General features: G+C 41.2%; 1 long non-coding RNA gene, 1 other non-coding gene and 1 pseudogene across 2 annotated transcripts; 1 reads left to right on the forward strand and 2 right to left on the reverse strand.

Annotated features, from left to right (window-relative positions):
• Positions 1–6,835: 6,835 nt before the first annotated feature.
• LOC102141087 (sin3 histone deacetylase corepressor complex component SDS3 pseudogene) lies at positions 6,836–7,853 on the reverse strand (annotated as a pseudogene).
• Positions 7,854–22,492: 14,639 nt separating this feature from the next.
• LOC135967582 (uncharacterized) lies at positions 22,493–85,915 on the reverse strand. Its single transcript, XR_010581743.1, has 3 exons — positions 85,200–85,915; positions 78,249–78,325; positions 22,493–22,707 (listed from the first exon to the last, which is right to left on the reverse strand). It is a non-coding gene; the product is annotated as an uncharacterized lncRNA (long non-coding RNA).
• Positions 85,916–92,476: 6,561 nt separating this feature from the next.
• LOC123569287 (small nucleolar RNA U13) lies at positions 92,477–92,580 on the forward strand. The gene has a single exon (XR_006692925.1). It is a non-coding gene; the product is annotated as a small nucleolar RNA U13 (small nucleolar RNA).
• Positions 92,581–144,179: the final 51,599 nt, after the last annotated feature.

Here is a 144,179-nt window from a genome sequence, read left to right on the forward strand (position 1 = left end):
AACCTTTGAAATTTGCAAGTCAAGAAGAGTAGTTGTTATCAACAACTCTTCACAAGATCAAATGGATTTTTTCTTTTCGCCACTTACTCTCCATCAGCTAGAAAAAGAAAGGCACGCTCTTTCCATTGTCCATGCATATTTCTCCAGGAGAGAACCACCTCCTGGAGAAGGAGGACAAGAGCCTGAACACCTGGACCGAAAAAGATACTTAACCTCATTATTTCTACTTCAATAGAAATGCAACATTTATCCTTATTTTTTTTTTTCCTTCTAAGAAAAAGAAGAGCTCAGAATTTTCAGCAATTCCAGTTTGAGAAATTTTTTTTTCTAAAGAAAACAGAAAATATTTGCTGCTTGAGTCTCCATCTTATGCATATAACAAATTTGCTATAAAACTATATTGCTTGCTGAGGAACACATTTGACTCAGAACCCTGCATGCTGAAAAAACTGGGGACATATGATGATAACAGAAGTAATCATTTTGGGGCAAGTAATTCTGGTGTTCTGTTTTTCATTTTTTTGTTGTTGTAGACTTTTTTTTTGTTTGTTTTTGAGACAGAGTCTCACTCTGTCACCCAGGCTGGTGTGCAGTGGCACAATTTTGGCTCACTGCAACCTCTGCCTCCTGGGTTCAAGTGATTCTCATGTGTCAGCCCCCCAAGTAGCTGGGACTACAGGTGTGGGCCACCACACTCAGCTAATTTTTAAAAAATATTTTTAGTAGAGATGGGGTTTCACCATGTCGGCCATGCTGGTCTCAAACTCCTGACCTCAGGTGATTTGCCAGCCTCGGCTTCCCAAAGTGCTGGAATTACAGGTGTGAGCCACCATGCCTGGCCTTTTGCTGAAGTTTGATAAGATACTGGTATTTAACAGAAGGAACAAAAATATGGTAGATGATCATTGTTCATGTCATTCATTTGTATCTATATTGTACATCATGCACTGCACACAAAAAAACCATAACTACAAGTAGTTGATCTGAAGACTGTTAGCCCAGTTAGTATAGAGTAGGTCTTTTTCTCTGAAGTAATGTCAAAAAGGATTTCACTGTATTTCATTTCAGAAATAGAATTTGTGATGGATTAGACAAGTGCTGGACTGGAGCTTTTATTTTTAATAATTTTTATTCAATTTCTGCCATACGCCAGCTGCTTTCACAAATGCCATTTTGCCACATAATCTATGAAAAAAGAATTAGTTATGCAAATTAATAATATAAAAAGAAGTGTAGGGAACATATTAAGTCTCTGCCGGGGGCATATTACTCCTATATGATTTAAAATAAATGCATATTTCCTTACATATTGTTAAAATTCAGAAATTAGTATTTCAGATTTGTCTACCTCCATGAGACTGAACTTTAACATGTAATCACTGGAGGTAATTTCTTATGGTAATATACATCTAGATAAATGTGTTCCAAGCACAGGTCGAGCCCCAGTTTTACCACGTACTAACCAAGCCTCAGTGTCCTATTTATCAGACTAGAATAATAATATCTACCATCAGAGTTATTTTCAGGATTATGGTACATAATATACGTAAAAACCAACCTGTAAGGTGATACGCAAGTATGAGGTATCATAAATAATCAAATATTTAAAATATTATCAGCTTGAACTAGCTGCTTGAATCAAATACTTTTTATCTACCCTGGACCTTAGTTACAGATTGAATGTGCACCAAGTGCATTTCACTGAATATGGAGGTTCTCATTCACATTCAATATCTCTTTTTGGGCAAGACTATTAATAAGAAGAGAAGAACTATGCATATAGATATTTAAGTTAATACTAACATAGGAAACGACACTTGGTAATAATACATAGTAAGAGAAAAAAGAAATAAGAAAATATTACAAGGACTTGTTCTAAATCTATTTTGGCTCAGTACTCCCACAGCTTAAAAATGTTATTTTTTCCCATTCTTTTTTTTTTTTTTTTTTTTGGAGACAGAATTTTTGCTCATGTTGCCCAGGCTGGAGTGCAATGGCGCGATCTTGGCTCACCGCAACCTCAACCTCCTGGGTTCAAGTGTTTCTGCTGCCTCAGCCTCTCGAGTAGCTGGGACTACAGGCATGCGCCACCAGGCCTGGCTAATTTTGTATTTTTAGTAGAGATGGGGTTTCTCCATGTTGGTCAGGCTGGTCGTGAACTCCTGACCTCAGGTGATCCGCCCGCCTTGGTTTCCCAAAGTGCTGGGATTACAGGTGTGAGCCACTGCACCCGTCCGATTTTTCCCCATTCTTTTCTTTATAATTTGGAAACACCATTCAGGCCATCCCTACACCAGGATGGCATGGCTAAGGGAAGCAGGGAGGGCTATGGAATTCTAGTTACACTCCACTGTCATAAATCAGACATCTGCTATGAGAAGCAGTGAAGCAGACTGGCTCAGCTCATGGAATCAGACTGTGCCTCACTAACCTTGGGCAAATTATCCTGTCCCAGACTCGAATTATTCACCTATAAAATGGAAATGAAGTAGCACCTTCTTCTAAGATGAAGGTAAGAATTACATGACAAGTAAAGCAACACTATTCAAACTTTGATATGTACCCAAATCGCCTGGGGATCTCATTAAAATTCAGATTCTGATCCAGTAAGTGTGGGAGAGCCCTGAGAATTGACATGTCTACAAGCTGGCATGAAAAACCACCACTGCCACCACCAAAACCCAGTGGGCCTAATACCCCACTTTCCCAGTCTCAGATGTTGGAGAAGGAAGGCTTCTCTCCTCTGTAGGCTACAGGAGAAATCCATAGATGCTCAAGTGGCTTCCAGGCATATTACATGGCTTCCATTTTTTTGAAATATTAAAATATATTTTTCTCTTTTTTTTTTTTTTTTTTGAGGCAGGGTCTTGCTTTGTCACCCAGGCTGGAGTGCAGTGGCGCAAACTTGGCTCACTGCAACCTCCTCCGGGTTCAAGAGATTCTTGTGCCTTAGTCAACTGAGTAGCTGGGATCACAGGCATGTGCCACCATGCCCAGCTAATTTGTATATTTTTAGTAGATACAGGATTTTACCATGTTGGCCAGGCTGGTCTTGAACTCCTGACCTCAAGTGATCTGCCTACCTTGGCCTCCCAAAGTGCTGGGATTACAGGCATGAGCCACCGTGCCTGGCCTGATATTTTTCTAATTATATTTGTGAAGAAGAAGCAAGCAATCCAGAGTGGTATAAAATATAATGTAAATACCACCCTCCCAATTTCATTGCTTAGGAAGCAATAACTGAAATATATGTGTGTGTGTATATATATATATTCAGTTTATAGCTTTCTATTGCTGTATAAGAAATTATCAAAAGTCCACCGACTCAGTTGGGTCCTCTGCTTAGAGTCTCACAGGGCTGAAATCAAGATGTTAGCCAGGCTCTTATTTGGATGCTCTGGGGAAGAATCCACCTCCTGCCTCTTTGAGGTTGTTAATTATTTTGTGGTTATAGGCTGAATATTCTTGTTGGCTGGGGGTCACTGTCAGTTCTTCAGATCAGATCCTTTCCATGTGGTCCCTTCCATCCCTCCCTTTTCAAGTCAGTAAGGCATATTGAGTCCTTTTTGCATTTTGAATTTCTGATATTCCCTTTTGCTCTGAAGTCTGCTACTAAGGGCTCATGGGTTTGCTCTGAAGTCTGCTACTAAGGGCTCATGGGTTTGCTCTGAAGTCTGCTACTAAGGGCTCATGGGTTTAGGTCAGGCTCACCTGATAATCTCCCTTGTGATGAACTCAAAGTCAACTGGTTAGTAATCTTAATTACATTGTAATGTCCACTTTCTAGTAATGTAACATAATTACAAGTATAATAGAGAACAGGGATCATGGGGCCATCTTAGAATTCTGCCTTCCACATTTAAAATATGAAATTATGCAACACTTATTCTTCTGAAAGCTTTACTTCTCTTCCATGCTGTGCAGATGTTTCTCATTAAATATACATAAAACCTTTTAAATTGCCTTTTTAGTGCTGAATCATATTCTTTTGTAAAGGTCTATCATAACAATCTCTCTACTGATGTCTGTTTAAATTGTTTCCATTTTTAAATTATAAACATTGCTGTCATATCCAGACTGCTGCTCTACCTTGACTAATTATCTCTCTAAGATAAATGCTAGTTGAGAAATTGCTGATCAAAGGGTGTACACATTTAAAATATTGGCATACATTTCCAATCTCCCCCCGGAAAAGTTGCATCAACTTACATTCCTGTTAACAGTTTATTAACACTTTGGGAGGCTGAGGCAAGTGGATGACCTGAGGTCAGGAGTTCGAGACCAGCCTGGCCAACATGGTGAAACCCCGTCTCTACTATAAATACAAAAAACATTAGCCAGGCATGGTGGTGGGTGCCTATAGTCCCAGCTACTCTGGAGGCTAAGGCAGGAGAATCACTTGAATCCGGGAGGCGGAGGTTGCAGTGAGCCGAGATCGCACCATTGCACTCTAGCCTGTGCAAAAAGAGCGAAACCCCATCTCAAAAAACAAAACAAAACAACAACAACAACAACAACAACAACAACAAACCAGTTCATTAAGAGTGCATGTTTCCCTACATATACTCTTGCCAACACTGGATTCTAACAATTCTTTTAATCTTCGCTAACATAGAGATGAGGCATACCCTATTCTCTACTTACTATTTCTCGATTATTTATGGGATTTGACATCTTTCTCTGCTTTTGTTATCCACAAATGTTGCTTCATTTGAGAACTGTCAGTCATTTTCTCTGTCAGGGCTCTTAGTTACAAGCAACAAAGCCAACTACAGTTAACCTAGGCAGAAACAGATTTTGCTGGAAGGATATGGGAGAGCTTAGAGAATCAATGAGAAAGTTGGAGAACCAGGCTTGGTAAAAGAGTGCTAGGCAGTGGGAAATGCAGTACATGTAATATCACAAGACAGGACAGTTACTATGTTGTCGTTGGTATCCTGTCTACAACCAACCACTGCTGTCTTGGAACGCTCAACACTACTGTAAATAAATTCTCACTTGCTCCGCTGTCTTTTCATCATTCCTTAAGACTCAGAGTCCCAGGTGGAGGCACGTGACTGACTGAGTCCATGTCAGATGTCTGACAGGATAGTCAATGGATAAGTGCAGGATTCTCTGGCCCCTTTGGCTTCTGTAGTAGAAAATGGGGGCTTAGTTTCTACTAATACTTGCCTGCATTAGATGACCATTCATATGCTGGGTAGCCCACCCTCAAAAAGACAAATATCATTTCTTCGTTTTTTCTTATTTATTAGATATTTTTAATATTGGAGATATTAATACTCTGCAACATGTATTGCATATATCTTTCCTTTTACTTTTTCTTTTTCAATCTTATTTATATCCTGGATATTTTTGTGGCAAAGAAGTCTTTTAAGAAAAGTGACCCCAACCAGTTCTTTCCTGCAGAATCCAGTAATTCACATGGTATTGTTTCTGAATCAAACAAACCCTGCTGTCCTAGCTACAGTCGATTTAACTGAGGAGTCTGTTTATGGAGAAAGGTGGTTTGTTACTGCAAGATTCTTTGCTTTTGCTTTTCTTTGTTTTCTACATATCAAGGTTACAGTATACTGAATGATAGAAAATTCACCCAAGTTCTTTCTTCCGGAAGTTAAAGATGTTAGTCAAACAGAAGAATATGGGTCATTCAAGCTTGAGTTGCAGTCTTGAGTGTTGAGTTATTCCTCTGAAGCTCCTAGAAGCCTGCAGCCGAACACTGGAACACCTAAGACCCTGAGGAGGAGTGTGGCTGATGAGGAATTTCTTATTTGAGCTCACATTCTTTTTTCTTTCTTTTTTTTTTTTTGAAATGGAGTCTTGCTCTGTTGCCCAGGCTGGAATGCAATGGCACAATCTTAGCTCACTGCAACCTCTGCCTCCGGGTTTAAGCGATTCTCATGCCTCAGCCTCCCAAGTAGCTGGAATTACAGGTGTGAGACACCACTGGCTAGTTTTTGTATTTTTAGTAGAGACAGGATTTTGCCATGTTGGCCAGACTGGTCTCGAACTCTTGACCTCTGGAGATCAGCCTGCCCGGGTCTCCCAAAGTGCTGGGATTGTAGGCGTAAGCCACAGCACCTGGCCTAAAACTAACATTTTACTTTTTTTTTTTTTAAGCTAGAACAAATGTTTGAATAAATTACCTGCATGAAATAATATTTAAAATATAGTACCTTCAACACATTATAAATATGAAATGTCCCCTCCCCAAACCCATTTGCTTCAGTGTACAGAGTCTCCCAGGCAAGGTTTTCCATCACTCAGCCAGTGGAATGGATGGCGGGCGCCAGATGTTACACAAAGCATTTATTTCTCCCAGAAGGCTGAGAGCCAGGAGAATTCATCTCCTGCTGGGACCTCTGCCCCAAGCTTCTGGGGAAATAGTGAATTGGGCTCAACAGGCAAAGTAGCTACCTGATCCACTAATCAGATTCAAAACATGAAAATGCACTGGAGAGTGTATCCCTTCCTGTTCTTCTCCATGGTAGAGAGACCTAAAGATTAATAAAAACAGCTGTCCCTTCAAACTCAGAGGAGGTTTTCAAAAACAAGTATAAGCAAAAAATAAAGTGATAAAAGGAAAGTAAATCAAACCCCCAATACTCCTGAAAGTAAAACAGTCACATGGTAACTGATGTCTGGAAGAAGTTGAGGCAGAAAAGACTGACAGAGTTCCAAGTGGCCGGCCACAAAAGTGCCTTAAGGAATCCATGACAGTGCTCTCCATTTCCAAGGCTGAGTAGCTATTCCCAGTAAGTTAACATTTTTTCTATTAAGAAGAAAACAAAACAAAACAAAAATAAAACCCACTCCAGAAAAAGGATCAAGAGAAGAGCACTGCAGAAAGTCAAGCAGCTGAGCATTGGCAGATCACGAAGAGCCTGGGCTGAAGCTGGCCCAGGTAGATCCTCATTTTGATGCTGTCACTTGTTTTCCTCACCCAGATCTCACTGGCTCCTACAGAACTGATCATGCAGCTCAGTTTCTGGTTGTCCTTTGATTCCAGATGGATGGCCTGGCTTTTGTGGTACCATCTTTTGTCATAGCACAGTTTGCCATCTTCTATCAGAGCTTCAAACCTCTGGGCTGGAAGATTCCACGGGTGTCACAGGCAGGTGCTCAGGAGAGGATGGAGATGCTGGTCTCTTGGGTGACTTAAGCTTATTTAATGTTCTCAGATCCTCCATGATCTGTTCATCCGTTAACAAATAGTTTAGCTGGGCTGGAGCAGGTTTCCTCCTCTTGTTTGGGATGGGGACGGAATCATTTGTTCGCCTCTGCAACTTTCTGGTCATGATAGGTTTCACCTCCATAGAATCTCCATTCAGTTCATTGTCAGCTTTTCGTTTTCGATCATTTTCTTCTTTTCTTCTAGCTCAGCAATCAGGTTCTCTTTCAGCTCAACCTTCTTGTCTTTAAATTCTTTCACTGCTGCCTTCTTTTCTTTAACGTAATTTCGTTCCACTTGTTCAGTTTCCAGCTGGAGGAAGAGTTCTGCATTCCGTATCCTCTCTTTGTACCGCTGATCTAGTTTTTTCATTCTTTTCTGATATTCCTGTAATGTACCTTCTTGTGGTTGTTGCAACTGCCTCTTGAGAGAAGCCAGTTTGTCCTGATACATCTGTTCCTTCATTTCTACATAGTCTTCTTCATTATGCTTTGCCAGGTCAGTTTCACTATCCTCAGTGTCTTCGTCCGACTCGCGGCCCGGACAGCTAAGCTCGTCCTCGGCGCTCTCCAGCTCTTCGTCCTCCTCTGGGTAGTACTTGGGGGCTGGCGGCGCTTCAGCCTGGGCCGAGGCCGGGGCCAGCAGCCCCGCGGCACTCATGTCGTCTCTAACCGCAGTTGAGCATGGTTAGAGACATGGTTAGGCCCAGGGACACCGCGGTCACCCGCCCTCGTTACTCGCTGTCTGCCTAGCAGCGTCCAACGGAGCCCCCAACTCGAGGAGCGGGAGTCACAGCGAACCCTTCCCGGTCTCTGCCGAGCTCTGCCCCCGCAACATTTTACTTTTTAATTTATTTTTATTTTTTTGGAGATAGAGTCTCACTCTGTCACCCAGGCTGGAGTGCAGTGGCATGACCTCAGCTCACTGCAACCTCCGCTTCCCGAGTTCAAGTGATTTTCATTCCTCAGCCTCTTGAGTAGCTGGTACTACATGTGCCACCATGTCTGTCTAAGTTTTTGTATTTTTAGTAGAGATGGGGTTTTACTAGGTTGGCCAGGCTGGACTCGAACTCTTGAGGTCAGGCAATTCACCCATCTTGACCTCCCAAAGTGCTGGGATTAGAGGCGTGAGCCACTGCGCCTAGCAGATAATTTTTTTTTTTTTTTTTGAGAGGGAGTCTCACTCTGTCGCCCATGCTGGAGTGCAAAGGCGAGATCTCCTGAGCCGACATTCTTATGTAACTTTGTAATAAACCTGCATGATAGAAGTGATTTGTGAGTGTAGCTTTTCCCCCCTAGTGTAGTTAAGAGTTTTCAGCATTATAAACCTCTTACTGCTTAAACAATTTAAAAGAAATGGTGGTGTAACATGGGTAATTCTTTGAAGTGTTTGCTATTACAGATATTCCTTGATAGCCAGTTTTAGAATTTGTTAGACATTGCATTTGTCAAAAAAAAGTTCTTCCTTAATGCTTACCCTAACATGCTCTTGCTTAACTAGCTCCCTCTTGTACCAACGAATCCTATTTTTTGCTAGAGTGACCCACAATCCTTCTTGACCAGACTCCCTTTGATGGGGTTAAAATTCTTCCTTTTCCAGAAAGACTCAGTATGAGTATTTGCAAAGCTCTGAAGAGATGTAGTTAAACCTCATATATGCCTTAGATCAAGAAGTGGATATGTTGCCAAAAGAAATTAATTTCCATATAAAGCCAGGAAGACAGGCTGGGCTCATAAAAATAACCAGAATATGTTTCCAAAAGACTCAGTGGGCAAAGAAATCCGTATTTCCAAATCAATACTTTCCAAAGCTCATAGAGAAAAATAAATAATGTTTTTAGGGTAACATGGTTTTCTAAATGTACTACTTACGATTGAGGTCTGTAAGCAGTCCCCAGTAGTGCTTCACGAAATTCCTTTTGTGTGTTCCCACCAGCTTTACTCTAAACGCCTAGTGCGCAGTAATCCTTTCTTCTCTAGTTTTATCAAGAGAGACACATGGGTAGAAAATTCCCTCTTTGACATTTTTTTCTTCATTGGAAAGATCTACTTCTCAATAGTGGGTGAATAATTTGAACAGACCATTTTCCCACCCCAACCCAGTGGGTTGATCTCTAAAATACTAAGCTACAATTCCCTGTTGGGCACTCTATTGAAAAAATATGCAGAAAAAAGCCATCCATGTGTACCAAATAGACAAATTGAAAGTATATGTCCTCATCTAGGCTAAAATTTGATTGGCCTTTTTAGTAGATTGTTAGTGAAGACAGAGGCTCTTGGAGGTGGCATGTGTGAATGTAAGTGTGTGTACCTGTGCATGTGTGTAATATTTTTCATGCTATGCATTAATTTTGACTAATGATTTCTTGGAGTTGCTATAATTCCTTTCTCCTACTCATGGAAAATAATTGGACTCTTTGTTCATTTGACTGTTTAGTCTCAGAAAATGAGCCAGGGAGGGGTAGAGAAGTAACTCAGAAGGAATTTACAAAAGTGAGCAGAAGAAATTTAATTTTAGCTTTGAAATTTAGCAGAACTCAACCCACCCTGCACGTCGCAAGTTAAGAGGAGCGACTCTTGCCCCAGGTACAAGTGTGTTCCCTACAGGGGAAGCCATGTTGGGGATGTAATGAGCTAGAAGAAGTCGCACATAGATGACAACAGGAAACAGCATATTTGATGAGTCTTTGGCTGGACTTTTCTGCAGTCAGGTGAAGACAAAATGATTCTCTAAGAACCAAGTATGGTATCACTCAAGCTTTGCTATCTTGTCTTCTTTGCCTGTTTTCAGTACTTATTTTAACATACGTTTCCTATAAAATTGTCTGTCTACATGATTCTAGTTTTAGCATTTTATTCCCTCCTACTTGCTTATGCCTCTGCCCCAGCTCAGTCATTCCTTCTAATAGTGCCCTTATTATTCCCTCTTCCCCTGCTTCTTTTCCTACCTTGTTTCTCTCTCTCCACGTCTTTCAAACAGGTCTAATCCTAAGCAAACTTGTGAAATTTCAACCTCTCAGTCCTTTAGACCTGAATTGTCTCCTCTCTTCAATGGTTTCATTTTTCTTTTCTTTTTCTTTCTTTCTTTCTTTCTTTCTTTCTTTCTTTCTTTCTTTCTTTCTTTCTTTCTTTCTTTCTTTCTTTCTTTTTCTTTCTTTCTTTCTTTCTTTTTCTTTCTTTCTTTTTCTTCTCTTCTTCTTCTTCTTCTTCTTCTTCTTCTTCTTCTTCTTCTTCTTCTTCTTCTTCTTCTTCTTCTTCTTCTTCTTCTTCTTCTTCTTCTTCTTCTTCTTCTTCTTCTTCTTCTTCTTCTTCTTCTTCTTCTTCTTCTTCTTCTCCTTCTCCTTCTCCTTCTCCTTCTCCTGCTGACAGCGTCTTGCTCTATCATACAGGCTGGAATGCAATGGCACGATCTCGGTTCACTGCAATCTCCACCTCCCAGGTTCAAGCGATTCTCCTGCTTCAGCCTCCCGAGTAGCTGGTACTACAGGTACCCATCACCATGCCTGGCTAATTTTTGTATTTTTAGTAGAGATAGGGGTTCACCATGTAGGCCAGAATGGTCTCAATCTCTTGACCTCATGATTCACCGGCCTCGGCCTCCCAAAGTGCTGGTATTACAGGTGTGAGCCACCACACCCGGCCCGGTTCCACTTTTCTATTCCTCAGTGTTATTGTTATTACTTTCTTTCCACGAAAATAAAACCTTTTTTATTTTAATTTTTTTTTGCAATTTATTTGCTCCAAATATTACTTTCCTAGGACAAATCTCAGTTTAATAGCTACCAAAGTGTCTAGATAAAGGTATGAAACACCGAAGTGAAATTTCTGGACTGGCTAAGGTTCTGGAGACTTCCATGTGTCTTCCTCTATCCTTCGTATAATTTCTTGAAACAGTGGGGACATAGCTGTGAGAAGCATTTACTTCCTCTTTCAGGGTCTTGGAGAGGTCAGACCCTTCTGAGAGGAAGAAAGTGTCTGGGTGACAAATATTGGAGCTGGGTCTCGGGAAGCAGCAAAGCTGGACCAGAAGTCCAGGCAGACCCAAAGAGCAGGGGAGGTCTGGCTGCTGGAACAAGGTGCTTTGTTTAGCTCTGCAGAGACCTGGGCCCAAGGATAGAGTTCTCAAATTGGGGAAATGGCTAATAACAGCCAGTATCTGCTGGGATTCAGGTGCCGTTGTCTAAAAAGTCAAGATTTAGGATGTTAACCCAGAAAATTGACAGTTGTTGGCCAGGTGTTGTGAATATCTCAGCAGTTTGGGGGCTGTGATCAGAGAAAGATTGTTCTGGCCATACTCAGTGCCCCTAGATACTCTGCAGAGACCCTAGCTCATAGCTGGCCTTCAAAACTCACCTCAATATCCCCATTCCAGAAGGCTGTCCCTGACTACTCAATCAGGAGTGCAGTGCCCATCCTAATGCTTCCATAGAAACTTATCTGTGAGAGCTTTCATCAAACCGACTTGTGGTGGCCTTTTCATCTGACTTTCTTCCTAGGCCATTCTGGCACAAGGGCACAGACTGTGGACTTAAACTGTGTCCAGTGTGCTGATCACATGCCTGACCCAGAGTGGATGCTTAGCAAATGTTTGTTGAATGAATGAATACAAGAATGATGTCCTTTAGGATGGCAGACAAAGGAAAACTTGAGCCACTGCAACACTAGACCTCAGAAGAAAGTTCTGCTACCAAAACGGAAAAATGTGTTTTTGAACTCAAATTGTGTTTGATGGCCTTCTTACTATTAATGGAGATCAACAGGTTGTAGAGAGCTGCATTATCAGCAGATGGGAAGTAAAGGAGAAGCAAGAAGCTGACTCATTCCCTTGCGCTGGCAGAGTATACAGTATACCCCAGACAATGGCGAGAAACCATCCATCCACCCATGGAAATCAGTGAAACAAAAGGAGCCTGGGTGGACACCTTCGCTTCCCTCCCGTGCTTACTCTGGCTCTCAATCTATTTGTATTCACCAAGGCTCTATATTTTGGGACTTTTGTGCTGGGCTCCTCTCCGTCTCTTTGGGATAATAAAACCAGAAAAGAAATACTGGGACAGGTTCTGGCGTGTGCAGTTCTGTGTGAGCCATGGGAGTGCATGGGGCATTTGGAAATTTACAGAAGTTGAATGCAAAGCGTGAAGAGTTGGATTGGAAAGGGAGTAGGTTGGGACAGGTGACTTCTGCTTTTCTTTTAAGTCTTTCTATATTTGAATTTCTAAAATTACCTGCATAAATTACTTCGATAAACTAATAAAAATACTTATTTTTCAAGACAACTAAGAGTCAGATGGAGATAGCAGTCTTGGGGCATGCAGGGCAGTGGGAGGGAGTGAGTGAGTAATAATCGCACTTTGGAAAGAGGTTGTTTTCATGCCTGGTTTGGCTCCTTTATGAGGCTACTGCTGCTCTGGCAAGATGAGCTGGGCCCCGTGTGAAAGGAACGTTTGCTCAGGATTCCTGGATTTAGTTCTTCACATTCCAACCTCTCTGCTCCACATCTCAATCATTGCCCCGGTCTCTTAACTCTATTAGCTGCCAGCCCTGTGGCCCATTTACCTTCTTCATGATTTGTGCACTTAGCTTCTGAGTTCAACTTCCTTTCTAGTGACATTTCGTTTCTTGTCCTAGATCCTAAAGTATTCATGGTCAGTGTCTAAAGTAATAGCCTTCCTGACTTGACTTGTCCCCAGGTTATCTGTTCCAGATGCTTCCCTGAGGGGATGCTCTCTCCTGGTTTGTCTCAGTTCTTGGAGAAGTACCTATACAGCCAAAAGGATCTACAAAAGGCCTGAAAAAGAGTCGACAACAAGCAGTAAAACCAGGGCAGAACCCTTGCAGTCATACCAACATTCCTTTCGAGACCCAACTCATCCTCTTCCTGGTTGGGTCATCTTATATAAGTCACAGAGACTTTCTGAGGCTTGATTTCTTTATCTGCACATGGAAGATACTAATAGTACTTATCCCTTAATAAAAGTTCAATATCTGTTTGTCTAGAGTCAGAAAGAAAAAAAAGCTCAAAATCCCCACTGTAGCAGAAATGTAAAGTTAGTTACACTGTTCTCAAATATGCAACGACAACAAAGTGTGGCTCCTTTTTTTTTTATACTTGGTCTGTGTTCAGCAAAGATCGTCCTCACTCAACCACTCCCTCCCCAAGGGTGACAAGTACAGTTTCAGTCTCACCAGAATTTTATTCAATTTTATAAAGAGAATCGTGTCTTTAGGTAAATTTTTTATCTCTTTTAGAGAAAGTGCTCAGTCTTTCAGGTTTTTGCTCACTCTGTTTCTCTTCAAGATGACATCTGAATGTGAGGCTTAAGCGACTTCAGCAGGACAGAGGAGATCGGGAGCTCTTGGCATCCTTTTGACATTGTTGGTTTCTGCTGTGTCATAGCTAGTCTGGGCTGCTCCCTGGACTCACGACCACTGGGAGGGACTGGTGCAATTTTGGGGTGTTCTGCTGGTATCTGAACTGAAGCCTGTAACTGGTGTAATGCATGGACCATTCTTATCCTTGCTGACATGACCTTACCTTGTTAGTGCTGCAGAGGTCCAATGTGACTTTCCTTGCTCTTTTTTTTTTTTTTTCTGAGACAGAGTCTCACTTCATCACCCAGGCTGGAGCGCAGTGGTGCCATTTACTTTGACCTCCGCCTTCTGGGTTCAAGTGATTTTCGTGCCTCAGCCTCCTGAGTACCTGGGATTACAGGCATGTGCCACCATGCTAGGCTAATTTTTTTTTTTGTATTTTTAATAGAGATGGGGTTTCACCATGTTGACTAGGCTGGTCTCGAACTCCTGACCTCAAGTGATCCACCCCACTTGGCCTCTCAAAGTGCTGAGATTACAGGCATGAGTCACCATGCTAGCCTCTCCTGGCTCTTTGAACAGGAAGTCTGCCCTGCAGTGTAGACCCCAGTATGATTAGCAGTTGGTTCTGAGTCAGTTGAGCCCTGATTTGTGGTATTTGCAAACTTCTGTGGTGTAAACATTCCCGCCTTGGCATTTCAAGGTACCAGTGTGGTGTCACCAAATGTGAAGTTGGAAAAAGATCTGTCTTACAGATAGAATAGATGCATATAAGCTCAAGAACATAGATAATATGTAAAATGTAGTCTAATAACTATGGAGCGACAATTTTGAATATTGTCTTTATTTTTAATAGAATTAATTTAGATGTAAGTTGAAATATCTTTGTTTTTAATTACTGCTGTGTTTAACAACTGGCTTGCAAATTTTCTTATAATTTAATAGGCAGGGCTCTGACCCAGCGGCCCATCTCTGGCTCACCACTAACAGGTCATCTCATCTTCTTTGTCAAGACATCTTCTATCAAGCTCCTAATCAGGCCCTCAATTAAGTTCCACGTTCTCTTTTGGGGCAGATTGGGAGCATGAAGTTTAGACCCACGCTTTGCTAACCACAGGCTGACACAGAGGCAACAAGAGACACAATATGCTCTCAGCTACTAAAAAGGAAGTGGAGCAGGAGCTCCTCTGCCCATACCATTAACCTTGACTCATATAATTCACTTCCCCCTGGTGGAATCTGTCGAATAGTCAGAATGTCAAATTCCCCTAGACTCTTGAAAAAACTCACTCAATGGTCAATTCACAAAAGCCCATTTCACCAAATGAGAAATTCACTAAATTTAGTTTCTTTTTGTTTTAGTTGACCAGTTTTACTAATAGCATTTTAAAGAAGAATGTCAAATTTGGTCTCCTGCAGCAGTCAACTGTGTGGCCCTTTCTCTCACCAGAGTTTCAGTCACTTTCTTCTCCACTTTGCAGGTTCCACAGCCTAACCTGTTTCTTAGAACTACTTAGTAGTTGTAGGAGAGAATGTGATTGCTCTAGGTCTTCCACTAGATGCTCTTCATTCTTCATTTGGTTTGGTTTTGTTAAAGTAGACAAATAAAAATAGAGAATGGCTGTCAAAAATAACAAGCCCAAGGGAGTTCTGGAGATTAACATCAGCACCAAACATTGCTCACAGCACTGGTCTCTGTTTATAGAGCAATCTCTAGTCTCTTTACTCATCTAGGTGCTTTACAATGTTGGGCTCAAGTATCTGGGCTTGCAGGTATTGAGAAACTACTGAAGGCATAAATGGAGGAATGACAAGTTTGGATCTGCTTTAGACACCGAATTATGGTAGTAATATGTGAAAAGGACCAGAAAAGGGAATTTGTAAGCAGAGAATCCAGTTAAGAGTTCGTTAGAACCCCCGTGAGAGATAACAGTCTGAACTCCAGTAATGGAGGTGATGGAATGATAAGAGCTTTTTTCTGGCTACCCTAACTTAGAGGACTCCCCCTTTACTCTCTAACACTGTGCCCTATTTGTGGAAATGTATACATTTATATTTATATGCCTACTTATCATCTGCTCTCTCACTAGACTGTAAGCTCCCTGAAGGCAAGGTTTGGATGTTTCATTTCCCAAAGTATTCTCATCACCCAGCACAGTGTCTGGTACATAGCACATGCTCCACAAACACCTGGGAAAGAAAGTGGAATTGAGAAGAAAGAAAAGATATTCACCAGTGGGAGCAGGTTAGTTACGTTTTATAGTAAGGGAAAGATGCTCACGGAGAAGGAGGAGTGAAAAGGCAGAGGAGAGATAATAAAAGATGGCACAGACTCCAGGATAAGCAGGAGTAAACAGGATAAGGACAAAAGCAGCAGAATTAGCTTTGCCTAGAAGAAGGGCTCCTCTTCTTCTGAAGAATGGATGTGTATGGAGGTTGATTGGATTTTAGGGTATAAAATTGATGTTCTATGTTTCCTGGAGATGTGGTAGGCACAGTTATCAACTGAGAGAAAGAGAGAAAAGGAAGAGAAAGAGAAATAGGAAGAGGAAAGAAAGGGAGGAGGAGGAGGAAAAGAGGAAGAGGAATTAAAAGTTAAGAGGGTGGTGAGAGTTTAACAAAAATTATTCCAAGGAAGGGAATAAGTTGACCAAATACCTAATAAGGTGACCAAAATACCTAATAAGGTGACCAAAATACCTAAAAAGATTTCTCCAAAAGGGACCAGCTGAGGAATAGTGTGACCAAATTAGCTTATCTCCAAATCTCATAAGTGAGTGACAGGGAAGTGGAACAAGAAGATGGGAGGGTTGACTGTAATGGAGATTCGCAGGAGGCCATCTCTCCTCCAGTTAATGTGTCTCACTGCAACAAAGGGGAAGATTTCAGGACTCCTGGGATGGGTTTAGATGAATCATTCATCTCTCCAGTTGTTAAGAGTTTTGAATGTGTTAGATAGGACATAGACATCAAAAACTGTCCCTCAGCGGTCTGCTTCTCTAGAGAAGGTCTCACCAAGGGGTTGAAGCTTGACTTATCCTGCTGTGTCCTAGATCTGTAAGGTAACCCTGTCCTTTACTACAACTTTGTCTAGCAAGAGAGCAGTGTCTATCTTAAAAATCTTACTGATATCCAAATATCTTCAGTACTTAGTACTTTAGTACTAAATATCTTTAGTACTTAGATGACTGCCTTCTATATGAGGAAGTACATAAATTAAGACTTTGATAGACCTGGGTTTGATTCCTTCCTCTGGTATGGAGAAATTTTGTGATCTTAAATAAATTAGATAACCTTTTCAAGCATTCATTGTTCAGAGTAAAATGGGGGAAGTCACTGGAACAGTAGAAGGATTAAATGAGATAATATATGTAATTTATCCAGCAAAATGCATAACACCAAGTAGACATTCAATAAAGATTTTGTCACCTCCCTACTTCTTTCTCTCCTTTCATCCCCCTTATATAATCAGTTTTCTGTACAGAGTGCAAGATTCCTCAGGACAGAAATGGCATCTTAGTCATTAAAAGATAACTTTTCTCTTTTTTTTTTTTTTTTTTTTTGAGGCAGAGTCTCACTCTGTCACCCAGGCTGGAGTGCAATGGCATGATCTCGGCTCACTGCAACCTCTGCCTGCCGGGTTGAAGCAATTCTCCTGCCTCAGCCTTCTGAGTAGTTGGGATTACCGGTGCCTGCCACCACGCCTGGCTCATTTTTGTATTTTTAGTAGAGATGGGCTTTTACCATGTTGGCCAGGCTGGTCTCGAACTCCTGACCTCAGGGAATCCACCGGCCTTGGTCTCCCAAAGTGCTGGAATTACAGGCTTAAGCCACTGCACCCAGCCAACTTTTATCCTTTTATTTATTTCTTTTTAGATGGAGTCTCACTCTGTCATCCAGACTGGAGTGCAGTGGCACAATCTCGACTCACTGCAACATCTGCCTCCCAGATTCAAGCAATTCTCCTGCCTCAGCCTTCCGAGTAGCTGGGATTACAGGCAGCCGCCACCACACTTGGCTTATTTTGTATTGTTAGTAGAAACGGGGTTTATCTTTGTTGGTCAGGCTGACCTTGAACTCCCAACATCAGGTGATCCACCTGCCTTGGCCTCCCAAAGTGCCGGGATTACAGGTGTGAGCCACTGCACCTGGCCACTTTTATCTTTTTAAAAGTAATACACACCCTTGTTAGTTAAAGATTTCAAATAAGAAAAAATAAGCAGCTGCCTCATTCCTCCCTACATGGAGAAAATTATGTCTAATTCTTAACAGCTTGGGATTTTAATTATTCTGGTGTCATTATCTAAATTTGCCTAAAAGTATGTGATATAGTTTGGGTATTTGTCCCCACCCAAATCTCATGTTTAATGGTAACCCCCAATACTGGAGATGGGGCCTGGTGGGAGGTGTTTGGGTCATGAGGGCAGATTCTTCATGGTTTGGTGGTGACTTGGTGACCGTGAGTTCTCGTGATATCTGGTCATTTAAAAGTGTGTGGCACTTCCCTTCCCCACTCATACTTAGGTGGGGAGTTATGCTCTACCTCTTTATCCACATAAATTATTTGAAATTCTCCTGCATGGGAGATTTTTCTCTTTTCTCTCCTTTATTTATTTATTCAATTATTTATTTATAACAGCAGGTATTCATAAATATTTATTTTATACTCTGGGTTATAATCTAATACTACTTTATTTATTTTGTTGCTGGAATTATTCCAGCTTTGACCATTAGGGTTTTTTTAAGTTGGCTCCTTTGACCTTTTTGAATACCTTCAACATTATGGGTTTATTTATTTATTTATTTATTTGGGAGCATTATTTTTTACTTTCTGGCACTATAAAATACTTCAGTCTTACCTTGTATGTTTCCTTTCCCAATCCTAGAATCAGACATTTCTCCAAGAAGACCTAGTTCCTTTTACTAGGAAATTGTATTAGAAACCAAGATCTGAGCACTAGATGTGTTTGTCACTAGCAGAACATTGTTGCATCTAGGACCTCTCAGCTGGCAGAGCAAGCAATAGATGTGTACACACCAACTCATATATACATATATCTCTTAATATTTGTGTATGTAACATTGGTATTGATATTAAGCAAAACATGAGTTCAGATGGATGTTTTCAGCTCTAATATATTACACAAATTATTCTAGGTGCTTCTTTTTCTTACATGTAAACTCACACTCCAAGAGTGAGAATCCTGGCTCATAGCATCCCACATCCACTTATTTGATTGTTCATTTCCAATATACATGTATCATGACATCTAAATTGTTAACTGGTGCCCTCATGAGAATAACTTTATCAACTAGAGTTCAGTGCTTGTGTAATTTCTTTTACCTTTAGTCTTACAGACTCCAGGCTGGGCGCGGTGGTTCTCCCCTGTAATCCCAGCACTGTGGGAGGCTGAAGTGGGCAGATCACGAGGTCAGGAGTTGGAGATCCGTCTGGCCAATATGGTGAAACCCCGTCTCTACTAAAAAATACAAAAATTAGCCAAGTGTGATGGTGTGTTCCTGTAATCCCAGCTACTTGGGAGGCTGAAGCAGGAGAATCGCTGGAACCCAGGAGGCAGAGGTTGCAGTGAGCTGAGATCGCACCACTGCACTACAGCCTGGGCAACAGAGTGAGACTCCATCTCAAAAAAAAAAAAAAAGGTCTTGCAGACTCCATACATTTCCAATATAATTTCAGTCAGTATCCCACCCCTTCTTTCAGTGAGGTTGTTTCACACATTTATAACAGATTGTTTTGTCACATTCCACATTCATCCTGGGATCCCTCAATCTTACAATTATTTTGCTCTCTGAATGTATTATATTTTATACCATCTTATTCTTTTTTCATAAATGCTACTTAGTTGTTAGCAATCTGTACAAATGAAAATCCTCTCTCTGGGGATGTTAATGAGAATTTTTGTGAAGCCTTCTCTCTGTTTAGTCACTTTTCTCTAAGTGTTTTATTTAGTTTTTTCTTGCCTATATGTTCCACGTTAGAAATTTTCATCAGATTCTGGTACTCTTTGTCTGACTGTCCGTGATTCAGGGTGTGGAAATCCAATTTCTGATTGGAATTTTCAAGGGTATGGGTGGGTCTTGTTAAGGCTGAGTTTCCTTGTAGGACAATTTGGCTGGGCTACTATTGGGGAACTCCTAATATTGTATCAAGTCTTTCCACTTCTGCTGATTCTCTAGAGATACCTTCTAATCTTATGTCTGCTAGGAATCTGGTAGCCCACACATTTTCGGACTGGCACTCACACCCTCAATTATGACGTGAGTTCCCTCTCAGTTGAGTCTCTGTTTAAACTTTCTAGTCTTATGCAATTGTGTTGAAAGGGAATTGACTCAGTGGCATGAATAGAATCCAGGGAGAGGGATTGTTTTTTAGTTTTATTTCATTTATTACTTTATTTTTATATAGAGATGGGATCTCGCTATGTTGCCCAGACTGATCTCAAAATCCTGAGCTTAAGCAACCCTCCTGCTTCAGCCTCCCAAAGCACTGGAATTGACGGTGTGAGCCACCATCCCCAGCTTCCAATTGCTTTTCTTAAATCTTCCAGCCAATTTTTCTTATTTTGGTTCCCCATCCCCCTTAATCTCCCATTCCAGAGGTATCTGTTACTGCTGATTTCTGAGACTTTTGGTGAGTTCGAAGTGAAGGTTAGGTCAGTTTTCAGCTTTCCTCATTTTCTTCTTGGGTCTGCAAGGCTCTTTAGTAAACAATCATATGACTGCTTTCCTGACTTCCCAAATTTTGTGCTGTTATATTATCTTCATTTATTTTTGGGTATATGTCTTTAAAAGCATATCTATATCTGTCTGTTTATCTGTCCCTTTACAGTGATTTTATAGAGGTTTCTGGTGGGAGCAAAGTTAGATTCTTCCATCGAACCTACTGCCCATCTTTTTCCAAATCCAGTTTACAAATTTTTATCTCCTTGATATAATTTTAATGACTTTGGGAGGAAGAAGAAATATATATATACACACACACACACACACACATATACACACACACATACACATCTTTATATTGGAATCGCTGAAGGCATGGGTGGGTCTTGCTAAGGCTGGGTGGGTCTTATTAAGGTATATGTGTGTATATATATATATATATATGTACGTAGGTAGCTGGTATATAGACATAGATATTTGTATGCTAGATCTAGTCATATTATTCATTTTCACAGTCTTTTTGTTTTTTTGTTTTGTTTTGTTTTGTTTTTTAGATGGAGTCTTGCTCTACCCAGGTTGGAGTGCAGTGGCATGATCTCGGCTCACTGCAAACTCTGCCTCCCAGATTCAAGCAATTTTCCCGCCTCAGCCTCCTGAGCAGCTGGGACTACAGGTGCCTGCCACCATGCCCAACTAGTTTTTGTATTTTTAGTAGAGACTGAGTTTCACCATATTGGTTAGACTGGTCTCGAACTCCTGACCTCAGGTGATCCATCTGCCTCAGTCTCTCAAAGTGCTGGGATTACAGGCATAAGTCACCATGCCCAGCCCATTTTCATAGTCTTAAAATGCATTCTGGATACCAACTACTCAATAAATATTAGTTAAAATATATAGAAATCAGAAAATCTTCATTATGTTGTGCCTTAAGATTGATTGAACACTCATAGTATACTAAAGATATTATGTACCATGACCCAAATGTAACTGTCTCTCTTGTGACTTTCTGCTTTTCCAACTAAATTAAGAACATAGAGAATCTTTATAAATAGTACCTTTGTTTTCACTTCTAAATAAGCCTCCAGGGATGCGCAGCCAGATGCATTTATTATGACATGTAAATCAGCAGTATTAAAATTGATATTAGCTGTTACCACTTGGAGTATTAGAAGAGAGGGGTTCAGCTGGGGTCCCTGCCTGTGCCAATATGGTTCTGTTTTAACAGATGAAGACATTAATAATTAACTTCATCAGTGAGTACACATTCATGCAGCATTGGTCCTCCATTCTAAATGTGTTTGGCTAATGTTGATTATGAGGCTGAATGTCCTTAGACAAATGCTTTTGCTTTGGTATATGATGAGTTAAACAGGATTAAAACTGCCTACCTGCCTCTTATAAAATGTAGCTTTCTATGTTATTTAAATATAAATTGTTCATGTGGTAACATAAAGCTAGATGAACAAATAGGTTTCATTTCTGGGCTCTATTACTTCCAAAGTATAAGACTCTTGTTTAATCCTCTTAGCTTCTCCAATGATCTGACTACTCATTTATACAACTGAGTTGCTATCACTCACACTGGCTCACTAATAGTGGAGATAATACCTACCTGTGTTGAAGTCAGGATAAAGCGAGTTTATGAAGAATAAATCCTGTTAGGCACCTTCCTTTTAGTTTGTAAAGTATTATACAAATATAAAGGAACATTATTTTGAAATAATTTTTAACACTATATTAAGGCAGGACATATTGGACTAAAAGGTCTACTGTTAACAATCTATTAAAAAAAAAAAAAAAAAAGCAGAAGCCGCAACTCCTGAGTCCTTTGCCTCTTGAGTAGTTTGTGGATTACGAACAATGCACTGATTAGATCTTATGGAGTACTGGTTCTACTTCTAAACATTCTGGCTTTTCTTTTGCTTTCTATTGAAGAACAGGAAATAGTTGAGATCTAGACATAATGTAGGTTCTAATCTTCCAAACTCTCTATTTTCCTTGGCTTCTTTCTTGACTCTGAAGTTAAATGGAAGTTTCAAGATCTCACTATTCATCTCATTAAATTATTTTGTAAACAATAAAATCAAGTTTAGGAGGTTGGTCTATATTTGTCTGCCTAACATTCAAACAGCCCCATGGTGCCAGCATTTTTTCTTATAGAAATCTCTATAATGCCAAGGGGCCTTGGTCATCCTAGCAAAATGTCATTCGTTGCTTTGTAGAAGACAACCTGAGCCTGTGCTTTGGTGGTTGTTCTGGGCTTGGATTCCTGACATTGAAAAGGTTTAACACATACCATCAGTGGCAGTCAATTGGAAAACAGACAGACACAAAGCCATTCTCAAGGATTCTTCCTTTATTTCTGAAATACCTTGTGACCACTGGAAAGGGGGTTGATCCTTTCCTTTTGTTTCTTTTAGTATGTTCACAGTGATGTAGAAAAGGAAAGAGAGACCATTGCCTTCAGAGGGTTTTTTCTTTTCTTTTTCTTTTCTTCCACATGAAAGACTTCATTGTTCTACCTCAAGTTTACTGCAAGCCCTGGGGAAAGTAGCAAAAGATCAAGAAAGAGAGAATGATTACTGATGCACTTGCAGAGTGGCAGGCTCTTGCTACACAGAAATACAACGACCTGTGAAAGTGGATCCCTGTTATATTTTAACAGTCTAATGGGGCTTGCTTTATCATTAGTGCCATTAGGACTGCTTGTACTGATTTAATCAGGAATGGAGCCTTTAAGCTGACTTTATATACCCACAATGCAACAGTTAGTTGGCAGCTGTGATTAGATTTAATTAGTGTAAGTGGAAAATGCAGCACTTTTTTCACCTCTTTTCCTACCCGATCTCCTACCTACAGTTTTATTTCTGGAACTTTTTCTCAGAGAAGTGTTTTTGCTCCCCACTCCCCTTCCTCATTTCTTAGTTCTGGGAAATAAAGATGCAAATAAACACGTGAAGTCAAATGAGACTATGCACTTGGATACTCAGTATTGGTTCTTGCATGTTTTTCTTGTTTTGATTTTTTTTTTCTTGGTTTTTGTTTTTGTATTCCTAAAGCACATGTAATCTGTGGTGCCTTTGTGGAGTTGTATGTTGACAATATTTCCCAAATTAGGAATTTCAACATGTGAGATTGTGACTATAAATCTGCAAAGAGGCTTAGGAGAAAAAACAAGGTATAATAGAGCCAGGGCTGGTGGTAGTGGTGGTGGTGGTGGTTGTGTAGCGACCAGGAAAAGCTATTAATTAATTTGTTAGTGTGCTATTATGAAGAACAGTGAATTATTAATTTAAGTAAGACTGCACTGTCTTTTTCTTTTTGCCAGAGTCTTGCTCTGTAGCCCAGGCTGAAGTGCAATGGCACGATCTCGACTCACTGCGACGTCTGCCTCCTGGGTTCAAACGATTCTCCTGCCTCAGCCTCCTGAGTAGCTGGGATTACAGGCAACTGCCACCACGCCTGGCTAAATTTTCTATTTTTAATAGAGACGGGGTTTCACTATGTTGGCCAGGCTGGTCTCGAACTCCTGACCTCAGGTGATCCACACGCCTTGGCCTCCCAAAGTGCTGGGATTACAAGTGTGAGCTACCGCGCGTGGCTGCATTGTCTTAAGACTCTGTAATTACACACTTGATAAAAATCCAAAGTGAATGGTAAAAATCTGGAGCTGTTTTGTGGGAATTTGACATGACTCTCATTTACTGGTGAGAGGCTGTGCTGGATTCATAGATTTGGGAACCCCTAGCAAGTGATAGCAAAAATTCCGAGAGGGAATGAAGTCATGTAGAATAGGTGATGAGGAAGAACAATGGGTCAGGTCTGGAACTCTGTGGGATCCCAATATTTAATGATAAAATGAAGGAAAAATATATGTGAGGGAACAAAATCAAAAAGGGTTGAAAATAAACCAATGGAATATATGGAAATTTTGGAGTAAATATTTACAAGTTCATGTAGATCAATTACCCAAGTGACCCCCAAGGCAGTACCAGTCTGATCCTTCTAGGGTGGGGTGAGGATTTCCAGCAAGAAGGGAGCAGTGATGCTCCTCCTCAGGGGATGTTAGGCACCCACCACTCCTCTTTGGTGGAAGTAATTTTGAAATGTAGGGCTTAAAAGTAGTTCATTATTGGCCAGGAGAGTTGGCTCACGCCTGTAATCCCAGCACTTTAGGAGGCCAAAGTGGGTAATTATGAGGTCAATAGATCGAGACCATCCTGGCCAACATAGTGAAACCCTGTCTCTACTAAAAATACAAAAATTTGCTGGGTGTGGTGGTACATGCCTGTAGTCCCAGCCACTTGGGAGGCTGAGACAGGATAATCGCCTGAACCTGGGAGGTGGAGGTTGCAGTGACCCGTGATCACACTACTGCACTCCAGTTTGGCGACAGAGCTAGACTCCCTGTCAAAAAAAAAAGTATTTCATTATTGTCAGAAGGCTGAGGCCCAAGTTGAAAGTGGAGTTAATACTTGTACACATTACTGATGCCAAATTAATTTTTTAGTAGATATGTTTCCAGTAGAAAGAAAATAGATAAGAAAAATAAACCAATAGGAGAATATGGAACCTGGTTCTAATTCTCCAGTTCCATTTTTAGACTTTTATTGCATTATATTTTGACCCATTTTTATAAATATACATGAGTACACGCACACAAGCCTTGTACTTTTTGCAAAGTAAATATTACAATTTCTGATCTATTTCTATGGTGGATATTTTTGTTGGTGTTACATGAGAATAGAGTGGTTACCAATGACCTTAGTCATCTTGGCAAAATATCCGGAAAAGTCAGCTGCAAGTTTGGTTTCTTGTTTATTTTTTCGGTCTTTATAGTATTTCAGTCATTTTTTTTCTCTCAAGCTATTTTCTAGTTTCTGACCAATGCCCAAATGTGAGTCCCTATGAATTTAATGGGCCATGTATATAGAAAAAAATTAGTTCTGAGTTTTCATTTTTTGGAAGAGACTTATATAAAGCTAACATTGAAATGAAAAACAAACTAGTCTTTTTTTTTTTTGCATAAAAACTTCAAAGTAAAACATTTCTAATTTTTTATTTAGGTAATAAAAATGTTAGTCTCAGATGAGAGAAATTCTTCTTTGCACTGCGCTTGAAAACAGTCAAGGGAAAAGAGAAAATTAGGTACTTCAAGTCACTTTATCCAGTAGTGGCAGAATGGAATTCGCCAGTGTAGGAAGGAACATTGAACAGAGAGCATGAAATCTGTTCCTTTCCTTACTAATGAAGTAATCTTGGGAAGGTATTCTAACTCTTGGGGTCTACATTTTCTCATTTGTTAAATGATTGGGTTATACTAGCTATTTTTGTTATTGTTCCTTCCAGTTCCTGTGTCGTGCAATTCCAAATAAGATTCATTACTTGGCATCCAATAATCTATACCATAGATGCTCAGTTAATCAACATCCATTTAACCAATCCACTCGGGTAACCCATGCTCTCCATTCTCTCTGTAAAACTTTGACAATGCTTTTTGCAGAAAGCTAGCAGCCAGATGATTATTCTAGTACATTCATCCATTCCTTCCCCTATTGGTTGAGTTTTATGTCTACCAAGAGTCAGCTGAGTTTGTTCCCAAATCTGTTTATCTCAGTTATATTTATTATTGAAATTACATAATTTGTTAAATAGTGTAAAAGCCAAAGTAATATAAGTGTGAGAAAAAAAAAGAGCTGTTTCTATGAGAAACTAATGCTTTGGATGAGTCTATAAGCATGTAATATAATCAGGTGTGAAGAAGACATCATAAAAAGCTAGAAAATACTGATAAATATCTAGAGAAGTCTATTTTTATATTTCTTCACAGTTGACCTTATTTTCTTATTCCACTTTAAAGAAACTGAAACTGGAGATCAAAGATGATGCTTTTATGCGAGAAAGCAATAGAACTCCAATCAAACTGTAAGAAAGTGTTCTACAACAAAAGATTGATGAACGAATGCAGATAGAAATAATTGATGCCAAAATATATTATTCAGCTATACATGTAAAATTTCCTTACTTTTCTCACGTAAACTTTTTTTGGATTAACCAACTAACTGCCAATCCTGATTGTATTTGATTACAGGGAATTTAATTTGTCATATTGAAATCAGGGCCAGGCTGACATTTCCTTTGTTCTCTTAATATAGTTTTAACAGGATATAATATACTAATGAATAGTGTGCAAAACAGTTTTTTTAAAACCAGGCATTTAAGGTATAAATATTTCAAAGCTGATTGTATATTATAGGGTAGTAGTATCATTTTCTGGGTCTGAATCTTGCCTTCTGTTCTTACAAATTACTTTGTATCTTCAAGATATGGTTTCTAGCATTGAGACATTACCATAATAATACTAACTCTCGGAGTTAAGAGGATTAACTGTTAATATACATAAAGTGCAGCATCTGGCATATTGTAGAAACTAAAAATATGATATGATACTTATTCTTATCTCTTAAAGAAGGTTTCAAGTGCTTCTACTTTCCAATTGATTTTTAATACAGTGATGGGCTCTGGAATTTGCTGGATAAAAAAGAGTGAACTTTGTGCACCTTTTGAGGGTAGCTTATGCAAACTTGAGAGAACAACAGGACGGCTGAGACCACGTAATTAGATTTCACGGTGGCCAGAGGTCAAAACTGAGCAGCAAGCAGAACCTTCAGTTAAGGGTCAGCGATCAAGCACAGGCAGAGATCAGTATTCGGAGTGGAGCTCCCAAGTGCCCCTATGTGTAAAGCACTGTTGCTGAGTTCAATAAGCTATGCAGCCTGATTACTGCAGGCGTGATCTACACTTGTTCTTCTATAGCTTACTCTCCACTCTCCACACAGCAGCAAGATTGAGCTAATTGGAGACTAAAGTAGCCATGTCACTCCTGTACTCAAAACCATACAAAGTCTTCTCATTTCGCTCAGAGTAAAAACCAAAGTTCTTACAGTGAATGGCCTGCAAGGCTCTACAATGATCTGGGGCTCTGAGTTACTTCTCTGCTGTCATTTCTTATTATTCACTCTCCTCCAGCCGCACTAGTCTCCTTAATACTTTTTTTTTTTTTTTTGAGACGGAGTCTTGCTCTGCTGCCCAGGCTGGAGTGCAGTGGCACCCTCTTGGCTCACTGCAACCTCCGTCTCCTGGGTTCAAGTGATTCTCCTGCCTCAGCCTCCCATGTAGCTGGGATTACAGGTGCCTGCCACCATGCTCGGCTAATTTTTTGTATTTTTAGTAGAGATGGGGTTTTACCATGTTGGCCAGGCTGGTCTCTAACTCTTGACCTCGCCCACCTCAGCCTCCCAAAGTGCTGGGATTATAGGTGTGAGCCACTGTGCCTGGCCTTCTTAATATTCTTTAAAAATAAGTCCTGGCTCACGCCTGTAATCTCAGCACTCTGGGAGCCTGAGGCAGGCAAATCACCTGAGGTCAGCAGTTCGAGACCAGCCTGACCAACACAGTGAAACCCCATCTCTACTAAAAATACAAAAATTAGCCGAGCATGGTGGCACACACCTGTAATCCCAGCTGCTTGGGAGGCTGAGACAGGAGAATCGCTTGAACCCAGGAGGCAGAGGTGCAGTGAGCCTAGATTGTACCACTGCACTCCAGCCTGGATGACAGTGAGACTGTATATAGCTCTCTTTATGTAAAAATAATAAGAATAAGAATACATATAAGTCCTGCACTCTCTGGTCCTGTGACCTTGGTTGTTCTTTTTGCCGGAAGTCTCCGTTGCCCACAGCTGCTTGTCTGGCTTCTGTTCCCTCACCCTTTCAGGTCTTTGCTAAAATCTCACTTTCCCTTGACCACAACTTACACCCCCACATTCTCCTGTACTCTGCTCCTTTTCTTTTTATATTATATAGCTTATTTATTAATTATGTTTATTTTTTTCTTATCTGCCTTTCTTTGTAATTTCTATGATGGCAGGGATCTTTATCTGTTTTGTTCACTTATGCATCCCAAGTGCTTAGAACAGTTCTTGGCACGTCATTAAATATTGATTGAATGAAGGAATGAACAAGTGAATGCATTTCAGGCATCGCCTGAAAACAGTTCAAGACATTCCTTGCCAGGGGCTTAGCAAATGGCAAAACCATCAATCTCTGGGGATTTATTGAGAAGAGCAATGATCTTGTTAGACTGAAATGGCTCTCTGATTTCAATCACAGTTCGAAAATCTCCCTTTTCCCTAAGTCCCATTACTTTCTCAATTTTATAGCCTCAGATTCAGAGGTTTACTCAGGCAAAGAGAATCAGAGAACTGTGAATAAGGCCCAGATGATCCAGATAATAAACATATCTTTGCCTCAATTTTGTGACGTGTGGGCAAATAGCTATTAAGGAGTTTTCCCCCTTTCCTTCATTACTTGTCTCTAGTTTGGTTTAATGATTACCTAATGATTCAGCAGTTTATGACCTTTCATTTTAACTCTTGCAGTTTCTGACCCTCTCATGGTGCATTTATTTTTGGTATTGAAGATTTATTAACTAACTCCCTTCTCCTTTTTACCTAATTGCAATTTAAATGATTCCAGTTTTCATAGGATGCAATATATAGTTCTCTTTATATATAACATAATAATTATACAATAATATTAGTTATAAAATCATTTAGATCTAATGAGCATGTTACTATCTGCCAAGTTCTGATTTAGGAGCTTCAGACATATTTTCATTAATCTTCAGTCCTGCCTTACAGCGGAGATTTTGAACTCAGAAAATTTACTTTGTTCTTTTCAGTAAGTATGTGGTCTTTTGGCTGGCCCCATCAGAATCCCCGGAAGTGTTTGGTGACAGATCCCTGAATCCCAATCCCAGGAAACCTACAGACAATCAACATTTTAACTTACTTCCAAAGTAAAGCCTGTAAGCACTCAAGTTTGAGAACCACTGGATAAGTATTGAGGTAGACTATATCTTAGAACACACTGACAAGGGAACAATACAGTGTGCCAGTAGCACACTGTAGTCATTACTAGGTAGATTTTTACCTATTACAGGTGAAGTTAACTCTCTTTCTGAAAGCCTTATTCTGCTTCTCCTGCCCCTGTAGTGTTTGACATATATGTTATCACCTACAAAAACAAACAAGATTCATCTTGAAGTTTCCAGCCAGAAGATATTGGTCAAGGAGACTTTTGTTCTTTCACAGGCCGAATTATGTCTTTAAGTCATTCCTTTGACTCTATGTCAAATTAATTTTGTAAGGAATAAAGGACTAGGCTGGGGGCAGAGGCTCATTCCTGTAATCCCAGCACTTTGGGAGGCCAAGGCAGGTGGATCACCTGAGGTCAGGAGCTCGAGACCAGCCTGATCAACATGGAGAAACCCCATTTCTACTAAAAATACAAAATTAACCGGTCATGGTGGTGCATGCCTGTAATCCCAGTTACTCAGGAGACTGAGGGAGGAGAATTGCTTGAACTCGGGAGGCAGAGGTTGTGGTGAGCCGAGAACGTGCCATTGCACTCTAGCCTGGGCAACAAGAGTGAAACTGTCTCAAAAAAGAAAAAGGGCCTGGAGCGGTGGCTCACGCCTGTAATCCCAGCACTTTAGGAGGCCGAGGCGGGCGGATTACAAGGTCAGGAGATTGAGACCATCCTGGCTAACACGGTAAAACCCCGTCTCTACTAAAGAATACAAAAAATTAGCCGGGCGTAGTGGTGGGCGCCTATAGTCCCAGCTACTTGGGAGGCTGAGGCAGGAGAATGGCGTGAACTGTGAGGCGTAGCTTACAGTGAGCCGAGATTGTGCCACTGCACTCCAGCCTGGGTGACAGAGCGACACTCCGTCTCAAAAAAAAAAAAAAAAAGAAAGAAAAAGAAAAAGAAATAAGGGATTGACTCATTTGGTCAATGCATCTGGGGACAGAAAGTAAAGCAAGTGTCTGAAAAAATAAAGTATAAAAATATGCATCAATAAACGGACTAGCTTTTCCAAATTTTCTTACTTATTCAAATAGAAGAAAACAGTATGACTCAAAAGTCAGATAAGTAAAATTTCATAGGCCCATATCACCATAGTCAAATCAGATAGGGGAAGTAAACCAATTGTCTAGATGAGGAATCGGCAAACTCTGGCTCACAAGTCAAATCCTTCTGACTACCTATTTTCATAAATAAAGTTTTATTGAAACACAGCCATGCACATTATCTATGGAATGAATGAATGATGATATTTCTTAGTTGGACTCTCCACAAAGGAAATTAATTCAGAATCCAAAGTCATGGGAAATGTTAAGTAATTGTTAACCTGTAACCCCACTCCCAGAACTACTCCATGGGCCGTAAAACACGCATTCACCTACTCTGCAGGGAGACAGAAGACAGGCTTTTTATGGAGAGACATTCATTTCAAGTGGAGGACATGCTCACCAGGGTGTGAAGAAGACCATTCATTGATGTGTGGAGAAAAGTATTATAATTTATGGCTTTACATTAATATGTAGAGAGAAGAAATTAAGCTTTACTAATATTTAATACACAGATTGGCAGTAGTCTGTGAACCCAACCCCAAAGAATTGGCTATAGAGTTCTCTCTTGCTTGATTTCGTTGTGTTAGCACATACTGAAGTTTGCATGTACCTAGTTAAGTGGATTTAGGGATTTCATTACTGACTTCACAGAATAGACAAATGGATATAAAAGATTCCTGCAAAAGTGTCTAACATTGAAGATAATAGTAAATGCACTGCTTGATAATGAAAAAAAGTGGCAGAGTTGAAAGTTCCCTTAATCCTATGGAACTAGTTCTTCAGCAGCCAAAGAGGTAAAAGATGAATGTATACATTCTAATGAAATTTGAAATGATCAAGAGAATTATGAAATATGGATTTATTTCCTCTATCATTGTAGACCTCACCCTACTTGAATACTGTGTCGACTTTAAACAAAAACTTTTGCATAATTGGAGGATTACATTAAAAAATAAGTACCATGATTTCGTAGGCAAGATAATGAGGTCCTTTTTTTTTTTTTAAATCACATCCTTGTATCATTAGGAATTAATTTTTTGTTATGACAATCATTAACATTAAGTCCAGAAATAATAAACATAATGCCAGAGTGAATCACAAAGATTTTAAAACATAATTAAGTAATTAAATTATACTGTTTACACGTTTTAGCAGTCTTCATGATTTTTAAAAGTGAAAAGAGAAAGATGTCTTTGTAAATTAATAAGATAGAAGTAAAACAAACCACTAGGTGATCTTGACTTCCTCCTTTAAAAATGTCTATTTTGGAACAGAAAACCAAACGCTGCATGTTCTCACTTATAAATGGGAGCTAAGTGATAAAAACTCATGAACACAAAGAAGGAAACAACAGACACTGGGGTCTACTTGAGAGGGAGGGTGGGAGGAAGGAGAGGAGCAGAAAAGACAACTGCTGGGTACTGGACTTAATATCTGGGCGATGAAATAATGTGTACAACAAACCCCCATGGCACGTGTTTATATATGTAACAAGCCTTTATATGTATCCTCAAACCTGAAATAAAAACTTAAAAATTGTCTATTTGTATATTTTTATCTATATTATATGCCAGTCTAATAGTACATGCATATACTATCATATACTAGGACACACATGTATATACTATGTATAGTACGTGTGTGTATATATATGTGTGTGTATATTGAAAGTGTACGCTTAAATTTTGTTTTACTTATAGGTGGATAGGTCAAAAAATTTAGAAGCCACTGATTTAGACAATGATATATGGATTCAACCTTCCTACTGGGATATCTTGGATTTATTGCTGCCTGACCTTTCCTTTGACTGAACTCCCCTTGACCCGCTGAAGTCCTGGGCAGAGTGACACAAATCACCATTACTCCTCTACATGCACCTCTGTAGCCGTGCGTATTGCATACTGGCACAAACTTGCTTGTATATTTACATTTTCCACATTCATATTGTTTATCCTTATTTCTGGCTATTTAAATACTAAAGCTATTATTGACTAAATTTGCTTTGTGCGGTATCTTCCATAGCCATCTAGCTAACTAACACTCTTGCTACTGTCTATTTGCTTTTATTCTGGGGGAAATCATTGTATGCTTACAGATCTCACTGATTGTTATTGATTCTTACACATATAATGGGTGCACTTTGCAGATGCTCGGTATGTTTGGAGAGGGCACAGTTTTCCTGGTGTCGAAGGAGGATTGATGTTAATGATATTGACTTTGTTTACTTTATGTCAGAGCAAGAAGTGAATTCTTTTAAGAAAAAATTCTATTCTGCCCCAACAATGTAAATGTATTTGGTATTTGTCGAGATGCAAAGAGCCTGCTTTCATACTACAAGTTGTGCTAAATGAGACACCTCCTCTATGTCTTTTCTGGCCAAAAGAGATACATAATTTCACGTCTCAAAGGTCACATCCTTTCAAGATTTTTCCTGTCTGGGAACAACCATAGTGTCTAACAGTACCACTGGCATTGGCCAAAGCTCTCTTCAATTCTTCTTCATTACGTCATAGAATTTCTTCATTAGATCAAGTTCATATCTGATTCTAGTAGTTCTCCTTTTTCTCCGTCAATTTTAGCATACTGCAGACGTTATGCCTTTTGTATTTGTCCATTGAGAAAACCTCAGAGGTCGATGTCTGCTACTAGACTGGCCAGAAAGTCTGGTCTCTCACTAGTTTCCTCCTGCATTCAGGAAGCCAATCTCAAGTGCAAACCTCACAGCTTCTCCGGAGTTCGGCAGATGTCAAAATGCCTCCATTCCCTCCCAGTCCAACCCTTATCCCCAGCAGCAATCTGGTGCCAGTTTTAATTAAAATTCATGAAAACAGACTGGCACTTCAGACATGGATGGAAACAATTTGTAGGGGAGGTAAAAAATAGCAGGGGTATACTTCTCATGTTTACTCTCTACTGTCCTGTAAGGATTTCATTTTTGAGTGAAACCAGTTTGAATTGGACATATGCTCAGTTTGAATAATTTAGGGAGGAATTCACAATAACTGCCTCTGATGTGGACGGAGCTCTGTTCTCATGACTAAAGAAGTTTATTTCTTCTTCAAGAAAAAGTTTAATTACGGCAGCTTCATATTGAAAATGAATAGCTTGGGGGAATTTAGAATGAAAAACTAGAGGAAAATTAACTTTTTGAGATGTACAAGACAGAACAGTTTTATAAATGAGAAATCATTAACTGGTATTGTAGTAAAGTGTTTTTGCATAAGGATGAAGAAGACGTGAGTCTTAAATGTGCGTAACTGGTATAACGTGTGTATGACACTCATACTAGCCAGTAAATCCCAGATAGGAAAAAGTAGCTACACACCCACATTTTCTATTTATATTTCCTTTACCTAAAGGAGTCATTTGTTTATACTTACAACGTGCCAGGCATGTATTGGGCCTTTTATGCGAATCATCTTAGCAGTTCTTAATCTATTTTTTTCACTGTTAGAAGTATGCTACATTCTCATTAGAAGTAGCAGCTCCTAAAGAGTAGTGTAGTGACCCATTCTTTTTGGTTTGGAGGAAGCAGGTTGGCGGGAAACGTGAGAGTCTCTGGGTTGGATAATCTAGAATTTAAACCTAAACCTGGCTTCAGAGCCTATGTTTTAAGCCACTATACTCTAATAGCTCCCAGCTTTCTCATCTTTCACTGCCCAAAGTATCTACCAGGAATATTAAATAAACATGGGTTGAATAAAATTGTGACTGTTTAGCAGTCATAATAAAAAAAGGGTAAAATGAATGGGTTCCAGGAATGTGATAGACCCACAAGTATTTCCTATCAGATCCTTTTCTCTACCTACAAATGTTTGATTCTTCTGTTTTGCTCAAGAGGCCTAGCACTGCAGATCTGGCTGGTTAATTCTGTGGGAGGTACATGAAATTGGGAAGAGATAGAAGAACTAAAGGCAATGAATGGGTTGCTGCCTTGAGTAAGAAATTCCAGTCCCAGCTGAAACTCTTACCTTAATGTGGCACTTGAAATAAATGGGGTCAAAAGTGTTTTGAAGAGCTAGGAAAGATGAGATCGAGATGGTGCCTGTCTGATTAAGGGAAGGGGAATTCACAGATATGCTTCTGGTAGAGATTTGCATTGGCTGGTGGTGTCTTCACTGAAAGACTGGATATGAAAGAAAGAGCAAACTCTTTCCCATGCAGCAAGGTTCAAGTCAAATGTCACCTCTTTAGGAAGCTCCTGCCTGGGTTAGGCCTTCACTATGCTGTGCTGCCACAGCTCACTGTTAATGTCTCACATGCAGAATTTAACTGACTTCATTATGTTAAGTACCTACTCCAGGGTAGGTGGGCCCCAGTAGTTTGTCTGTTTCTCTTTATTAGATACTGACTGAATTAATAATTGATGAAAAAATGCCAATATATTTGTGAAACCCCAATTATGAACATTATGGTTTATATAATAAGTATGAATGCTTAGTATGTTAGAAGCCAAAAAACAAAAAAAAAAAAAGGAAAAAAAACCCAGCAACAACTATATAACAAGTAGGAAGTGTTTTGCACTCTGTGATGAACAGCAGGGCATATTTCTTACTTTCAGATTAAAATGGAAATGACTCTAAGCTTTACTTGCAGAATTAAAGAAATTCCATGATCACACTCCTGACTTCCCAACCCCTTCTCCTGGGTTATTTGGACTCCTAGGGACTTGTGCACCCCAACATAGTGTGCCAGGTTCCACTCTCAAGTGACTCGGGGTCCTGGTGAATCCCTGTTCACTGCTGCTTTCACTGTCTGGGCTCTGCTGGATTCATACATTTTCTATTGTACCTCTGGCCCTGTGGCATCAGGGATTAACAACACGTCAACTTATACAGTTTGCTGCTGAGTAGCATGGACTTTGAAGGAGAGTGGCATAAAAGGATAATACAACTTGCTCTCTGACAGTTCAGAACCCTCTGCACAGCCATGCCCCTCTATTGTCGTTCACCAAACCAAAGCACGTCCAGGCATCTCCCTTTCTCAGAAAGGACAATCACTATTCTTTTTTTGAATTCTAGAATTCCCTCAAGGTCTGGATTGCTTTCCTTCTTCATCCTTCTAAAATAGAAATGGTACCCTCTGTTCTTTCTTCCCATAGTGAAACTTAAAGGACCATTAAGAAGGGCTTGGGCTTTAGAAACACAAGACTTGGTCCACTGCCCTTTCTTGGGGTTGGCGGTAGAACAGCTTTTATTCCTTCTTCACAAGTTATCCACTCCATGGATAGGAGACTTTTTACTATACAGTAAAAATTCCAATACAAGTTACATTATCACCTGCAGATCACTCCGCTACATCAAAGATGCATAGAATAAGAATTCATGCTATTGTTAATTGCTCTTTTGCAAAGCGTAGAATTTCCTTTCTAGTTATAACCTAAACATAAAGAAAACCTGTGTCATAATGTTTAACCTTTATAATTTTTTTTTAGCTCTTCTTTAAAAAAATGTCCTGGTAGACAGTCCAGAGTGGAAACATTGCCAAGTTTGCTGCCAAGGGCCTCACAGAGAGAAAACTGAAGAAGCCAGACTCACAGGGCTTTACAGCCTCCTGATATCCTGTCACTGCAATCGTTTGGCAGTAATTCCTCAGGACCAGTGTGGAGGGGAGGGAGGTAGAGAAATCTCCCCATAGGGTTATACTTGGCTATGATTGCTCCTATCATTTTATCCTGGAACTCAATAAGATTGCTTGTCATATTAACAGGCATAGCTCCTCATCAAAGCATATCCATAGTGCCGGAGAACCTAGGCCAGTTTATCTCAGTTATACTCTGTGTCCAGAACTCTCCTGGGAATTATTTATGTAATGATGGTGAGACAAGACTACTGACTCATTGACCCCATCTCTTATGATGGGTTGGTTCCTCCTTTGGAAGCATATCCTTGGGGCCCTTCCCTGTCCACTGATCTCAGTCAAGACCATTTAAAATGGTGAAACTCATTCGAGTTGGGGTTTGAGCATTTTATTTTCCTAGAGACTCCTTGGTTTCTAGACAAATGTGTTCATTCCCTACTTAGCATCCTTTGAGTTGAACACACAGAGATAATAGGGGTGTGGGGTACATTGTCAAGCCACAAACATAACCTGCACTGTAATAATACCCTTTTACATTGTTATCTTGCTTTGGCATGGTATGATTCAAGTCTTACTCTTAACCCTAAAATTAAGTGGTTTCACTCTATTAAAGGCATCATCCGCAATTGAAACTCACTAAAGCATATACATGTCACGTGGACTAGCCAAACACAAAACTCTTAATCTGAAGTTGACCTATTTAGTAAACCTATAGCTCAGAATTTGATCTCATCACCTCAGAAAATCAGGGATAAAATCTGTCTCTATATTGTTTCAGGTACTTGGGTAGACATTATTTGTTTATCAAGACCAAACAAAACACTGCTATTTTTTAAATCTTCTCTATGTGTGTGTATGTGTGTGTGTGTTTTACCTTTCACATTGTTCTTTTTTAAACCTTGCTTTGGAAGGAACCCAGTGTGAAACCATGGGTGTGGGCCTCCACATGCCAAAGCCTTAAGGAATTCACTTACAGTGTATTCAAGGCTCAATTGAGGCCTCTGAATTCCACTCAGTGCAGGTGGTAGTGTGTGCAGAGTACATGTGATCGGCACTGAACAGTAAGAGGTTCAGTCTTGGGTTAGGGAGGGAGGAACAGAGAATATAAACAACCTGGAAACCTGTTTAGATCATGACAGGTGGCTGTTGATTAGGACAGGCACATAACTCACCTGGGTGCCTTAGTGGAAATGTCATGCCTTATTTTAGAAGGAAATTAGTCAGTGATAAGAGATACGACTCTAAGGAATAACTAACATTCTAATAACATATTTAAGTGTATCATTTACCAATAAGATCAGTTTTCAAATTTGCTTTTGACAAAGATTAAAATAAAAATAAAACATGATGCTGAAATGATGGATCTGTGAACAGAGATCTGTTAAAAACACACAAAAACTGATGGGAGATTATGAGACATACTTTTCCATCTACAATTCTATGAAATACTAGTTTTTTAAAAAGATAGTTTTAAAATAACTTGTAGAATTTGATTGAGTGCAGGCAAATCCATAGAGAAGTAAACAGATCAGTTATGACCTGGGGCTGGGGCTGGTAGCAAGGGTTGATCATAAACTGGCACAGGTATTTTTCTGAGGTGATGAACATGTTCTAAAACTGGATTGTGCCGGGCGCGGTGGCTCACGCCTATAATCCCAGCACTTTGGGAGGCCGAGGCGGGCGGATCACAAGGTCAGGAGATCGAGACCACGGTGAAACCCTGTCTCTACTAAAAATACAAAAAATTAGCTGGGCGCGGTTGTGGGCGCCTGTAGTCCCAGCTACTCGGGAGGCTGAGGCAGGAGAATGGCGTGAACCCGGGAGGCGGAGCTTGCAGTGAGCCGAGATCGTGCCACTGCACTCCAGCCTGGGCGACAGAGCGAGACTCCGTCTCAAAAAAAAAAAAAAAAAAAAAAAAAAAACTGGATTGTGGGGCCGGGCGCAGTGGTTCACGCCTGTAATCTCAGCACTTTGGGAGGCCGAGGTGGGTGAATCACCTGAGGTCAGGAGTTCGAGACCAGACTGGCCAACATGGCAAGACCACATCTCTACTAAAAAATACAAAAAATCAGCCAGGCATCGTGGCACATGCCTGTAGTCCCAGCTCCTTGGGAGGCTGAGGCAGGAGAATCGCTTGAACCCAGGAGGCGGAGGTTGCAGTGAGTCGAGATCGCACCACTGCATTCCAGCCTGGGCGACAGAGGGAATCTCCAACTCAAAAAAAAAAAAAAAAAAAAGAAAGAAAGAAAGAAAGGGGGTTACTATGGTTGGAGGGATGTGAGGGAGGAATGGGGAGTTATTTAATTGGTATAGAGTTTCAATTTTGCAAGATGAATTGTCTTCTGGAGATGGATGTTGGTGATGGTTGTATGTACTTTGTACCACTGAAATGTACACTTAAAAATGGTTAAGATGGCAAATTTTATGATATGTGCATTTTACCACAATTAATTTTTTTTTAAGTTTTTAAGAAAATAACCAGGTGTGCTTGTCTGTTCTAGAAATGAAAACATTAATTTTATCTACTCTGATCTCTAGAATATATAAATCATCAGTAAATAATTGTGGCTTCTTTCCCTGCCACTGAGTCACATGGAGGTGGAGACTCAGGTGCATTCAAGATTTGGTTTCACCCATAATCCACCACCATGACTGTGGAGTGCTGGAGGTATAATGGATGTCAATATTGCTTTACAAGAGGTGCTGAAAACTGCCTCATCCATGGTGGTCTAGCATGTGGAATTCATGAAACTGCCAAAGCCTTAGACAAGTGCCAAGCCCATCTTTGTCTGCTTCCATCCAACTGTGATGAGCCTAAGAAACTAGGGAATGCTGGGCACGGTGGCTCACACCTGTAATTCCAGCACTTTGGGAGGCTGAGGCAGGCGGATCATGAGGTCAGTAGATTGAGATCATCCTGGCCAACATGGTGAAACCCCATCTCTACTAAAATACAAAAAATTAACTGGGCGTGGTGGTGTGTGCCTGTAATGCCAGTTACTCAGGAGGCTGAGGCAGGAGAATCACTTGAACCCAGGAGGCAGAGGTTGCAGTGAGCAGAGATTGTGCCACTGTGCTCTGGCCTGGCAACAGAGCAAGACTCCGTCTCAAAAAAAAAAAAAAGAAAAGAAAGAAAGAAAAAAAAAGAAACTAGGAGAATGGGTAGTCCTCTGTAAAACTGACAGAGAGAGGAAGCCCCGTAAAGTGGTTGGTTGCAGTTGTGTAGTAGTTAAGGACTATGGCAAGGAGTCTCAGGCCAAGGATGCCATTGAAAAGTCCTTAAAATGCAAGAAATGAACACATAAAACTTTGGCTCTCACACATACACACACACAAATTGTCGTGGCTATAAAAGCAGCCAGAGTTGTGTTGATAAATTCTAATCTTGTCTCTGTTATTCCTTTGGGTAGTTCAACTGTTTTTATGGAATTAAAGCTTGCCTTTGTGTGGATAATCTCACTAGACCAATTTTACCAATTCTGATCATGCAGTTCTAACTTCTTGAGTGGTGGTTCCACTGGAACATTACCAAATTACCCCAGGCTCATCATGGCTAAATGAAAACTCATGTTCTTTTTCTGTAACCAGTGTCTGCCTCTTGAATTTCCTGTGTCTTTTAGTGGTCATTGTCATTCTCTTAGTTATTGTGGCTTAGATCCATGGGGTCATTTTGGATCCTGTCTATTTGGTAGTGACAATTATTGTTTTGTTTGTTTGTTTTTTGCCTTCATTCTTTTCTATTCCTAAACATACTATACAACATTTGAGATAAATTTAACTTTAAAACATTCAAGCCCCTGGGAGGCGGATGTTGCCCTGAGCCGAGATCACACCATTGCACTCCAGCCTGGGTGGCAGTTGGAGACTCCTTCTCAAAAAAAAAAAAAAAAAATTCAAGCCATTCAGTTAACCCCTAACTTTTCCAAAGTAATCTCCTGCTATAATCAAGATCAATTCTCTTCTTCTCCCAGTGTGGACTACTTAATGTCTGCATTTCCATTTTCCAGTTTTTTTTACCCTCTTCTTTCCAAAAATAATGGTCTTCTTCCGCATTTCCACTTAATCCAACGATCTCTTCCCATCAAGCTTCCTTCTCCAGAAACCTTCCCTGGTCTCTGCAGCCTGTAGCCATCTTAATCTTCTCTGAATGCCTGCCTTGACACTCACTATCTCCTTTGAGTCACACAGTGGCCCTGTCAACTCAGTGTCAGACAGGCATAACAAAAGCAGACCCAGGATGGTCAGGGTAGGAGATGGGGATGGATGAGGATGAGGGGTGTGAAGATGCGGGTGTCAGACGATAGCAGAGTGTTGACAGGAGGCCAAGATCTGAAAGGGGATTGTGGCCAAGGTTAGATAGTGAATTTGCTAAATAGAAGACACAAATGTGAATAAAAGTTGCATGAAAGTCAGTCTCTGGGAAAGCAGGAAGAACAATGGGAACAAATATTGAGTTAAACTGAAATATCCCAACTTCCGATAAGATTTTTAGTCACTGTGCCTTGACTCAGTGCACAGTCTCAGGCCACAGGGCAGATTAGGAGACAGAGCATAGGTGTGGCGTTTGACACATGGTTCCTAATTCCGGTTCTGTCACTTACTATCTGTGTGATCTTGGGCAAATTACTTGAACTTTCTGAGCCCGCTGTTTTCATCTCTAAAATAAGGATAACAAAACCAAGATTATAAAGTCATCGTGATGATGAGATAAAATAAAATAATGTAGATAAAGTTCCTAGCAGATGCTCAGTAATGGTAGCTATCAAACTTTTACTTGGGCTGAGAATAATTACTCTGTAGCTATGAATGAAAACTATCTTTCTTATGACGTATAAAGAAAATATCATTACTACATCACTGTGTAAATAAAGCTTAGTGTTCGTGAATGTCAGCCCATAGCTTAAGTGTGTTAGAAATATTGCCTTCCTTTCTTCCTTTTTTCCTTCCTAGCTTCCCCTCTATTTTTTCTTTCTATTTAATTTTGACGCTGATATAGACTGTTGGGAGTTTCAATCTCAATGATTCTTGGGATTCCCCACCTTCTTCAGTTTTAGGCCAAGGGTGAAGAATCTTTGAGGCACTAGGCAAGTCCTGCTACTCATTGGTCTCTGTCTACATCAAGTCCTGCTGAGATGCCCACTATGCTTAGAACTCCTTCTGACATTTTCCACAATTGGACACCAGGGACCTTTGGTCAATCTAGGAATACTAGGTCTAAGTCTAGTGTCTTAGGAAACCACATTGAAATAAGGAAGGAAGAAGGACAGAAGGAAGAAAGGGAGGAAGAAAGGAAGGAAAGAAAGAAGCCATTGGCTCAGGGTCAACTGGGTTTGTTTATTAGGCAACAGATTAACAGGTGAAAAAAGTCATGTAGTCTAGGTAGAAATGAAAATCTCTGGAGGAAAAAATAGAGTGGAAAAGAACAAAAGGAAAAAGGCCATGGAAAAGCCTAAAGCCCAAACTATTGTAGAGATTTGTCATTTGCAATTTGCAAGTTTTCTTCTGATAGAAGAGACATGCAATGTATAAAGGGTATTTCCAGTTGACTCAGAGAAAGAGAATTCATGGGTCATGTGAAGCAGGAAGAACATAATAAATGACTTCATGGTTTGGTCTTACTCTAACTTGATTTCATCTTTGTGGGCACAGGTTTCTTCATCTGTAAAATGTAAAAGTTCTAAACACAAACTCTTAAAAATATATTTGAATTCTAAAATTCTCTAAATCGTGTGAATTGAGAAATATAATTTTATAGGATGGACTTTGCTACGGTTTTCAGAGTCATGACTGTGAAAGAAAAATGAAGTCAGAGGCAAAATAATCTCTTCTTCCTCCCAGGTGTCATTCCTCTTTGACTGTATCTCTGTTACAGCAGGTATAACTTTCAGTTCTGATTTATGGCCTTTCACTGGCAAGTCTAATCTTCTTGTTTACTACCAGAGTTTAAATTCTTTAAGGAACTAATTCAGCTACGCAGACCTATCTTCCTTCTCTTTTCCCTCCCTGCTCATGTATATTCTCCGTGAACCTAGTAAGCACAAACAATTATTTTATGAGCAAATGGAAATGACCAACTTTAAGAACTCAATAATTTCCTCTGAAGGTTATTTATTGACTTCTCTTGGAAAGGTGTTTCTGTGGTTTACATCCTGACAAACTGAAACTGCTTTTGTCCTAACATGTTTATTCTTAAATTTTCACCACTGTGCTTAATGCTTTACAGTAATTTTCTCTTTTAATCTCACAACAACCCTGAAGAGCAGATCTGAATGCCATTTTCAAGATAGGAAAACAAAGGCCCAGAGAGGTTATAGGATTCGCTAAAGATCATTCAGCTACTAAGGAGCAGAAGCAGGACATGATTCCAAGTCTTTCAGATTCCAAAGCCCACCTCCATATAGCAGAGGTGCGTTCTCAATTCTCTAAATACATAAATACATTTAGTAGTAACTACTTCACAATTGGAAAGGCCAACTGATTTGTGGATATGCATAGAATAATAACAATGGTAAATTTGGAAACAAAACGACCTCTCCCCAAATCACTCTGAACAGTCTCTGATTTTTAGCAGCTATTTTGTGATATAACATATAGCATTGAAGTCTAGCCTTGAGTTTGTAATCATGGTGCTTATACAGGGCTATCAGGAGTTTGTAAACACAATTACTCTGCTCTTAAGCAACATAAGTTTTCAGTGAGAGAAAAAGGAAAACATTTTAAATATAAACATTTAGGGAAGAAACTGATAACCCATCCCATTAAAACGATTCAGACGGGAAATAATAGCCCTTTACTTTCAGCTTATTCTGAATAAGCAAGTATTTTCAGTGTGTATTCCATAATGACTCCCAATTCTCAGAACACTGAAAAACCTTTCAACAAACTCCAGAGGAAAATAAAGTCTGCTGTTTGTGAGACAGGGAACAAGATACCATCATCGCACAGTGACTGCCCAACTCTATAGTAAACATGTCAGGAAATATCTCTTGTATGTGCATGACATATTCTTAATCCACAATAAATATGTATTTGAACAGTAGATGTATTTTTCTTTCTAAAGAACAATTTTCTGTAGAGATTTATGTCTAATTAAACATCAGAACAGAATCTACTTGCCTGTTCTCAGAAGTCCCTGTTTTACCTTAAACATTCCTTTTTCATAACCTGATTCAGTAATGGCTTTTTTGATTGAAAACTTCTTTTGGTTTGACAGTTTTTTTTTTAATGTACGACACAAAAGTTTTAATGTAATATATAATATGGATGCCAACTCACCTATCTTTTCTCATTTATCCCTTTTTTTTTTTTTTTTTCAGTGGCACGATCTCAGTTCACTGCAACCTCCGCCTCCTGGGTGCAAAAGATTCTCCTGCTTCAGCCTCCAGAGTAGCTGGGATGACAGGCGCCCGTCATCATGCTCGGCTACTTTTTGTATTATTAGTAGAGACGGGGTTTTACCATGTTGACCAGGCTGGTCTCAAACTCCTGACCTCAGGTGATCCACCTGCCTCGGCCTCTCAAAATGCTGGGATTACAGGCATAAGCTACCACGCCTGGCCTATACCTTTAAATAAATAAATAAATACCTAGGCCGGCCAGGTGCGGTGGCTCACGTCTGTAATCCCAGCACTTTGGAGGCCAAGGCAGGTGGATCACAAGGTCAGGAGTTTGAGACCAGCCTGACCAACATGGTGAAATCCCATCTCTACTAATAACACAAAAATTAGCCAGGCATGGTGGTGGGCACCTGTAATCCCAGCTACTGGGGAGGCTGAGGCAGGAGAATCGCTTGAACCCGGGAGGTGGAAGTTGCAGTGAGCCAGGATTGCACCACTGCACTCCAGCCTGGGCAAAAAGAGCGAGACTCTGTCTCAAAAAAAAACCAAAACCAAAACCAAAAACAAAAAAAACAAACTGGACTGGGTGTGGTGGCTTTAACTGGGCTGGGTGTGGTGGCTTACACCTATAATCCCAGCACTTCCGGAGGCCAAGGCAGGTGGATTGCTTGAGCTCAGCAGTTTGAGACCAGCCTGGGCAATAGAGCAAGACCCTGTCTCTACTAAAATCAAAAACATATTAGCTGGGTTTGATGGCACATGCCTGTAGTTCCAGATACTTATGAGGCTGAGGCGGGAGGATCACTTGAGCCCAGGAGATTGTGGCTGCAGTGAGCTATGATGACACACCCTGGCAACTGTTTGCTGCTGAGTAAATGCTTACCTTACACAGGTGAGGAAAATGACCTCTCTGAGTGTCATTTCTGGCTCTATTACTCAAACTCTCTGACTCTAGCAATTATGAAGAATAAACAACATTTTGGATGAGAAAACATTAATTTTTCACTTTTTGGTGAAATATGTAGATATTTTGGTATATGTATGATTTTTAGTCTTTACATAGAATTTTCTCTATTGGATTTTATATTTTAGTAAATGAAAGAAAAGTCTCATTTAAAAATGTGTGTCCTATATTCTTATTACCATGAGTTTCTATAAATTATAATAAAATCTTTTTACTGGAAAATATCTACAAAATAGCAAATCGATAAAGGAATGAGAGGAATATTTCAAGCTACTTCCAAGGATGATTGAAGTTTGACAAATTCAACTCCCAGAATCCATCATGTTTGAGGCTGACGGTTGTTTGTGTGGGGGCGGGTACGTACACATGTGTGTGCTCATGTGTGTCTATGTGTGCAGAGCTGATACTAAAAACCATGACAAATTGGTGATTATTCTCACAGATGTGTTTTGACCTCCTAGCATAGCGTTTTTCAAAATCAAATTTTTTGCAAACATTTACAAATCAGCAAACGACAAGAAAGCAGAATTCTGTAATCAGAAATGACAGATGTGGCAAAATGGGAAGCATAAACTCTCAATGCAAAGATTGGCTGGAGTTACGGAGAGACTGCAGAAGTAACTAGTAACTAGTAACTAGATAATTTCCAATTATCTCATTCATCCTCATTGCTATGCATTACCTACCTGGCCCCTGTAGATATTTGAGTTTGAGGCCCTTGCTTTGAAGAAAACTCTGTGGGATTTCTCTCTAAAGTGGTCAATGACTCACTGATTTTGTGGATAGTGACTCACAGTAGAGACATATTGGAGGCGTCTCAGGCCAGCTTACCAGCTAGGTGTAAAAGAAGGCTGCTGGTTAAGGAGCTCTAATAGCCCCACTCCTTCAGGCTCATGTGGATGAAGAGTCATATTGGAAGAGGCAAGAACAGCTTCACAAATCCTGAGAGAATGTGCCAAACCCAAACTTCCATCCTCCTTGGAAGTAGCTTGAAATTGTACAACTGTTTTACCTTTCACTCATCAATGTACTGTTTTGATATTTGACAATAAAGCGGTTTTATTATAATTTCTAGAAACTCACTGAATGTAGGCACAAAAAGGACATAGATTTTTAAATTAGGTTTCCATTCATTTATACAAAATCCATGGCCTGGATTGAGAACACAGCCTTTGCTTTCTTTCCTATTCTTACTTCTGGGAAGGAAGTTTCTGACTGTGAATGCTGTCCTCAGAAGACTCTCATTTATTAATACAAGGGCATGTGTATACATAAAAGTGTATGTAAACCAGCAGGCTTGGCTTGGCTTTCATGGAGCAAAACTCAGAGGAGGTCTGGCAATTGTCCTGGTAATTACCTTGATAAAAACAGCAGATCTATTTCTGTTCCATGATGGATATTCTGGCTTTAAATTAGTTCAATCATTATGATGCCTGAATTAATTAACCAGGTAATTTTGCAAACTGGGAAAAGTCTTCTTCAAGATGTAGTGGGTATCTCCTGCTTATACCTCTATTGCTGTGTAGCTTGTAAGTGGATTAATTTTAGAAAGTTCAGCTCACAAAGTTCCTTTTCCCTTACTGACAGTCCTGTAAACTTGACTTTAGATCTGTAACGGATGTCACCACTTCAAAGAACTGTAATCCTGTGTTTGATACACTCCTCCTGCCCCCAGGACAGTATCTGTGTGAGAGAAGGGAAGCCGGGGACCCAGAAATGGTCTGCAGGGAGGTGAGCTGGAATGGCAATAAATGGTACACGGAAGAGCTTTGCGTCTAATGATGATCTTCAGCTTTCCTGCTGCTTTCTGCCTAGATTTTGTTTCTAAGTATCTGGGCTTTGAAGGATGGGGGTGGAGGGATTCAAAGAAGATGTTTAGGAGGAGCCAATCCCACTAGCAGATATTGTTGCTCTAACTCTGCCTGAGGAGCAATTTCTGGCCTTGAGTTATGATCCCAAACAGGAAGTGCTTCTGAGTTGCTCCAAACAAGGTATGTGGATGAGGGGGTGGAGTCTAGCACACAAATACCTAGCTGCCAGCCTTTCATGTTTACCAGGGATCAAGAATAGGTCATTTAAGGTCAAATATATATCCTTTCTTGTCTCTTCAAGGAATAAATAGTGTTGTCTTACACTCTAGGCGAAATGCTGACTTGAACTCCAGAGATACATTTGCTTTGGAGTTTTTCTTTTAATGCTACCCAAAGGCACTCTGTAATTGTTATGGGCTTCAAAGAATGACATGAATAAAGTGGCTTCAATTTAACTTGTGTTCATGTTTGATCAGTTTTCTAGAGGAAAGTTTAAAGCCAAAACACTGGGGAATTGCGGGGGCAGGCGAGGATAAAACAACTTGTTTTTTTCTGAGGTGCAACTAATATTTGAGTATAAATTGGTGTTTGAGTAGAATTGTAGAAAAACAAAAACAGGGTTGAAAGATGTTTAAGAGGTCCTGTCCAACTCTCTTCCTGAGGATGCATGAATCACCAGCCCACTCTGATTCATTCTCTCTGAACTGCTTCATCTTTTTTTTTTTTTCAGGTTTTTGCTACTTCAGGAAACCGTAGTTGTTGGCTGATAGAAAAATTACAGCAGCATTATACAATAAGAGCTATTTCTGCCCTCTTGTCACTAAAGTATGAACAATGTCTAGTATGTAATAGACCTTGCACTGTAAGGAAACTGTTCTTAGCTGACTAAGGAAATTCCGAAAACAAGGCCCCTACCTGTGATTTTTGAACTGGGAGCCATCAGGTCAGTTTCCTGCATATCTAGGAATACAAATAATGTTGCCTTGGGGAATAGACTTGGAAACACAGGAAAACACTTTCTGTACATTATCATTTCCATTAATTTGAGCAAGTGTTGATCAGAATAAATTATTTATGTGAGCACTGGGAGCTGCCTCCCTACGTGCAAGGCAATCTGTTAAAGATTTGCTATCATGCTAGTGAATGGGGGGAATGGAGTAGTACATTTTATGAGTCATAAATGGAGCATTAGTCCTCATGTTTGCATTTGGAAATGAACTCTTGGTGAAATGTGCTGTAAGACAAAAACAAAACAGAACATGGAAAACCAGGTTCGCTAATGGCATAAATCAAAATAATGGAAAAAAGAAACCTCTGGTAATATGCCAAATATGATGATCACACTGCAGATTAGCCACGATCCGTTAGGGCAGAGAGGGCTTTGAACTGTGGAAGGATCGGCTGACCCATGTTTTCATTTGATTTCTAACAGAATGTGTCTCTTTGCCATAGCTTTTCAGAGGGGACATGTGAGCATCAGTAGAGAAGAGCATGAACAGAGTTCGTGTGATTTTCCTACACTTATTAGAGTCATTGCATTTTGCTATAATGTCTACAGGCAAGGTGTAGCTTCCAGGGATAACCAGGCAGTTCTCCTATAGCAAATAAGTGACAGTAAGAACAATTTTTAGTCTAACTGCTTCACAGACATTACTGTATTTAATGCTTGCAGTAAACCTGTGAAGCAGGTGTACCATCATTAACCCCATTCTGCATTTGCAGAAACTGAGGCACGGTAAAGGTAAGTGCCACACTCAAGGTCACGCAGCTAGCAAGTAGACAAGTCAAGAATCAAACCCAGGCAATAAAGTTATAGGCATTATACTCTAAATCATTGCGCTAAACAATTTTGAAAGATTTTGTTTTGCATTTTACAAAGTTGTCTAAAATTCACCTGCATTGAATTTCTCGGGGGTGCTTCTTAAAATGAAATTTCCCAGCCCAGTACATCAGATACAATCTCTGGAAGCTGGACATAGCTGGAAGATTAACAACTGTCTTTTGTACACTAAACATTTGAGAATCACTGTTCTAGGGTGTGTGGGAGGGAGATGGAAATTCCTTTTGGTTTTCAGGGCCCAAAAGGATGCCTTGCAAAACTCTCTGAATTTTATATGTAAGTTTATGTCATCTGCAAATGGAGATCGTTTTACTTTCTTTCCAATCTGAATGGTTTTTATTTCTTTTTCTTGCCTAACTGCCCTGACTAGACCATCCAGTACACTGTAGAAATGATGAGAGTGAACATCCTTGTCTTGTTCCCGGCTCTCCAGATTTTGAAGGGAAAAATTAAATTGAGTTTTTCTTAATATATTGAGAATTCACTATTGAAGATCTTAGTTTGGTGTCTGCCGTTCCTAACCTGTATTCCATCAGAAGATGCACACACCAGAAATACCAAATATCCTTCTAATTCATTCACAGACCGGAAGTGTGGTCTTCCCATAAGGACACTGGGCAGGAAAGCCAGGCATACATAGATTCTTATAGACCAGTAATGAATATGAATGAAAGTCATCAGCTCTTGCCCTCCAAACTCAGTGTAAGGACTAAGGATGTAAATGATCTCTCCCAATGGAGATTTGTTGAAGTTAAATAATCAACATTTTCAAATTATACATGTCTAAGTCCCATAGAACTGGTGCTGAGCCAGCATGTCTGGGGGCTATGCATTTTTTAAAGTCCTGGGCATTATAATCCACTCCCTAGTTGATATAGTTTGTATATCTGTCCCTATCTGAATCTCAAATCGAAAAGTAATCGCCAGCGTTGGAGGTGGGGCCTGGTGGGAGGTGATTGGATCATAAGGGCAGATTTTCATGAACAGTTTAGTAACGTCCTCTTCGTATTGCCCTCATGATAGTGAGTGAATTCTCCCAAGATCTGGTTGTTTAAAAGTGTGTGGCACCTTGCTGTCTCCCTGTCTTGCTCCTGCTTTTGCCATGTGATATGTCTGTACCCCCTTTGACTTCTGCCATGATTGGAAGCTTCCTGAGGCCTCCCCAGAAGCAGATGTCACCATGCTTCCTGTACAGCCCACTAAATCATGAGCCAATTAAACCTCTTTTCTTATAAATTGCCCAGTCTTAGGTATTTCTCTACAGCAATGCAAGAACAGCCTAACACACTAGTTAAGAAACACTGCAGTGTAGAAGCCTCCCTGAATAAAGCCATCATCTTTAATAACCCTGAGATCTGGAGGAAGGGCTCTGTAGCACTACTGCAGAGTTGCTACAAGAACCCATCAGATCCTCCCTCCAGGAACTTGAATGTAAATCTATCAAAGGGAAGTCAACCCTTGAAGATGGACAGAAGGGAAAAGACACACAGAAAATAAGCCAGGAAGCAGAAGCTCTGGCAAGCAGGAATTAAGAAACAGAGAAAAGGAAAGTAGAGAAATATGAATGCATGTGAACAATAGCAGTAAAAGCAAGGCAAAGAGTAGTTAGTGCTCGTAACAGCAGAGGACTGAAGCAGGCAGACAGATACCTGCATTTAAGGAGTATCTGCCAGAGCAAAAGAAGTAGAATGGGTATAAATCCACCTTATGTGCCTGCAGTGTTTAGTGCTTGGTGAGGTTTGGTCATGTTACTGCTGACATCTCCTAACCCCTGTGTATCCTTAAAATCAATCCTTATTATCTGACATAATCATGAGCTTCTCTTTCATTCTTCATGACTTAAAATACCCTCACCCACCAACTGTGCTATTAATGAGTTGTGTGGCCTGGGATAGGTCACTTCCCTTGTCTACCTCGGTTTTCTTGGTGACAAGATGAGGGTTTGACCAGGTGATATCTAAGTTCACTTCCAGCTCCAGTGCATATTATTTTGAACTTTAGCATGAAAGGGTTTACTTACAGTTCTATTGCAAAATCCTGGAAATTTCACCACCTTCTTTATTTCCAGCCACAGAGTGCTTTAAACTTGAGACTCATCTCATAAGGAACCCAAATGCACTGCCAGTGTGCAAATTAGCTGTACAGCATCCCAGGGGCACCCCAAGCAGTCTTGCCCAGCCTCATGCAATACTTTCTGTCGAGCTAGCAGGAGAGTGTGTGCTCTGGCCCCATCTTCTCTCCTTTCTCAAGATACCTTCCCCCCACCCCACCCTCCACCCCCACTAGAAAGAGATGAAAACAAACTATGGGAAATTGCAAACATGTTGATGGGAATTGAGGTAAAATGCAGAAAGGTTGCTGGGTTTAGTGTGGTTGGAGGTGACTATACCACTGTCCAGGAAGGAAATCTGGAAGGGATGATTTTACAGGTTTTATTTAAAATTTCATTTCTGGCTGGGCGTGGTGGCTCACGCCTGTAATCTTAGCATTTTGGGAGACCAAGGCAGGAAGATCACTTGAGGTCAGGAGTTCAAGACCAGCCTGGCCAACATGGTGAAAACCCGTCTCTACTAAAAATACAAACATTATCCAGGACTGGCGGTGCGCGCCTGTGGTCCTAGCTACTCAGGAGGCTGAGGCAGGAGAATCACTTGAACCTGGGAGGCAGAGGTTGTAGTGAGCTGAGATTGTGCTACTACACTCCAGCCTGGGCAACAGGGTGAGACCCCGTTTCAGTAATAATAATAATTATAAATTTCCTCCCAAGAAGGATTTATAACAGAATAATCCAGCCTTTGCATTTATAAGACATGAGCCCACAGGACTCTTGTGTTAACCTCTGCCCTCTCACACACTTTCATCTGCTCCTTCCCTGCGTGAGTTTGGGTTTAAAGGAAACCAGAGGCAGAGCTCCAGGCAGAACATTTGGAGACCTGGAAATGGTCTTGGATGCAAGACCAGCTGATTGGGTGACTGTAGGCAAAAACTTCTTGGGGTTCTCAGTTTTTCCAATTGCATATTAAAGATGATATTGTCTGTTTCTTCTTATGTCAATAGAATTCTATGCCAGTTAATGAGACATTGGCCTCTGTTGTCCCCAGTTTCTCAGTCAGTCCCTTGCACTAAGCCAAATATTCAGAGAGGGATGTAGGTTAACTCTTTCAGGCCTTCAGGGAATTGCTTTATGTACCACGAGTGCATTGAACTAAATAGCATTCTTGCATGGTGCGCTTAGTGCAGTACCAGAATGCACTGAATGGTATGAATAGTACTGGGCTTGAAAGAGTTAATGGGTCTGCCTCTGGGAGGGCTGACTGGATGCCAAGACATGACATAAGATGCAAGAAAGAGGGGGCTAAAAATTCTTTACATGGGGGAAAAATGTAGTGATCCATTAGTAACCACTGGATTGCACTTCCTTCTCACCCTGCCCCTTTCCCAATCTCTCTCTCTCTCTCACACACACACACACACACACACACACACACACACACACACACACACCCCTTGATATCATGTTACTGACCAGACTAGGAAAACTAAACTGAGCTGAAGGCAGAAAATGTGCCTTGAGTTCTTGGAAAAAGAAATAAATACACATTACCCTGGACTGCCCCTTTGTATTCATTGGACGGGGGATTTTTTCCCCCTCTTTTTTTCCCCTCCTATTCACAGAAACACCATTACTAACCTGAGAGTTATGGTTGATTTACTTCAAATCTGGGAGCCAATGAATAAATACCCTTCTGTGAGTCTACTCAGAAACTTCGAGTAACATGTAGTAAAACTCTGCTGATTGCTCATTAGCCAGAATATAATGTCAAAATTTCTAAGCTTGAAATTCAAGGAACTTCCCTGTCTGATTTTGACCTACATTTTCTACCACTAGAATGGAAGCTTCTTAGGAGCAATGACTGCTCGTATTGTTCAGTATGGAATTATGTGTCTGTCATTTTGACCCTGAGGATGTTGTGAGCCCAAGGGCAGTCTGATGTCCTGGTGTATTCGGGAACTTTTCTGTTAATATGCCAGAACAGCTACAGCCTCTTTCTCTATGTCCCTTTGGGTTTTTTTTTTTTTTTTTCCTGTGTCCTCATTCTTTGTGCTCACTCTTCTATTACCGCCACCTCCTTAAATTGGCTGAATGAAGATTTTTGGGTTTTTTTGGCTCATGTTCATGGAATTCACTGATCTTACCATGTTCCCCATCATCCTGAAGCAGCTGGATTGATAGAACAGTGGAATGGCCTTTTGAAGTCACAATTGCAATGCCAACTAGGTGACAATACTTTGCTGGGGCAATGTTCTCCAGAAGGCCATGTATGCTCTGAATTAGTGTTCAATATATGGTACTGTTTCTCCCATAGCCAGGATTCACAGGTCCAGGAATCAGGGGATGGAAGTGGAAGTGGCACCACTCAACATCACCCCTAGTTATCCACCAGCAAAATTTTTACTACGTGTTCCCATGACATTATGTTCTGCTGGCCTAGAGGTCTTAGTTCCAGAGGAAGGAATGCTGCCACCAGGAGACACAGCAACGATTCCATTAAACCGGAAGTTAAGATTCCCACCTGGACACTTTGGGCTCCTCCTACCTTTAAGTCAAAAGGCTAAGAAGGGAGTTACAGCGTTGGCTGGGGTGATTGATCCTTACTACCAGGATGAAATCAGTCTACTACTCCACAATGGAGGTAAAGAAGAGCACGCATGGAATACAGAAGATCCATTAGGGCATCTCTTAGTATTGCTATGCTTTGTGATTAACGTCAATGAGAAACTACAATAGCCCAATCCAGGCAGGACTACAAATGACCCAGACCCCACAGGAATGAAGGTTCGGGTCACTACACCAGGAAAAAAAGCCACTACTTGCTGAGGTGCTTGCTGAAGGCAAAGGGAATACAGGATGGGTAGTAGAAGAAGGTAGGCATCAATACTAGCTATGACCATGTGACCAGCTGCAGAAACGAGGACAGTGACTGTCATGAGTATTTCCTCCTTCTTTTGTTAAAAACATGTTTGTGCATGTACACACTTGTACTAAGAAAATATCTTCATTTTATTTCCTTTTCCTTTATCATGGACTTAAGACTTACTGACTTCATATCAGCATTTAAGTATTGTTAACTTTATGTAATAGTATTTTGATTTGGGGATTGGCACGTTTCTGGTTGTACAAAGGATAGTTGTATTATGTTAGGCGTAATTATGAGGTCACTCATTATTGTCTTTATTTGAAGATTATGTATGATCTCAGGATATTTGTATAGGTTCAAGTTGAGAAGCGGTAGACTTGTGTTGTTTAATACTAAGTGTCAACTTGATTGAAGGATACAAAGTATTGATCCTGGGTGTGTGTCTGAGGGTGTTGCCAAAAGAGATTAACATTTGAGTCAGTGAGCTGGGCAAGGCAGACCCATCCTTAGTCTGGTGGGCACAATCTAATCAGCTGCTAGTGAATATAAAGCAGGCAGAAAAATGTGAAAAGGAGAGAGCGGTCTAGCTTCCCAGCGTGCATCTTTCTCCTGTGCTGGATGCTCCCTGCCCCGGAACACTGGACTCCAAGTTCTTCAGTTTTGGGACTGGGACTGGCTCTCCTTGCTCCTCAGCCTGCAGACAGTCTATTGTGAGACCTTGTGATCATGTAAATTAATACTTAATAAACTCCTCTTTATATATATATATATCACATATATATTTATGTATCTATATCTACATCCTATTAGTTCTGTCTCTCTAAGAGAATCCTGACTACTACAGTTAACCATTTTTATTTTTTAGCAAAACAATAAAAAATCAACATTCTTTGTTTTGTCTGTCCCTCCCATTCTTCCTTTTCCAAAAAACTATTGGTCCACGAGATCCAAAATATTCAGATCTATTCAACTAAATGTTATGGTTTCTAGGAGCATGGCCCATGCTTTAATGTTTCTTTTAAGCTTATAATATTATATAAACAGCTGCTCAAAATGTTTTGATAAAATACTTGTTTCAATTTATTGTCCCAGTTTCCTCTAAGCCTGTTGGTATACCTGCATGGCTAAATGCAATATGCCTCTGTAGTGACATGAATAACATATTTAGGCATATATATTTACTTAATACCATTTGGTAAGTGTTAATTAAATATCAACTCTCTCAAAATTTAAAATTTCCACTGTAAATTTTTTTTTTCAAAATATTTGCTTTAACAAATGATCAAGAGTAATGCTATAAGAATAACAACAAAAATGCAAACTGGGGAAAAATCTCCCCTGAGGCTCAGACAATCTGCTGTCTTTTGGTATAATTCACTTAGGGATAAGAAGATCTTAGGAAAATGCATGATAAAGAACAGACAACAAACACTCAGCAAATACTCTGGTTGAGTTTAATTAGCAGTGATCTTCAAGATAATAAAGTGATTGTTTTTTAAACATCTCTGTCCCTGACAATGAGCCACATAGGTGAAGAAGGCAGCAGTAACTGTCTAAAAGGTAAGCACTGTGGCTTCAAGGCAATACAGCAGAAGCTAAGAAAGGTGCTTTCAGCAGCATTTAGGCTGTTCTAGATAAAAGTATGGGAGCGTGGAAATGGAAAGGTAGAAACAAAGGAATCAGAGGTATAAGTGTAGAAAAGCACCTTTGGAGAGAAAGAGGATATTGCCTTCTCCTTTTCCACTTTTTTAATCCTCAGGGTTTTTGTTGTTGTTGTTGTAGTTGTTGTTTTTTGAGATGGAATCTCGCTCTGTCACCCAGGCTGGAGTGCAGTGGCACAATCTCAGCTCACTGCAACCTCCACCTCTTGGGTTCAAGCGATTCTCCTGCCTCAGCCTCCCATGTAGCTGGGATTACAAGCGCGTGCCACCACGCGTGGCTAATTTTTGTATTTTTGGTAGAGGCAGGGTTTCACCATGTTGGTCAGGCTGGTCTCAAACTCCTGATCTTGTGATCTGCCTGCCTCAGCCTCCCAAAGTGCTGGAATTACAGGCGTGAGCCGCTGCACTTGGCTTTTTTTTTTTTTTTTTTAAATGCCTGTTTTCTATGCAAAATCTACATCCGAAACTCCTTTAGGCTATATTTTTTTTCAAGGTTGAAGTAAAGGAGTAATCCTAATTTCTTTCACAGATTTCAATTTCAGCCACTCTATGAATCACAGGATGGGCAGATTAGAAATTTATGAGGAATAATCCAGATTAGAAAATTATGAGGCAGAATCTTGAGAATAATTTTTATTTGAAGCACAGAGCTTTTTCTTTTACATTTTCCTTATATGAGTTTTAAATTTCTTGAGTAAGGTAGTGAAAGGAAGTGTGGGGAAAATGGGGACACTGTTTCTGAGATTTTATTAGGATAGCAGAGAGGCACAGGTGCATAGCATAATTATTCTATCTACACTCAATTTCATTGCCAAGTGGGGCCATTTGGTGTTTCTAAGGATTCCTCTTGACTGACAGATCACAGAAACTTGACCACTGAGGCATGAGGCATGACAGGGTGACTACTCTTATTTCCAAAATTTGAAGGAAGCCCTAAAATTTCAAGGGGAGCAACTGAATTAACATTACTAGGGAGGTACAAAACTTCCTAATGAAAGTGTTTTCAAGGCTCCTCTTCAACTGACATATGTCACAGCCTGACAGGTTCTTTTTGCCTGCTTCCCAGAAATACCAATGTGCTAAGCACGGTAGGTATGGCAGCAAAGAGAGTTTAATAATTGCAGGGCCAGCCAAGTGGAAGGACAGGAGGTATTTCTCAAATGTGCTTCCCTGAGAATTCAGAAGCTAGTTTTTTTTGTTTTTGTTTTTTTCAGAGTCTAGCTCTATTGCCCAGGCTGCAGTACAGTGGTGTGATCTTGGCTCACTGAAACCCCCACCTCCTTGGTTCAAGTGATTCTCCTGCCTGAGCCTCCCATGTAGCTGGGATTACAGGCACCTGCCACCATGCCTGGCTAATTTTTAAATTGTTTTTAGTAGAGGCAGGGTTTCACCATGTTGGCCAGGCTGGTCTTGAACTCCAGACCTCAAGTGATCCACCCACCTTGGCCTCCCAAAGTGCTGGGATTATAGGCATGAGCCACCGCGCTCAGCCTAGGTTAGGGTTTTTTTTTAAGGGTACTTTAGTAGGCAGGGGGCTGGAAAATGGAAATAATTGATTGTCTGGAAGAAATCACAGGGGTGTCTACAACTGCCTTTGTGTGGCTGAGTTAGTTCCCAAGAGGGGGTCTGAGGACCACAGGGCATCTCCTGGTCTACCAAAACGCTAAATTTGAAAAATATCTCAAAGACTATTTCTTCAGGTTTTGCAATATTGACATTATCTATAGGAGTAGTTGGGGAAAGTATAAATCTTACAATCCCTGGTTACATGACTCTGGAGTGGTAAACAACTGACAGAAAAGCAATGGCAGGTCATTGTTTATGCCTATTCTTCACAAAGTTCAAGTCCTTCCCGTCATTCTAAACGTGTCTTACAAATGCAGCTTCAATCTGTGAACAAGGAGATATTCAGTTTCCTATGCCTCTAAGTTTAACTATAAACTACATTTATCTTGGCTTCAGTGCTAGAATAAGCAAAAAAACCAAAAAACAAAAAACAAGCAAAAAAAGATTAGTCTGTGAGGTTACAAATAAAATAAGATGCAGTCACTCGTAGAAGCAAGATGGAGTCAGTCATGTTAGATCTCTCTCATTACTTATAATTCTTCAAAAATGATTTCACTTCAACTTCAGGACCTGCACCATGATCCATAAACATTATCATTCTATCAATAAGCTTTACCTATATTTCATCTTAAAAATAAGAAAGTTGAAAAAGATGATTATGGCAACTTTGGCAATAGTTCACTATGAAAGCTACTTTTCAGGAAGAGAAAATAACACTGCTTCATACCAGAATTACTCTTGTTTACATGGTGCAAATATGGTGCAAGATGTGTGGATTTCAATCAAATGCATCTTTGTGTGTGCTTTCTACCCTCCCTTAATTTTTTATTAGTTGGAATTGGGAAGGTAATATTCACCTGACCTTGGGTGAATATCTGGGCTATTCCCATGTCTTTTCTGTTTAGTCAGGTAAAAAGCAGTCCTACAATCATTTTAAGTCACAGACACAGACCTAATTCAGTCTTAACACTGTCCAGCTCTGTGCAAGGTCAGAACTCCAAATACAACTTGGTATCAAATCTAATCTCCGCCTAGCTATGTCCTGTTTTAGTCTGAAGCCTGCAGTAGAAAAAGAGGTGAATTTGTCTCTTCTTCCTCCTTCTCGCTTCCTGCTCACCACTTTCCTAAGCTCAAAAGCAGGGCTGGCAGAGAGGAGAAATAAAGGGATAGAACCATTGTCACTTGGTGAGGTAACTTTGGCTCTCTGACCTGGCAGATGGTTAAAGACAGCTCCCCTTAGAGATCCTGGCTGCAAAGACATGGAAGAAAAATGGACTCTCTCCTATGCGGCAGTTTCAGGGACTCTTCCTTTGCTGGACTTCTCTCTCTCCCATAGTTCATTTTTACCTCCAGAGATGGATCTGTAAACCAGGTGTTCACTAGTACCTCTGTGTACAGACCTTGGTTATCTGGGTTAGGAACCCAGCCTCTTTCTTTCTTATTTTCGTTCTTCCTTTCTCCCTTCCCTTCCCTTCCCTTCCCTCCTCTGCCCCCCTTTCCTTTCCTTTCTCCTTCCTTCCTTCCTTCCTTCCTTCCTTCCTTCCTTCCTTCCTTCCTTCCTTCCTTCCTTCCTTCCTTCCTCCCTCCCTCCCTCCCTCCCTCCCTCCCTCCCTTCCTTTCTCTCTCTCTCTCTCTCTCTTTCTCTCTCTCTCTTTCTCTCTTTCTTTCATGGAGTCTCACTCTGTCGCCCAGGCTGGAGTGCAGTGGCATGAACTAGGCTCACTGGAACCTCCACTTCCTGGATTCAAGCAATTTTCCTGCCTCAGCCTCCTGAGTAGCTGGGATTACAGGCGCAAGCCACCACGCCCAGCTAATTTTTGTATTTTTAGTAGAGACAGGGTTTCACCAGGTTGGTCAGGCTGGTCTCGAACTCCTGACCTTGTGATCCGCCCACCTCAGCCTCCCACAGTGCTAGGATTACAGGCATGAGCCGCTGTGCCCGGCTGCAACCCAGTCTCTTTCTACTGAGGTCACCTCACACCTCCATGTGGCCCAAATTGATAGGGCACAGAAGTAGCAACAGAGGCCAATCTCTCTCTCAGGTAGCTCACTCTAATCAACAGGAAACATCCCATATCTCTTGTGCAGGCAAATTTGAAGTGAGTAATGCAGTTCCAATACAGTAGCTTCCTTAGATCCACCACCGAAGTGACTACTCATGCCATCTCCTACTTCCATATTTCCCCAGGTGGACCATCCACTCTCTACCTTAGATGCCTCTAGTGGGAGTCAGGCAACAGTCCTGTGTTACTCCCAACTACAGAAAACATATTTGGAATTATGCTCACCTCTCTAGGCTTGAGGTGAGAAAAATACGGGAGAGATGGACACGTGGGGGTTGGCGACTTTGAGCATGCCAGCACCTGTCTCCTCTTAACCCTGATGTTTTTTAAAAAATCATTTGTCTGCTCGAGAAACCCAACTGGCGTGCAACAGGTTCTCAGAGGTCATTTCTCTATAAAACTTCAACATTGTCTTTGTATTTGGGGCAGGGTGTGTCTCATGCTTACTTTTTTGACTACAATATTAGCATCCTAAGAAACAAAGGCAGGAAGAATCCAGTTCTACCATCTTGTTGCCAATGTTTTATGGTTCACAAGGTTTACAATCCCATTGTTTCAGTTGTTTCTTACTGTATCAGGAAATAAGCCCCAACAGACAGATTTGCCACTCCCTTTTTTTGCTGGTGAGTTTGAAAAGGTTAAATGACCTGCCCACATTCACATGGCTTTCATGGAAACTATGTATTTGATTTCTGAACTCCTTAAAGGACCTTGTTATATTCATATTTCTATCCATCGCACTTAGCACATAGTAGACAATGAATAACATTTATTTATGTAATCAATGCATCCAGGACTCCTAATGCTGAGGCAAGTCCTTTCTTCAGTGTAGACAAATTTGCTCCCAGAAAGCTGGTCTGACTTCTGACCTTCACAGCAACACAACCTCTGTAATCCCCTTACATTCCAGGCCCATTTCAATTTAAGGTTAATCCTGGATCCATGGATTTGGCTCTGAGTAAATCAAAGATGTCCAAAGCAGATTAGCTCTCTGAGGGTTATTATGGTCCATTCTACCCTTAGTTTGTAACAATCAACATTTATTGAGTGCCTTTTATGTGACAGGCACTGTGTGAACTATGAGAGAGAGAAATATAAATAAGACCAATTTCCATGTCTTGCAATCCACCTCAGAAAGTACCTGAAAGAAAACTGTGGAATTTAAGACACCTTGTATAAATACATGAAGTTCCAGATAGTTTTATTTGAGGCTTTTATGAGATATAGTAATTTATGAGATTACCTGAGTGGTAAAGCTGCATGTCGATAGGGTCTGGCAGGTAACAGACATGACTAAAGTGGATCAACTCAAAATTGTGGTGAACTAGAGAACAGCTGTCTTATTTACGGGTAGCAAGAGGTACTCAACTGTAGCTGAAGTGAGCATAGGAATTTAAAGAGTCTGTTTTATTTATTTATTTATTTATTTATTTATTTGAGACAGAGTCTCATTCTGTCACCCAGACTGGAGTGCAATGGCACAATCTCGGCTCACTGCAACCTCCGCCTCCCGGGTTCAAGCATTTCTCTTTCCTTCGCCTCCTGAGTAGCTAGGATTACAGGCGTCCGCTACAGCACCCAGCTAATTTTTGTGTTTTTGATAGAGATGGGATTTCGCCATATTGGCCAAGTTGGTCTCGAACTCTTGACCTCAGGTCATCCACCCACTCTGGCCTCGCAAAGTGCTGGGATTACAGGGGTAAGCCACGGCGCCTGGTCAGAAATCTGGATTTATTTCAATGTAAATTTTCTCCATCTGAAAACACAGGTTGGCCAAATAATATATCTCTGAGTTGCCACGATCAACCTTTGCCCTAGAGTGATTCTGGACCTATTTTTTTCTCCTCATCCCACCCCTACTTTCTCTTTCTTTGGGATGTGGCTTAAGACTGAAATATACTGGAGATAAGGAAGGGAGAGTAGGGATTGCTGTTCAGCCTCTTTCCCTTTCATTGATCTTTATCAAAAGAAGAGAGCTGTATGCATTTCACAACCCTCAGAGAATAGAGAGAACTTGTGTCTAGAATTATGTTTAGCTTTTATTCAATTGAAAAATAAAATTCTTCCTTTAAGCAAACGTGCAAAGGACTTTATACCACAGTCTTATGTTTACCATATATGTATATCCATTAAGTGCATACAAATCTGAAGGTATGTTCTGAGTGAGCAACTGCTACCTGGTTGCCATGCTAATGACTGTTAAATAATGACATGTTATAAGCCATGATGATAAGCAATTTACACACAGTTTTTTTTTTTTTTTCTTTTAGGAGCCATTGTCCTCTGTTTTAGATTCCCCTTCCCACATTGATCTTAAGGATGTCAGTGGCTCTGGACTTGTATTTACTCCTGCAGATAGTGTGATTCTTCTACTTAACCAGTTGCTTGTTTTAGAGCTATCTTGGGTCTGGATGCAAATATTTAGTACCCTTAAGTACTAACAACCTGTGTTTAATCTTTTAGCTTGCTTTGGGGGAAGGGAAGTTTTTTGTTTTTTTTTTTCCTTTTTTTTGAGACGAAGTCTGGCTCTGTTGCCAGGCTAGAGTGCAGTGGCTCGATCTTGGCTCGCTGCAAACTCGGCCTTCCGGGTTCAAGTGATTCTCCTGCCTCAGCCTCCCGAGTGGTTGGGACTATAGGCATGCGCCACCATGCCCAGCTAATTTGGGAAGTTTTAATTTTCTACTTGGTACTAGGTGAGAAGGTATACATTTTCCGGAACACTGAGCCATAATTAATTGTGTGTGTGTGTGTGTTCATGTGTGTGTGATTAAATTATTTGAGCTATAGCTTCAAGATTCCAAGAAATTTTGATATCAGATATTAACAATAAACAAATTGCAAGCCAGGTTTTTTAGTGACATTGTGGTTGTTACATGTTTAAATTAATTTGATATATATGACAGCTTAAGTCACTTATTTGGTATGAATAGACACAAGCATACACATATCTTTGTTATAAAATTTTAAAATGACACTCCAAAGGATCAACATTAACTGGGTAATGCAGTCCATAGATTGTAAAGGAATGAAGCTTTCATTAACTGCTTGCATTTACAATTCAGTTGGTACTGAGAGGTTTTAATTTCTGACCTAGATATTTCAAGTAGCTTGCTTCTGGGAAAAATAATAGGTAGTTAGACAACAACCAGCCCTTGTCCTAATTAAAACCCCTTAATGTTTCATTTTCATATCCATTGTCTTGAAATTGTATCACTAGGTTAAGAAAATAGTTTTCTGGGTTAAATCAGAATTTAATTGCGTAGTTAGGAAATGCTCGGCATAAATTCATTGCATTTCACATCAACCAAAATATTTCAGATTCCATTGCAACCCTAATAAATTGGGGTCCCAAAGGTTTCAGTTTGGCATTCAAGAAGCACAGTGCAATAGCCAATCTTGTTTATTCCCCTAAATTAAAAGAGAAATGTGTTCTTTACTTGTATCTCTCAAAGGACATTAGCAGGGATCCAAATCATAACCATCATATCCTTTTCTCCCCTTTCCCCAATACTTCCACACTCCTTTTTTTTTTTTTTTTTTTTTTGAGTCTCACTCTGTCACCCAGGCTGGAGTGCAGTGGCACAATATTGGCTCACTGCAACTTCCACCTCCCGGGTTCCAGTGATTCTCCTGCCTCAGCCTCCCGAGTAGCTGAGACTACTACAGGCATCTGCCACCACACCCGGCTAATTTTTGTGTTTTTAGTAGAGACGGGATTTCACCATATTGGCCAGGCTGGTCAAAAACTCCTGACTTCAGGTGGTCCACCTGCCTCGGCCTCCCAAAGCGCTGGGATTACAGTGGTGAGCCACTGTGCCCAGCTTCCATACTTTCTTACGCACAACTGTCCCCTACCTCATACCAATCCACTCACCTCCCAAACCTTCCCTCCCCTAAACCTGTGTGGCTTCTACTTTCTCTCTTTCCTCCTCCCTCTCTCACAGCTCTTTATGAGTCACTTTAACTCTTTTCATTTGATTTTCCCCCCTCTTTTTGTGTCAATCTGAGAGATGAAAGGGAGAAGTGAGTTGGCCTTGGAATTACAGAATGGTAGCCTTAGGGGGATTATGTAACTATTTTAACTTTCATAATTTTTATCTTGTTGCCTGTGGCATCAAAGAGTTTTAAATCTGACTTGCTTCAATTATATTTTGATTAAAATACAAAGTAATTGGTGTATAACTGTTCATAACTGAATGTTCCGGAGAGAGTAAGGTTGGGCATTTTATCACGAACATGGTGTTATTCCTGGAAGTGGTGTCAGTACTACCAAGCTACTCCATGCTGTGCCCATTAGGGTAATGAGGCTGTTCAGGCTTTGCGTCTCCATATTTTTTCAACCTTTACGAATGCCGACAGAAGGATTTATCAGTGGCGATTAGGGTGGTGCCCAGCCTTCAAACTGCTCCACAATCTGGCACTAGTTTCAGTTTCCTGCCTTGTCTCTGCCATGTTCCACATCCCAGTACATTATTTATTTCTCTATTAATAGAGAAAATTGCCTTGAATTATGGATATTCATGTACACACTCTGTCTGACTTAATGGATGAGCAGCTCTGCAGTGCTTTACACATAGTGTAGGCTGAATAAATGACTGTCGGATTTACTTGAACTGCTTACTGTGTTATAGACTCTCAATCTTCAGGTACATGTACGGTGCGAGTTTGTTTTGTTCGATGGCTGGCAGAATAGCTGAACTTGATACATATATTTGAATGAGAAACAGAGCAGAAGTGCAGCTAGTATTGTCAGAATTTGGGGAATCTGCTCTCTGCTCAACTCAGCAAATATTTCCTGAACAACAATGATGTAAAAGACACTGAAGAAGGCACAGTGAGAACCACAAATTTAAGAATGACTCAGCCATCATCTTTGGGAATCGTATTGTCTTTGTACAGTTTGATTTGTATGGAATATAAAAAGAAACTGAGAAAAACCATCATTTGCTGGCCTGTTAATGTCTATGAGTATAAATGCATATGTATATGTGGAGTGTTTTCCACTCATTCACCGCTTAGTTCTTCACTGGCAATATTTCTTAATTGTTGTCTGGGTATTACCATAAAATTGATAAACAAAAGTATATAATTAATGCTTGGAAGAGAAATAAAAGGTAAACATTCCTTAGGTTCTCCTATTGAGGAAAACCAGACCAGCCACTCAAGTGATGAACCTCTCATGACATCTAACCAAAACTGCCGCTGAGTCTTTCGTTCCAGAATGTTTGAGCTCTATGGCCAGGAAAAGTCACTTACCGGTAACCATTTACAGATTGAAACTCCTCTTGGGTAAGTTGTCTTAGTTTTTCCATCCTCCTGGCCTAACTTCTTTATAGTTGGGCATTTCCTTCTTGACCAAAACTCCTGTATCCTGAAATAATCTCCAATGGTGATCTAAATTGTGTTCCATGAACTAACTCTCTGGCTGAACCTGCATTCAATCTTGGTAGAAACTCTGAGCTTCGGATGGGCGTGGTGGCTCACGCCTATAATCCCAGCACTTTGGGAGGCCGAGGTGGGTGGTTCACCTGAGGTCAGGAGTTGGAGACCAGCCTGACCAACATGGTGAAACCCCGTTTCTACCAAAAATACAAAAAATTAGCTGGATGTGGTGGCGGGTGCCTGTAGTCCCAGCTACTCGGGAGGCCAAGGCAGGATAATCACTTGAACCTGAGAGGCAGAGGTTGCAGTGAGCCATTGCACTCCAGCCTGGGCAAGAAGAACGAAACTCTGTTTTAACAAAAATGAATAAATAAATACATAAATAAATATTTTAAAAATAATAAAAGAAATAAAAAAGAAACTCCGAGCTTCATGGTGCCAACCGTATACAATCTCTTTTGTAGAAACACAGGAAATTGCAACTTGAAGGAACTTTATGGAAGTATTGGTAATAGAAAGAGGATGAGTAGTAGTAGTAACGGTAGTAGAGTACAATGGCAGTAGTGAGATAGTAGTGCTAGTAAAGTGTAGTAGAAATCAGTGTTATGGGTTCCATTATTTCCTCCCAAAATTCATATGTTAAAGCCCTAATGCCTCAGTATATAATTGTATTTGGAGAAAAGGCCTTTAAGGGTGACTAAGTTAAAATGAGGCCATTAGTGTGGGCCCTAATCCAATCTGACTGGTGTCTTTATAAAAAGAGAAAAATTGGCTGGGAGCAGTGGCTCACGCCTATAGTCCCAGCACTTTGGGAGGCCGAGGCCAGCAGATCACAAGGTCAGGAGTTCCAGACCAGCCTGGCCAACATGGTGAAACCCCATCTCTACTAAAAATACAAAAGCTGGGCATGGTGGTGGGCACCTGTAATCCCAGCTACTCAGGAGGCTGAGGCAGGAGAATCTCTTGAAAACGGAAGGCAGAGGTTGCAGTGAGCTGAGATCGAGTCACTGCACTCCAGCCTGGATGAAAGAGCAAAACTCTATCTCAAAAAAAAAAAACAAAAAAAAAGAGTAAAAGAAAATTTGGACACACAGAGAGACACCAGGATGCATGTGGACAGAGGAAAGACCATGTGTGATGGCTAATTTTATGAGTCAATTTGGCCAAGTCATGATGCCCAGGGTATTTCTGTGAGAATATTTTTAGATGAGATTTACATTTAAATGGGTGAATTTTGAGTTAAGCAGATTACCCTCCATAACATGAGTAGGCCTCATTCAGTCAGTTGAAGGCCTGAATAGAACAAAATGCTGGCTGGGCACAGTGGCTCACGCCTGTTATCTATCCCACCACTTTGGGAGGCTGAAGCAGGTGGGTCACCTGAGGTCGGGAGTTTGAGACCAGCCTGGTCAACATGGCAAAACCCCTTCTCTACTAAAAATACAAACGTTAGCCCACTGTGGTGGCACATGCCTGTAATCCCAGCTACTTGGGAGGCAGAGGCAGAAGACTCGTGTGAACCCAGGAGGCGGAGGTTGCAGTCAGCTGAGATTGTGCCACTGCACTCTAGCCTGGGCGATGGAGCCAGACTCGGTCTCAAAAAAAAAAAAAAAAAAAAAGGAGAAAAGAGCTGACTTTTCCCAAGCAAGAAGAAATTCTGCCAGCCAGCTGCCTTTGGATTTCAACTGCAACATTAACTCTTCTTGGGTCATCAGCAGACTGCCTTTGGACTAGAAATGCAACTCTTTCCTGAGTCTTCAGGCTGCTGGCCTTCACCATTAGATTTTGGACTTGCCAAGGCTCCACAACTGCATGAGCCAATTCCTTTAAATAAATTTCTTTCTGTATATATACTCATCCTATTGGCTCTATTTCTCTGTAGGATCCTGACCAAGTAAGGACACAGTGAGAAGACAACCATCATCAAGCCAAGAAGATGGGAGAAGAAACCAAACCTGCTTATACCTTGATCTCAGGCTTCCAGCCTCCAGAACTGTGAGGAAACAAGCTTCTGTTTTTTAAGCCACCCAGTCTGTGATATTTGTTATGGCAGCCCTGGAGAACTAATACATATTTTGCATAATACAGTGGTTACAGTAGGTAGCACTATAGCTATCGTCATAGTATATTAAGGTAGTAATGTAGTAAGGTAGCGGTGGAAGTCTAGTAAAACAGTAATAAAGATATAGTGAGGTAGTAGCAGTGTGGTATGGTCATAGTAGTGTTATAGGATAATAGCAATAGGGTAGTTAGGTAGTAGTAGAAGTATATTAAGAATAGTAAAAATGGGCTGGGCTCGGTGGCTCACGCCTGTAATCCCAGCCGAGGTGGGTGGATTGCTTGAGGTCAGGAGTTCAAGACCAGCCTGGTCAACATGGTGAAACCCCGTCTCTGCTAAAAACATGAAAATTAGCCGGCGTGGTGGAGGGCATCTCTAATCCCAGCTACTTGGGAGGCTGAGGCAGGAGAATCGCTTGAACCCGGGAGGTGGAAGTTGCCAAAATCATGCTACTGCACTCCAGCCTGGGTGACAAAGGGAGACTCTGTCTCAAAAAAAAAAAGGTAAAAATGTAGCATGGTAGTAGTCATGTGGTATGATAGTAGTGTGATAAGGAAGTAATAGTCCTGAAGTAAGCTAGTAGAAGCATAGTAAGGGAGTATTAGTGTAGTAAGGTAGTAGTAGTGGGCATGACAGTAGTTGTGTCATAAGATAATAGTAGTGGTATGGTAGGTAGTAGTGTAAGTATAGTAAGAGTAGTAGAGGTGTAGTAAGGTAGCAGTAGTGTAGTATGGTAATATTAGTGTGAGAAGGTGGTAGGAGTGAAGTAAGGTAGGAGTAGAAGTGTAGTAAGGTAGCAGTAGTGTTGTGGGAGTAGGAATGGTAATTATCTTGCTGATTCTTTTTTTTTTTTTTTTTTTTTGAGACACAGTCTCTCTGTGTTGTCCAGGCTGGAGTGCAATGGTGCGATCTCAACTCACTGCAACCTCAGCCTCCTGGTTCAAGCAATTCTGCTTCCTCAGCTTCCCGAGTAACTGGGACTACAGGCACCTGCTACCACGCCCAGCTAATTTTTGTGTTTTTCGTAGAGATGGGGTTTCACCTTGCTGGCCAGGCTGGTTTTGAAATCCCGATCTCAGGTGATCCGCCCACCTCGGCCTCCCAAAGTTTTGGGATTACAGGAGTGAACCACTGCACCTGGCCTATCTTGCTGATTCTGAGCCTGGCGCTATACTAATCACCATATGTAGATTTATAATGCTTAATGCTTACAATAATGATTTCTTTCTTTCTTTCTTTCTTTCTTCTTTCCTTTTCTTTCTCTTTTTCTCTCTTTCTTTTCTTTCTCTTTCTCTCTCTCCCTTCCTTCCTTCCTTCCTTCCTTCCTTCCTTCCTTCCTTCCTTCCTTCCTTCCTTCCTTCCTTCCTTCCTTCCTTCCTTCTTTCCTTCCTTCCTTCCTTCCTCCCTCCCTTCCTTCTTTCCCTCTCTCTCTCTCTCTCTCTCTTTCTTTCTTTCTTTCGAGACAGTTTCACTCTTGTTGCCCATGCTGGAGTGCAGCGGCACGATCTCGGCTTACTACAACCTCTGTCTCCTGGTTCAAGCAATTCTTCTGCCTCAGCCTCCCAAGTAGCTGGGATTATAGGCATGTGCCACCATGCCCGGATAAATTTTTGTATTTTTGGTAGAGATGGGGTTTTGCCATGTTGGCCAGGTTGGTCTCGAACTTCTGACCTCAGATGATCCACCCACCTTGGCCTCCCAAAGTGCTGGGATTACAGGTTTGAGCCACCGTGCCCAGCCAATAATACCATTCTTGTTGAAAGATACTTTGAAGAGGGTGCTTTAATTTTTGTCCCTATGATACATATCAGTAAAATAAGACTCAGGGAGGTTAAATAACTCATCCAAGAATATCCGACTAACAAGTGACAGAACCAGGACTAGGACCCAGATCTGTCTGACTCCACAGCTAAACATCTTTACTATTCTGTTATTTTAATGCCTTCTTACAGAGAGGAGGAAACTGAGGCTCAGAGAAGTAAACAAGATCATTTATAGTCTCCCAGCTATGTCAGACTTGATATTAACTAAGCATCATCCGACTTCATCCCAGGAGCTCTTCATAACTCTACCCCCTTAACAGAGTACCCATAAACTTTGAGATGTTATTTCTGACTGCGAAATAGTCACATCCCTTCTTGCTGACAGCAAAATTAGACTTCAAGTATAGAAACACTACTATCTTCAACAAAAGACAAGAGGTTGATTCTTTCTCCAGACAGGGAAAACTGGGACAAGTGATTGGGAAGTACCCATTGCACCTGTTATGGCTGTGGCTTTTGCTTTGCTGATGGAAAGGTGAGGAGAGTCCTTTTACTTTTGGTTAGACTTTGTGTTACAAATCAGGCCTTGTCTGTGGTGTTTACCCTCTCATCATCTTAGGGATGTAGCTTCTTAGGCTACTAGCACCTGCTTATCCTTTCTTTTTTTTTTTTTGAGATGGAGTCTCACTCTGTCACCCAGTCTGGAGTACAGTGACACGATCTTGATCTCGGCTCACTGCAATCTCTGCCTCCTGGGTTCAAGCAATTCTCGTGCCTCAACTTCCTGAGTTGCTGCGACCACAGGTGCATGCCACCAGGCCCTGCTAAGTTTTGTACTTTTAGTTGAGACGTGGTTAAACCATGTGGGCCAGTCTGGTCTCCAACTCTTGACCTCAAGTGATCCGCCAGCTTTGGCCTCCCAAAGTTGTGGGATTACAGGCATGAGTCACTGTACCTGGCCTATCACATCTTAATTTATCCAGATGGAATTGTTCTTTTGTTTGTTTCACTCGGTATACAGTATGTGCACCACCATGTGTATGTATCCTAAAAACTGAGCAGAAACCTCCATTAAAAATATCAAATATTTCAGCTGGGTGCGGTGGCTCATGCCTGTAATCCAAGCACTTTGGGAGTCTGAGGCGGATGGATTACAAGGTCAGGATGGTGAAACCCCGTCCCTACTAAAAATACAAAAGTTAGCGGGGGGCGGTAGCGGGCGCCTGTAATCCCAGCTACTTGGGAGGCTTAGGCAGGAGAATCGCTTGAACTGGGGAGACAGAGGTTGCAGTGAGCTGAGATTGCACTATGCCACTCTAGCCTGGGCAACAGAGCAAGACTCCATCTCAAAAAAATAAAAAAAATTAATCATCCCTCACTTTAGTCAACACCTTGGTAAACATGAATTCAGGGTGAACCCGAGTCCAAGAGAAGAGCCAATTTCCCTACTTCTCTGAGTGGTTGTTTCTCTAATGTCAATCATCAATATGATTAATAATATGTATTTTAAAATTGAGCTCTGATTTTGCATGGCAGTTTTTAGAAATTATGTGATTAAGCCTGTGGTCATTACTGATAGTAATTTAATTAGTTATTCCTTCTCTTTGAAGAAACTTGTTTTTTTTTTTTTTTCTTGGAACTTGGAAATAACAAATTAGTATCAAATATGTACCTGAGGTGTTGAGAACATGCTTGCTAAGTCCATGAATGAATAAATAGAAGGCTCCTGGGAACATATTTTGTATTTGACAAATATGCATAGACCTCTTTTCTGCCCTTGGGTAACTAAGCACCTAATGTGACAGATTTAATTTTTTAAATTTTTTCCTGCTTGTAATAATCAGAGAAAAACAGCATGGAAGGAATCTACGTAAACCACATCTAGCAGTGCACTATTTTCCACTCTCATTCTCAGTGGCCTGCCTTCCCCAGTGCTTTTTTGTAATTTAACTACCCAAATTTATGCACAAAAAAGTCTATAAGTAGTCAACACTTCTATGTTGCCCAGAAACTGTGCAGGATACTGTTTGTCTGAACAAACCTATAAGAAACATTTTAGGCTGGGCGCGGTGGCTCAAGCCTGTAATCCCAGCACTTTGGGAGGCCGAGACGGGCGGATCACGAGGTCAGGAGATCGAGACCATCCTGGCTAACACTGTGAAACCCCATCTCTACTAAGAAATACAAAAAACTAGCCGGGTGAGGTGGCGGGTGCCTGTAGTCCCAGCTACTCCGGAGGCTGAGGCGGGAGAACGGCGTAAACCCGGGAGGCGGAGCTTGCAGTGAGCTGAGATCCGGCCACTGCACTCCAGCCTGGGCGACAGAGCCAGACTCCGCCTCAAAAAAAAAAAAAAAAAAAAAAAAAGAAACATTTTAAGGGAACTCTACATCCAAGATACTGTTCTCAGCATAGGAGGTTGCCTATAGGCCTGTTTTAAATTTTCTTCCTTTGAAATACCGTGGTAGATACCCACTTGTTGTTATGTTCCTATGCACATAGAAGTACTTGAGAAATTGAGGTATTTCTCAAGTGTGAGACTGTGAGTAAAATGCCCAGTTACTTATGATCTGTGGCCACTTGGCATCAGCTGAGATCAGACATCCTGAGGTGGCCTTGTGGGGCCTGTGTGCAGGAGTGGGGAGAGGGTGAAGCTGGGCAGCACTATTTTGTCCTGTGGTCCTAGTGTATGAGTGATCAAGGAAGAAATGGAATAGCCTGAATCATGTGGGTATGGGCTAATCCATGACTGGAGCAAAAAGTCAAAGAGGGAACCCAAGATTTGATGTAGCACCCCAAAAGTTCAACAAGGCTATATGTACCTGTGAAGAAATCAGAGGGGACAAGAGCTCCATGTTTTGCATACAGAAAAAGTGGAGAAGTGGGTGGAGGAAGCAGACCTTCGACTGAGGAAGAGCTGTATACCCGAAAAGTCCCCTCTCACCTACTGCTGCCACAGCACCTCCTTGCCAGCACCTTTACAAACCCTCTCTGGACATGTTTTAAAGTGATATTGAATAAACTGGCATTACTGAGTTGATGTATGTTTAATCAAATAGCTTAACATTAATAAACTCGGTTCTATTCCCAGGGTGCTTATTGAATGAAAGATACCTAGCATTTGTCTTGCTGGTGTGTTTTGTTCTTGCTTGTATAGTGACTTTGGGTTTTGAGTTGTAGGCACTCTCCTTGGATGCTGCACATGGTCAGAAATCAACCCTGCTTCTGGCTTTATCAGTGAATCTGTTAGAAGCCTTTTCTAAGCCCTACGTCCCCAACCTTACCAACTTGCCTTTTCACTGGGTCCCCATAATACTCTGCTTATCCTCATCATAATCTGAATATATTATATTAAAGTCATTTGTTTACTTATTTATTTCCTACACTGGACTGAGTTCTTTGAAAGTAGAAATGATGTTACTGTATCCTCTAGTTTCAAGCACAGGGTATGGCAGCAATTAGTGCTTCATAAATGTTTGCTGACATTAAATTGGGTCTAAGTATAAATGGGGGAATCTTAAAAATCTAGGAATTTTGTTTAGTTTTGAGTGATCAAAATTTTTCTCCTATCAGGTATCTCTCCAGCCAAGGAAGTAACATCAGATGACATTGATATTTTTATGAGTTTGAACCCAAAGAGACTAGACTTCCCATAAAGTATGTCAACATTTGCAGAAGTCCTGCTAACTCTTTCTTTCTTTTAAGACATTGCTATACCTGAAATCTGTAGGAAATTAATACATTCTGAGGGAATTGTCCCCCTGAAGTATCCCTTAAAGTATAGGTTAATGAATACAAAGGGTAGATTTTACTTTATTCACCTCCCGTGCATAAAGAGTATATTTATACAACTGTATATTTCTTTTTCTTCTATTTTTTTTTTTTTTTTGACAGAGTCTGGCTCTTGCCCAGGCTGGAGTGCAGTGGTGCAATCTTGGTTCAGTGCAACCTCCATGTCTTGTGTTCAAGCGATCCTCCCACCTCAGCCTCCTGAGTAGCTGGGACTACAGGTGCATGCCATCACGGCCAGATAATTTTTGTGTATTTTCTTTTTTTGAGATGGGGTTTCACCATGCTACTTGCTGGTTTCAAACTTCTGAGCTCAGGTGATCCACCTGCCTTGGACTTCCAAAGTGCTGGGGTTGCAGGTGTGTGCCTGGCCTTAAATTTCTTGATATATGTTTATTTGTAATTGTAATGATTCCCCCCCCAATATTATGTGAAGAGTGTTCTGATGACATATTAGCTTGCTAGGGTTGTCATAACAAAGTACCATAAATGAGGTGGCTTAAACAACAGAAATTTATTATCCTCACAGTTCTGGAGGCTATAAATTCAAAATCAAGGTATTGGAGGGTTGGTTTGTTCTGAGGACTGTGATGAAAAACCTGTCATGGTCCTCTTTTTTTGGCTTGTAGATGGTTATTTCTCCCTGTGATTCTTCATGTTGTCTTACCTCTCTCTCTGTGGATCTTTGAGCCCAAACTTCCCCCTTTTGTAAGGATACTAGTGATACTGGATTAGGGCCCACCCTAGTGACCTCACTTTAACTTGATTACCTCTGTGAAGACCCTGTCATCAAATAAGGTCATGTTCTGAATTACTAGGGGTTAGAACTTCAATATATAAATTTTGAGGCGGCCACAATTCAACCCATACTCAGTTTAACCATAACTTACTATACGTTAAGGTAGAATCATGATGAAACTAGAGGGGAAATTGATGTCTCACAGGAGATCCTGTACTTGGAAAAAAAGTGCATGAAGTAATAGCAATTTAGATAATCTCCTTTTGAGGAAGTGATGAGTGAGCATTCAGTAAAGGAGTTCCATTGTGTTCTATGGGGGCATTTTAGAAAAAGGCACATACATGGAAAAAACCTGTAGGGGTAGCACAAGGGGATGGGAGATCCTAGTTATTTAAGGAGATATGGCCACTCAGGAGCCTTCAGTTCAGTCCTAGGCATACTCCTCAGTTTCATTTGGGACTCCACCCATTCCTCAACCTCATATCATTTGATTGACGCTGCATAATTTCCTCAATCCCAAACTTAAGGTATGACATGTGGCCAACGCTAAGCCAGTTGTGTTTTCTTTCTCTGAACACCAAGTGAAGTGACTTGTGGACAAAACAGTGACAATGGTTGATGGTCATTTATTTATTCCAGTAGCAGCAGCCTGAAAAGAAGGTCAAGTAACTCTGGTGGCCTTCGATTCTGCCTTGTTTTGGTTCTGAGTTTGGTTCTCCAGCCTACCTGTAGATTCTGTGTACTATCTGACGTCTTCATAACAAACCCCATCCCATATATATATATATTTTTTTTTTTTAAGATGGAGTTTAGTTCTTGTCACCCAGACTGGAGTGCAATGGCACTTTCTTGGCTCACTACAGCCTCCGCCTCCCCAGTTCAAGTGATTCTCCCTCCTCGGCCTCCTGAGTAGCTGGGATTACAGGCACACACCACCACGCCCAGCTAATTTCTGTATTTTTAGTAGAGATGGGGTTTTGCTATGTTGGCCAGGCTGGTCTCAAACTCCTGACCTTAGGGGATCCACCCACCTCAGGCTCCCAAAGTGTTGGGATTACAGGCGTAAGTCACCGTGCCCAGCCAACAAAACCCCTTTTGCTTAGCCAGGGCTGATTCCTGATGCTTTGGGTGGAAAAAATCTTAATTGCTATAGTGTTTTCTGAGGGATAATACTTGGTATCTTCCATAGTTATAGACATTGTCTATACATGTTTATGAGCCTTGAGATAAAAATGAATAGTAACAAATAGATTCCCCAAATAGGCCCTTTTAAGATTTCTTTTGGAAAGTATATATATATATACACACACACACACACACACACACATGCATACATATGTATATAGATGTATGCAGACATATGCTATATAAAGATATATTATGTAATATATAAATACATGTTAAATATATTTTATATGTAATGTATTATAAATATTTAAATACATAATACAGTCGTTTTCTTTTTTTAATCTTAATTTAAAGCAAACCTATTTGGATGAGAATTGTTTTGTAGAAAATAATGAAAAATAATGAAATTATTAAAACAATTTGTAGAAAAATAATGAAGAAAAATTTGCCATTCTAGCAAATAACACAGAAAACCACACATATCTGTTTCTAGTTTTCTCCACCCTTTCACACACACACACACACACACACACACACACACACACAGAGGTTCATTATCAAGTTATAGTGATTGGTAAGTTAAAGACTCAGTTTAATGCTTTGGTTGGAAATAGAATTGCAAACATAACCTTTATTTTGTGAATCTACCAAAGAATAATTGTGTCTATGTGCAAATTAGGATCAACAATGGAGTTTTGTTCAGAGTCCTGTTGAGATCCATATTGACTAGTCAGCCTAAGTTAGAAACTATGATGCAGGTATCTGTCAAGTGCTTAACAACAAATCAAACATGTACTGAATGTTTATTATGCTCAAGGCACTGAGCTTATCTGCAATGATATAAGGGCAAATAAGAACTGGGCTTAGGCTTTAAGGAGTTCATGAAATGCAAAAACATATGAAATCTGAACATATTTGTGGAATTACCAACATATTTTTATTGACGCTGAAGCACTAGTACCATCAATAGGGTTAAGAGTTTTTACCTTGACTCAGACTGACAGGTCTGAAGCATAGACTCCAAGAACAATTTCTTGGGCTACTAACTTTTGTTGCTCTGAATATTAATTGATATTTGAGTTTTAGTTGTGAGATACGTATGATATTTTATGTAAAGGCTTATGTGCAATCTTTATAGAGATCAAAGTGGGTACTTCTATCCAGGGCAACAGGCAACTATCTAGAGAATTCTCTAAATTCGCTCTTCTATTTTGCTTATTGTTTTTCAACTTATGCTTCATAAGACAAACATAAATGCTGAGTATGTTGAAAACATGCTAGATGGAAAGTCACATAAGAACTAGTTGGAAAGAGGCAAAGTAGTATAGTCAAAGTAGGCAAACCAGCCCCTCCACTTACTAGCTGATTTGGGGCCATCATCTGGCCCTGGGAGGCACAATTTTCTCCATTGTGTAACAGAAATAGTAGCAATTCCTTCTTTATCTTTCTCATTGGGCTGTGCAAGTCTCAAATAAGAAAATACTGTAATCTCTGAAGTACTACACAAATGTGAGTCATTACAGTTAAATGATGTCACAGGTTAGATTAATTATACTGGAAGATTTTCAAAGCTATTACTGTTACTCTGTAAAAGTCTGAGTAGACAAAGACAGCATTCACATTCACATAGTTTTATCTTTCAGAAGAGTGTGGGAGGGAGGTGGGACAGAGGAGCTAGAGGAGAGTCCAAGTTGAAAATATGAAATTTATAACACAATAAAATGCAGTGAACTGAAGGACTTGGAACAAACTAGCTGCATTTTCTTTATCGTCTTCATGATCTGCTTGCAATGGATTTTCCAAAATTACCCCCAAAGCAAGAAAAGACACTGAATGATCCAGGTAGATTTGAAAACTAAGTTCTAAAAAAATAAGAAATGCATTAATGGCTTGTCCCTTGTAAGGAAATTAAATAAAACAATCAAAGTGTATCTTCCACTGCCTAAAATAGAGAGAATTCAACCATTTTATAATTGTGACCTTCACTGTAATCTTAGCTGATAAGTAGATTTGAGGAGAAACTAAACTAAGAGGTACTGCTCTCCTTTCCATTCCTCTGACAAGAACAGAAAGTCTGAGTCATAAAATAGAGGCCTTAGCCACTAGTTAGAATTTCAGATTTGTCATTTCTGTGGAGTCATTTTAAGAACTGATATATTTTTTTAAAACCCTAGACATTTAATGCCTGATGTTTTTGAGGAATATGTGTGTGTGTGCATTTGTGGATTCTTACATGGGTTGACTCTGTGTTTTTGGTGGTTCATACTCTTCAAACACTTTAGTCTGAAGCAAATTCACCCCCTGTAACATATCCTGGCCTCATTAAGAAAGGCAAAATCACTGAATAAATTATTTTTGTTTTTCTGTGTCCTGTCTCAGTGCTCAAGTTTTCTACTTAATTAGTCAGTGGCTGGATTTTATTTATCTGGCAAGGAAAAGTCAAACATCACAAACATTTAATTAAAAGTTTATCTTAGCAGATACTTATATTTTGAATTCTAATGTACATGTGACCCTTTTGCAAACTATGGCCATCTGAGTACTTGACCTTATGTGTGAAATAGTTAAGCTTTCCTATGCATAACCACAAATTTATATTTACTTGCAGAGTCAGAGACATGCTTTTAATACATAGAAGGTCAACCAATAAAGCTGCCTGTTTATCTGTTTTTGCTATTGTCCCTCCCTTTTTTCTAGTAAAAAATTTTTCTTCATCAAAATGTTTGAGTAGGTTTAAAAAAAAAAAAAAAACAGAGTTACAGAGTTGCCAATTACCAATTATCTTTCCTCAGAGCATTAAAAAGCTAACACTAGTGAATAGATGCTCTCCACTTCGTATTTAGAACTTCACAAATTCTTCCCTGATAATAATGCAGTTATTTATTTAGTATAAATGATCCAATTAGCCTGTAGAAAAGGAAAAAAATAAGATAACAATAAATAACAGATTATTTGGAACTATATAAACAGTAGGTCCTGATGTACAAACTTAGGATACAAATATGTTCATATATTTTTTAAAAAAATTATTTGAATTGACCATTCTAGCCCCCATAAGACTTACTAGCAAGAATCTGGTATTTCTCCTTGTGATTCCACTCCTCCAAATAGTGTAAAAATCTCAGTTCAAAGATAGTGATGGGGATGGTGGTGTTAGGTCTGAGCTGTTGCTTCTTGCTACTACTTGATATCATAAATGAAGATTGGTCCCATGCAGTCTACACTGCTACTAGAATGGTCTGGTTGGCCTGGGTCCTTGACCAGGCCTTGGGTTGGGTCCCAGGGGAACAACACATTTTGGCTTACACTTTTATTTATTTTTATTTATTTATTTGTTTATTCATTTATTTGAGACAGAGTTTCACTCTGTTGCCTAGGCTGGAGTACAGTGGTGGGATCTCAGCTTACTGCAACTTCTGCCTGTCCTTGGGTTCAAGTGATTCTCATGCCTCAGCCTCCCGAGTAACTGAGACCACAGGTGCATGCCACCACACCTGGCTAATTTTTGAATGTTTAGTAGAGATGAGATTTCACCATGTTGGCCAGCTGGTCTCGAACTCCTGACTTCAGGTGATCTGCCCACCTCAGCCTCCCAAAGTGTTGGAATTACAGGCATGAGCCACCGTGCTAGTCTTAGTTTACACTTTTGTGCTGTCAAATCCATCTACTATGTTAAGGTGCCTAGGTTGGGGGAACTTCCAGCATTAGTCACTGCTCAAACAAGCCCTCTCTCATAAACATTTAAACCCAGGTGGTAGCCTTGCATCACCTGTCCTCAAAGACCCTGCCAATTTTGTACTTTATTTTCCATGATTAGCATTTTTCATTTTGAATATTGTCCAGAGTTCAGGGACTGGGATCTTTATGCAGATTGGGCCACCTGCATCCCAAGAAAAACCTCTGCTTATCAGCATATGGGCAGATTTACTCAGCTCCTGGAAAAAAACCAAAGGCCTATGCTCTTCTCTCAGGACACTGGGTGAATACTTGCTCTACCTTTTTCCTTAACTTAAATAAACAAACAAACAAAACCCTTAACTGTTCTACCCCCAACAACTGTAATATTTGGAAGCATTTACAGCAGAAAGATAAATACACATGTACTTTGAGCAAATGGCCTTCTATTGCTCTTGTGTGTCATTTTGATCTGACCTATAATGTCAAAGCGTAACCACACAAAATAAATGGTTTAGTAAATTCAATTACTGTGGATACCCAAACTGTATAATGAATAATATTTCAGATACATTTGCTAGAAAATTGCTTTAGTGCTTTTTTCCATTTGGTCATCTGAAATATCTGACCTTTATCCCAATACTTTGTCCAAAGAGGAGCTATTGTAACATTGGAAGACCAGAGAATTCAAAGTGGAGGGATTAAAAAACCTCTTTTTGCGTGGGTGTGGTGGCTCACGCCTGTAATTCCAGCATTTTGGGAGGCCAAGGCGGGCATATCACTTGAGGCCAGGAGTTTGAGACCCTGGCCATCATGGAAAAACCCCATCTCTACTAAAAATACCAGGAAAAAAAAAAAAAAAAAAAGCCGGGCCTGTAATCTCAGCTACTCAGGAGGCTGAGACATGAAAATTGCTTGAACTCAGGAGGAGGAGGCTATCATGAGCCGAGATCATGCCATTGCACTCCAGCCTGGGTGACAGAGCAAGACACTGTCTCAAAAACAAAAACAAAACAAAACCCAAAAACCCAAACACCAAAAAACAAAACCCATAAATAAATAAATAAACAAATAACAAACTTCTTTCTAATTTGGGTAACTGCATATACTCTACTATGTTCACTCTATTGACATAAAAATTCAGCAAGCTATATTTATCTTCAGTGAAGTCTCATTGACATAACCAGGATTAAAATTAGCCCTTGAATTTAAAATCTCAGTTTGTAGAGTAGGTTACATCACAGTTAATAGTTACATGTGGCACAGTGGCAGAAGGAAAATTGCTCAAACCAGAGCCATTCATCAAAAGAAGGAGGTTCCTGTAACAACCACATCAATAAAATTTTCCAATGTTAAGAGAAGAGGAGAATTATGTTTCACTAGATAGAGAAAACCAAAGGCATGTGGTTTCATGACTTTCTCGCCATTTAATTTCACAGTGAATGTCTAATTCAAATTCTGGACCTTTTGATGGGAATAATCTTTAGCAAAGCTACAAATGCTAATAATTAACATATTTCTTACAATGGTAATTGCTGTTGTGAAGGAAATCACCTCTGATTCAAGGCTGAATTTTGGATAGTTTGGTGGCATAGAGTTAGGTGGCATAGAGGTAGATGATACTCCACTTCCCTAGGAGTCTATCTTTGTAATTACTGATCTTAAGAGGATATTGAGAAACTTCCTGAAAGAAAAAATGAACAACTTAAGGGTAGTTCACAACTGGGGTTCAGATGCACACAGGTATGTCTGGTGGATTCGGGGCTGGGGTGTGTATGTTTTGGAGGCGGGAGCACAAGCTGACCAATTTCATGAAGTCTTGGAGGGAGTACCTGATAACAGAATTCACCACGAGGACAACGTGCTGCTGGACAAGTCAGACTCCAGTATAGGCCAAAGGACAGAGGGTCTGTGAGTGAAAGAAATATTAAAGTGTGGCAGCTAATACCTGAAATTAGCCCTGATAAATTCACCCTGTATGTCACTCCAAGGAGAAAGAAAAAAACGTGTTTTTCACTGCCTTTGTAATCCTACATCCCAGGCCCCTGATTTTTTTTTTTTTTTCCATTCTTCTCACTGCTGTCCACCATTTTTGAGAATCCCCAAGGACAGCATAACACACAGAGCAGATTCTTTCACTTGTCTCTCTCTGTGAACATTATTAGCTGGAAACAATCTTGGGAGGGCAAAAACCAACCAAACAAACAGAAACAAACAAAATAAAAGACAAAAGCGAGGTAGGAGCATGGTCTGCATAGTTCTGGCACTGTTCACAGCAGCACCAATGTAGGTGGCAGTGTGTGATGACCAGGAATGATTTGTAAGACATTCCTTAGTGATTCTGCCATACTGGGCAACTCAGGGGAGAAAGGATCTGAAAGGATCTGGAATCCTTCAAGAGCAAGTCCAAATTTATTTTTATTTTATTTTTTATTTTTTTTTTAAGATGGGGTCTGGCTCTGTGGCCCAGGCTGAAGCACAGTGGCACAATCTTGGATCACTGCAACCTCTGCCTCCCAGGTTCAAGCAATTCTCTTGCCTCAGCCTCCCAAGTAGCTGGGACCACAGGTGTACACTGCCGTGCCCGGCTAATTTTTTTTTTTTTTTTTTTTAGTAAGATGGGGTTTCAGCATCTCTCAAACTCCTGACATCAGGTAATCTGCCTGCCTCGGCTTCCCAAAGTGCTGGGATTATAGGTGTGAGACACTGTGCCCAGTCACAAGTCCAAATTTAACTGAAAATTTGACATTATTTGTATCCACAAACTAATGAAGTTACTAGACATTTGGGTGAATATTCATTATCATTTTATTGCTAGTTTTGTGATAACCTTTGTGGGACAGATCTTGATTCATGACTGAAACAGAACTTTAGCTCACTCTTCCATTCCAAGTTATGTAATAATAGCTGTATTCAAACATACACGCACATACGTACTTAATAATTTTAAAATTTTGGACAGTTCTACTTCTTAAGAAGTGAGCTGACTGGGCGCGATGGCTCACACCTGTAATCCCAGCACTTTGGGAGGCTAAGGTGGATGGCTAAGGTGGATGGATCATTTGAGGTCAGGAGTTTGAGACCAGCCTGGCCAACATGGTGAAACCTCGTCTCTACTAAAAATACAAAAATTAGCTGGGCATGGTGGCAGGCACCTGTAATCCCAGCTACTCAGGAGGCTGAGGCACGAGAATCGCTTGAACCTGGGAGGTGGAGGTTGCAGTGAGCCAAGATCATGCCACTGCACTCCAGACTGAGCAATAGAGTGAGACGGTCTCAAAAAAAAAAAAAAAAAAAAAAGAAGTGAGCTTAACTGTTTCCACAGATTGTGTTCTTTTGCTAGCTATTATAATGCTGTACAATGAAGCCAGTTGAATATACCCATTAGAAAAGCAAAAAGTTTTGATATGAGAGAAGGTGGAACAGAGGGAAAATATATATAGATATTGTAGGGAGATAAAAATAAAAATGATAACTATTGAAATACACAGATTTTTTTCTTTTTTTTTTTTTATTGAGACGGTGTCTCACTCTGTCACCCAGGCTGGAGTGCAGTGGTGAGATCTTGGCTCACTGCAACCTCCGCATCCCAAGTTCAAGCGATTCTTCTGCCTCTGCCTCCTAAGTAGCTGGGATTATAGGGGCCCGCCACCATGCCTGGCTAATTTTTGTATTTTTAGTAGAAACTGGGTTTCACCATGTTGGTCAGGCTGGTCTCGAACTCCTGACCTTGTGATCTGCCCGCCTCAGCCTCCCAAAGGGCTGGGATTACAGGCATGAGTCACCACACCCGGCCGAGATGATTTTCAAATGTACGTTTTATGTCTACATAAGATTCAACATCAATACAAAACTTAAGTTTTATCAAACCTCTATGACATGTCTGAAACTGTGCTAGAACCTGAGATGCAAAGATAACTAAGTCACAGATTCTGGCATGATGAATTGTCCAACTTAAAAGGGAATTAAGTGGGTAATAAGTGTAATAAATAATGTAAAAGGAATACTGTCTGACACAGAGGAAAGAGTGTAGCAGCTTTTGGGAAAGTGGTTCGAGATGGCTTCACAGAAGACTCTCTTAGCCTTGGTTTTGAGGGTGGAATAGGTAAAGAAGGTTGTTTCAGTTAGGAAAAACTGCATGTAAAAAAGGAAGCATAAACCAGATTTTTACTCTCTGGATGAAAATCCTTGCAGTTTTCCCCATGGTCTATTTGGAGAACCACTACATACTAGAAAGCTAGTATGAGAAAAATTCAGGGAGTGTTTTGGAGAGTGCTAGGGAATGAAGTTGGAGAGATGAATTCCATTCAGGTCATTGAGACTATGGTAAGGGACTGGATTTTATAATGTGGGCGATGAGAAACCATTGAGGTGTTTTAAGTAAATATATTTAGTCATGAGCTGAAAAAGAAATAGCACTACCAGGCATCCATACAAATGACCTTCTTTCCTACCTCTGTCCCACTTGTCTGTAGAACCCTTTCTCATATGCACATTTGCATGGTGCATAATCATCTTTTCTAAAATTCGTGCTCATCTTAGCCCTTTGATGTTATAGGTATTGATTGTTGAATAATAGATTTCATTTCAGTAGTCCATTCTTTTATGATGTTATGATTTTTGCCAAGATAAAAATGTTTTCAAGTTGAGAAACAGTGTATGGGTTCTCTATTTTATTATTATTATTATTTGAGATGGAGTTTTGCTCTGTCACTTAGGCTGGAGTGCAGTGGCGCGACTTTAGCTCACTGCAACCTCTGCATCCTGGATTCAGGCGTTTCTCCCGCCTCTGCCTCCTGAGTAGCTGGGATTACAGATGCGCACCACTACGCCTGGCTAATTTTTGTATTTCTACTAGAAACGGGGTTTCATCATGTTGGCCAGGCTGGTCTCAAACCCCTGACTCCAAGTGATCTGCCTCCCAAAATGCTAGGATTACAGGTGTGAGTCACCGAGCCTGGTCTAGGTTCTCTATTGTTAAGATCATTTTATTAAGTATCATTGTGGAAAATGGCTTGTCAGTAGAATCAGGTGCATCAGTATTTATATTGATAAAATGTGACCTCTTAAACTTTCAAACATAGTGAAGAGTATTTAAAGGAGAGAGTTTTACAGTTTTGCACTGCAGGAAGAAGATTCTAGGTTCGAATGAGTTAACTGTGACATGCGGGAATCCATAGCCCATTTTGGTTTTTCATATATTTTTAAACACGCTAAATTCAGAAAACAATGTTAAAGACTATGTTTTTGAAGAAGACATAGCTTGCTTTAAATTTAAAACACTGAATAGCAGAAATAAATGGGTACTTGAAGTAAATTAGCCTAGAATCACAAATTCTTACCCTAATTCAAAATGTTTCCGATTTAGAGAGAAATAAGCATACGAAGTGAGTTTTCATGGACTACCGTTTTTATACTGACTACAGTTTGAATAGTTATTTAGGAATTTCTGCCAATATTGTGAACAAATTAAGACTTCAAAATATCTGCTGTGCAGTGCCTACATATAGTGTGCATTCAATGAACATTTGTTGAATTATGACAGTTTTCACTGTAATAAATTGATTTCTTAAGCTGGATCCTTTTATTTAACACTCACAATTGTCACATGACCTTTGGAACTTTGGGATGATGGGGGAGTAGTGTGGAGAGTTAATGTTTACTATTGTAAAGAAGAAATCCATATTTTCTTAACAAACTTTTCACAAATGCTGTTCATGTCCATAATTAGACCCCCTTAGTGCTTCTAGATCTCATTTGATCTCACATTTAGTTCCACAGACATTTCCCTAGCACCTACGGCACTGGTTTTATTGTTCTGATGTGTGGGTTTCAGTTGTTTAACATGTGTGTCTAGAGTCTTCCATTATTTCAGGGCAGAGCTCATGTTTTTCTTATCCTCCTTCTTCCTTTTATCATTTTGTCTCTGTACCATCTTTTAACAGATCATAGGATATGGAATTCCAATTCCATATCAGCAAATTGCAAGTCACTTTTATTGAGAACACTTAGAAAAAAAGAAGTAACTGGGAGTTAGGAAAAGGGACGTAAGGAAAGGTAAATGGTGGCCCAGCTTGGTGCCTAAGGGCTCTGGCCAGGGTGTCAAAAGTGGGTTCCAATCCTCCCCTGATCACTCATTAACTGTGTGACCTCAGGCAAGGTGCTAAACTTATGCAAACCTCCATTTCCTCATCCATAAAAGGAGGATGACACTAACAACTATAAGGTGGTTTTAAAATAGGCTGGGTGCACTGGCTCACGCCTGTAATTTCAGCACTCTGGGAGGTTGAGGCAGGCAGATCACAAGGTCAGGTGTTCGAGACCAGCCTGACCAACATGGTGAAACCCCGTCTCTACTAAAAATACAAAAATTAGCTGGGTGTGGTGGTGTGTGCCTGTAATCCCAGCTACTCAGGAGGCTGAGGCAGGAGAATCGCTTGAACCTGGGAGGCGGAGGTTGCAGTGAGCTGAGATCCCGCCATTGCACCCCAGCCTCGGTGACAGAGCGAGACTCTGTCTCTAAACGAATAAATAAATAAATAAATGGAATAATACTTACAAAACCTAGCATGTAGTTATCACCAGATAGATGTCATGATTGGTATATAAATATGAATAAGTGAGAAGGTTTTTCCAGTAAAACATTGGGAGAGGTAAAGAGAGCTGAGGAAGCAACTACTGCCTTGGTATTACATTCTTTTCTTTATTAGAATGAGAACTCCGATGTGCTTCGGATGTCCTTTAGCCAGAATAACTTCTGGAAAGAGCCCAAGATATATTAACACATGTACTACAGAAAAGGTTTGAAAAGTAGCCCCTCACTTGTGCAAAGTAGGCCAGCATTCCAGAGAGCCTTTTGTACATTCACTTTTAAATTTCTGTGCCCCTAAAACCATGGTGTAAACTGAAATAACAGGACTTAGAGCTCTAAGTTATAAAAATCAGAAAAGACCAGACACATTTAAACAATGCCTCAGCATGCAAGCCATTTGTGATAAAGCAAATTAATTTCTAATTTTCTTATTGTAACTTAGGGGAAGTGATCTTTTGAAAAATTCATATTAAGCAAGGGATGAAAACAGGAAATGGATTTTGCAGTCTTCAGTCTTAATTTAAGATGCCAAATGGCACTGACAATTGCATGTGCTGCCTTTGTTTTAGTGATGGTAAAAATAAAAAACTGGCTGGGTGCGGTAGCTCATGCCTGTAATCCCAGCACTTTGGGAGGCTGAGGTGGGTGAATCACTTGAAGTCAGGAGTTCAAGACCAGCCTGGCCAGCATGGTGAAACCCCATCTCTACTAAAAACACAAACATTAGCCAAGCGGTAGTGGCATATGCTTGTAATCCCAGCTACTCGTGAGACTGAGGCAGGAGAATCGCTTGAACCCAGGAGGCGGAGGTTGCGGTGAGCTGAGATCACACCACTGCACTCCAGTCTGGGTGACAGAGTGAGACCCTGTCCCCCAAAAAATAAAAAAAAAATTAAAATTAAAAAATAAAAAAACAATTGGGAGTCTGAGGCGGGCGGATCACCTGAGGTCAGGAGTTGAAGACCAGCCTGGCCAACATGGTGAAACCCTGTCTCTATTAGCCAGGCATGATGGCAGGTGCCTGTAATCCCAGCTACTCAGGAGGCTGGGGCAGGAGAATCGCTTGAACCCGGGAGGCAAAGGCTGCAGTGACCCACGACAGTGCCACTGCATTCTAGCCTGGGTGACAGAGTGAGACTCTGCCTCAAAAAATAAAAATAAAATAAAACAATAAAAATTAAAAACAAACGAAAACCAAGCAAATAACAACAACAAAAGGCAAAAATAAAAATGCCTGTGAGAGATTTCTTACAGTCACTCATGATTAGTTTATGCTCCCAGAAGAGATATTTCTTCAATCAAGTCCCAATTTCCTCCTCTTTTATTGCATTGTTTTGTGAAGAAAGCTTAAAGAAATTAATTGTTGTCCTTGGATGTGAGGGAGGACTATACTATGCTTTCTCTAGAAGGCACTACTGTGTGTTTGAGTACATTTCTCAAATAATTAGTAGGTGTGAGTGGCTCCGCCAATAGACATGCCACATTTATTTTCAATGATCAGTTGAAAAACACACCTATAAGCTTATAATCGCTGACATTAACAAACAACAGGTATGAAGATGCTGTTCACAAAAAGTGCATGTAGTTCCATGTGTTTTATTTAATCTGTTTGAAATGAAGTTTGGCGTATCTATAGCACACAGCATGAAACATGTCATTTTGAATTTAACATTGTGCATAATGTATTCATAAGAATTATATTTATTTTTTAGCATTTATCTTCAAATCAAAGGTTAAAAGTTTCAAGATGCACAAAAGTGGTTAACCTTCTGTGAGAACTCTGAGAAATTACTGAAGACGTGAAAATGACAGGCTGGAGGAAGAAGTAAAGAACCTAGAAGGCCAAAATGGAATTCTAAGATGACATGGATCTTCATAGAAAAGAGAAAGGATTGATTGAAAAAATGAAAGGAAAAAAAAAAGGAATTATTAAACGGAAGCATTAGTTCAAGTAACGCCAAAACAATCAGCAAAGTAGATGTTAACAGCATTTCAAGTATATGTTACGAGTATGAGAAGTGCAATTCTAAATATTAGGCCCTTATGTTTTAATATATCAGCAAATACAGTATTTTGTTTCTAATTTAACAGATTTTTAAGAATGTTTTGTTAGTTGTGACATATTTCCAATAAATAATTATGTTTCAGAAGGACACTGGGTACAATAAAGTGGGTCTGACAATTAACTTACCTTTGAAACCTGAGCCCTTCGTTAGTCAATAGACTGGAACATGATTCTCCTCTCCCGCTTGGAGAATCCACAAGTTGTGTTTCCTTTAGGAACATTGGAAATTATTTTAGCCAAATGAAGAGTGTGCATTTCTTTGGCCAGGAGTTACCAGGCTGATAATCCTGATGCAGCGGTTCTCAAAGTGTCCTCAGAAGACCCGCAGTAGCACCAGCAGCACCAAAGGACTTGTTGGAAACACCAGTTTTCTAGGCCGGGCACAGTGGCTCATGCGTGTAATCCCAGCACTTTGAGAGGCTGAACTCCTGAGGTCAGGAGTTTGAGACCAGCCTGGCCAACATGGCAAAAACCCGCCTCTACTAAAAATACAAAAATTAGCCGGGTGTAGTGGCAGGCACCTGAAATCACAGTTAGTTGGGAGGCTGAGGCAGGAGAATTGCTTGGGAGGTAGAGGTTGCAGTGAGCCAAGATTATACCATTGCACTCCAGCCTGGGTGACAAGAGCAAAAACTATGATAAAAAAAAAAAAAAAAAAAAAAAGGCTAGGCGCACAGTGGCTCACGCCTATAACCCCAGCACTTTGGGAGGTTGAGGTGGGCGGACACTTGAGGTCAGGAGTTCAAGACCTGCCAACATGGTGAAACCCCGTCTCTACAAAAACATGATGGCGCGCACCTGTAATCCCATCTACTCAGAGGCTGAGGCGGGAGAATCGCTTGAACCCGGAAGGCGGAGGTTGCAGTGAGCTGAAATCGCGCCATTGCGCTCCAGCCTGGGTGACGTCACGAAAGAAAAAAGAAAAAAGCAACACCAGTTTTCTGACTCCACCGAAGACTTCCAGCCTCAGATACCATGAGGGCAGAACCCAGCAATTTGTGCTTTCACAAACCCTCCGGGAGTTGCTGAAATTTAAGAATCACTGCCCCCAAAAGTGGCCCTCATAACGAGATATCAGGTAAGGAAAGACGACATTATTACCTATGTGTAGTGTGTTAACACTCTTTATAAAACATGCGTGAAGACCTAAATCAAAGACTTTCTCCATGAGATATTCCCTAATCACATTAGTGAAGTAACACTATATTTCCTCTACTTTTCTACTGCTACAGAAATCTCCCCCGGTTAGGATAACCCCAGTTTCCTATTTATCTTTGTTTTTCCTGCAGTGCACAGCATGTCGCCCAGTAATTGATATGTTTAAATGTTAAAATTAAATGGAATGAATTCCTAAAATAAACAAATGTGGGACAATTTATTGCACTCTGTTCAAATTCCCATTTTGAGGTGGAATTCAAACAAACATGACAGTAAAGGCGGACAGTGAGCACAGGGACAAGAGAAAAGGAGAAAGGGAAGAAATACAGAGAACTAGATAGGAGGAAGTGTCAGACTGATGGGTGTAAGCCACCTCTACCTCTGGATATTGGTTTTCCTTTGAATTGTCGTATGTGCTCATATTGCTTATTAGTCATATCATAGAGCTGTCGGAAGATTCTTTTCAATTAAAATTTCAAATGTAATATTAAAATTGTTTGGATTCCTTCCTACTGAGCACAGGACACTGTCTGTGGAGCTGGTGGAACAGGACTGAATAGGACCCTACTTGAAAGGAACTCAGCCTAGTGCAGTTTCTCAACCTCAGCACTATTGGCCTTTGGGGCCCGATAATCCTTTTGTGTGAGGGGCTGTCCTGTGCACTGTAGGATGTTTAGCAGTATCCTTGGCTTCTACTCAGTAGATGCCAGAATCAACCCCCTCCCCAAGAAGTGATAATTAAAAATGTCTCCAGACTTAGCCAAATGTCCCCTGAGGAGCAAAATTGTCTCCAGTTGAAAACCACTGGGTTGGCCAGGCGCAGTGGCTCAAGCCTGTAATCCCAGCACTTTGGGAGGCTGAGACGGGCGGATCACGAGGTCAGGAGATCGAGACCATCCTGGCTAACACGGTAAAACCCCGTCTCTACTAAAAAATACAAAAAACTAGCCGGGCGAGGTGGCGGGCGCCTGTAGTTCCAGCTACTCGGGAGGCTGAGGCAGGAGAATGGCGTGAACCCGGGAGGCGGAGCTTGCAGTGAGCGGAGATCCGGCCACTGCACTCCAGCCTGGGCGACAGAGCGAGAGACTGTCTCAAAAAAAAAAAAAAAAAAAAAAAAAAGAAAAGAAAACCACTGGGTTAGCAGGAGAAACAGATAAAGAGATAGAAGTTTTCCATACACGATGATAATGCCATGATACCATAGGGCTGGCAGGAGTGAAGGGAAGAGCTTCTCACAAAGACTCGGGTGGATGCAGGGAGGAGGAAAATTAGGAAATGAGGTGGGCAGAGTTTCAGTTAGCCTGTGGGGAAAATGAAGGAGAAGGGATAAAGAAGAAGAGGAGGAAGGAGGGAGGAAGAGTGAAGAGTAATAGGAAATTATAGTTGACCTTGAACAACTTGGGGGTTAGGGATGCTGACCCCTGCACAGTCAAAAATCTGAGCTTAACTTTTGACTACCTTCAAACTTTCCTAACAGCCTACTGTTGACCAGATGCTTTACCAATAACATAAACAGTCTATTAACACATATTTTGTATGTTTTATGTATTATACACTGTATTCTTACAATAAAGTAAGCTAGAGAAAAGAAAATGTTATTAAGAAAATTGTAGGCTGGGTGTGGTGGCTTGTAATCCCAGCACTTTGGGAGGCCGAGGCAGGCAGATCACGAGGTCAGGAGATCGAGACCATGGTGAAACCCCGTCTCTACTAAAAATACAAAATATTAGCTGGGCATGGTGGCGGGCACCTGTAGTCTCAGCAACTTGGAGAGGATGAGGCGGGAGAATGGCATGAACCCGGGAGGCAGAGCTTGCAGTGAGCCGAGATCGCACCACTGCACTTCAGCCTGGGTGACACAGTGAGGCTCCGTCTCAAAAAAAAAAAAAAAAATTGTAAGGAAGAAAAACTGTATTTACTGTTCATTAAGGGAAAGTAGATCATCATAAAGGTCTTCATCCTTGTCATCTTCACGTTAAGTAGGCTGAAGGAGGAGGGGGAGAGAGAGAAGAGATTGGCCTTGCTGTCTTAGGGGTGGCAGGGGTGGTAGAGGTGCAGGAGGTGGAAGGGGAGGCAGGGAAAGGCAGGCACACTCGGTGTAGCTTTCACTGAAAGAAATCTGCGTATGAGTGGACCCATGCAGTTCAAACCTGACTTGTTCAGAGTCAACTGTACTTGTTCCAGGCTAAGAACAGAGAATAAAAAAATGCACAGAGGCCTGAAACAGCATATTATATTAAAAGAACTCAAAGGTGGTAAATGCTTTACTACTGAAGCATAAAGTGAGAAAGGGGAATCATGGGCTCTGAAATTGCAGCCACAAGTCTACAGAACACATTTTTCATAGCCCAAGGTCAGTCTTCTATTACCCTTTGCAGTGAGGTTATCATCATCCATTTTTCACTCGTCAGTGCTAGGGAGCCCATTAAATACTTGCCACTATACTTGGTCCCAATAGTTAATAGACTGCAGCATCTTTTATTTCTTCACCTAGCCTGAAATCAGTTGAGCTTTTGAAGAATCTTAGATATGTGGTTTTCTTCTTCACATTTAGAATGGGGCACTTAAAAAGATGCATAGTACTTGAAAATAGAGAAAGAAAATAGCATGTAGCAATTTGTGCCTTTATTCTGTCCAAACATCTCAAAAAGGAAAAAATAATTTTAAGGGTAAATATTGTTATCAATTTATCTGAGCTCTTTTGACTTCCTGTGAGCCTGAAAAAACAGGATCATGTCTTTTTAATATTTACCATAGTGCCTGATATGTAGGTGTTTGGCCAATGTTTATTAGATACATGTTCACTTTTATTATTAGTACTACTAACCACATTTTAATAGAGACTAATAATACCTGATAAACTTCTCAAGGATGTGATCTCATCTGATCACTATAACAACCCGATGAGGTAAGTGAGGAATAGTTGTTAACTCGAATACATGTTATATCTTATCCTTGACCCAGTATTACCCCAGTCATGCCTTCTTCTCCCTGCAATGAAAGAAAACAGATAAACACAAAATGTTGCATCCCATATAAGTGCTCATTCTTATGGTAGATAAGTAAATGGAAAAGATAGGTATGCATTTTCAATTTTTTTAAGTCCTAGAATTATAAAACAATAAAGAAGTGAGAAGGGAGAGAAATCTTAAGGGACCAACCTCTTGATTTTACAGGTGAAAAAACTAAGGCCACATAGCCATTTAGTGCAGAGCCAGGATTATAAACCAGATGTTTGGACTCCTCTGTGGTGGTGGACCTGAGGATATAACTAATTAGCGTCCTTACCGGAAAATTCCATGTATCTCTAAGGAGCAGATCACCACACACGTGCACAGCCCAAGCCTGGATTGTGGAGGTTTTTCGGGTAGACTTTGTCTTTAGTAGATAGATACGGTCCAGAAGAAGGCCAGCTTCAAGTATGTAAGAAAGGGCATATTCAAAACAAATACATGGCCGGGCACGGTGGCTCATGCCTGTAATCCCAGCACTTTGGGAGGCCGAGGCAGGTGGATCACGAGGTCAGGAGATCGAGACCATCCTGGCTAACAAGGTGAAACCCATCTCTACTAAAAAGTACAAAAAAAAAAAAAATTATAAGGGTGTGGTGGCAGGCACCTGTAGTCCCAGCTACTTGGGAGGCTGAGGCAGGAGAATGGCGTGAACCCGGGACGCGGAGTTTGCAGTGAGCCGAGATAGCGCCACTGCGCTCCAGCCTGGGCGACAGAGCGAGACTCTGTCTCAAAAAAGAGAAAACAAATACGTGTATGCCTATTCTTTTAAACCAGTACTTAACAATGGTATCCAGGTGTCCGAATATAATAGCTTATCTGTTTTATTTTTTCCAGAAAAGGAAACAAGGTCTTAGAGGTTACATTTTATATAGGATTTTGTTAGCCAAGTCAGCATCTGTTTGCATCTTAAAAATGAGTCATACCTATTCCTTGTAAGTAGGACAGGAGGGCAGCTGGAATTCCCCAGCTCACTCCTTGTCACTGCTTCCTGCCTCTGTTGCTCTTTGTCCTCCACAGCACGCTTCATTGGCTAAAAAGTGAACCAGATACTTTGTTACCTCAGGGCAGTTGTAAGTACTGAGTCAGACGCCTTAGGCTTGTGTGATGGGAAGTTTAGGGCGAGACCAATGTCTTACTTTAACAACAGTGTGAATAAGTTAATCTCTTTTGAGATTTTATTACTCAATATTCCACCCAGAAAGAAACACAGATGACACTCATCCTATCAAAGGCCATCTGGGACTGACAAATGCAGAGCTTGTTGTTGTAGATGACAAGGATCAGTGGATGGATCATCACTGAAAGAAAGGGAAACATTTTGAACTGTTGTGTCTCTCTCCTTGCTCACATGAAAAACAAAAAAATCCGGCCGGGCGCGGTGGCTCAAGCCTGTAATCCCAGCACTTTGGGAGGCCGAGACGGGTGGATCACGAGGTCAGGAGATCGAGACTATCCTGGCTAACACAGTGAAACCCCGTCTCTACTAAAAAATACAAAAAACTAGCCGGGCGAGGTGGCGGGCGCCTGTAGTCCCAGCTACTCGGGAGGCTGAGGCAGGAGAATGGCGTGAACCCGGGAGGCGGAGCTTGCAGTGAGCTGAGATCCGGCCACTGCACTCCAGCCTGGGCGACAGAGCGAGACTCCGTCTCAAAAAAAAAAAAAAAAAAAAAAAGAAAAACAAAAAAATCGTTGGCCCGGCGCGGTGGCTCATGCCTGTAATCTCAGCACTTTGAGAGGCCTAGGCGGGCAGATCATTTGAGGTCAGAAGTTCGAGACCAGCGTGGCCAACATGACGAAACCCCGTCTCTACTAAAAATACAAAAACTAGCTGGGTGTGTTGGCGGGCACCTGTAATCCCAGCTACTTGGGAGGCTGAGGCAGGAGAATTGCTTGAACCTGGGAGGTGGAGGTTGCAGTGAGCTGAGGTCGTGCCACTGCACTCCAGCCTGGACCACAGAGTGAGACTCCATCTCAACAAACAAACAAACAACAAAAAATCCTTAACCACAGACTAAGTAAGCATTATTACACAGAGTGTCATTCGCTAATCTTGCTTGTGCCTGAACTTTGAAAGCACCAGGCCCTTGCTTTGGGAGTCGGGGGTGTGGGGTGTAAGTGTGTGTGTCCTCTAGAAGGAGACAACACTGAGAACAGAAGGAGAGGATCTTGGAGATTTGTTAATTTCCTATTGCAGTTAGCCTTGTCTTGGGCTTTCACTTTGGCACTTAAAATAACATACATACTCCCTTGCACAGCTGTTATTTTTTTCTCTTCATGTGTACAACTTGAATTATCCAATGGCCTTGCTTTGAGGATATTCATCCTATCTTATTGATTCTCTCACTGTGTAGGACAATGGAGAACACAGTAAGAAAACCCTCAATGGATACTACTTACACTAAATTAACTATGAATTCAAAGTTTTAAGATGCTACTTAATCATATAAGCCTGGTTCTCCAAAACTTCATCTGCCATGGGAAAAATCAAAGCTTGTAAAATGATTAAACTTGTAAAGGAATTAAACTGTAGGATTCACTCATTTTATAATTGGTATTTTCACCCTAAGAGCTTTGTTTTCCTCTCTGGTGCTTAAAAACAAAGTAAAACAGACAAAACAAGATTAACTAAATTAAAACTCCCGTGACTTAAAAAAAAAATAGCCAAGAATAATGTGCAAGCGTCTAGTTAGGCCAACAGATGTGCTTAACATGTGTGAACTGGGAACACCAATGAACATGAAGGCTGAGGAAGAGCACCACCGCCTGCTTCTTTTCCTGCTTGTGTTCTTGCAGAGGGTCAGGCTTAGAGACCACATATGATCAGCTCAACACATGAGTCCACCAAGCAGCCCATGAGGAACTCTTCCTTCCAGAGTTGTGCACACCATGCAGTGTGGTCCACCTGCAGAAGCACAGAACAGGTGCTGCCTGGGCCAGAGGTCCATTCAGGTCATGGAATTGGTCTCAATGCCATTTGGGCATGAATCCAGGGTCCTGGGTACCAGATGCATGTTCTAGGTAGGGAGTGTTATGTACTAGGTGAGCATGGGGTTCCATTGGGCATGTTCCCTTGTCTTGTAGGATGTTAGCTCTGAGGGGCGTGGCTGCAAGAAGGCTAGCCTTGAGCTCTCTAAAAGGCAGGGCTCAGGACAAAGCTCCCAGTTGCTCAGGCCTGTGGGTAGTACTACTTAAAAATGCCCTTGAGAACTTCTTTAAAATGTAAATGTCTCAATCCTTTTGTGGTTCAAAAGCATGATGATTGGGTGTTCACAGGCATGTGTGAGACGTGCCACCCTCTGAACCTCCTTATGACCCGGTACATTACCTCTCTGACCTGAAAAAAAAAAATGCAAATTTCTGGATTCCACCCGCCTCCCCGCACTCTGACACGATGATATAGCAGCTCTGTGGTAGGACCCAGGAATCTGCCTGTGTAATCACAGGTTGATATTCTGGTGTTTCCTGGTTTTGCTCTGCTGATTTGGGGAATGTTTACCAGCAGGAGAGCGGCCTCTTTCCTCTGCCCTCCCCCAGACCCCAGTGACTCAGGCTCCTACTGCTCCTCCTGCTCCGTCTGTTGCTGGCCTGTCTGTTGTGGTTGCCAGCGCTACTTTGCAGACGCTGCCTGCTCCCTGCATGCCAACACAGACTCTGCTTCCCTGCTACCGCTGCTGCTGTTGTTTGTTCCGTCCCTGGCTTATTGTAGGAGAACTCATTGTTCTGTTGCCACTGCTACCAAGCTGCAAACACCAGGCTCACGGTGCAAGGGGAAAGGGTTTCTCCTCTCGGTGTTCTGCCTCTATCGCCTAGGCTCTCAGGCTTTGTTGTCAATGGCACTGCGAGACCCTAAACTGTGGCCTTGTGATTCCCACATCTCCATTTAGTTCTTTCTTTTGTTCTCTGAGATCTGAGAAGGAATCCATGTCTTTCAGTATTCCTGTTTTCTTTCAATACTTCCCCCCTCCCCCACTCCAGAATTTAGGGCAACCTTCTGCTATGGTCTGAATGTTTATATTCCCCCCAACTCACCAAATTCATATGTTGAAATCTTAACCCCTAAGGTGGTGGTATTAGACACTGAAGCCTCTGGGAGGTAATTAAGTTATAAGGACAAAGCCCTCATGAATGGAATTACTGCCCTTATAAAAAAAGGCCCTAGAGAGCCCGCTAGCTCCTTCCACTACGTGAGGACAGAATTTGAAGGTGCTGTCTACGAGGAACGGTCCCTCGCCAGACACCAATCATCTGGCACCTTGATCCTGAACTTCCTATCCTCCAGAATTGTAAACAAATAAATTTCTCTTGTTTATAAACCATAAGTTCATGATTTTTTTTAGACGGAGTTTCGCTCTTGTTGCCCAGGCTGGAGTGCAATGGTGCTATCTTGGCTCACCACAAACTCTGCCTCCTGTATTCAAGTGATTCTCCTGCCTCAGCTTCCCAAGTAGCTGGGATTACAGGCATGTACCACCATGCCCGGCTAATTTTGTATTTTTAGTAGAGACGGGGTTTCTGCATGTTGGTCAGGCTGGTCTCGAACTCCTGACCTCAGGTGATCCACCCACCTCGACCTCCCAAAGTGCTAGGATTATAGACGAGAGCCACCGCCTCTGTCCAAGTTCATGGTTTTTGTAATTAGCATCCCAAATGAACTAAAACCCCCACCATCCTGAAGGTTCTGAATCTGAGGACCCAAGACTTGGCTCTTAGCCTTAGTGTCCTGCTCCCACTATTTTCAGAGGGCCCAATATAAATTTCCTCAGTTTCTGATGTAGGTGGACTCGCAGAGTGACCTTTAGTATGACCTTTGTTACATTTACAAAATAGATTGCTTACAGGGTTAGACAAATATAGTTGGCCTTCTCTATCCCTGCCTTCCATATCTATGGGTCAAAAATATTTGGAAAAAAAATGTGTCTGTATTGAACATGTATAGACTTTATTTTCTTGTATATTTCCTAAACTATATATAGTATAATAACTACACAGCATTCGTATTGTATTAAGCATTACAAGTAGTGTAGTTATGATTTAAAGTATGTGAGAGAATATGCACAGGTTATATAGAAATACTACACCATTTTTTTTTTTTTTTTTTTTTAATCAGGGACTGAAGCATCTTTTCAGCTATGGCTTTGGTATCCAGTGGGGGTCCGGGAACCAGTCCTCCATGAATACCAAGGGATAACTCTAATTGCTAAATCATTTCCTATTTTTGTGAACTAATAAAGGACTGTGTGAAAAACATGAAGACTGAAAATGGCCAAAAATTAAAGAATAGTATGCTTATTCAAGCCTGGTGTGGTGGCAGGCACTTGTAGTCCTAGCTACTTGGAAGGCTGAGATGGGCCTAGGAGTTTGAGGCTATAGAGGGCCATGGTTGCACCTGTGAATAGTCACTGCACACCAGCTTGGGCAATATAGCTAGACCCTGTCTCTAAAAAAGAAAAATTCTGCTGTAATAAACCTGCACGCATAAAATGATGTCTGTGTATCTATGTAGTGTGTATATACATATGTGTATAGGAAATGTGTGCGTGTGTGTTTGTGTGTGTGGATACTGTATTAGTTAAGACAAAAAAAATCTGGCTTCATATGTTATAAAATAATGTCTTGAGCTATCCATTCAAGTGTGCTTTCTTGTTTCTCTGTTTTTTTTTTTTTTTTTTTTTTTCCTATTTCATTCAGTGATTTTCACTGCCTTTGGGAAAAAGTGACACAGCAAAACACTTAGAAGAATCAAATGTTCTTCCTTTGAGGATGTGGTCTGCACATAAGAGAGAACATTTAGAGTCAGATTATGAGACTAAACCAGTTTCCTTCACCTGCAGCTGGATAAAAATTTCTAGAGGAAGGAGAGAATCAGGAAAGATTGAAGACTTGACTCCCTGTTAAGGGTTCTGCCCGAATTCTGAGAATAGAGAATAAAAGACACCCTCTCCCTCTCTAGTATATTTTGTCAGTGAAGGTCAGAGAGGCCCACGAAATCAGGTCTGGGGAGCAAGGTAAAACCCAGAATTTCTACATGATCATGTTAAAGTGGGAATGAAGGAATATCATTATAGTGTATCTGGGCAGGTGGGCATGAGACAGCCTGATTGAGTTTCTGAAATCCCAGGTCAGTGTGGGAGCAGCAGAATATTTTATGTGGCTGAGAGCTCCATAGTTTTTTTCTTTCTTTCTTTATTTGAGATGGAGTCTCACTCTGTTGCCCAGGCTGGAGTGTAGTGACACAATCTCTACTCACTGCAACCTCTGCCTCCCTGGTTCAAGTAATTCTCATGCCTCAGCCTCCTGAGTAGATGGGATTACAGATATGTGCCACCACACCTGGCTAATTTTTGTATTTTTAGTAGAGATGGGATTTTTATCATGTTGCCCAGGCTGGTCTCAAACTCCTGATCTCAAGTGATCCACCCGCCTCAGCCTCGCAAAGTGCTGGGATTACAGGCGTGAGCCACCAGCAGTCCCAGCTACTCAGGAGGCTGAGGCAGAAGAATCGCTTGAACCAAAGGGTGGAGGTTACAGTGAGCCAAGATTGTGCCACTGCACTCCCGCCTGGTGACAGAGCAGGACTTCATCTTAAAAAAAAAAAAAAAAAAAAAAAAAGAGCTTCTCAAGGTATTTTCTGTGCTTCTTGTTTTCTCTTTTGTATTTTTCATCTTTATGTCTTTGTGTTTCATTCTGAATAACTTTAGCGATCTGTCTCCCAGTTCACTAATTATCTTCTCAGCTATGTCTAGTATTGTAATTTATTGAATTATTAGTTTTAGGTATCAATTTTTAAGCTTTAGGATATCTAATTTGCTGCTTGTTTTCTGCCATAATTTTTTTTTTGAGATGGAGTCTCACTCTGTCGCCCAGGCTGGAGTGCAGTGCAGTGATGCGATCTCAACTCACTGCAAGCTCCGCATCCTGAGTTCACACCATTCTCCTACCTCAGCATCCTGAGTAGCTGGGACTACAGGCGCCCACCACCACGCCCAACTAATTGTTATTTTTTGTATTTTTAGTAGAGATGGGGTTTCACTGTGTTAGCCAGGATGGTCTCCATCTCCTGACCTCGTGATCCACCCACCTCGGCCTCCCAAAGTGCTGGGATTACTGGCATGAGCCACCACCTGCCTCTGTCATAATTTTTAACCATGACTTTTAGCTCCTTAAACATAGCAAGCACAGTTGTTTATATATTTATCTGATAATTCCAGCATCAGGCGCCTCTAGGGTCTACTTTCGTCTACTTCCATTTTTTTTTTTTTTTTAATTTACATTAACAGTGTCTAGTCTGCATTTATGCCTGGTTACTTTTGATTGTGTGTTAGACATTGTTTTTGACAAATAATTTTTAAAACACAATGTGTACAAATCATACGAAGCCTAGACTGGTGTTTTGTTCACCAAAAAAGATTTTAAATTACTTTAGTTATGTTCGTAGGGACACTGTTAACTCAGGATGATGTTAATTCAAGTTTCAGATTTGATATTTTCCAGGTCAGCTGGACCCACTGTCCCTGCTGCATGATTTATTTCTTAAAGCAATATCAGTTCAATTCTGCAGCTGTCTTATATACTATGGAGCTCTCAGTCACATAAAATATTCTGCTGCTCTCACACTGCCCTGTAGTTTGTAAGAGGAATAGTTTACTTCCGTATTACTCTTACATCTAGGGTGTAGCTCTTTGAGCTACCAGTCCAAAGTGAAGAATAATTTACTGAATTCCTACCTTCTCTGGCTCTAGGCACTGATTTTTGTTTTCCCTCTTGGCCACCTATCTTCAATTGGAAAATGCCCTCAATTTAAAAATGCTCCAAGTGCCAAGCTTTCCTATCTGAATTCCCATTTTTTCCTGTATCTGGCTGGCAATTCATTAGAATCCTGCTGGCCCTGTGATGCTTCTAAGATTTTCATCTTTTATTTTTATTTGTCTATTTATTTGAGATGGAGTCTCACTCTGTTGCCCAGGCTGGAGTGCAGTGGTATGATCTCAGCTCACTGTAACCTCCATCTCCTGGGGTTAAGTGATTCTCCTGCCTCAGCCTCCCAAGCAGCTGGGACTATAGGCGTCCACCAGCATGCCCAGCTAATTTTGCATTTTTAGTAGAGATGGAGTTTCACTGTGTTGGCCAGGCTGATCTTGAACTCCTAACCTCAGGTGATCTGCCTGCCTTAGCCTTCCAAAATGTTGGGTTTATAGGCATTAGCCACCACATCTAGCCTGAAGTTTTTATTAAAAATGCTTTACTGGGCTGGGCAGGATGGCTCATGCCTGTAATCCCAGCACTTTGGGAGATTGAGGTGGGTGGATCACTTGAGGTCAGGAGTTCAAGACCAGCCTGACCAACATGGTGAAATCCCGTCTCTACTGAAAATACGAAAATTAGCCTGGTATGGTGGTGTATGCCTGTAATCCCAGCTACTCAGGAGGCTGAGGCAGGATAATCGCTTGAATCTGGGGGCAGAGGTTGCAGTGAGCCGTGATCGTGCCACTGCACTCCAGCCTGGACAACAAGAGCAAGACTCTGTCTCAAAAACACACACACACAAAAAAAACAACAAAAAAAAAAACTTGACCAGAATTAAATTCCAGTCATCTTGAAGTCATGATCATGACGCTGTGGAAGAACCGGTGAGGTAGGATGAGACAGAATCTCAGATGCTATGCTGATTTGGGGCTGTGATGATTTTGGGCGATAGACTATGATGAGGCTTCAAAAAGAGTGCAATAGTGTATTTTAATTTCTTTGGGTAGATTCAAATTAATCTTCAGAAAGACAAAATGCAAATGTAGTCTTGTTAGAGCTTGCTGATGAGACTAAATTTTCCAAGTGTTTGAGGAATGCCTAACAAGGGAAAGGCAGAGCAAACTATTTTTAATGACCTTATGGCTCTGAATTGCTAAAAGGGAGTCAGTCCACCAGGCTCAGGCTACTTAGAGTAGAGGATCCTGTTTCAGTCACAGACTGGCTCATCTCTTAATCTGCCATAAAATGATGGCCTAGCATACATGTGGGAGCTGGGGCTAAGGGAGAAGGAGGTGCTGTGTTTTGCAGAAGAAGGTACATTCTATAATAAGGACTGACTCTTCCCTAGCCTTGGAGGGGAAATACTTGTGAGACAGTGGCCAGGATCAGCTTAACTGCCCTCTCTTCTTGCTTTACCTATGGGAAACTGAGCCCCTTTTTGCAGAGTATATTCATCCATTGAACCCTCCCACCTTATGATGCATAAAGTGATAAAGGCTTGGAGATCTGGAGGAATCCAAGGTGCGATCCCTGGCTCTAGAAGAAACTCTGGGCAGCCGGCATGATTTACTTTTCTCTGCTCCAAAGACTGGGGGATAAATTAAAGGAAAAGAGGGCATGACCCAGCCATCCACTGGTGCGAGTTGTTGCTTTAAGCAAAGACTACTGTTTCCCTTCCTGATTTTCCCCTGACCGTACTCTCCCAGAGATGTCTCCCAGTAACCACCAGAGTTGTGGTTAAGTACACCTAGCCAATCCAATAAATCCACGGGAGATGCAGTCCACATAGCCTTGCATGACTTGTCATGTGAGTTACCGTTCTGGAGAGACAAACTCAGGCTGAAAACTTATTTGAGATAGCTTATGAAAACAAAGATAATTTATGGTGAGGATACAGGCACTCTCATACAATCTAAGGCAGAAAAACAGCTAAGCATCAGAACAAACTGGACCAAAGACTTAAACACTTCTACTCCTTTGTGTAATTGGTTTCATGCGCTTCTCTCTCTCCCTTCGTCTCTCTCTCTTTCTCTCTGTGGACTAGCTTTTTCTACTTTTCATATACAAATTTTAAAAATATAATTTCTAGCCAGGTGCAGTGACTCACGCTTGTAATCCCAGCACTTTGGGAGGCTGGGGCGGGTGGATTACTTGAGATCAGGATTTTAAGACCAGCCTGGCAATCATGGCAAAATCTCGTCTCTACTGCAAATACAAAAATTAGCTGGGTGTGGTGGTGCACGCCTGTAATCTCAGCTACTTGGGAGGCTGAGGCAGGAGAATCGCTTAAACCCTGGATGCAGCGGTTGCAGTGAGCTGAGATTGTGCCACTACACTCCAGCCTGGGTAACAGAGGGAGACTTTGTCTCAAAATAAATGAATGAATAAATAAAATAATAAAAATAAATAAATTAATTAAATTTCTACAATTTCCCAACATTGAATGTCAACAATTTGGAGAGGGACAGCTGTCTCTTGTTCTCTCTCTTTTCCAATTCTCAATTCCTGGGTCAGATGCTTTCCCTGGCTCAACTGACTATTGTTGTGGGGTAAGGCCATGAAACAGAAATATCACATTAGGATCCAACCTTTAACTATGTAGATGGACAGCAGTTCACAGAAAAAGTGGTTGGGAGGTGGAGGTAGGTGCTGAACAGATATTCTAAAAGGGCTCCACCAAAGAAAACTATTTGTTATATTTATGAACATGCTGGAAAATTCTTTCAATTGTGTTCATGAAGAAATTATGATTGATTGGTTAAAAGCTAACACACATGTAGATTATGTAACCTCTTTTTTTTTTTTTTTTTTTTTTTGAGACGGAGTCTCGCTTCTTGCCCAGACTGGAGTGCAGTGGGATCTTGGCACACTGCAAGCTCCGCCTTCCGGGTTTACGCCATTCTCCTGGCTCAGCCTCCCAAGTAGTTGGGACTACAGGTGCCCGCCACTACACCTGGCTAATTTTTTTGTATTTTTAGTAGAGACTGGGTTTCACTGTGTTAGCCAGGATGGTCTCGATCTCTGACCTTGTGATCTACCTGCCTCGGCCTCCCAAAGTGCTGGAATTACAGGTGTGAGTCACTGTGCACAGCCTATATAACTTCTTAAATCTGTATCTAGTATCTGAATCTACATATTATTTTGGCATATATAGACAAATCCCAGATACTTCAAAGGCTATCATTAGAAAAATGTTAACGAAAAGGTTAGTGGAATCCTTTATATTTAGTACCTGTGAGAATGTCCAGTTTAAATTTCTTACTCTACTGATGAAGAAACAGAACTGAAATCAAAAGATTATAAAGCTATTTTCAAGATGCATTTAGGTTTTCATTCTAAATGCTGAAAAAAGATATCCCTGCAAATAGCGGTTAAGAAATTAAGAAGTCCAAAACCCAATAATGTAGTTGGCAGCCTGTTATAAAGATTTAGAGTATTCAAAGATAAAGTGAAATAAAAAGACTACTATTAATTTTTTTATACCAGAATAGAAACAGTTTATTTTCATTATCACTACACTTACTTCAGATATATCTATTATCTAAGTTGATGCTTGCAAAGACTCCTGATTCTTACACAAAGGCAGTTGATTCATGGATCTCTTAGAGGAAAAAAAAAATAGTTGGATGTGTTACAGCTATATGAATCATGTAGGATACTGCTTAAAGCTATATTTATCATGGATGAGGGAAAGTTTTCAGGGGAAACTATGAATCTACCTAAAGTTACCCAGTTCACCTCTGTTCCAAGGGACTCATCTTTTCAGCATTTTGTTTAGCATGTTACAAAGGTACCTCAATGTCTTCTACACTATTAGCATTGTGGGAAGAAACTCTCCCGGAGCTGCTAGAAGTCATCCTTGAAAGTCTGGATTTCTCCTGAAAACTTGTATTTCTGTCATTGTGTTAACTACCTTCTTGAATCCTTTTGATCCTGACCTCCATGTCCTCTTCCCTTGGTTGCATTTAAATTTAGCTGCATATAACCTTGCTCTTTTCCTTCTAATCCAACCTATAAACCATATCAGGGGAGGATATGTGATTTGTCAATTTTTTCCCTCACTTCCTCCTCAAGAACTTTCAGTGGCCCCATATTACCTCTGAGATTAAATTGTAGCCACTCATCCTGAGTTTTGGTGTTCCACAATCTGATGTATCTAGTTAGCTTTATGTTCTAGTCTGTTTGGGCTGCTATAAAGGAAGATTGAGGCCAGATAATTTAATAAGAAAAAAGACTGACTTGGCTCACAATTCTGCTTGCTGGAAGATTGAGCATCTGGTAAAAGCCTTAGGCTGCTTCTATTCATGGCAGAAGGGTAAGCGGAGCCTTCATGTGCAGAAAGCACAGGGCAAGGGAGGCAGCAAGGGAGGTGTGGAAAGGTGCCAGGCTCTTTTTAACAACCGCTTCTCAAGGGAACTAATACAGTGAGAACTCACTGACTCTTTCTACAGGGAGGTAATTAATCTATTCGTGAATGATTCTCCCCCATGACCAAAATATTTCTCATTAGGCCCCACCTTCAACATTGGGATAAAATTTCAACATGAGGTTTGGAGAGGGAACAAACATCCAAACTCTAGCATTCTGCCTTTGGCCCCGTAAAACTTATGTCCTTCTTACATTCGAATACAATAGTTTCTTCCTAATAGTCCCTAAAAGTCTTAATTGGTTCCAGCATAAACTCAGAAGTCCAAAGTCCAAAGTACCACCTGAGACTCAAGGCAACTTCCTTACAGCTGTGAGCCTGTAAAATAAAAAATGAGTTATATTCTTCCATGATACAATGGTTGTACAGGCATTGAGTAAATATTCCCATTTCCCTAATGGAGAAACTGGCCAAAAGAAAGTGGTAACAGGGCCCATCCAAGTTTGAAAACCAGTGGGGCAGACATTAATTCTTAAAACCCCAAAATAATTTCCTTTGACTCCATATTACACATCCTGGGCATAGTGGTGTGAGGGGTGGGTCCTAAGGCCTTAGGCAGCCCCACTCTTTGGCCTTGCTGGGTGCAGCCCAATGCCTGTGCCTTTTTCAGGCTGCAGTTGTATGTTGCTGGTGGCTCTATAATTCTGGGGTCTGGAGGGTGGTAGCCCTGCTCCCATAGTGGCAATAGATACTGCCCAAGTAGAGGCTGTCTGTGGTGGATCCGCCCCTATGGCAGACTTCTGCCTGCCTTCCCAGGCTTTCCAGTAAATCCTCTGAAATCTAGGTGGAAGCTGCCAAGCCTCCAACATTTTTGCATTATGGGCACCTGCAGATTTCACACCATGAAACCACCAAGGCTTACCACTTACACTCACCTGAGCAGTGGCTCAAGCCATACCTGGGGCCATTTGAGCCATGTCTGGAGCCAGAGTGGTCAGGATGCGGACAGCAGCATCCTGAGGCAGCGCAGGGCAGTGGTGCCCCAGGCTTGTCCTGCAAAATTATTTTGTCCTCCTAGGCCTCTAGGCTTGTGATGGGAGGAGCAGCCTCAAAGGTTTCTGAAATGCCTTTGGGGCCTTTTTTTCCAATGTCTTGGCTATTAGAACCTAGTTCCCATTTAGTCATGCTAATATCTCTCTAGCAAGTGTTTGGCTGCATCCTTGAATTCCTCTCCTGAAAACACTCTCTCTTCCTCTACCACATGGCCAGGCTGCAAATCTTCCAAATTTTTATGCTTTACTTGGTTTTTAGTTACAATTTACAACTTTAGGTCATTCCTTTGCTGCTATATCTAATTAACAATCAGATTTACAATAAAAAGCAGTATAAACCAAAAAGTATCTGAGACAGGTCTCAATCAATGTAAGGGTTTATTTTGCCATGGTTAAGGACCATGGCCCATGAAACAGCCTCAGGAGGTCCTGAGAACATGTGCCCAAGGTAGTTTTGTGTAGCTTGGTTTTTTACATTTTAGGGAGACAGAAGTTACAGACAAAAACATAAATCAATACATGCAAGGTATATATTGGTTTGGCCCAGAAAGGCAAGACATCTCCAAGTGGGGGCTTCCAGGTCATAAGTGTATTCAAAAATTTCCTGATTGGCAATTGGTTGAAAGAGTTAAGCTCTGCCTGAAGAATTGAAGTCAGTTTGAATTAAGATAAAGAGGTTGGCTGGGTACTGTGGCTCATGCCTGTAATCCTAGCACTTTAGGAGGCTGAGGTGGGCAGACTGCTTGAGCCCAGAAGTTTGAGATCAGCCTGGGCAACATGGTGAGACCCTGTCTTTCCAAAAAATACAAAAATTAGATGGGCATGGTGGAGCACACCTGTAGTCCTTGCTACTCGGGAGGCTGGGGCAGGAGGATTACTTGAGCCCAGGAGGCAGAGGTTGCAGTAAGCTGAGATTGCACCTTTGCATTCCAGCCTGGGTGACAGAGCCATACCCTGTCTGGAAAAAAAAATAAAAAATAAAATTGTGAAAGTAAAGGTTCTTGTCACGTGGATGAAGCCTCCAGGCAGCAGGCTTCAGAGTGAATAGATGATGAATGTCTCTTACTAGAACTTAAAAGGTGTCAGACTCTCTGGAAAAGACTTGGTAAGGGAAAGAGATTCTCTACAGAACACTAATTTCCCCCACAAGAGACAACGTTGCGGAGCCTTTTCAAAATGTCAAATAAATATATTTTGGGATAAAACACTTGTATTGTATTGTATTGTATTGTATTGTATTGTATTGTATCATATTTTTGAGACAGAGCCTTGCTCTGTCATCCAGGCTGGAGTGCAGTGGCACGATCTCGGCTCACTGTGACCTCCGTCTCCCCAGCTCAAGTGATTCTCCTGCTTCAGCCTCCTGAGTAGCTGGGATTACAGGTGTCTGCCACCATGCCTGGCTAATTTTTTGTATTTTTATTACAGACGGGGTTTCACCATGTTGGATAGGCTGATCTCAAACTCTTGACCTCAAGTGATCTGCCTGCCTTGGCCTCCCAAAGTGCTGGGGTTACAGGCGTGAACCACCGCACATGGACAATAAAATGCTTTTATTTCCTTTAGGTCTTGCTATGTCTTGTGCTGCTATAACAGAGTTGGGTTCACATTTGGTATCTTATTGCTACAAAGAGTCTCTTTTGTCAGTCATATGATCTCTGTTTTAATGGTAATGCTGGTCATTCGTGTCTAAACTCCAAAGGGGGAGGGTATAATAAGGCATGTTGGATACCCTCTCATCCTGTTATGGCATGAGCTAGTTTTTCAGGTTTCTTTGGGATCTCCTTGACCAAGGGGTCCATTCCGTTGATTGAGGGGAGTTTGAATTTTAGTTTTGATTTCCAGCAGCCATGCCACCTCTTGAATGCGGTACTGCTCAGAAATTTCTTCTGCTGGCTGGGCATGGTGACTCATGCCTGTGAGAGGCAGGCACTTTGGAAAGCTGAGGTGGGCAGATCACTTGGGCTCAGGAGTTTGAGACCAGCCTGGGCAGCATGGCAAAATTCCATCTCTACAAAAAGTACAAAAAGAAATTAGCCAGGTGTGGTGGCATGTGCTTGTACTCCCAGCTACTTGGGAGGCTGAGGTGGAAGAATGACCTGAGCCCAGGAGATAGAGGTTGCAATGAGCCGAGATCATGCCACTGCATTCCATTCTAGCCTGAGTGACAGAGCAAGACCCTGTCTCAAAAAAAAAAAAAAAAAAAATTCTGGCAGATATCCTAGGTCCTAGGTCCTAGGTCATCACTCCATCACTCTTAACTGCAACCTTCCACAAATCCATAGGACATGGACGCAATACAGCCAAGTTTTTTTTTTCTAAAGCATAACATGGAACCCTTTGCTCTAGTTCCCAGTAAGTTTCTCATTTCCTTCTGAGACCTCCTCAGCATTGCCTTTACTGTCTATATTTCTATCAGTATTTTGGTCAAAACCAGTTAACCAATCTCTAAGAAGTTCCAAGCTTTCCCTCATCTGCCTGTCTTCTTCTGAGCCCTCCAGGTACTTCCAACCTCTGTCCAATGCCCTGTTCCAAAGTTACTTCCACATTTTCAGGTGTCTTTACAGCAACACTTCACTACTTGGTACCAGTATTCTGACTGTCCATTTTGCATTGCTTTAAAGGAATACCTGAGGATGGGTCATTTACAAAGAAAGAGGTTTATTTGGCTCACAGTTCTGCAAACCTATACAAGAAGCATGGTGCCTGGATTTGCTTCTGGTGAAGGCAAGGAAGCTTCCACTCATGGCAGAAAGTGAAGGGGAGCCTCCATGTGCAGAGATCACATGGTGAGAGAGGAAGAGTGTGAGAGGAGAGGAAGCTGCCACACTCTTTTTAACAGAGGTACAGGCTTTTGAGGGAACTAACAGATTGAGAACTCACTCACTACCACCCCTGCCAGGGAGGGCATTAATCTATTCATGAGAGATCCACCCATACAACACATACCTCCATTAGGCCTCACCTCCAACATTGGGATTAAATTTCAACATGAAGTTTGGGAGGGCGAACATCCAAACTACAGCACCTTGTTTCTTGTTGTTTTCTAATATTTATCCTTTATCCCAGGAAATGGGGGGTAGGAAGATGAGTTCTTGGTGTACTCTAAGCAGTCATGCTCAGCCTGTACTATCAAATTTTATTCCACTTATTCTTCTGTTGAGGCTTGCATGACTTCCTTAAGGTACAATGGCAGAGATAGCCACATAGGTAGTAAAATCAGGGGCAGACAGTTTTCTGCCAGGAATTTGCCTCAGGGAAATTCCTCATCTTTGACTTTCCTCATTCTGACTTCTTTTTTCTTTTAATTCTACCTCCTCTCCAAACCTGGCACTATTCCTTTCCAATCTTTATCCTTGTCCTTACTGTTTTGAAGTTGGCTCTTATGCCTGTTTGTCTTTGCAATCTGTCTCTGCATTGCCATGTTGGTAGTTGTTTATTTTTGTCCCTAGTCATGATTCCCAGAACTTTGCTGTGGTCATTTTGATGCCCCTCCCTTTGACTGTTACAAACCACGAGAGCTCATGCAAGTGGCCACATGTTGTAGTGGTTAAGAGCACAGGCCCTGTAGCTTAACTTGAAACTCAGCACAACATGCTGGCTGTGTGACTAAGGCAAGTTAAATGACCACTCTGTGTCCTGATTTTCTTATCTATAAAATGGAACTAGAATAGTACCTCCTCAAAGGGATGTTGTGAAGCTTCAGTGAGTTAATACAGATATAATGATTAGTTTTCTGCCTCCATTAAATCCAATCATCAATACTACCAATCTTTATTAAAACTTCTGACTTTTTTTTTTTGGATGCGGCCAGGTCCTGAACCAAATTGGTTTTTCCAAGTCAAATTTAAATCTACCTTCCTTCCCTTCCTTTTTTCTCAGTGCCAAATTGTTCTTCATTTTCCATCTCTAGCCCCATAATCTTTGATTTCTCTTGCCCACATGGATGGTTACCTTTTCTGAAATGTCATAGCCCTTATAGTGCTAGCCACCTATTTTGATGCCAAATCTTTACACCAACCAATGTTATCACTTAATCAAGTCTTACATCTATGTCTTAATTTCTCCAACCAAACCTAAGACTTGTTGGTGCCAAGAATCAAATCTCATACTTTTGAGTTATTCAAACCCTACATAACAGTAGATACTGAATAAGTATCTGTCTGTGTGAATTTTTTGAATAACTAGAATTCTCTTAAAGAGCCTAGAAGCAACTGGGTGCAGTGGCTCACGCCTATAATCCCAGCACTTTGGGAGGCCGAGGCAGGCGGATCACTTGAGGTCAGGAGTTTGAGACCAGCCTGACAAATACGATGGAACCCTGTCTCTACTGCAAATACAAAAGTTAGCTGGGCGTGGTGGCATGTGCCTGTAATCCCAGGTACTCAGGAGGCTGAGACAAGAGAATTGATTGAACCCGGGAGGCGGAGGTTGTAGTGAGTCAAGATCACACCATTGCACTCCAGCCTGGGCAACTAGAGCAAGACTCCATCTCAAAAAAAAAAAAAAAGCCTAGAAGCTTTCCAGGGTGGTCTTGGGGGTATTGGCTTTAGAAGAGGAAGCTTGATAGATGAAAACTTCCAGATCAACAGCATTCTGTGTACTTCTCAGAAACAAGGTATGACTAGACTGAAAGATCTGAAGTCAGGAAGAAACTTCTTGGCATCAGTCTATGCCCTTAGGAAGAAGTGAGTCATAAGTTCTATTAGCATACATAGCTGAAAAACTGAAAGAGGATGTAAGAGAAAGGATTGTAAAAAAACTAAAAAGAAAAACAAATAAAAAAACCCAAAAAAACAACAAAAAAACCCCCCAAAACCTGGGTGAGGTATTTGCAATACTAGAGCCAAAGAATTTGACCTGAGAGGCTGGGCGTGGTGGCTCACATCTGTAATCCCAGCACTTTGGGAGGCCGAGGTGGGTGGATCACTTGAGGTCAGAAGTGTGAAACTAGCGTGGCCAACTTGGTGAAACCCCATCTCTACTAAATACACATAAAAAAGGGCCCGGCGAGGTGGCTCATGACTGTTAATTCCAGCACTTTGAAAGGCCGAGGTGGGAGGATTATCTGAGGTCAGGAGCTCGAGACCATCCTGGCTAACATGGTGAAACCCTGTCTCTACTAAAAATACACAAAATTAGCCGGGTGTGGTGGCATGTGCCTGAAGTCCCAGCTGCTTGGAGGCTGAGGCAGGAGAATCACTTCAACCTAGAAGGTGGAAGTTGCAGTGAGCTGAGGTCGTGCCACTATACTCCAGCCTGGACGACAGAGCAAGACTCTGTCTCAAAATAAATAATTAACTGGGTGTGGTGGCACACACCTGTAATCTCAGCTGCTCCTGAGGCTGAGGTGGGAAAATCGCTTGAACCCAGGAGGCAGAGGTTGCAGTGAGCTGACATTGCGTCACTGCACTCCAGCCTAGGGGGGAAAAACAGAAAGAAAGAATTCTGATCCAGGCACTGACTCATTGACCAAGTCATCTTCACTCTTCAGGCCTCAGCTTTCTTCCTTTGTGTTTTTTTTTTTTTTGAGACAGTCTTACTCTGTTGCCCAGGCTGGAGTGCAATGGCACAGTCTTGGCTCACTGCAACCTCTGCCGCCTGGGTTCAAGCAATTCTCCTGCCTCAGCCTCCCGAGTAGGTGGGATGACAGGTGCCCGCCACCACGCCCAGCTAATTTTTGTATTTTTAGTAGAGACAGGGTTTCACCATCTTGGCTAGGCTGTTCTCAAACTCCTGACCTCGTGATCCACCCACCTCAGCCTCCCAAAGTGCTGGGATTACAGGCGTGAGCCATCGCGCCCAGCGAGGTCTCAGCTTCCTAATGTGCAAAATGAAAATATGCACTAGCCCTTCACTTGGCTTTCTCTATGTGATAATTTTTTTTAAGTGAAGATGTCATGTTACATTTTATCTTTATGTTTACATTTCATCTTGTGAGGTTGCCTTTGAGCCTTGACACAGTGATTTTTCCCATCTCAACCAGTGTCCTCACCATCCACTAATTGTTTAAGCCAGAAATTTGGAACTCTTCCTTGATTCCTACTCCTCTTGTTCACTTCTTCCATCTACTCCATGAGAAAATCCTGTCCGTTCTTCCTTAAATATGGTTCCCAAATCTATCTCCTGCATCTCAGGTCTATGCACTTCTTCCCATCTCTCCTGCTACTAATCTATCCAGAGCTACAACCACTTCCTTTATAGATTATTGGAATAACTTTCTTATTGGTCTTCATATTTTCACTCTGACTCCCCTCCGATCAATTTTCTGCAATGCAGTCAGAATTATCTTTTCAAAATGTAAGTTTAGGCCAGGCATGGTGGCTCACGCCTGTAATCCTGGCACTTTGGGAGGCCGAGGTAGGAGGATCACCTGAGGTCAGGAGTTTGAGATCGGCCTGGCCAACATGGTGAAACTCCATCTCTACTAAAAATACAAAAATTATCTGGGCGTGGTGGCGGGCGCCTGTAATCCCAGCTACTTGGGAGGCTGAGGCAGGAGAACTGCTTGAACCCGGGAGGCCATATATATATATATATATAAAGTTTGATCACACCATTGTCCTGCTTAATCTTTTTTTCTTTTTAATTTTTAGAATTTTTAAGAGAAGTCTCTCTCTATGTTGCCCAGACTGGTCTCTAATTTGTGGGCACAAGAGATCCTCTCATCTTAGCCACCCAAGTAGCTGGGAATACAGGCATGTGCCACCACACCCAGTGACTTTCCTCCCTAAAATGCTTCAATAGCTCCTTCCTTCCTTCCTTCCTTCCTTCCTTCCTTCCTTCCTTCCTTCCTTCCTTCCTTCCTTCCTTCCTTCCTTCCTTCCTTCCTTCCTTCCTTCCTTCCTCTCTCTCTCTCTTTCTTTCTTTCATGGAGTCTTGTTCTTTCACCCAGGCTGGAGTGCAGAGGCGTGATCTCGGCTCACTGCAACCTCTGTCTCCCGGGTTCAAGTGATTTTTCTGCCTCAGCCTTCTGAGTAGCTGGGACTACAGGCACGTGCCACCACACCCCAATAATTTTTTGTATTTTTAGTAGAGACAGAGTTTCACCATGCTGGTCAGGCTGGTCTCGAACACCTGAGCTTGTGATCCGCCCGTCTTGGCCTCCCGAAGTGCTGGGATTACAGGCTTGAGCCACCGCACCTGGCCGCTTCCATAGTTTATTTTTGTGCTTAATATAAAGTTTAAATTCATGTCCAGAACCTATAGGGTGTCATATGACCAGGCCCCTCAAGGTATAACTCCGGAAACTCTCCACTTCACTCAAGCCATGTTTGTCTCGTCTTAATTCTTCAAACATACCACATTCTTTCCTAACTCAAGGTCTTTGAGCTTGCTGCTTCTTCCAGGTGGAATGATTTTAGCCCTGCCCTTTGTTGTTGTTTTTTAACCTTTTTTTTTTTTTTTTTTTTTTTTTGAGACAGAGTCTTGCTCTTGTTTTCCAGGCTGGAGTGCAGTGGTGCGATCTCGGCTCACTGCAACCTCCACCTCCTGGGTTCAAGTGATTCTCCTGACTCAGCGTCCTGAGTAACTGGGATTATAGGCACCCGCCACCACATCTGGCTTATTTTTGTATTTTTAGTAGAAATGAGGTTTCGCCACGTTGGCCAGGCTGATCTCGAACTCCTGACCTCAGGTGATCCTCCCACCTCAGCCTCCCAAAGTGCTGGGATTATAGGCGTGAGCCAGCCAGCATACCCAGCCTTTTTACCCTTTTTTTTTTTTTAATGATTTCAATAGGTTTTTGGGGAACAAGTGGCTTTTGGTTACATGAAAAGTTCTTGGCTGGGCGTGGTGGCTCAAGCCTGTAATCCCAGCACTTTGGGAGGCCGAGACGGGTGGATCACGAGGTCAGGAGATCGAGACCATCCTGGCTAACACGGTGAAACCCCATCTCTACTAAAAAATATAAAAAACTAGCCAGGCGAGGTGGCGGGTGCCTGTAGTCCCAGCTACTCGGGAGGCTGAGGCAGGAGAATGGCATGAACCCGGGAGGTGGAGCTTGCAGTGAGCCGAGATCCGTCCACTGCACTCCAGCCTGGGCGACAGAGCGAGACTCCGTCTCAAAAAAAAAAAAAAAAAAAAAAAGAAAAGTTCTTTAGTGGTGATTTCTGAGATTTTAGTGCACCCATCACCTGAGCAGCCTACACTCTACCCAATGTGTAGCCTTTTATTCTTCACCCCCCCAACTCTTTCCCTGAGCTCCCAAAGTTCATTGTATCATTCTTATGCCTTTGCATTCTCATACTTAGCTCCCACTTATGAGTGAGAACATACAATATTTGGTTTTCCATTCCTGAGTCTCCAGTTCCACCCAGGTTTCTGTGAATGCCATTAATGTGCTCCTTTTTATGGCTGAGTAGTATTTCATAGGGTGTGTGTGTGTGTGTATATATATATATATCTATCACATTTCTTTATCCACTCATTGATTGATGGGCATTTGTAACCCTGCCCTTTGAATGGCTGGCTTCTTCTTATGCTTCAGAATTAATACTTTGTAATTATACTAATATATTTTTTTAAAAAAAGAAAAAAACCCCTGTACATAAATATTGGTCTGTCACAATAATGTATAACAACATTATGGTTTTTATTTTAATGACTTGGCAAACTGCAAACTGGTCAATGATTTCATTAAAAGTGATCTTTTTTAAAAATATAATCAGGTTCAATAGACAGTTTAACCAGATTTGTCAACTGTTTTTTTTTTTTTTTTTTTGAGACGGAGTCTCACTCTGTCACTTAGGCTGGAGTGCAGTGGCGGGATCTCGGCTCACTGCAAGTTCCGCCTCCCGGGTTCACGCCATTCTCCTGCCTCAGCCTCCCGAGTAGCTGGGACTACAGGTGCCCGCCACCATGCCCAGCTAATTTTTTGTATTTTTAGTAGAGATGGGGTTTCACTGTGTTAGCCAGGATGATCTCGATCTCCTGACCTCGTGATCTACCCGCCTCGGCCTCCCAAAGTGCTGGGTTTACAGGCGTGAGCCACTGCGCCTGGGGTTTTTTTTTTTTTTTTTTTTTTTTTTGAGACGGAGTCTCGCTCTGTCGCCCAGGCTGGAGTGCAGTGGCCAGATCTCAGCTCACTGCAAGCTCCGCCTCCCGGGTTCACGCCATTCTCCTGCCTCAGCCTCCCGAGTAGCTGGGACTACAGGCGCCCGCCACCTCGCCCGGCTAGTTTTTTTTGTATTTTTTTAGTAGAGATGGGGTTTCACCGTGTTAGCCAGGATGGTCTCGATCTCCTGACCTCGTGATCCACCCGTCTCGGCCTCCCAAAGTGCTGGGATTACAGGCTTGAGCCACCGCGCCCGGCCTTTTTTTTTTTTTTCTTAGACATGTTCTCACTCTGTCGCCCTGGATGGAGAGCAGTGGCGCCATCTTGGCTCACTGAAACCTCTGCCTCCCGGGTTCAGTGATTCTTATGCCTCAGCCTCCCGAGTAGCTGGGATTAGAGGCACCTGCCACCATGCCCAGCTAAGTTTTGAATTTTTAGTAGAGATGGGGTTTCACCATGTTGGTCAGGCTGGTCTTGAACGCCTGACCTCAAGTGTGATCCAGCTGCCTCGAACTCCCAGAGTGCTGGGATTACAGGAGTGAGCCACTGCACCCAGCCTCCATAAAAAGGTCTTAAACAAAGGATGTGGTTGGTGAAATAAAAATCCTATTGCACAGTAATTTTCACAAATTGTAAAATTGACAATACCTTCACTTCTTTCAGATCAATTATAGTGGCTTTCAAATGTCATCACTCAAAAAAGTTCCACTAAAATATCTTCACTAGAAAATTAATCATAAATTGATGGTACAGATGGGGTGCAGTGGTTCACGAATAGAATCACACCATTTTGGGAGGCCGAGGCAGACGGATCACCTGAGGTCAGGAGTTCAAGACCAGCATGGCCAACATGGTGACACCCTATCTCTACTAAAAAAAAAAAAAAATGAAAAACTTAGCCGGGCGTGGTGGTGCATGTCTGTAATTCCTGCTACTTGGGAGGCTGAGGCAGGAGAATCGCTTGAACCCAGAAGGCAGAGGTTACAGTGAGCTGAGAGCATACCACCACACCTCAGCCTGGGCAACAGAGTGAGACTCCTCTCAAAAAATATGTAAATAAATAAATTGATGTTACACTTGGAAAAACTGATGAAATGTTCCTCTTCTGCAAACAGTTAGAGAAACCACTGAATGATTGAAAACATTGACATTATTTAATACTTTGCTTTAGAGCAAGTACCCGGTTGTTGATTAAAGTGATTGAGGGATTCAAACACTGTCCTTTTGTTTTCTTCTGGTAACATCAGACCGGCATATTTTGTTATTGCTGCTGGTTGTTTTCTTCAAAATTTGCTTTGAAAAAGATGTAAATGGCCATTTCCTTATACTTGTGATTAAATATTTATTGGCCTTTCCACCAGTTCTCTGCACTGATCTTCAAGAAAAAATTTTAAAACCTGCACACAAACTTTTAAAGACTGCACACAGAATTTTAAAGCATGCACACAGAATTTTAAAGCATGCACATTTTTCAAAGCTGATTCTGTCTCTTCGGAAGTTTGTGTCTGATTAAGTTCATCTAAGATTTCACTCCAGGAAAAAAGTTAACTCAGAAAAGATAAATAGCCTCAGCAGAGAGAAAAATCTACTGATTTTCTTGTGTCTACATTTTCTTTTAGATAGTATAATACTTCAAAGGTTGGGACTCGTTTCTTAAACTTTACTGTGTGCATAGCTTCAAAATGAATACTCTGTTGTGTGTGGGAAAGCCTTTTCATTGTCATACTTAAAATCTTCAGCATGGACCATCAGTGAATCTTTTTAAAATTGATAAAAAGGCCAGGCGCGATGGCTCACGCCTGTAATCCCAGCACTTTGGGAGGCTGAGGCGCGTGGATCACCTGCGGTCAGGACTCCGTCTCTACCGAAAATACAAAAATCAGCTGGGTATGGTAGCATGTGCCTGTAATCCCAGCTACTCAGGAGGCTGAGGCAGGAGAGTGGCTTGAACCTGGGAGGCAGAGGTTACAGTGAGCTGAGATTGTGCCACTGCACTCCAGCCTGGGCAACAGAATGAGACTCCATCTCAAAAAAAAAAAAAAAAAAGGGTTAAGAAGATGAAGTAAAAATTTTCCAAGTTCCCCTCCACCCCTCTAAAAAAATCATACATGAAGACACATTTCCAAAACAGTGGAGTTTGGAGATTGATTTGCACAAGCACAAATGAGGATTTAGGATAAATTTCTTCGACTTTTACCTAAACACTGTAGTCAGTCTTGGCCGTATTTTCAACATTGCTATGTCCTTGGCGATGATAGGGGTTCATGTCCAATATATCACAATTCAGTCATATGGTGACTACCATGTGAGTTCAGGAGTATTTATCTTAGAAATAGAAAGAAACCCAGGAATGACTATTTTCTTTCAAATTTGCTGTTCTCAAAATGAACATAAATGAAGACTTTACATTTGATCAGAGTGTAAACCATTGGGAAGACTAAGTGTTCTGAAAAAGAATCAGAGACTTGGAGATAGGAACAGAGCCTGAAATGAACAGAAATTATTCTACACCCACCATGCACCTAATCTAGAAACAAATGCGTATAGCTAAGTGTGTTAGTCCATTCAGGATGCTTTAATAGAATATCAATTAACTGGAATGCTTCACAGTAAACATTTATTTCTCAGAGTTCTGGAGGCTGAGAAGTCCAAGATCTGGTATCTGCTGAGGTTCCTTTTCCTAGTTTGCAGATGACCATCTTCTTGTTCTATCCTCACATGGCAGAGAGCAGAGAGCAGACCATCTCTCGTGTCTCCTCTAAGAAGAACATTAATCCTATTTACGAGCTCTCTACCTTCATAACCAAAAGGCTTCATCTCCACATACCATCACTTGGAGATTTAGCCTTCAACACAGGAATTTTGGGGGTACACAAACATTCAATCCATAGCACTGAGTCTGTATGTGTTGGGAACTGATTGCATAAATCGGAATTCTTTAAATTAACTTCCATGTAGAATACAGTATTTATTAAAGGATAAGTAATAAAAAATGTGTTAATTTATAGCACATATATTATTATTAAAGGTCTACAGGGCTGGGGACAGTGGCTCACGCCTTAATCCCAGCACTTTGGGAGGCCGAGGTAGGGTGGATTACGAGGCTAGGAGTTCAAGATCAGCCTGGCCAAGATGGTGAAATTCCGTCTCTGCTAAAAATACAAAAATTAATTGGGCACGGTCAGGCGCATGCCTCTAATCTAGCTACTTAGGAGGCTGAGGCGGGAGAATTGCTTCAGTGAACCTGGGAGGTTCATTCAAGATCATGCCACTGCACTTCAGCCTGGGTGAAAGAGTGAGACTCTGTCTTAGAAAAAAAAAGTTAACAGTAACTGCAATTGTTTAGAATTTAAACCAACAAGATATGTTTTCTTTTCCGGGAGTTGTATTTTTTATCACTGACATTGTCTACAATTGCCAGTGCATGGCAAAAAGCAGACTTGTCTTGCTGTGGTGGCTCACGCCTGTAATCCCAGAACTTTGAATGGACGAGGCAGGAGGATTGCTTGAGCCCAGAAGTTGGAGACCAACCTGGGCAACACAGTGAGATCCCATCTCTAAAAAAATAAAAATAAAACCACTCATTTTTGTCAATTTTATTACTGCTTTTAATTTTTTGAAAGACGATGTGCTGCCCCAGCTCTGGGTACACACATGCCCATGACAGCAAGCTCATAAGAGAAGAAACCACATCCCCTCTCTCCACCTATATATCTAGTGCCTTGCACACTAGCTGGCACATGGTGGACATGAAATAAATATTTGTGGAATAAATAAGTGAAGAAAAATTTTAGAATACTTTATAAGGAACAATAGATCCTCAGAGATCAACATTTCAAATTAGCAACTTTATTTACAAACCTCTTTTCTGGATTTTATTATTTACTACAAATGCTTGCAAGACTTGTTATTATACACTCATATATTCCCATCAAAGGTAATCATCAGATATTATATTTCACTAAATAATTTAATGGTGTGTTCTGTTCTTTATTCATTATTATTATTATTTTTGTGTGTGTGAAAATGGAGTTTCACTATGTTGCCCAGGCTGGTCTTGAACTCCAGGGTTCAAGTGGATCCTTCTGCCTTGGCCTCCCAAAATGCTGGGATTACAGGCATGAACCACCATGCCCAACTATGTTTTTTGCTCTTTAGTAAGTCTAGCCATATTAAATTTTATGTGGGTTTTTTTTTTTTCTTTTTCTTTTCTTTTTTGAGACTGAGTCTCACTCTTATCACCCAGGCTGGAGGGCAGTGGCACGATCTCCACTCAGTGCAACCTCCACCTCCCAGTTTCAAGCGATTATTTTGCTTCAGCCTCCTGAGTAGCTGGGGTTACAGGCGCGTACCACCACATCTGGCTAATTCATTGTTTTTTTTTTTTTTTTTTGAGACGAAGTCTCACTCTGTTGCCCAAGCTGGATTGCAGTGATGTGATCTTGGTTCACTGCACCTCCACCTCCTGGGTTCAAGTGATTCTCCTGCCTTAGCCTCCTGAGTAGATGGGACTACAGGCATGTGCCACCATGCCTGGCTAATTTTTGTATATTTTTTAATAGAGATGGGGTTCACCGTGTTGGCCAGGCTGGTCTCAAACTCCCGACCTTGTAATCCACCTGCCTTGGCCTCCTGAAGTGCTGGGATTACAGGCGTGAGCCACTGAGCCCGGCCTAATTTTTGTGTTTTTGATAGAGATGGGGTTTCATCATATTGGCCAGGCTGGTCTCAAGCTCCGGACCTCAGGTGATCCACCTGCCTCGGCTTCCCAAAGTGCTCGGATTACAGGCGTGAGCCACTGCACCTGGCCCATATTACATTTTAAATGGAGGTAGAATATCAACCTGAATTCACTAAGATAATGCAGGACAAATCACCCTGATATCCTGACACAAAGGTGAAGCACGACTTTTTTGTAATTTGAAGATTTAAAAGTATGGTTGCTCCAGGCCAGGCACAGTGGCTCCTGCCTGTAATCCCAGCACTTTGGGAAGCCAAGGCAGGCGGATCATTTGAGGTCAGGAGTTGGAGACCAGCCTGGCCAACATGGTGAAACCCTGTCTCTACTAAAAATACAAAAATTAGCTGGGTGTGGTCAGGTGCCTGTAATCCCAGCTACTCGGGAGGCTGAGGGAGGAGAATTGCTTCAAGGAACCCGGGAAGCAGAGGTTGCAGTGAGCCCATATTGTGCCACTGTGCTCCAGCCTAGGTGACAGAGTGAGACCAGCCTGGCCAACACGATGAAACCCCGTTTCTACTAAAAATACAAAAAATAAGCCGGGTGTGGTGGCGGTCACCTGTAGTCCCAGCTACTCAGGAGGCTGAGACAGGAGAATGGTGTGAACCCAGGAGGCGGAGCTTACAGTGGGCAAAGATCGTGCCACTGCACTCCAGCCTGGGTGACAGAGCAAGACAATGTCTCAAAAAAAAACAAAAAAAAAACAAAAAAAGTATGGTTGTTCCAGTCCTGGGAAATTGAAATAGGGAGTAAAAAGGGTGGTGGGTGTGGTAGGCAGAATAATTACCTCTTCCCTCTCCCAAGATGTTCAGGTCCTATTCCCTGGAACCCATGACTAGATTACCTTCTGTAGCAAAAGGAATTTTTCAGATGTGACTAAATTTAGAATCGAGGGTTAGGGAGATTATCCTGGAATATCTGTGTGGGTTTAATGTCATCGCAAGGGTCCCTAGAAAGAAAATAGGGAAGCAGAAAAGCCAAAGAAGGAGATGGAATGATGGGAGCTGAGATCAGTCAGATTTACAGATGCAATATTGTTTCCTATAAATTCTGGGGTGAAAGAAATGCTATATTGTTGCTGGCTTTGAAGATGAAGGAAGGGGCTGAGGGCGAAGGAATGCAAGTAACCTTAAATTGGAGAAGACAAGAAAATAGATGGCCCTGTTAGAGGCTATAGAAGAAGGATGTCCTTCTGACACATTGATTTTAGTCTGACGAGACTGATTTTGAACCTCTGACTTCTAAAAACTGTAAGATAATAAATTAGTGTTATTGTAAATCACTACATTTTTGGTAATTTGTTACAGCAATAGGAAACTTATATAGTGGGCCCTGGGACCCATCTGCCCCAGCCATTTATCTAAAAAAAAAAGATCTTATGGGGAAAGCAAACAAACAAACAAACAAACAAAAATACAGAAACAAAGCAAAACAAAACACCACTATGTTCTGAGCTTGGACCTGGTAAGGGCACTATGAGCCCATGATTTAGCATGTTGCTGGGAAATCACCTTCCCCCTGTTGAGTTGCCAGAACTGTGGAAGCAGATGGTGTGGGGGATTCAGCCTCCTCCACTGCTTTCTCAGCCAGACCTTTGAGGACAGCTTGGCTGAAGTGGTCCAAGCTTTATCCTCTTGTAGCCATTGTTTTGAGCCATCTCAAACATAAGTAGGTCTTGAGAGTTGAATTGAGTCCTTCCAAAAGACAGACTAAAGTCCTATTCTCCAGGACCTGTAAATATGCCCTTATTTGGAATTAGGATGTTTACAGATGTAATCAAATTAAAATGAAGTCATATTGGACTAGGGTGGGCTCTGATCCAATAGGGCTGGCATCCTCATAAGAAGAGAAGAAGAGACATAGACACATAAGGAAAAGGCCATGTGATGATGGCAGAGATTGGAGTGATGTGTTTACATGCCAAGGAATGTCAAATATTGCCAGCAATATCAGAAACTAAGAAAAGGGCATGGCACAGGTTGTCTGTTAGAGCCTCTCAGAGAGTGTGGTCCTGCTGACACCTTAATTTCAGACATCTAGCCTCCAGAACTCTGAGAGAACAGATTTGTGTTGTTTTAAGACACCCACCGTGTGGTAATTTGTTACAGTAGCCCTTAAACTAACACAGTGACCTTGTGTTTTCTGCCAGGGGGATTTGATCACACTGGCGAGCAGGGGTCCTGGTCCATAATAACCCAAATTTCTGCCAGGGAAGAGGAGATTGAAAGGTCTCAATGATCTTGGCCTATTTACTTGGGAGCTCTTCCACATAACAAATGAACTCCTGAAGATGAGCTGCTGCAAGGATTCTGTGCTTTGGACAGAATTGTACCTGCCTCTTCCCCCTGCTGTCACTCCCTGACTAGGAAAGGTCCAAGCTGTAAAGGAATCCACCCCCAGAAGAGACTCGTAAGCATTAAAGACCTGTGGAAAACTAAAAGGGAGGGTGGATAGAGGAGTCTGGAGACCCACTAACTTCTGAGCTGCTTATTGTCTGAAGTGGGGGTGGAGTGGGCTGCAAACACTGTTGTATTTGGGGGACACATCACAGATGCTTATTTGCACCTTGGACTTTGTCAGGACACTCTGGTTACAGCACAGCTTTGTTAACATGGATCACAAGATACTTGGAAAGGTAGTGTTTGCATTAATTAGATTAGTACTCGCTAAAATTTTAATTAAAGAACAAGAGAATACTTCAGAGGCAAGGAGATGATAGTTACATGGAATTACTTGCTATTTGTAAAATCAACCAACTGACCACTTGTGTTGTTTGTCCCGAGGTATAATAATAACTAGATGTTTGCATATTGTGATTGTTTCTGTTCAGATTTAGATGACTGATCTATTTACCATATTAAAAGAGGGATCGAGTTCAAAGATTTCAATGCTCTTTATCTTCTTTCTGTATACAATATTTATTTTTTTAAATGTCCACATTAAATATACATATACACACACGATTCTCAGAATTACAAATAATGTGCTTGGTAGCATTCAATTATATAGATAATTTTTTTTTTTTTGAGACGGAGTTTCCCTCTCGTTGCCCAGGCTGGAGTGCAATGGCACGATCTTGGCTCACCGCAACCTCCACCTCCCAGGTTCAAGCGATTCTCCTAACTCAGCCTCCTGAGTAGCTGGGATTACAGGCATGTGACACCACACCCAGCTAATTTTGTATTTGTAGTAGAGACGGGGTTTCTCTGTGTTGGTCAGGCTGGTGTCCACTCTGTTTCACAAAGTGCTGGGATTATAGGCGTGAGCCACCATGCCTGGCTTCAATTCTGTATATTTTTAAATGTAAGTGTAAAGATTGAAGATACAAAGTATACTCACATATCAGTTTTCATGTTATTAATATTATTATTATTGCCATTTTAACTATCTCCAGATGAAGAAAACTGAATGTAAAGTTGAATATCTCCTTAACTTTTACTCTATTTAAAAAGAGACTGAGTTATTTGTGAGATAACCCAGTTGTAGCTGTTCTACTCTTCTCTACTGCTAGATTTTGGAAGAACCAAAAAGGAATGAAGCAAAGCATGAAACAGAAGAGAAAGCAGAATTATACTGTAGTATGTGCTCATATTTTATCAGAGTTTGCCTGTACTTTTGCTGATACGTTTTTTTCCCTAGCTTGGACATTTTAAAGGCTTATTTTAAATTTATCTCTCCTGTATTAATAGGTGAGAAGTGGACAATTCAATGTATAAAAACTACTATCGCTATCATCATCTAGAATTTTGTTTTAAAAGTAATTGGATTTCTGGGGTCCTAGACACATAATGATTAGCGATCATGCCACCAGTTCTATATGGAGCCATCTCAATTCATCCTTTCTCAATTTTTCCTTTCAAGGCATTTTTCTTGAAAGTGTCTAAGTACTGGTGTCTCCCTACGACTGTTATATCTGAAAACACATTCAGTTTTCAAACCAACTGAATTTTATGCCTGACTATTCATTTTAACTTATACCAATGAAAATCCTTTAATAAATTCACTCACAATTGCTCCACTTTCTCAAACAGAGCACAAAGCATCTAACTTAATATTTCTTCATGATTCACGGCATACACACTCTTGACTTCAGATTCTTCAAAATCTTGGTATTTTGTAAGCATTAGTGCCTGTTTTTTTCCCCCATGAGAAGCACTGACAGATTTGTTCTATTGGGTGTTGTCTTCTGTTTGGTCTTTAGCTTTTCTTATCTGTGATCATTTATTGCTGAATAATTAAGGGCAATTCTTTCCCACTGAAATATTTTTCAAGTTAAACATTTTTTCCTTAAATTTTTGCCCCAGGCTACTTCTAGATCCAGTGTTGTTCCAGCTTACTGAGCATTCCAGAGGGCTAAGGTCCAAGTTAGCCAAGGTTTTAAAATGTTGACCATGTGGATCTGAATTCTTTCCAGTTACGTATTTGCATACTTTTAACAAGAGTGGTTATTTCTTGTCAAAAGACAGAAAACTGGAAATACTAGGGCAAAACTATGTGTTTTTTTCTTGGTGATATCTTGATCTTAGCCTTTTACTTTCTCTTCCTGGTTTCTAGCTTGACCTTTGTATTTCAGAGGAGGGTAATAGAATAACAGTGCACTGAGAAGCAATGGGACATGACAGAACAGTTTCAGCAGTGAAAGTCTGGGAAGCTGGTTTCAATCATTCATTCACAAGCTTAAAGGACTTTGGTATCTGACTTTGTGGATGCCACTTTCTCATCTGTAAAATAAGGGGGTTGGATCATGTGATTTATAAGAGGCTTTCTTACTTTGTAAACTTCCATATTGTATAAATACAGTTAAAGGCTCCAGAGAGTTAAGAATGTAGAAAATTCCTGAAATTTACTCAGTTCCTTTATTCCTAAATATTTTTGAATTCTGAAATTATTATTATTATTATTTGAGATGGAGTGTCACTCTGCTGCCCAGGCCAAAGTGTGATGGCACAATCTCAGCTCACTGCAATCTCTGCTGCCCAGGTTCAAGCGATTCTCCTGCCTCAGTCTTCTGAGTAGCTGGGATGACAGGCATGTGCCACCATGCCTGGCTAATTTGTGTATTTTCAGTAGAGAAGGGGTTTCACCATGTTGCACAGCGTGGTCTTGAATTTCTGACCTCAAGTGATCCACCCGCCTCTACCTCTCAAAGTGCTGGGATTACAGGCATGAGCCACAGCACCTGTCCTGAATTCTGAGTTTTGATTCTGTTTTTGTTTTTGTTGTTGTTGTTGTTGTTGTTTTGAGACAGTTTTGCTCTTGTTCCCCAGGCTGCAGAGCAATGGCACGTTCTCCGCTCCCTGCAACCTCCGTCTCCCGGGTTCAAGCGATTCTCTTGCCTCAGCAGGACTGTGACTACCACCGTGCCTGGCTAATAATTTTGTGTATTTTAGTAGAAATGTGATTTCACCATGTTAACCAGGATGTTCTTGATCTCCTGACCTCGTGATTCTCCCTCCTCAGCCTCCCAAAGTGCTGGGATTACAGGTGTGAGACACTGTGCCCAGCCCATACTCACAGATTTCTTTGTGATATTATCTCATTTGTTGTCACCACACCCAGATGATGTGGATGGTAGGAGTAATCCCATGCAAATAAGTGGAATACTGTTAGTAACTGCTTCCTTGAGTCCTTTTGGCTTTGGACTTAACTCTTTTTTTTTTTTTTTTTTTTTTTTTGAGACAGAGTCTTGCTCTGTCACCCAGGCTGGAGTGCAGTCTCAAGCAACGTCCGCCTCCCAGATTCAAGCAGTTCTCCTGCCTCAGCCTCCCAAGTAGCTAGAATTACAGGCATGTGCCACCATGCCTGGCTAATTTTTTTGTATTTTTGTAGAGACGGGGTTTCACCATATTGGCCAGGCTGGTCTCGAACTCCTGACCTTGTGATCCACTGACCTCAACCTCCCAAAGTGCTGGGATTACAGGCCTGAGCCACCGCGCCCGGCCTGGACCTAACTCTTAAACGATGTTACCCAGGTAAACCAATCCATGACTAGGGGGAAAAAAAAAAAAACCCAAAAAACAGGATTATTGGTAACATATAAAATTGGGACATTTTATGAAATTCAAGCGACTCAGTCAGTTAGGGCATAGAATATTAAATAAATGTCACCAAGTGAATACTTTGGTACTTTGGATATGACTCTGCTATATAATGTAGTACAATAAAGGTGGGGCAGGGGGTAGAAAGTATATTAGAGTAGGATGGGTGAGGGTTATTGAAAAAGAGATACTAAGAATTTTAAATTCTATTTGCAGAAGTGTTCTGTAGGGTATTCATTCATTCATTCATTCAAAAATATATTTTGGGGCCAGGAGTGGTAGCTCATACCTGTAATCCCAGCACTTTGGGAGGCCGAGGCGGGCGGATCACTTAAGGTCAGGAGTTTGAGATTGGCCTGGCCAACATGGTGAAACTCTATCCCTATTAAAAAATACAAAAAAATTAGCCATGCCTGTTGGCACATGCCTGTAGTCCCAGCTACTCGGGAGGTTGAGGCAGGAGAATCACTTTAACCTGGGAGGTGAAGGTTACAGTGAGCCTAGATAGCACCACTGCACTCTAGTCTGGGCAACAGATTGAGACTCTGTCTCAAACAAACAACAAAGAAAAAAACCCCAAAATATATTTTGGGCACTAGCAGTGAAAAAAACAAATATGTTCTGGTAGGGGATAGGGAAAAAAAAATAATAAAAAGTAAACAAATAAACAAGATTGCTCAGATTAAGATAACAATAAATACTATAAAGTTCATGACACTGGGTAATGTGATCCTGAGTGACGCACGTGGAGGCAGAAGTCGTTATGCTAAAAAGATTGACCCCCTCCTTGAAAAGCTGACTTTTGAGATGTAGCCTAACTGATGAGAAGGAGCCAGTCACAGGAACATAGAACAGTTCATGCAGAGTAAAGGGCAAATGCAAAAACCCTGAGACGGCAGAGTTTGGAATGTCTGATAATAACCACAAGGCCACTGTGATGGAGCCGAGTGGGTGGGGGCCTTTTAAGACACGAAGCCTTGTAGGCCATGGCTAGGAACTTGTATTTTAAGTGCAATGGAAAGCCATGGGAGGATTTTATGCAGAGGAGTGGCAATAACTGATTTACTACTTCTTCTTTTTTTTTTTTTTTGAGATGGAATTTTGCTCTTGTTGTCCAAACTGGAGTGTAATGGCGCAATCTTGGCTCACCTCAACCTCCACCTCCCAGGTTCAAGCGATTCTCCTGCCTCAGCCTCTGGAGTAGCTGGGATTACAGGCATGTGCCACAACACCCAGCTAATTTTGGTATTTTTAGTAGAGACGGGGTTTCTCCATGTTGGTCAGGCTGGTCTCGAATTCCTGACCTTGGCCTGCCTCAGCCTCCCATAGTGCTGGGATTACAGGCATGTGAGCCACTGCTCTCAGCCCTGATTTACATTTTAAAATGATAAGAGCTCAGTGAGGATTGGATTTTGGATTGTAGAACAGCTAGAGCAGAGGCAAGAAGACTTCTGGGAGGTGATTCCCTTAGCCCAGATGAAAGATGATGGGAATTTGAATTTGAATAGAAGCAAAGGGTTTCCAGGAGAAGTGATGAAGAAAAATTTAGGGCTGATATTTAGATGAATGGATCAGGACAAAGGTTAAAAAAAAAAAAAGCTATCCTAAATAACTGGGTTTCTGCCCAATGAAGACAGAACGCTTACAAGAAGCAGAAGAACAGAGGGACATGAGATTGTAAAACATAAGAATTTCTAGGAATTCATTGAATTCCCCTAAGCACAGGGACTGGAAGTTGAGAAAACCAGATTTACTTTTAGTTAAAAGGAAACTTTTACTGTGCAACTGGTCACTATTGCCCAAGAAAGAGCATAAAAATCAGGGAAAAAATCCCATTTCACACTAGGAATGGCATTGGGTTGAAATACAAGGGCCAGAGACAAAAGACAGCTGTGATTGTGACCCACATATGTAACAATCAAGTATGAATTATAAGAATTGCACAAAGAGGCTGGGCTCGGTGGCTCATGCCTGTAATCCCAGCACTTTGGGAGGCCGAGGTGGGCAGATCAGAAGGTCAGGAGATGGAGACCATCTCCAACATGGTGAAACCCCGTCTCTACTAAAAATACCAAAATTAGCTGGGTGTTGTGGCACGTGCCTGTAATCCCAGCTACTCGGGAGGGTGGGGCAGGAGAATAGCTTCAACCAGGGAGTTGAAGTTTGCAGTGAGCCAAGATTGTGCCACTGCACTCCAGCCTGGCGACAGAGCGAGACTGTCTCAAAAAAAAAAAAAAAAAAAAAAAAAAAGAAGAAGAAGAAGAGTGGAGATATCAGTTAATCAGAAGCTAGGCAGGCCTAACCCCTAATCCACTTAGTGACCTTCTGCAAGACACCTTTCTGTTAGCCTTTTCAAAAACTTGGGATTTTTTTTTTTTTTAGATGGAGTTTCGCTCTGGTTAGCCAGGCTGGAGTGCAATGGCACGATCTCAGCTCACTGCAACCTTTGCCTTCCGGGTTCAAGGGATTTTCCTGCTTCAGTCCCCTGAGTAGCTGGGATTACAGGCACCCGCCACCACACCCAGCTAATTTTTGTATTTTTAGTAGAGATGGGGTTTCACCATGTTGGCCAGGCTGGTCTCGAACTCCTGACCTCAGGTGATCCACCTTCCTCAGCTTCCCAAAGTGCTGGGATTACAGGTGTGAGTCACCATGCCTGGCTCACTTGTGATATTAAAGCTTCAACTGTTACTCCTTAGGAACTTCTCACAAATTTCCATACATAAATATCAAATAGACACCCCTGCTTGCCGAAAGCATACTCTCTAAAACACTGGTTCTCGGATGGACATGGCGGCTCACGCCTGTAATCCCAGCACTTTGGAAGGCCGAGGCAGGTGGATCACTTGAGGTCAGGAGTTTGAGACCAGCCTGGTCAACATTGTGAAACCCCATTTCTACTGAAAATACAAAAAAATTAGCCAGGTGTGGTGGTGCATGCCTGTAATCCCAGTTACTCTGGAGGCCGAAGCAGGAGAATCACTTGAACCTGAGAGGCGGAGATTGCAGTGAGCCGAGATTCCGCCACTGTACTCCAGCTTGGGAGATAAAGTGAGACTCTACCTTGGAAACAAACAAACAAACAAACAAACAAACAAAAACACTGGTTCTCCAGCAGGGCAAATTCACCTCTAAGGGGACATTTGACAATGGCTGGGGACATTTTTGGTTGTCACAACTGGGGTTGGGGAGTGAAGTGCTATTGGCATCTAATACGTAGAGGCCAGGAATGCTGCTGAACATTATGCAGTGCACAGGACAGCCCCCCACGGCATTAAAAGTCCAAAATGTCAATTTTGTTGAGGTTGAGAAATGCTAGTCTCAAAGAAATGACAGGACAGATGGCTTGGCTCATGCCTATCATCCCAGCACTTTGGGAGGCTGAGGCGAGCGGATCACCTGAGGCCAGGAGTTTGAGACCAGCCTGGCCAACATGGTGAAACCTCTTCTGCACTAAAAATACAAACATTAGCCAGGCGTGGTGGCCCACACCTGTAATCCCAGCTATTCAGAAGGCCGAGAATTGCTTGAACCCGGGGAGCAAAGATTGCAGTGAGCCAAGATCGCGCCACTGCACTCCAGCCTGGGTGACAGAGTGAGACTCCGTCTCAAAAAAAAAAAAAAAAAAAAAATGACACAAGTGTTTACAGTGATTACTTCTGGATGGGATTGTGATGATTGTTTCTCTACTGTTCCAAAAACTTTCTGTTCTTTCCAAATGTTTAATATGGTACACTTATTTTATAATCATTAAACAAAGAAATGACAACTGTTAAAAAAAAAAATTCTTAAGAACTGAAAGGCAAATACCACCACTCAAGCCATGTCTCCCAGATCTAGGTTGTGAGTCACATGATACCAGACTTGAGAGGCAGCACATCTTAAGGCCTCTCCAATGTGTGTCAGGGCCAGCAGTGGGAGTAGGGCCCTCCGAGTCAGCCTCTTTGACCTGTGATGCTGCAGGAGATCTTAGGAAACATTCAAGATTTTCACTGAGTCATTTGCCTGTGGCGTTGATCTGCTCACTCAGGTCTTCTGGTGTTTTGGTGTGAGGGAGGCTAAAGAGGAAAAACAGCTGTTTAGTTGCTCATTGATTTGTATTGTCATTGAGCAATACCTGGAGCCCACGTGGGTGTCCTGTGGCCTCTACAGCTGGGTCAGTGTGGAAGGCTTCAGACCCTGAGGAATTGTTCCTGGGAGTCAATTATTTTAATAAGTGAGATATCAGATTATATTCACAGAAAGAGGCTTCCCTGGCACGATAAGGGCAGCCAGGAATAAAATAAAAATGCTTCTTCAGTGAATATAATTGTCCAAATTGAAGACATAGGAAATATTTCTAATTTGTATTTGGTGAACATTTCTCTCTCTCTCGCGCTCTCTCTCTCTCCATAAATGAAGACATGGAAAAATATATTAAAAATTAAATTAAAATGGGACACTTTTACATAAGCAAAATTCCCAATCCCTCTCCTTACTTTACCTCAGCCCAACCAAATGTGGGTTAAATCTCTTCCCTTTCCCATGGGACACTAGCATCTTGGTGGCCCGGCTCAGTAACTAAGCATAGAGTTATGAGTTTGTTAAATAATTTCGATTACATTGTTTTTGAGATTCCAGGGTCACAGGGAAATTCTGACTTGAATTATCTGGATGAACTGTCACAATTGTGCACTGCCTTGTTCAAATTTGGCAAGTGCTGAGAAGCACTCATCCAAGGGGTAGATCTGGACTTCAGCTCATGCAGCAAAATAGAATTTCAGGCTCAGTGATTTCTAATCTGTTACCACTTGCCATTTTCTACTTGAACAGGGCAGATACCTTCACTGATCTCTGTTTCTATTTTATCTTTTGAAAAATTGGGATGGTAACGGTTATCTGGCTTACATGCTCGTCAGGAGGAGTTATTTTAAAGCACTTTACAAATATAAAAATGTACAATAAAATTGCAGAGTCGAATGCATCAACACCTGTATCCTTTGAGGAATCCATCACAATCCACACCCCTCCCAAGCCAACTTTTCTGGTACTACTCTGGAAAATTGTGCTTCTACAGTTAAAATTTTTATTTTTAAAAGGTTGTGTAATTCCCTTTTTCAACAATTTTTTTTGTTATAAGAAATGCAATTAAAAACATACTTTTCTTTCCAAATAGAAGAGCCTGCTCTGCCTTATAAGAATTCTTGTTTGAAAGATTGAAGGACAAATGGAGTCATACAACTTCTCTCTTTGATACCATATTGAACTCAAATGAACACATTTTGAGATAAGAAATGAGCCTGGAAGATTTTTCTTTTTTCTTTTTTCAAGATGGAGTCTTGCTTCGTCACCCAGGCTGGAGTGCAATGGCGCAATCTTGGCTCACTGCAACCTCCACCTCCCGGGTTCAAGTGATTCTCTTGCCTCAGCCTCCCGAGTAGCTGGGATTACAAGCGCACTCCACCAGGCCCTGCTAAATTTTTGTACTTTTAGTAGAGACAGGGTTTCACCATGTTTGCCAGGCTGGTCTCGAACTCCTGACCTCGTGATCCCCCACCTTGGCTTCCCAAAGTACTGGGATTACAGGCATGAACCACCGTGCCTGACAAGAGATAGAATTTTTCTTTTTCTTTTTTGTTTAAGAGATATAATTTTTCACAAAAATAACTCATACCAGAAACTTTGTAAGGCCCCCCATGCCCATATCTTTAGGAAACAAACTCAAATGCCACCTATTTCCTGATACCTTCTATAACGACCAGGTCATATTCGGAGTTCCTCCAGCACTCAGTGTTTCTCATCAGATCTGTAGCAATGGAGTAATAAATAACACTGCTCAGGAAGTGAGAATTCAGAAAGAAAAGAGCAGAGCCTAGAAAAGGAACAAACTTGTCGCATGTGTAGAGAAAGAATCTGCAAAGCAAGTAATAAGATCCAGAAAAACGTAGCATCATAGTGGTCACAAAAAAGAGTGGTTAAATTTTCGAAAATTGAGACAAATCATCCACCATGATGGTTCCATCTGAATAGAAACACGGAAACAACAACAACAAAATGGCTAAAGAGAGAAGCTCAATAACCACGTGAAATGCTTTGGATGTTAAGAAGTGCTCAGATGGATTTAGCAAGCAGAAAGTCACTGATGCTGGGTGCACAACCAGACCTCAGTGTATTTAGGAGGAATCTGTTATTTTAGAACAACTGAAAGCTTTCATTTGGCTGAGAAATATCGACTCATTCTTAAATAGGTATGTTAGAAGGAACCTCTGGGCCTGATGGCTCCTTGATTACAAGGAAAATGAATAACAGTTGTGTCTGATAACCATGACATATCACCCCTATATTTGCTTGTAGCTTTCAGCAGCTCAAAACATTGTTGAAAACACTCATTATTCCAATATCCCCAACAGGGAAGTGTTAAAACCTGCCTTGTGCAACTGTCAATCTTTGATGATTAGATAAACACAATTATGTCATGAGTTGTAGTTACTGTTATTTACTTCCCAAGAGCCAAATTACACGAGTATCTGATTGCTGAAGCAATGTCTGGATGTACCACGAAATTCCACCTGCAGGTACAGTATAAACACCTCTGGCCATCATCTTAACTAATTTTGATCGGATAAAAGTTAATCCCCTCCTGTATCTTTATAAATCCTAAATTTGCCTCATCCACCTGAACTTTGCTGTAATTTACTCTCAATTTGTATGTGTTGTGATGGAGTTGTTGTTATTTTCTTTCTTTCTTTTCTTTTTTTTTTTTTTTTTGAGATTGAGTCTCATTCTGTCACCCAGGCCGGAGTGCAATGGCACGATCTCAGTTCACTGCAACCTCTGCCTCCTGGGTTCAAGCGATTCCCCTGCCTCAGCCTCCCAAATAGCTGGGACTACAGGCATGTGCCACCACGCCCGGCTAACTTTGTATTTTTAGTAGAGATGGGGTTTCACCATGTTAGCCAGATGGTCCCGATCTCCTGACCTCATGATCTGCCCGCCTCCACTTCCCAAAGTGCTGGGATTACAGGTTTGAGCCACTGCGCCCGGCCTCATTTTCTTTATCTCTCTGCTTAATCAGGTTTTGCAAGTTTCACCACATTTCCTCAACTAAACTTCATTTTACCACCCAAGCAAACTTCATTATACATATTTTATTTTTCTGATGACGTCAGATTTCTGTAGGGGTGCCTATTAGCCAGAGATACTTAGATTTGATTTTCCCAGCATGTGAGTATTTCCCATTCTATTCAACACAATGGCAAGAGCAGGAGTATGTTTTTGGGCAATTAAAGAGAGAGAAAAGGCTGGGCGTGGTGGCTCATGCCTGTAATCCCAGCACTTTGGGCGGCTGAGGCGAACAGATCACGAGGTCAGGAGATCACGACCATCCTGGGTAACATGGTGAAACCCTGTCTCTACTAAAAATACAAAAACATTAGCTGGGCGTGGTGGTTTGGGTGCCTGTAGTCCCAGGTACTTGGGAGGCTGAGGCAGGAGAATGGTGTGAACCTGGGACGTGGAGCTTGCAGTGAGTGGAGATCGTGCCACTGCACTCCAGCCTGGGTGACAGAGCAAGACTCCATCAAAAAACAAAACAAACAAACAAACAAACAAAAAAAAAAACAAAAAGAGAGAGAGAGAGAAAAAGTAACTCAGCTACATTTAGATATCTCTTATTCTTCTCTCACCCATATAGGGGATGTTCACAGAAGTGTAGGAAGCAAAACTATGCAAGTTAAACTGTTAATTTTAGAAGTTTATAGCAGTGACGTGGAAGGCTGATAAGATGAAGTTGGCACTTTGGTCTCACTATGAGCCATGGTAATAAATATATTAACAATGTCCACAAATAACAGTAGACAGCATTTAATAAGGGCTTGCTCCAAGCCAGGCACTGTTTTCAGCTTAAGTCTCACAGCCTTATGAAGTAGATTCTGTCCCATCTAAGAGAAAGTTGGTCTAAGGATCCTCAAGGATAAGATCTCTTGCCAAAGGTCAGCAGAGGTAGTGAGTTCAGAACTGGGATTTAAATCCAGGCTGTTCTATTTCTGTTCCACAATTCTGCCTCAACCGCTTCTCTACATTCTAGGCACATGTTTGAATACTGAAAATTTGGGTCACAGACTTGGAGACGTTTCTTCTTCTAGGTCCGTAGGTCCCAAACGGGAGCCGGGTGCCGTGGCTCATGCCTGTAATTCCCACTACTTGGGAAGTTGAGGTGGGAGGATCGTTTGAGCTCAGGAGTCTGAAGATACAGTGAACTATGACCCTGCCACTGCGATCTATCCTGGGCAACAGAATGAGATCCTATCTCTAAAAAAAAAAATAGTAATAAAAATAAAATAAAATAAAATTTTAACAAAAGGGCCCAAACAAGTCAACAGTAATTACAACATGATCATTACTACTGTCTAACAACATCTCAAAGTGCTGTTAAACATACATAGTTACCATTCTGTCCACTTGGTTGCCTGTAATATTAACTCATTAAGTAGGAATACGTCCTGCCCTGACTATATACTCATAAATATATGTTCCAAGTCAAGGGTCTTGCAGGTTCTGATTAAAAAAAAAAGCATTTTTTTGAGGGTCACTGGTTTTACATTACCTCATTCTTTTCAAGTTCCTTTGTGCGTAAAACATCCTTTGCTCAGTTATATGATCTGTTCAACCTGCTGCTTGACAGATATCAAAACAGTGCTCTCATGTAATTTATGTAATTTACATTTTCACATATTTAGCAGTACACCTTTGTGCTATGTTATATTGTTTGAGAACTAATCTGTTTTTCTGATGGCTGGAAGTCTAAGTGAAAAGATTATACATGAAAATAATTCATGTTTATTATCACTAGGAGAAAGTAAAATAATTTAGTTAGATTCACAAGCATTTGAATCCCTATTGTGTCAGACATTGTATTGGAAACTGGGAATACAAGGAAGATACAACTTCATCTCTCAGAATTCCCTAGTTATCCCATACATATATACTATTATTATTTGTCAATTAAATTTTTAAAAATATTTAAAAAGGAGTTTCCAAGTAAGAAAAATCATAGTGAAATGGTATAATTGGTATAATAACAGTTAATTAGCTATAGTATGAAAATACAGAGGAAGATCTAACTAAGTTTTTGGGGATTATTAAAGACAACTTAAATTAGCTGAGTGTGGTGGCAGATGCCTGTAATCCCAGCTACTTGGGAGGCTGAGGCAGGAGAATTGCTTGAACTCAGGCGGTGGAGGTTGCAGTGAGGCGAGATCACTGGGTAACAGAACAAGACTCCGTCTCAAATAAAATAAATAAAAAATATAGAAAATTGGACAGAGATGTGGCATTTGAATTGTCTTTCAGATTATGAAGAAAGTTACCTGGTAGCCAATTCAAATATAAGATTTGCAAACGGAGAGTACAGCATGAACAAAGGTGTGGAGGTACAAAAAGAATAATGTTTTTGAGGGGAGAATAGCGAGTACTCTGGGGGTGGCCAAAGCTTGAGTTGTGTGGTGGATGGAGATGAAGGAAGATTAGGAACTGGATTGAGATCAGATTGAGAAAGGTCTTCCAGACGAGATGAAAAATTTTGCCATATTTAGGCAATAGGGAGCCCCAGAAAGCGTTCAATCATCATCAGCTTTACATTTGACTATGATAATTTGACTTCATAAGATGCATGGGTTGGAGGTTGATAAGAGCAGACACCAAGGGGCCAATTCATTAAACTTAACTGCCAATAATGCAAGAGACAATGAAAGCCAGAATGAACACAGTGACCATGGATGCCAGAGGCATTTCTAGGATTTTTGTAGCGGACTTAAGAGACCATTTGGGAGGGGAGGAAGGCAGAAGATAAGGGGAAAGAAGGAGTTGATGTCTTTTATGACTAATGGCACTTTTGCTAAGATGAAGAATAAATTGAAGCAAGAATAAATTGTCCGGGAGCAATGGCTCATGCCCGTAATCCCAGCACTTTGGGAGGCTGAGGTGGGTGGATCACCTGAGGCCAGGATTTCGAGACCAGCCTGGCCAACATGGTGAAACCCCGTCTCTACTAAAAATACCAAAAATTAGCTGGGCGTGGTGGTGGGTGCGTGTAATCCCAGTTATTCAAGAGACTGAGGCAGGAAAATTGCTTGAACCCTGAAGGTGGAGGCTGCAGTGAACTGAGGTCAAGCCATTGCACTCCAGCCTGGACAACAAGAGCAAAACTCTGGCTCAAAAGTAAATAAATAAATAAATAAAATAAATAAAACAAAAGAAAGAAAAGAAAAGAATAAATTGAGGGAGGGGAGGAGATACAGGATTCCTATTGGAATGTATTGAGTTTGAGATTCCAGCCTGGACATATGGCACTCTTGAGTTGTTTCCCAGGAGATCATATCACTGTCTTGATGATATCTTTAATCACACACATCACTTGTGGGTAAAGAAGAAACTTCGAGAGTTTTACACATCAATCCTTTACTTTGCCATCTAGACAAATTATATTTTTACTAATGCCATTTTCTGTCGTTGTTTTGTGAGTTCTGCTGAAAACTTCCCCTATATTTTTCTAATTATGGTAACCTAGGGAAAACATTAAATTATGTTGATAAAATTGGCTACAATCTGACTCTAATGATAGTAGCTTAGAATCATGAAGCAGCAATATTTTATCCTGAGAGCAAACAAACTTTATCCTGAACACATGCGTTCTTCTGCCTTATTCACCTAATGTTACTTGAAACTTTTATTTTTTCACTTTGAATAGTAGATTCTGCCAACTGTTTTAAAAGCTTTTCTCTTTTTAGAGGAGGAGGGGAACAGCTTTTCTCCCTTTTGTCTGATAACTGAGGAGCGAGGATTTAATCGGTGAGAAAAATATACACGCTATAAACCTCAGAATGTTCCCACTGCTTTTAATGTTTGATGTGCCTGACAGATTACCCTTTCAAAACAGGATAATAGGATAGGTGGTGCTGGAAAAAACTTTTCCATCCAAGACAAAACCACATGGACATTGAAAAGAACTGGCATTTGCCTAGACATTTAGTGGGGGGACATGTCCTTAGGGCACAAAATTCCATAGTGAAAGGCTCTTCCCCCCTTCTACACACTCCAGCTCTCTCTAGAGGGTATAGTGGAAAGAACCTTGAGCAAGAGTCAGGAAATTGGCCTTTGTTCCTGACTGTGCCACTTTGTGGAACTGGGCAGGTCTTACCTCACTCTGCTTTAGCACCTTCATTTGCAAAAATTAATAATTACCTTAAATGATTTCTGATTTTAGCCAAAAATAAATACAATAGTTTTTAAACAACTGCTACATATTAGCTATTTACGTATGTAATTTTGCACTCAATATAAAATGTATTATGAAAAAGAAACTCAACCTATGTTAACCATCTCTGTACTGATGAGGAAACTAAGACTCAGGGAAAATAAGTGATTTACTCAGTATTGGGCAGTTAATGAGCATTTCTGAGCCAAGGTCTTACTTTAACCAGAGCCGTTTGCATAATATTGTACTGTTGCTAAACACTTTCTATTATTTGACTAGAGGAACACAACATATTGATGCATTTGAAACAATAAAATAATAAATATTTTTCCTTACCCTGGGCAGAAACAGAGGATGATGAGAAACATTGACTAAAAATTTAATCAAGCCTTAGGGACAAATAATATCACAGTTTTGAATAAGAGACTGGGTACTTTGAAAGTAAGCATGAAGAGGTGTTTTAACTCAGCAAAAGGCTCTTTCTTATTCCTGCTAGGAATGAAGAAGCACAAATTGAAAGTGAAAAAGGAGGAAATAAAACACTGACTCTATGTGTAAGAACGGTGACTTGCAAATTACGAGGCAATTAGGAAAATGTTTATTTTTTTCTTATCATTTTATATGTTGTATATATTTGAGAATTAATATTTGTCCTTTGGAGGGTGGGTGTGTGTGTGTGTGTGTGTGTGTGTGTGTGTGTGTGTGTGTGTATGCATGCTGGAGTTTTGTGTGTGTTTTAGTCCACTTGCATACTGCTATGAAGAAATGCCCGAGACTGGGTAATTTATAAAGAAAAAGAGGTTTAATGGACTCACAGTTCCAAGTGGCTTGGGAGGCCTCACAATCGTGGTGGAAGGTGAAGGAGGAGCAAAGGCACATCTTACATGGTGTCAGGCAAGAGCGTGTGTGCAGAGGAATTGCCTTTTGCAAAACCATCAGATATCATGAGATTTATTCACTATCACAAGGACAGCATGGGGAAACCTTACTCCCATGATTCAATTACCTCTCACCAGCTCCCTCCCAAGACACATGGGGATTATGGGAGCTACAATTCAAGATGAGATTTGGGTGGGGACACAGCCAAACCATATCAGTGTGCCTGTGTGTATGCATGTGCACATATATAAATTTTTTCATTAGTGACTGATGGACCATCTATAAAATAAATCAAAGAGAAGAGACAGAGTCTCACTCTGCCTCCTAGGCTGGAATACACTGGCATGATCATAGCTCATTGCAGCCTCTAATTCCTGGGCTCAAGTGATCCTCCCTTCTGAGTAGCTGGGATTACAGGCACGTGCCACTATGCCCAACTGATGTTTTGTTTGTTTGTTGTGGAGATGGGAGATGGGAGTACTGCTATGTTACCCAGGCTGGTCTCGAACTCACTCCTGACCTTAAGTGATCGATCATCTGGCTTTAGCATCCTAAACCACTACGATCTTAAAAGGGACCAGTTTCCTGGATTGCCTCTCTCCCTCCATCATCCACCATCTGCCATCAACTCTATAGAGTCAAAGGCTATCCCTGCCTTTTCAATAGAAGCCCTCAAGAAGTCACTCCACAGGGACTGTCTTGGGCTTTGGGAAGTGCACAGGGTTGGGGTGGGTGGGAAGGTGAAGAGGAAAGCCACTCTTTTAGGTGGGGTTGGAGGGGGATGGAAAATGGATCACAGAGGTTCAGAGAACAGGCCCTTTGTGGAAAGGGGGAGACCAAATGATGCTGCTTTGTGAAAGCAGGTGAAACAGGCTGCAAATAGAAGGAGCCCACAGGAGACCCTGCTCTGAACAGCTGAACATCCTGGGGTCCTCAGACTCTGATAAAAAAGCAAATTTAGCCTACAGCTTTAGGCCCTTCCTCCTACCCTTGTAGACTCTGCCACAGACATGCCCTCCAAATTGATTCTATCCACTTGTCTCTAGTCTACTGCTGCTATTTTAGTCTAAGGCCCTCTCCCCCTTTCCTGGGTTGCGGTCACAGACTCCTACCTCAGTTCCCAGCACCAGGTGCCCAGTTGTTTTCATCTGTTACACATTTCACATATTATAGCAAGAGAGATCTTTCTCAAATCAGACCTTGTTGCATCCCAATCCCAACCCCTTTAGTTGTTCTTCTCTTTGCCCTCATGGTCAACTTCAAGCTCTCTAGTATGGAGGCAGATGTTCCTTTATAATTTTTCTGCTTATGTCTCCTGCCTCAGGCCTCACAATCCTCCACCTCACAGACGATGTCTCAGCCATGATGAGTTCCTCTCAAATTCTTTAGGTTTCAGAGATGTCATTTCCCCTGGGAACATTTTCCTGACTCCTTGTTCCAAGCATATGTCCGTCTTTATGTTCCCATAGTACCTGGTCATTGGATCTTGGTAGGGTTTATCACAGTCTTGTATTTGTCTGCTTGTCTGTATTCTTTACTTCTCAAATACAGTCTTCTTTGTTCATCATTGTAACTCCTTTCCCCAGAATGGTCTCAGATATTTACACCCATATTCCCCCTCTGTGAAGGGAATAAATGGATATATAGCACTGTATTAGCCCATTCTCATGCCACTATGAAGAAATATCCAAGACTGGGTAATTTATAAAGGAAAGAGGTTTAAATGATTACCGTTCTGCATGGCTGTGGAGGGCTCAGAAAACTTACAATTATGGCAGAGGCATCTCTTCACAGGGAAGCAGGAGAGAGAATGAGTGCAAGCAGGGGAAATGCCAGATGCTTATAAAACCATCAGATCTTGTGAGACTCACTCACTACCATGAGAACAGCACGGGGGAAACCGCCCCCCATGATCCGATTGCCTCTACCTGGTTCCACCCTTGACATATGGTGATTATGGGAATTAAAATCCAAGGTGAAATTTTGGTGGGGACACAGAGCCAAACCATATTAAGCACCATCCTCAAAATAGCCTTCCAGCTGAAGACAGCTAAGGCACTCATGCAGTCTTATTTTGTCTCAAACAAATAATTTTACCTTTGAATCATTGTTCATTAATCTAGATTTTATCCTGAGGCCCTAAACATTGTTTATCATCTTTTGGGAGAGCCTAGTCCTAGATGGTGTTTTATTCCACAGATTAAATTTACACTTGGGCCAAATCTCCATCCTTGTGGCCTGTGAGTACTGAATTTGGGACTGAAGGCCTGGGACTAACTGGAAGTGTGGAAAAGGAAGAGGGTGTGGTGCTCCCCACCATGATTTTTTTCTTTTTTCTTTTTTTTTTTTTTTTTGAGGATTTCTGGTGGAAAAGGAGAGACACTCAGGAATCCCCAGATAAACATGGTTTAGCTTTCGTAGTCAGATCCTTTTCCCAAATTTACTGCTTCTTTCTCTACCGCTTCTCAACCCCCTAAACTGAACTTCCCTCTTCAACACACTCCCCTGTGCCCTACAGTCAGTCACAAGCTTGACCTATGGAGAGCATGTATTTCTTGAGGCAACAAAGGTGGGAAACCATATTCTAAAATGTTTCTTACACTTTTGGCTCTGTCTAAATTCTCCATTTTTCAATTAAAATGGAAATGAGATTAGAATCCTATTCTAGTAATGGATATAATCAGAACACAATAAAGCAGAAAGATTGCTTTAGGCTCCTCTGTTAAAGTTACATTTGTTCAACAACTCTTTATGGAGACCTGCTATTAGTCAGGCACTAGGCTGGGCACGGCAGCTACAAAGGTGAAGAGAACACAGGCTCTTCCCCAAAGAAGCTTACATTGTAAACTTCATAGTTATGAAATCATGATTGCTTACCTAAAATTTTATTGCCCTACATTCTTAGATATTTTGAGAAACTTGTTTGTTGTCTTGAGAAACTTGTTTATTTTTTTCATTATTATACAATGTCAGTTAGTTCAGTGGAATCCAAGATGTTCGGCTAACCTTCTGATCCAAGATAGTGGACCAAACATTTGTATTTACTCATTGTGCCTCTCCATACTTCTCTGAAATAAAAGTGTAGATCTTCAGAATTAAACATATCTATAAAGCAAAGGGAACAGAAGGGGATATTATCAGCAGATACGACATTTCAAAAGTTTTTTAGAAAATAAAAGGTAAATTGAATAGTAAGATATGGAATTATTAGATATGTTTGGAAAACCAACAGCATGAACAAGATAATCCAAGAAAAACAAGTTGATCCCTGGAGAAAACGGAAAGAATTTGAGAAATACAGAAGTGAACTAAACAATAAATAGAGTCATCTCTTGGTATCTGTGGGAAATTGATTCCAGGACCTCCCTCAGATACCAAAATTTGGATGCCCAAGTCTCTGATATAAAATGGTATAGTATTTGCATACAACCTATGCACATCCTACTGTACACTTTAAATCATCTTTAGATTACTTATAATACTTAATACAATGTAAATACTCTGTATATAGTTGTTATATTGTATTGTTTAGGGAATAATGAGAAGAAAAAAAGTCTGTGCATGTTCAGTACAGATGCAACTTTTTTTTCCAGAATATTTTTAACCTGGGGTTGGTTGGAATCCACAAATGTAGAACCCGGCTACAGAGAGTTGACTGTAATTAAAACCAACAGCTTCTATTTAGTATACTGAGAGAAAATTGGGAAATCATTAAAGCCATAAAATAAGAACAGGATGGAGTGAAAAGCTGGACTCTGTGACCAAATGGACATATATATGGATAAGAACCAGGGAAGTTTTCTTTTTTTTTTTTTTGAGACGGAGTCTCGCTCTGTCGCCCAGGCTGGAGTGCAGTGGCGCGATCTCGGCTCACTGCAAGCTCCGCCTCCCGGGTTCACGCCATTCTCCTGCCTCAGCCTCCCGAGTAGCTGGGACTACAGGCGCCCACAACCGCGCCCGGCTAGTGTTTTGTATTTTTAGTAGAGACGGGGTTTCACCGTGGTCTCGATCTCCTGACCTTGTGATCCGCCCGCCTCAGCCTCCCAAAGTGCTGGGATTACAGGCGTGAGCCACCGTGCCCGGCCGAACCAGGGAAGTTTTCATAAAGGAAGTGCCAAACTGAGCTAGTTGGTCAAATGAACTATTCTCCAGGTGGATGGGGCAGGATATTTTAGGCAGAGGAAGCAACAAACAAAGCACAGAGTGAAGCCCAGGAAACTACAGGTAGCTGCAGAGAGATGACGGGGCTACAGTGTGCATGGAGAGAGGCCAGCTTGGTGAGGTAGGCAGGAGGAACTCCTGAAGGGCTCCAGCCTGGGAAGTCAGGCTGAAGAGGTGGCATTCTATCTTGTCAGTAATAAGAAACATTGACATTTTGTAGAGATGATGAATTGAGGAAGGGATTTATGTGGTCGATTGTGCTTCTGGCTGATCACCCGGCGTGTTGTCTGCTAGAAGGATTCCAAGGGTTAAGTCCTGAGGCGTGAAGAAATACTGCTCTGTAAGATAGCTTAACTAAGGTGGTAGCATTGGGGTAAGAGTATGTGTATGTGGGGGGGGGGCGGCTACAAAGTTATTAAGGTGGTAGATTTGATGGCAACATTCATTTTGACAGAGAATACAGGATGAGGAGCAGATTTCAGAGGAATATAATGACCCTTTTTTAGCTCTTTGTGAATGTTCAGAAATGGCAGCTGGTGTTGCATAATTGCAAAATTGGGGCTTAGTTAGTTATTGGCTTCTGAGAACATAACTGCATTTTTTTTTCCCTCTGTCCCACTCTTTGAAAGGGGATGGGGCTCAAAGAGTGGTGTGTGTGTGTGTGTGTGTGTGTGTGTGTGTGTGTGTTGTAAATACTTAAATGCAAGTTTCTTTACATTTTTCTTTATCTCCTTCACTCCTTTTCAACATCTTGGCTGGTTGTTCTGATATTACCAAGGTAATCCACAATTATGGCAAATATTCAAAGAAAACAAATTGTAGAAAGTCCAGGAAAAAAACCTCTGAAACACATTTTCCAGAGACCACCATCATGAACAGTTTGGTCTACAGAATTACAGATCTTTTAAAGTATATAACATATTCTTTTATGTGGCCACTCATTATATTTTATGGGATCTTGGTATTATTGCTTTTTAATTCATTTCTTATATTTTAAGTTTGAAATACTTCAAATATGCAGAAAAGTAGAGAAAATAACATTAACACCACACACTTACCATGTAGACTTAAGAGAAATCTATACTTTGCCAAATCTTTTTTTTTTTTTTTTGAGACAGAGTCTTGCTCTGTCGCCTAGGCTGGAGTGCAGTGGTGCGATCTCAGCTTACTGCAACCTCTGCCTCCCGGGTTCAAACAATTCTCCTGCCTCAGCCTCCTGAGTAGCTGGGATTACAGGCACACACCACCATGCCTGGCTAATTTTTGTATTTTTAGTAGAGACAGGGTTTTGCCATGTTGGCCAGGCTGGTCTCGAACTCCTGACCTCAAATGATCCACCTGCCTCAGCCTCCCAAAGTGCTGGGATTACAGGCATGAGCCCCTGCACTCGGCCAAATCTCCATTTTTGTAAATAAGTTTTTAGATATAGAAAACTACCCAATTATGGCTGGGCACGGTGGCTCACATCTGTAATCCCAGCACATTGGGAGGCCGAGGCAGGTGGATCCTTTGAGGTCAGGAATTCGAGACCAGCCTGGCCAACATGGTGAAATCCTGCCTCTACAAAAAATATAAAAATTAGCTGGGCATGGTGGCAAGTGCCTGTGGTTCCAGCTACTTGGGAGGCTGACGAAGGAAAATCACTTGAACCTGGGAGGCGGAGGTTGCAGTGAGCTGAGATGGCACCATTGCACTCCAGCCTGGGGTGACAGAACAAGACTCTGTCTCAAAAAAAAAAAAAAAAAGAAAACAAAAGAAAGAAAACTACCCGATTACTATTACTTCTCTCTCTCTCTCTCTCTCTCTCTTTCTCTCTGTATTCCAAAGGTTTGCAGTATCCTGAAGCTGGTGTGAATCAACCTCATGCATTTTTTTTTTTTGAGGTGGAATCTCGCTCTGTTGCCTAGGCTGGAGTGCAATGGGGTAATCTTGGCTCATTGCAACCTCCACCTCCCAGGTTCAAGCGATTCTCCTGCCTCAGCCTCCCAAACAGCTGGGATTACAGGTGCACACTGCCATGCCCAGCTAATTTTTTGTATTTTTAGTACAGACCAGGTTTCACCATGTTGGCCAGGCTGGTCTACAAATGTATCTATCCATAAGCAATACAGTATATAGTAATATTTTTATTATTCTATTATTTCTATTAAATGTTTATATTCATAGTATCATACTGTATACATCCTTTTGCAATTTGCTTTCTTTAGAAGCAACAGTATATTTTTGAGATTTATCATGTTGCTTTGTGTAGATTTACTTTTTTTTTTTTTTTTTTTTTTTTTTTAGATAACGTTTTCCTCTTGTCGCCCAGGCTGGGGTACAATGGTGCAATCTTGGTTCACTGCAACCTCTGCCTCCTGGGTTCAAGTGATTCTCCTGCCTCAGCCTCTCAAGTAGCTGGATTACAGGCATGCGCCACCACACCTGACTAATTTTGTATTTTTAGTAGAGATAGGGTTTCTCCATGTTGGTCAGGCTGGTCTCGAACTCCCAACCTCATGTGATCTACCCACGTGGGCCTCCCAAAGTGCTGGGATTACAGGCGTGAGCTACTGTGCCCGGCTGATTACTTACTTTTTAATTTATTTTATTATACACAATTTGTCTCTTTATCTCACTTTGTTTTTTGATTTTTATTTATTTATTTTTTTAGACTGGGATCTCACTCTGTCATCCAGGCTGGAGTGCAGTGGCATGATCTCAGCTCACTGCATCCTCTGCCTCCCAGGTCCAAGCGATTCTCCTGCCTTGGCCTCCTGAGTAGCTGGGACTAGAGGGTGCACCACCACATCTGGTTAATTTTTGTATTTTAGTAGAGATGGTATTTCATCATGTTGGCCAGGCTGGTCTTGAACTGCTGGCTTCGAGCAATCTGCCCGCCTCAGCCTCCCAAACTCACTTTATTTTTTAGGTATTGTTAACAGCACTATAGGCAGCATCCTCGAACGTCTCTCTTTGTATAAATGTAAAAGACATTCATAGACATGGGACTAAAGGAGGTGCCCATAGTCAACTGTACTAGGCATTGACAAATGGCTTGCTAAAGGAGTAATACCTGTGTATATTGCCACTAGCAATTTGTACACTTTCTTGATTCCTTTCACTGTTGTCAGCACTTACTCTTCTTTAAATTAAAAATTATTGGCCAGGCATGTTGGTTCATGCCTGTAATCTCCTAGCACTTTGGGAGACTGAGGCAGGTGGATCACCTGAGGTCAGGAGGTTGAGACCAGCCTGGCCAATCATGGTGAAACCCTGTCTCTACTAAAAGTAGAAAAATTAGCTGGGCATGGTGGTGGGTGCTTGTAATACCAGGTACTTGGGAGGCTGAGGCAGGAGAATTGTTTGAACATGGGAGGTGGAGGCTGCAGTGAGCCAAGATCGCGCCATTGTGCTCCAACATGGGGGACAGAGCGAGACTCTGTCTCAAAAAATAAAATAAAATAAAATAAAATAAGGTAAAATAAAATAATTGTCAATATTGTTGGTTATGAAATGCTATCTCGTTATTGTTTAAAGAGGCATTTTCCTTGATAACTAGTGAGGCTGAATTTTGTTTTCCAGATGTGCATGAGCCACTGGTTTTTTCTGTTATGCATTTTCTGTTCATATACTTTGACCGCACGATACATGCCTGGTCATAACCCATCAAACTCTTCTTTCTCTCAGACACTTCACTTTATGGAAATCTTTTTCACGTTTATTCCTCAAACCCAGAATTTTGAGTGTCTCACCTGTTCTAACATAAATTTGAGGAAAATGAAGGCTAATTCAGAATAAAGAACTATGTAAGCAGATGGACGGCATGTTCTCCTCTAAATAGGGGTGCTAGGATAAGAGGCGGTAGGATAAATGCACAGCCTCAAAATCTACCACCCACTAAAGACCTCACAGTACATGATGACATTAGCATGCTGTGCCAGCATTTCTACCTACCACGATGACCTGGAATGAAAGACAAGAGGAGCAATTGTTAAGTCCTGTGCGTAAACTTTGGAAGAGAGCATACCTTGCTTTAAACCATTAAGGAGGCAGGCAATAGATTCCTGTACAGGGTGGCTTAGCCAAAAGCGGCTGGTCTTGTTCTCATTTATATGGTTTATAATGATTCTAAATCATTCTCGGAAAAAAACTGACTCATTTCATCTCCCTTTAATTAGGATTTCTGTTTCTGCAATATTTTAGCGGTATTTATGTCAAATGGTTTCTTTTGAGAACTTCTCCCTTTTTCTGTCTTTTCTCTTTTCTTTTTTTAAAAACTTTTATTTTAGGTTTGGGGGTATATGTGAAAATTGGTTACATAGGTAAACTCAGTCAAGAGGGTTTGTCATACAGATGATTCATCACCCAGGGATTAAGCTCAGTACTCAATAGTTATATTTTTCTGCTCCTCTCCCTCCTCCTACTTTCCACCCTCAAGTAGACCCCAGAGTCTGTTGTTTTCTTCTTTGTGTTCACAAATTCTCATCATTTAGCTCCCACTTATATGTGAGAACATGCAATATTTGGTTTTCTGTTCCTGCGTTAGTTTGCTGACGATAATAGCCTCCAGCTCCATCCATGTTCCTGCAAAAACCGTGATCTTGTTCCTTTTAATTTACTTTTTGCTATTCTGATTAGAGAGTGGCCATGCTCCATGCTCTGTGTGGATATTCTTTGGAAACAAAGCGTTTTTGAAATGGTAGGACTGGGGCTAGTAAAAGAGAACGGAAAGAATTGTGAACAGGGTCTCCTCCAGTACAGATGGTTAAAGAACACAAATAGGGAATTGTGATGAGTGACCTCCATTTAATTTGGCGCCCAAGCTGTTGGCTGCTCCAGCATGGGTTGCCATCCTGACTGATCCCTTGGCTCAGAAACAGATATGGTGCTATCAGGGATGCAAGGCCTATGTCTGAGTATTGCAGCAGAGACTGCTCCCATTGCAGAAAGCAACCCAGCTTAAAGTTCATGACTCAGTTTCAATAAATGCTTCCTTTTTTACAAAAAGGCATTTAACATCACTCTTTTCCCTGGTAATAGGGACTTAGCTTTTGGGATCAACTGGAAAATGCATCCATTCAGAGGGAGATTGTAAAAGGCCGCCTGCTAACCACAGGAAGTTGGGCTGATGCAGGGTGCCAGGTTAACTTAAGGTTGATAACGGTTACTTCCTTGTCACTTTTTGCATGCATCCTTGCTCTGCAGTGGGGGTTATAAGAAGTAAGACGCATGCAAGGTGAATCTCTAGAAGTCAGCTTCTCCGAGAAGTATTCTCCGACCATGCGTTCTTACTACAGTCCCCACATATGTGCGGATCTCCCCATGTTCACCCCATTGTTGAAATCACTCCCTCATTGTAACTGCTCACTCATCTGTCTGCACCATAAAGCTTAGGCTTCTAGAAGGTCAGGACCAGAGCTGACTGTTTTATTCCCAGACCTAGTACAGTGCCTCATGTGCTTATGGGATGAATTTAGTGCCTAGAGTTGGGTGTGGTGACTAGAGCTGGGGGCCAACTGTCATGAGGCCTCTATCCTTGTTTTTGTCGTGCTTTCCCTCCCAGCCCCTCCTTGACCACTCTTTCACCTCCCTCTTTCTACATATATAGAGACAAATAATAATATGCTTGTACAAAGGGTGTACTTGTATTATCCCATTTGTATTGATAGTCCGCAACAGCAGATGAG

This window comes from Macaca fascicularis, chromosome 15 (assembly GCF_037993035.2).
Source record: "Macaca fascicularis isolate 582-1 chromosome 15, T2T-MFA8v1.1".
NCBI lineage: Eukaryota > Metazoa > Chordata > Mammalia > Primates > Cercopithecidae > Macaca > Macaca fascicularis.